The following is a 121896-nucleotide window of genomic DNA, read 5'->3' as shown; positions in this document are numbered from 1 at the left end:
GCCACACTGACCAATGGCGCCAACTCTCACTGACACAAATATTTGCTTTTTTTTTAGAATGGTTTTTGGAATAATTCAGAAGTGGGGGCGGCACTAACCTCTGGCTCTAGCCCAAAAGAAGACCTGTTTACATGTTTATCAATTTTAGTAAGGTGATGTTTTGTTTTGTTTTCAAATAAGCACTAAAAGATCACGTTGTAGTGAATCCATGATAGAATAAATTTTAACGGGCCACAATCTTGTTGGACATGTGACATTCTTTCATAAATGTGCAGTTAGTACTGAAGACAAAATGGTAGTGGGAAGTGGGCCTGTAAGTCATTGAAAATTTGAATTAATCGAAACATCTCATTTGCACACTGTTTATAAACCCTTTTTCATTTTTATGTATGCATATCACCTCTCTATAAACATTTTTGTTTAGCTTAGGATACTGTATCACATATTGCCACTAATGATTATATCGCAGTCACTATTTCCCCAACCTGATATTCTCTTGATGTCTTGAATTGCAATTCCCCCCTTTTTTTGCCCATTCCCCATAGCCAAATGCCGCACTGTGTCAGCCAGATCTCCATGGGGTTCTATTTTGATACATGCTTGCTTTGAACGGAGACAGGCCTGGCACACTCGCTGGAAAACTGTAGGAATTGGAATCTAGCTTGCAGACACCTGGATGGTATAACAGAACGGGGAAGCCATAGTATCCTTTTACAATCAACCCTAATATAAGATAATGTAGCTACTGCAAAGGATTTTTAACTAAGCCCAATTACATATCTTTTAGGACACAATTCTAAATACTAGAAAGAACCTGCAATTATGTAAGGCAATGTAATCTTGTTTTGTGCATTCACAATTATCGGTACCTGTTTTGTGTGCAGATTAAAGTCTATTGTCTACATGTTTTAGCGATCAACGCATGTTTGATGGCATGTTTCATAACACTCTTGCCAATTTCCCCCCCCCTCCATATGTCTTATTGTCTCTTTGATCCATAGTGTTCAGTTTCTTTCAGCTTTAGGCCAAAGAAAGATTGCTTGTTCACACCCTGAGGGCCATCTACAGGACACACATTATGAATACTTAACGTTGGACTATAAGAACTGATATCTCCATTCTTCCAGCGCTCTTCCAGTACTATGTCAGCTTTTTAGCTAGTGACCAAAATAGCACATTCCACTTTTGAGGAGAAAAAAAAAACCCTTCATATCATCAAATAATCCCACAATTATGCCTCTTTAATGCAAATTTTAAATGACTGTTCTTCAAACACAGGAAGCTGACAGCAAGCCTTCTTCAAAACATGCCATGAGGGGTTTTTTTGGGGTCCTGGGGAGTTACAGGGAGAGGGCCATGGAGTTACTTACAATACTATCATATTTACTTCTTCTTGTGCCATATCCATCTTCGGACGTTGGCGATCATGTTGGCAATCCTATTTTTGTCAACAGCTGCATGAAAAAGTGCTGCTGAGTTTTGTCCAAGCCAGTCCCTTCGGTTTTGAAGCCATGATGTTCTTCTTCTGCCTGGACCTCATTTGCCTTTAATCTTTCCCTGGAGGAATAAGTGAAGGATGCCGTATTTTTCTGGGTGTTGCATCACATGTCCAAGATATTCTAACTTTCTCTTTTTAATTGCTTTGATGATTTCCCTTGGCTTTCCCAAGTGGCTTATCCCCTCCTCATTTGTGATTTTGTCAGCCCAGCTTATATGTAACATCCGTCTGTAAATCCACGTTTCAAATGCTTCTAGTCTCTTTGAGTGGCGTTCTGTCAGAGTCTCTACTCCATTGAGCAGGATAGAAAAGATGCAACATGATAATAAACTATATGCATGGAAGATGGAATTTTTGGTATTAAATATTATGGATGTTCAGCTAAAACAGGATATGAGGATTTGATGTTAATAGAGGATTTTATAAACAAGTAAATGAAATACTAGCATGTGGTTATGGATTAAATCTTTGGCATAGTTAAGGATGAAGGATGTTTGAATAACTGTAGTCAACTAAAAGTGGAGGTATAATGATGTCAATATGGTAAACATTTGAGTTAAGATATTTGAATTAATATGAATTAATGGAAGAGATGCACCAAAACATGTCGTAACCAGCTGATATACTTTTTTATAATATATACCTGTGGTTTTTTTTCTTTTTTTTTCTTTCCCCCCCCCCCTGCCTTGTTTTTTGTTCTTTTTGTCTTCTCTGTGTTTTGATTTTTTCCTTTCCCACTGGTGTGGGCATGTGTTGTTTAAGTAACAAAAATTATTATTATTATTGTTATTTTTAAATAACAATTGTAGTCAAATGAAAATGGATATATGATGATGGTGACATGTATGAATATTTGAGTTAAAATGCTCGAGTTAACATGAATTATGTTTGTTGACTGTGGAAGAGATGCACAAAAGTCTTTTTGTAACCAACTGATACACTTTCTATAGCATGTAAAGAAGGATGTTGTATTTGTTTTAAATTAAAAATTAAAAAAACATTAAAAAAAAAGAAAAGGAGAGATGCAACATCGGACAAGCCTGGTTTTCAGTCTTAGGCTTATGTCGTAACTGCAGAAGACCTTTTTTTTCATTTTGAGCTTTCTCTATCCTTGTCTTTACTTCACTGATCATGTCCCAGCTTTCGTGTAAATTAAAGGTGATCCTTTCAACTTTTTCTAGTATGGCATTTACCTGCTTACTTAAATACTTACCATTCAATACCGTATTATACTATCACATTGGTTCTTCCATATCTTTCATGGTCTGGAGTGGGGGGAAAAAACCCAGACAACTATGACCTGGTGACTGAGAATCTCCATGGGCATTTATATTTCAATTTTTTTTTTCCTAAAAGAAAAAAATTCTAAATTACCTTAAAACGCAGCAAGATCTTCCCAACTAAATGCGATCCCTGTCAATTGAGCCCCAGGCGCCTCTTAATTCCATCCATGGTCCGCGCTCCCCTCCTTTTCGCCAACCAATCCTCGGATGGGGGCGTGGCCTCCATGTCCTTTTCCCCCTGTCCAATCAAAAGCCAGACCTCCCCCTTTTTTTTTCTCCCGTGTTACGGTTCCACTCCTCCCCCCCCCCGCACGCGCTTGCTCCGCTGATTGGCGGGGGAGGCGGTTGCCCGCCCGCCCCTAACAACGGGTGAGGCGGGACCGTGAGAGACCAAAGGCACGCGGAGCGTCCGACCAATCGGGAGGCGCGAAGACCCCGCGGTGGGCGGGGCCGCGTGGCGAAGAGGAGGGGCAGTCGAGAGAAATCCCGTCGGGGACGGCTGGGGGGGGGAAAGAGGCGGAGCGAAGGGGAGCATGCATCCAATGGCAGCTGGCAAGGGGCGGGGCGCACGGGCCTGGCCTCTCTGCCTTGGGGCGGGGGGGGGCTGCGGGAGGGGGGGCGAGTGATTGAGAGAGAGAGAAGAGCCGAGCTGAGGCGAGAGGCGGTTGGAGCGCCCGCGCGGGGCAGGCTGTGTGGGTGCGCACACGCGCTACGGCCGCTGCCCAAAAATGCACTCGGATGCCGCGGCTGTCAGTAAGTGGGTCGCGGCCTGGTCAAGCGGCGGAAGGAGAAAGGCGGCGGCGGCGACGAAGGGAGGAAGCGCCCGGTGCCGCCGGAGAGTTCGGAGAGATGTGCATTGAACCGGGGGGGGGGGAAGGAGAGGTGGGGGGGAGGCTCCCTTGTGACGCACTTTGACCGAGGAGTCTTTCGGCGGCGGCCGGCCCCTTTAGTGCTCCGTTCCCTTTCTCAACGGCGGCCGGGTTGAGGCGAACGAGGGGTGGGTGAGGGTGGAATCCAGGGCCGCCGGTGAGGGGGGAAGAAAGGAACAACCCCCCCCCAACTCGCCTTCTCCTCACTCTCGTTGCATGGTGGGAGTTGGAGTTCTCGCCCGCCGTGGCTGCGAGGCCCGGCTTGGCCCCGCGGACTACAGCTCCCAGAATGCATCCCGCGGACAGCTGTCTGCCTCTCTCTCACCCCCCCCTTCTCCACCATTCGCCCCTCTTTGGGTCAGGGGGGTGTGCAACCGGAGCGCCCTGCCCCTCTGCAGGTAGGAGTGGGGTGAGGTGGGGGTCTCTGCATTGACTCCCCTTGAAGGCATGTGGGGCAATTGCATGGGCTTAGGGAGGGGAGGTTTCCCCCTTTTGTGAGAGGGGAAAGGAAGCTGGGGAGGAGATTCCCCCCCCCTTAAATGTGTTTTTTCCTCTGTGCTTTTGCCTCTTCGTCTCATTTATTAAGCCTGGACGTTTCCTAGGGTTTGGTTTTGCCCTGGACAAACTTCCCCATGGTTTTTTTTATTTAACATTTTTTAAAAAAATGAGTTGTTATAAGATAAAATAAGTCTAGTGAAGAGAAGGACCAGAGAAGACATGATAGCAGTCTTCCAATATTTGAGGGGCTGCCACAGAGAGGAGAGGGTCAAGCTATTTTCCAAAGCACCCGAATGGCCAGACAAGGAATAAGTGGATGGAAACGGAACAAGGAGAGATTCAACCTGGAAATAAGGAGGAATTTCCTGACAGTGAGAACAATCAACCAATGGAACAGAAGTTGTGGGAGCATCATCGCTGGAAGCTTTCAAGAAGTGATTGGACTGCCATTTGTCAGAAGTGGTGTAGGGTTTCCTGCTTGAGGTGGGGGGGGGGGTTGGACTAGATGCCCTATAAGATCCCTTCCAATTCTGTTAATCTGTATGGTACAAAAACAAAAATAAATAGGAAAGCAGTGGGGGAGGAAGAGGGGAAAGGAAGGGTTAGGAAAAAGAAAAAAGTGTTGATTTCGGATACTCTCTGCTGCAGTAAAAATAAGGCATTAACATCAAACCACAACTTTTTTTTTCATAATAATATAAAGTACCCATTTCTATGAGGATCTATCCATCGAATCTGTAAAACCCAAAATCAAAGAGTCATTCCTTTCCACTTCAAGTGCAAAGTTCAGAAGTGGTCTCCAATGTCGAAACAAAAGTACTTATATTCTTTTCTTTAATCAAAATAGCCCATTTTGCCATTTCAGCCAACTCCCATCAGCTTCTGCAACCATTTGTCCATGGTAGGAATCGAAGTGTCCTTCCAATTTTTGTGTATATAATAATCTTGCTGCTGTCAACATATATAGTGTCCAAACGTTGACATTGATTAAAGAAAAAAAAGGGGGGGGGAGGGTGGAAACTGGAGAATGCATTCTTTCCCCTGTCCCTTAATACCTTTCTTTGAGGTCAACAGAAGCCAGTGATTTATTTCAGGATAAAACTTGAAAGTTGCTGTTGCAATTTAATTTGTTGCTGGACATCCCTTCCAAAAGAGAAATCCTATTGGATTGTTCATTGATCAGGGCCGTTCTAATAGTTGGATAGATTTTTCTAGGTCAGTGGAGAGGTTTTTTTTTGAAAAAAAAATCCTGATTTTGCTTGGCTTTGTAAATGGAAAACTTAGATTCTTGATTTTATAAAGAGGCTTAACTGAATATGCATGGTAACCGTAGAGCAAAGGGGTTTCTCTGTAGCTGGAACAGAATAACAACTGGTTGTTGAGGTTAGTATAAAGAAGAGCCTTCCATTTAACAGTGATGGAGAAGAGGCTAGAGTGGCAGAGAAGAGCCAAATCACTCTATTCCTCTCTGGCCTCTTGCCACCTGCATCTATTTCTTGTCTATGGTGACCAGTGAGTTTTTAAACACAAGGCTATTACTTGCATCAAGCTTGTCCATGCACAGTACAGGACATCAATATTCTTCTTTAGCATTATGGCAAGTAATGGATAGTCCACGCTGTAGCCCATAATGTATTTTTCATTGTATGTAAAATTAACAATTCTCTTTCGTTTGTTCTGGGCTGAAAACTCTGTATTTAACTTACTTTAAAGCTAAGAATATAATTAGGCTAGCCAATTTGGTGTTGATAAAAATAGGATCGCCAACATCCAATGACAGGTATGGCTCAAGAAGAAGAAGTAGTCAATTGATGGCTCCTATAGATAAATGTTAAATTCTACAAAATTTCCCTAATGCTTATTCAAAAATAGTATATTTCTCCATGATATTGGTCAGTTTATTTTTATAAATATTCTGTAGTCATTTTAAAAAAAGTATCAAATGACACCCCCCCAAAAAACCTTGGAAGAATGTCCTGTAAGAACTAGCTGCTTCTGAAATATGTGTGATTTAGTTACACTTTAGAAAATAGATAACTTTGACCTACTCAAAAAAGTAACTTCTTAAATTTTGTCTGTGTAATGTAATTATGTACTACTAGTAAGCAAAATTATCCACCCCTTATTGCACGTTATTAATACATTGTAGATTTATATCAAATTTCTTTAGTTTTTTTAACCTAGGCCCAATACTTTCAACAATAAGTTGCAGTAAACTAATTTAGCTGGCATCGGTTGGAACGGTTGAAGAATAAACGTTGAGTGCAGGAGGAACATCTGAGGTTCTTCTGACCTGGTCTCTTGAGCAGGTTATTGCTGAATGCCTTGAATGCTTGGAAATTGAAAGGAAAATGGCTCTGTTGTAAGATTAGAACACAGAATGCTTATCCGGAATTAAGACTCACTAAAAAAACAGATTACTTCCAAATAAATTATCCTAAGAATTCAAGGTGCAGCCTTACAGTTTTTATGAAGGGATAACCCCTTCTGAACTTCAAGGGCAGACTGGAAGTAATTCTATTGCTTGATGGTATTTTCTTCTGAGTGGGCCTATGCTGTATAGAAATGCATTCTCATAGTAACATGTAAAATCACACTTCAGTGTGCTTATTAAGAAATATTGGACTTAAGTATGGCTAGAAATAAAGTACTCTTATTTCGCCTTGCTGATCTTTAATTTGAGGTGCCATTTTAACACATCACATTTAAACATTTTAAGCTAATGTGTTCATTTTGTTTTCTATAAAAAGAAATAAGTTGAAAACCACTTCTGCAAAAGATCTCAAGGGGAAACTTGTATCAGAGGGCAGGCACTGCTCTAGAGAAGGCTCACTTCCAATTCAATTAAGGAATGGCATCCCAACTGATGCCATTGCTTAATGAAAGGAAAAAAAATATGTGGCTTAAACTTATTGTAGGCCTATCATGTAAGTGTGAAAATATCCTGCAAAGAACCAATTTCTCCCCAAAAAGTTCCCTGGTTATCTGGAGACTTAGCATATCTAGTACGTGAATAGTTCAGTTTCTATAACAAGCTTCACTTAAAATAACGCAATGGCAACAACTTCATGATAATTTACATTAATCATTTTAGCCTCAAGGTTGACTCAACCTTCCATCCTTCCAAAGTCAGTAAAATGAAGAGCCAGATTATTGGAGGAAATACTGTATATTGATCTTTATATCTATCTCTATATCTATATCTCTATCTCTATCTCTATCTCTATATCTATCTATCTATCTATCTATCTATCCATCCATCCATCCATCCATCCATCCATCCATCCATCCATCCATCCATCCATCCATCCCCATGAGGGGGAGTGTATGTGTGTACACATTTGTTTGTGTGTTCACAGTAAAAAGTGATAATAAAGGTTATCTTATATGTGACTTGTAAAAGTTGAGAACTGGTTATTTTAAAGTCTACCCCTCGTAGTGGCTATTCTCAATTTCATTTCAAGAATTTTCAGAAGCCACATTTCTTAAACATATAAGTTTAAGTTTGAAGCTTGTGGGAGCTTTGGCTACTCCTAGGTTCTCAAATTGCTTGGCACAGGATGCCAGATTATTTCCTCATTTGGCATCTTTTAGCCCTTCAATTTTGCTGCAAATGGGTTTGAAATGAACACTTTTTCTTACGCGCTTTTTGAGCCTATTTGCTATTTCATCATGTTCTTGTATTTTAACGCTATTTTACTGTAATATGGTGTTTTAATGGTAACATCATGAGCACTGATTGTATTGGACCCAGCCATAAATACATTAAAAGTAAAATTAATAAGTGGAGATAAAGCTTTTTGAGCAGATAGCAGGGGTTGGTTGGTCTTGTTGGCTCTGAAACTAATTATGGTTTAACCTTGTTGCTATTTGGATAGGAGTCCTCCAGATAATACCAATGCTGATGTTTGAATTTGACAAAAACACCCTAGAAGAAGGTAGTGGAACACCATTTTCATAATATCATTATACAGATCTTTTGAGATAGTCACCAGCTCAAACTGAAAGTTTTATTTTTGTGCCTCCCTGATGCACAGGCTTGACTTTGAGCTTGGGAGCTAAGCAGCACCTTTTCTGATTCATATTTAGACGCCAGGGCTTGTGAGGTGGAGGAACGCCAATAGCAAACCAATTTGGCTGACACAAAAATATCATGAACAAATCCATGAATCATCAGGGCCACGCTCCATTTGAAGGAGCTACGTGGAAGGCTGATTGAAATAAAAACACATTCCAAGCAGACAGGGTTAGGCAAGTACAGATGGATATAGGCAGCATTTTCAGAGCATGTTTCAGAACTTCGATGCAAGTTAAAAAAAAAAAATCTTTTCATGAACCTTTGTTGCATGTCAGTGAATGAAAGTACCGGTAGCTCAATATAAGAAAGCACCCTTAAGCTTAAGTTAAGCAGGCTTGAACCAGATGGTAATGTCAAGCAATGGCCTTTGCAGAAACATTATCCCCACCCCCAAATAGGAAATACCAACTTGCTTTTGGCTTATTTAGGGAACTCCTGAGTCACAAGTGGGGTGCTGGGAGGCCATGTATAGTTAATGCAGGGGTCTCCAAACTTGGCAACTGTAAGACTTGTGGACTTCCACAATTCCACAAGTCTTAAGGTTGCCAAGGCTGGAGACCCCTGGTATAATGCATCTGTTGCCTAAGGAAAATTAGGAAAATTTGTGTTTTAGGCTGCAGCCCTCTGACCACAGAAGGAAAGCAGAGAAAATAGCCCGGTTTTGGAGGGGCTAATGTAACACTGAATTATTTTTCCTATGCCCCTTGGAAATAACTGCAGATCTCCCTCATTGTAAAGCTTTGGTTTTCAGGAGAGAAAGAAAGGGAAGTCATTGAATGCAAAGTATTCAAAGGCTTCTCTCTCTCGTGAGCCCATCCTTTGACAAAATGTAAATCTGTTCCTGAGGTGCTGAAGTATTTCCCATTGCTTGCAATTGTCTTTCCATCCTTATTTCTGCCCAGGTGACCTGTGGCTGATGAAACCGTTAAAATGCTGAAGCACTTCGATGGGATGGAATATAGAATATTCTTTATTGGCCTAGTGCAGTGGTTCTCAACCTGTGGGTCGGGACCCCTTTGGGGCTCGAACGACCCTTTCACAGGGGACGCCTAAGACCATCGGAAAACACATATTTTCGAAAAAATGCAAAAAACATATTATAATTTTATGGTTGGGGGTCACTACAACATGAGGAACTGTATTAAAGGGTCGTGGCATTAAGAAGATTGATACACACTGGCCTAGTGTGATTGGACATACAAGGAATTTGTCTCTGGTGCATAAGTTCCTGTACAAATACATACAAATGCAGTGCTCTATAGTGGCGTTCTGAGGGGGGAAGTTGAAATATATTATGTCCAGGATGGGAGGGTCCGTAGATATTTCCTCAACCCCCTTTCTAGCTCATATAGTATACAGATCCTCAACGGAAGGAAGGCTGTTTGCAGATGCTTCTTCTGCAGTCCTAACTATTGGTTGACGTTTGTACCTGTCCTATTTAGTGGCTGTACAGACACAAACCAGACAATCTGAGTTACCCAAATCTAATTCCTGTTATAGTTGACAATTTAACCACACAAGGAATCCTGTGTATAAACATTGACATCTTCTGCTCCTGTTTTGGGAAAACGTTTGTTTTCAGATGCCCACAGCAACCATTTAAAAACATACAGCACATTCAGGATATTTCCGGTACCTAGAACAGTGGTGGGGGGAAAATGTCCTTGGCTCTGGCACTACCTGCATTTAAAATGGAGCCATGTGTTAGCCTAATTGAAATAGATTGTGCTAAGCCAACAGTTTGTTTATTTGATTCACACATCTTGCTAATCAAAATAGTCTGTTTCAAATTAGAATTACAATGAACTAAGACATTTTGCTTTAGTCAGCAAATTGTGGTAAAAATCCTGAATTAAACTGTATGAACATAGACGTATTAAAGAAATGTTTAGTTGTGGCAGCAAATCTCTAGTCTGTTGTACCCTTATAGTGTAATCTGTTTTGGCATGATCAAAATGTCCTTACTGGCAGAATAAATTAACACAAGTCTTGTTTTGATTTAGTCTTCCATTATTGCATTGAACTTGATGAAAAGCTCTAAAGTGCAAAGCCCTTGATGCATATGTATATACAGATAATCCTCGAGTTACAACTACAATTAAGCCCAACATTTATATTGCTAAGTGAATATTGTTAAGTGAGTTTGTCCCATTCTACGGCTTTTCTTGCCTGATTTGTTAAGTGAATCACAGCAGTTGTTAAATTAGTAACATGGCTGTTAAGTGAATCTGGCTTCCCCATTGACTTTGCTTGTCAGAAGGTTGCAAAAGGGGATCCCATGACTCCAGGACACTGCAACCATCATAAATGGGAGTCAGTTGTCAAGCATCTGAATGCTTGGGGAATGCTACAAGGGTCATCAATGTGCAAAAATAGTCATGTCATTTTTTTCCAGTGCCATTGTAAGTTCGAACGGTCACTAAATGAATCATTGTAAGTTGAGGACTACTTGTATAGCTTAGGTTGAATTGTGAGCCCTTGGTGATCTCTGACCTTGATTGTTTGCTTGCAGACATTACTCCAATAGACAACATCATTTATATACAGTAATTTGTCCTGCCAACGTTGGTGGGTTGACCTGAAGTTCTGCATAGCGAAAAATATCAAGGAATATAAAAACGTTCAATCATTCAAAAAGCTCCTTAGATTTACTTTTTGGAAACATTGTTCTTGTTTGAATAAAGATTGCATTTGCATAGTGCTAGAATTCATTTTTTTTAATGTTTCATTTTTTACAAATGTTTTTATTGCACTCTATGCCAGTGTTTCTCAACCTTGTCAACTTGAAGATGTCTGGACTTCAACTCCCAGAATTCCCCAGCCAGCGAATGCTGGCTGGGGAATTCTGGGAGTTGAAGTCCAGACATCTTCAAGTTGACAAGGTTGAGAAACACTGCTCTATGCATTTATTATAGTTTTTACTTACAAATAGTTTTCTAGGGTAGTAAAATCGTAGGCTGCATATGCAACCTCTAAGAACATATGTTTGGGGATATGGGCCCACTATACAAACACTTCATGTGTATTTCGTAATAATGGTGCCAAGGTATCTTGACCACTTTTTCCAATCTGAATTGACCCATCCAATCAATACCTTCTTCACGGGAGATGGTCATGGCGACCACACATTTCTAGGAGGTAACAGGTAGCCCTCAACTTACAACAGTTTGTTTAGTGACCATTCAAAGTTGCAACAGCGTTGACAGAAGTGATTTGTGACCGTTTTCAGACTTATCACCATGGCAACATCCCCGTGGTCGTGTGATCAAAATCCAGAAGCTTGGCAACTGTCTCGCATTTATGACGGTCGCAGCGTCCCGGGGTCACCTCATCCCCTTTTGCGACCTTCCGACAAGCAAAGTCAATGGAGAAGTCAGATTCACTTAACATCCGTGTTACTAATTTACAAATGCAGTGATTAACTTAACTGTGGCAACAAAGGTCATAAAATGGGGCAAAACTCAACAAATGTCTCACTTAACAACAGAAATGTTGGGTTCAATTGTGACTGTAAATCAAGGACTATCTGTGTAGGGGGCTGAAACCAAGAAACATTGGTCCTTCACCTAACTGCTTCCCTTTGGACATTAGATGGACCTCCATCGTAATGAACTTCTGAAAAGAGAGAATTACTTTGGAGGGATTCTAATGGTGTAATGTTTTCTTATAATTTTGGATGGTAAACACCAGAGGTGTCAATGTGTTGTTTTTAAAAGAACATTTACAGGTAACGATTATATAACCTGTTGAAACATTGTTTTGCTTTGTCTCTTACTTTTCCTGCCACTTACTTTATTTTATGTTCTTACGCTGGACATTTAATTATTTATTTTGTGCCACGAGCACTGTGGTTTTTATTGTAAATTGCCATGAGCCTGAATTGACAATGTCATCATCATCATCTCTTTATAGATAGACACACACATATTTTTGTTTTTATTCATTTTTTAAAATCTAATTGTGTGTTGCCCAAATTGCTTTGAATGAGAAGGGTGTTTATATAAATGCGATTAATAAATAAACGACTCTAAACTCTGGCTAGTGTAAACTGTGAATGAGAGTTGAACCCAAAGTTGCCATAACGTATAACATAGGCATTATGGCAGTATGCAAATAGAACAAAAAATGTGCTTTTTTGATTTAACCAGTTTCAGATAAAAAGCCACATCCTGGTTAAGGTAAACTAATCATGCTTCTGCCTTCACCATGATTTAATATTACATATTTGAGTGTGAACTCAATGCACAGCATATTTTGTTTACCGGATCTGTATTTGACATAAAAATTGTGTCTACATAGCACAATAGAGCTCTTTCTCAACATTGCTGATAATTAGGAAGTTTAATCTCTTTTGGAAATGCTTGTCATATTTTTACCTACCTGTGGCTTAGGGTTGATTGCTGGGAGATATTCTAATGTTTTATACTGTTTTGTACTATAAGACTATTTATTGTGCTTAGTTTTAATTTATCTTAAAAGAATGTGAAACAGACTGTTGCTGAGTTAAATTAAGAGTCTTCTCTCTGTGGTTTTTAAGAGCGCTTATTTTTATAATACTGTATTACTTTGAAAATGCTTGTTTGTACGACCTGAAGTTCCTCCATATCTACAATTAGTAAATTAAGTGGTGTAGCCTTAATTTATTTCGACACAGTATGTTAAATTTTGCCTGCCTTTAATAAACAGTTCAACTTTGGATAAACTTAATGTGTTATGTGAAATGTTAATTTGTTGGTCTTGTTTTGAGAACAGACTATGAGAATTTTTTCTCTTCAAGCTGATATTTCCTTGTCCAGGAAACCTCTTTGGGACTGAAAAGTATTCAGGCTAGCAAAACACTTATAAAAAGTCAAGCATGGCTGTTGTTCAGACTAGACAGAATGCAAGCTTCAGAATGCTGGAGGAAAAGAACGTATGTTGCAAAAAAAAACCACACACCTTATTTTGGCTATTTTTCCCTACTGTTTACTTGCAGTTAAATTATTTATTCAGATTAACATTTTTTTTTTGTACCCGACAACTTCGATTTTCTTATTTTGTATAATGAGGCCATGTTTTGCTTTGCTAGCGGAATCTATTTAAGGCATAACTAGCCATTTAGAGGAGACCATGTTGGGATTAGGAGTCTCTTTGGAAATGATTCAACTGAATTTAGGAATATTTTTGGGGGAGCGGTTTGGGGGAGGGAGATGATTCGGGGAATTACTCCAAATGTATTAATGGTTGCTTTTAATGTTGTGGATGTATCAACAATCGGTTTTGCTCCCAAGTTCATACTTGGCTCTAGAGCTTCTTGGCTAAAGACTACTGCTTCTGCAGGTCAAATCAGGTGACACTTTTTGTTTATGACATCAACAATAATTTGACCATTCTCTTCAATCCTAGCTAGCTTATACATTTAAAATAGCTGTGCAGAGATAAAAAAAATATTCCCCATTTTTTTTTGCAGAACTAACATAATATACATTTTATGTTGTTGTTTTTTCATTCCTAGATTTCCAGCTGAACTCTCATCTATCAACACTGGCAAATATTCACAAGATTTACCATACTCTTAATAGGCTGGTAATTGCTTACATTTTTGAAAAATCGTGGTTATTTAACATTAAATGGATGTTTAAATATTCTTCCGTTATTATTTTGCAATTGGCAACAAAGACCTGTGTAAATTTAACTGTCCGTACGTTCCTTTGAACTAATCCTTTCTTCAGTATTCATCTTTAGATTAATATTCAAACTTTAGATGCGCAACTGGTATGTTCATTCATTCTTCCATTAAACAAATACCCCTCCGAATCCAGATACCTTAGGATTCTTATCCTGCTATTCCTATTACCCTACATAGTCTTGCCCGCTTATAGGTTGCATATTAGAATAATAAGCATGCTGTAGGATTATCAGAAAAGAATGAAGCCAGAGCCAAAGTTTTTCTTAGTAAGTTTTAATACTTTGAAGTTTTAGTTATATTTAGTTATATTATTTAGATATATACTTGTCTGTGTATTTTAATATAACACAATTGAATTTCTGATCATAAGGATTCTTAGGTTATTCAGAGCTGCTTATTTCTTTCAAAATATATGTATAATGTACCGAATATAAATAAGACATTAAAACACGTATCAAGCTATTACTCTGCCCCTTTCTTTCTGGAAGCATTAGGCAGCCTATCACAATGATATGGTCACTTGTTGAAGCATTTACAACAGGAACTGAGAATTAGCAAAGTGTTGATTTTTGTGGTGGTTTCACAGATGGAGAAATGAAGCTAATTCACTAATTACTAATGGGAGAAGATGGCAAGGAAGTGAGGATCACAGGCAAAAAGCAGAGCTATTTAATTCATTATTTGCATCTGTCTTCAAGCCAGAGGGAAAAAATAGCACAAACTGCCAAAAGCAGAACCGTAAAAGAACTAGGAATACAATTTAAAATAGGCAAGAAAATGGTAAGAGAATACCTGTCACTTTAGATGAATTCAATCACCAGGACCGGATGTATTACATCCCAGAGGTCTGAAGGAGTGGTCAGGGGTGATCTTGGAACTTTTGAACCAGTTCTTTCAATGATCCTGGAGCATTGAAGAACTACCAGAGACTTGGAAAAGAGCTGATGTAGTTCCCAATTTCAAAAAAAAGGAGGGGGGGAATTGATCTAGGAAACTACAGTCCAATCAACCTGAAATCAATACTTGGGAAGATCCTGGAAAAGATAATAAACAATTGATTTGCGAACACTTAGAAGCAAGTCATATTTATAATCAGAAGCCAGTATGGGTTTGTCAAAAACAGATCATGCCAAGCAAATTTTATTTTGTTCTTTGACAAAGTGACTAAATTAGTGGACCATTGAAATGCTGTGGACGTAGTATACTTAGATTTCAGTTAGGCATTTGGCAAAGTAGACTACCACCTACTTCTTAGTAAGTTAGAAAAATGTGGGATAGACAGCATCGCCATCAGATGGATTTGTAACTGGCTTACAAACCTCACTCAACGTGTACTCCTTAATGGAACTACACCTATATGGAAAGAAATAAGGAGTGGGGTACCCCAAGTTCTTTCTTAGGCCCAGTATTCTTCAATATCTTCATAATGATTTAGATGAGTGAATAAAAGGGAATTCATTGTGCTGTACCCAAAAAGGTCAATGCAATCCTAGGCTGCATTAATGGGGATAGAATCAACATCATATGAGATGTTAGTATCGCTTTATAAAACCTTAGTAAGATCATACCTGGAATATTGGGTCCAGTTTTGGACTCCACAATATTAAAAAAAAAAATGTAGAGACTTTGGAAAAAGTGCAGAGAAGAGGAACAAAGATGATTGAGGGTGGGTGGGGGTGCTAAACATATGAAGAACAATTGCAGGAATTGGCTATGTCTAGTCTAGTGAAAAGTAGGCCTATGGGTGATAGCAGTGTTCTAATATGTGAGAGGCTGCCACAAAGAAGAGAGGACCAACCTATTCTCTAAAGCACGTGAAGGGCAAGACAAGAAAAAATGGATGGAAATTAATCAAGGAGAGAACCAACCTAGACCTAAGCAGAAGCTTCCACACAGTGAGAACAATTAACCAGTGGAATGGGTTGCATTCAGAAGTTGTGCTCGCTCTGCCACTGAAGGTTTTTAAGAAAAGATTCGGCAGCCAGAATGATATAGTCTCCTCCTTGTACGAGGGCTTGTATTAGAAAATTTCCAAAGCCCTTCCAACTCTATTATTCTGTTAAGATGCTTTTCTCACTCTCCCTTCTTTGGCTAAACCAGCACCAGCAATCTTTTTTCCACATGCTTCCTGCTAATGGCAATAACCTCCTTGGACATACTCCATCTGGCTTCCAATGGGTGACCCAAGAAAAGGAGATAGGTTTAAAATCATGCACGCAGGTCTTTGAGGGAAGTAAAACTCCAACATTGCCTTTGTTCATTTGGTGGATCTCATATTTTACAATCCAGAGATTTTCACTCCATCTTTTCAAACAGTTAGTCTAAAATAGACTTGTAGCACATGCTTGAGCTTGTTCTGGACCTTCCTTTACTTGATATAATTCAAAACATCTGGAGGGGACTTGGTTGCTCCAAGTCTAGACCTTTTATATCCAATTCCTCTATTATTTTAATCCAAAGGAACATTTAATCCCACGGTTAATATCAGTTACAATCAGACTGCATTTATCTTGCTGACTTTGGGGGGGAAATCAGGCTACAATGTATTATTCATTACCCGATTGTTTGGAGAATAAGACACACCTCCCCTCCCCCCCAAAAGAGGGAGAAAATATGGGTGCGTCTTATACACTGAATACAGCATTTTTGGCCTCCCAAAACTCCGCCCCTTCACAAAAATGGACGTGCATAGGCTTTGGGAGGCCTGCAAAGTGCTCCTGGGGGCTGGGGAGGGCAAAAATGAGCGAAAAATGGGCCATTTTTTGCTCGTTTTTGCCCCCCAATCCACAGGAGCACTCTGCAAGCCTTCCAAAACCTATGCATGCCCTGTTTTTTTTTGCAAAAAGCAGGCTTTTTTTGCTCGTTTTTGCCCCTGCCCCCAGCTCCCAGGAGCACTTTACAGGCCTCTCAAACTCTCTGCATGTCTCATTTTTCACAAAAAATGAGGCATGCAGAGGGTTTGGGAGGCCTGCAAAAACATTTTTTTAAAAAATTACTTCTTCAAAATCTTGGTGTGTTATACTCCAGTGCATCTTATACTCTGAAAAATACAGTATTTGTTTATATGGATAAGTTGTTTGAAATTCTTAGAAGTGAGATGAAATCTAGAACTTTGTTGAACCCATGCATTTTGCAGCAATTAAAGGGAAATAACAAAACAAGAATATCAATGACCATTTTTATGATAAAACACTTGAGAAATTTGATCCAGAATAATTTATAGCAGAAAGTTCAGATGTTTTCCCTCAGATAAGAGAGTCAGTCGTAACTGATTGTAATCTTTGACCTTTAAATCTGATGAGGGAAAGTAGTAGGCCAGAATGAGATTGCTGTCAATATTTGAACCTACAAAGCAATATCCAAACTCCCAGTTAATTAATTTTTTTTTTTCAGAATTTGACAGAAGATACTAGTCAAGACGATCACCAAACAGGTAAAGTTCTTGTGTTTATATGCATCACAGAATTTTTAAGAATGTTGAGTGAAAAGGAAACCTTATTAAGTTTTCATTTGTTAGGCAAATTTATATCTAATTTCTATCAAAATGGAGGAGAGATTCTTCCCAGGATTTATAAAACGATGTGATCATTTTTTTTAAAGCTGTGACAATGTCTATTCAGTTATTTAAGATTGTTATATCAATTACTTTCTATATCTAGTAAATGTTCTATCAACACAGTAGATTGCTGTAGGCTATGTTAAAAACATTTGATTAATCATGGTTTGTTTACTTATCTTCAGTGAATAGATCAGAGTGGCTGAGTTCGCACAACATGTAAATCATAACCACCAGTACACCAACTGTTGTAACAGAGTTCACAAAACATGCTACAAAACCCCCGAACAATACAGATGCTAATGTATTATACATTTGTATATTATATTAGGCCTTTAGGAGCCTTGCACATCTGAATTTTCTCTGCTGATGTTTCAGTGTGGTCTAAAAAGTCTTACGTTTGATTGATAAGCTGCCTCAAAATTTTGTGAGAAAGCATAACTTGATGAAATAAGATAATTAAATAACATCTACCTATGTCATGCTTGTCTCTTTTTCCTACATTCCCTTGCAGGAAACCTGAGATCTTGCAGTTCATCAGACAGCTTCAGCAAAGTGATGCCGCCAAGAAAAAAAAGGCGACCTACAACGGGAGATGATCTGACAGCTAAAAAAAGTAGACACGATGGGTACATAATCTTTCCTATTCGGTCATTATTCAATTAAGAAACATGACATTTGGAAGGGCAGCAAAGCAGGAGAAGATGGTTGATCAACTCCATCAGCAGCTTATTTAAATGAGATTTCTAGGCTTTCTTACGCTCTGCGTACCTGGCACAATATACTCTCATTCTTTTAAGAGTTATTGTCAGTGCTACCTGTTCTTCCATAAGAAATTATTTTGGAGGACAGATTTCTCCATAGGTTTTATAATTTGACCTATGTTGTCTACACACACTGATTATGGTGAGCGAGTGGCAAAATGTTTAAAGAACCTTACAAAACAGAAATCTCACAACGGTGAGCTTAATTTGTAGTAAGTAAGTGAAGTAAGATTTGGTAAGGAAGATTTGTTTCCTGCTTCTGGTTGTACAGGAAAATAGTTGGGAAGAAATGTTTTGGATCTCAATTCAGCACACAGCATTTCTATTCATTGAAGCAGCCTAATTTTTTTTTCTGGGCTTCAGAGCAAATCAGAAAAAAAATCCTTGTGCTGTAAGAGTTGCAGCTGATTTCATAAAGCAGCTGCTTCTTTTTCCAAGATCAGGCCATCCGTTGCATCTGTGTTAAGGCCTGTTTTGAAAGTGCTTTAAATTTGAGTGTAGAATTTGGAAGTTCTGCAAATGACCTTATAAAATTTATTCACAGTGTCAGAACTCTGAAAGTGAGTGGGTTGACCAGGGATAAGAAGTTACTTCAAAGGCTTGCAATCTAAAATGATATGACACTGGCATATCATTTTATAGAACTGGGAAATACCATGTTCTTAAGCTTTTTCTCTTTTATTTCAGCGTGTACAGAAAATATGATTCTACCAGAATAAGGTCAGAAGATGATATGTTTTCAAGTAAAAGGTGTTTAGAATGGTTCTATGAATATGCAGGCAAGTGTTCACATCCGCACATTTCTTAAATATTTCTAAGCAAGAATTTAAGAGGAAAAATCAATTTGAAGTATTAAAATATCAACGTACTAATTAAATGAAATGAGAATGACTTCACATAATTCTACCTTTCTCCAAAAGTGCAGTTTTAGTTTTGACTTGAAATTATAGTCAGTTTTGCAGATACTTAATAGATCCATTTTTGAAAATTCAAAAGTGGCTTTGAGGTGCTGTATTTTAAACATTTGAAGAGTATCTCTTTTTTGGTTAATTGGAGCAATGGATGTGAATCTGCAATAAAGTAAATAATAACATTTGATTCTGTTTTGAGGAACCTTTGGGCTCTTTGAATATTTGCATGTTGTGACAGCTGTATCTTGTGGGATTGAGATAGAGAAAGGAGTTTTTGATCTTTGGACCTGCACTTCCTGCTGTGTGGCTAAGCAGTGTTCAAGAAATCCCATCCTTGTAAGAGCTGCTCTTTTTGTATGGTCCAGTCATTTGGACTTTAATAATCAAGTGATTGTAACTTTTGAGTAGAAAATAATAATCTTTGTCCTTTACTTGTAGGGACAGATGACGTTGTGGGTCCTGAAGGAATGGAGAAGTTCTGTGAGGACATAGGGGTTGAGCCAGAAAACGTACGTTCAAATTCATTCATTGGTAGGAGGGGATCAGTTTGTGCTTCACCCATTTCCATCTTTTAACAAAAGAACCTTGTGATTTGTTCGTTCTGTCGCTCTATCCTAAACCTGATGAGGAACCTAGCTCATTGATAGTGCTGGCGCAGTGTGTTTATCCATTGTGTAATTAAATGGCAAACATGGTTCTGTTACCCTCTAGCATGTGGGCAGCTCTAGCGCACAACTTCCATTGGTGACTAGATAATTGTAGCAAATGGTTCCATGTGTCCATGCATGCAAGATGTATGTTATAGTGTATGAATGTATATTTTCCAGTTTGCTTAGGAATACATACACCCAGAAACATTGTTGACTTGCATTTGGATGGCATACTTAAAAAATTGCTCTGTTAACAAGCTACAACAAGAAAGTCACTTCTTTACCTACCAATGAGACGGAACATTGGGCATATATGGGGCAGAAATTAGATGCATTTACCATTTGACTGCTTTACGCTAATCATGATATGAAAGTGGCCCATTGAAATGATTCGATATTATATTTATTACGTTTTGCTGAACAGAAGAAATAAACTTTTGCAGTCATCTTTCTTTTTTATGGTTCAGATATTTTTGTCTTTCCACTCATCCCTTGAATGCCAGCACTGGAATATTCCCTGCACTTTTTGAAGTCTAAATAGTTGGAAAAAAATGGAGCTGTGTATCCCTTCTGCCCTATCACTGGTCGCCAATACAAGGCTCTGAAAATGAGATGCATTAAGAAAAGCATTGAAGAAATCAAAATTCTTATATGAACTTTGGAATCTTTTGTTTATTTTTAAACCAGGTAGCCATGCTTGTGTTGGCTTGGAAATTGGATGCTCAGAACATGGGCTATTTTACACTGCAAGAATGGCTAAAAGGAATGACTTCCTTGCAGTAAGTATTGTTTCTATTAACAAATGTGAAATAGCGATCATTGTCCTCTTGTAAAGTTGATCTTGCATGTCTGTATAAAGTTTTAAAAAAAACCTGTACTGCCTTATCCAATAATTTTGTGAAGATGTATGTAACATCTAGGAGCTGTGGTGCAGTGGTTAGAATGCAGTTGGAACTGCAGGCCAACTCTGCCCACTGCCAGGAGTTTGATCCTGACCCGCTCAAGGTTGACTCAACCATCCTTCCCAGTTCGGGTAAAATGAGGACCCAGATTGTTGGGGGAAAGATGCAGACATTTGTAAACATCTCAGAGAATGCTATAAAGCAGTGTGAAGCAGTATATAAGTCTTAAGTGCTATTGCTATCTTTTTCTGAATATTTATGTGATTTTATTTACTGTTCATTCCACAAGACTTGAGGCGGATGGCAAAGAAGAAAAGAAATATAGTCAATAAAATTGGGAGCATTTCAGTATTTAAAAGCTTATCTTAACAGGAATACTTTGGGGCCTAAAACATTGTGGAACAACTGGTTTTTAAGGACTTCCTGTTGTAGTCAGAGTCTCAAGAATAGCCATCACCATGCCCCCCTCCCTGGCCCACTTGCCATTTGTCTCTCTTGCACTCACTTATACACTGTCTGCTTCCAGAACCTATACCAGCTAATGATCCTTCTGTCCCCTGAAATCCTTGTCCCACTAGGTCCCAAGTCATGGGGGTTGAAGCCCATCCCCTCTTTCTGGGTGGAGCACATGCCCCACATGCCTTAGGAGACTACCCTCGACCTTCCCCTCGGATGCAGTAGATGGATTTCTCTCACATGCTAAGTGAAGAAAGGCTGCTGTGCATTGTAATTTTGTGGGAGTTGTTTTGGAAAGAGACGTTTCACATTTTAAAAACAAGGGATTTACAACTGGTGGGGGTGATTGCAGCAATCTCTCTCTCATTACATTTTAATCGCTATTCATGACCATTATTAATTTTACAGGTGTGACACAACAGAGAAGCTAAGAAATTCTTTGGATTACCTGAGATCTTTATTAAACGAGCCTATGAATTTTAAGCTTATTTATAGATATGCATTTGACTTCGCACGTGTGAGTAGCCTGAAAATAAAGTACAAGGGTGCTTTATTTTCTCTCCTCGATTGTCTGTTTTAAAAGAAATACTTTTGATTGGCAACCGAGGGAGGAAGTTAACCTTGCTTACCTGAAGGGCAAAATACATTACGTTCTAGTTGGAAGCATAGAGTGAGGAGGAACTCAAGTATTGGCTCCACCTCTGTTTCTCACCCTTTGCAAACTACCAGGACTTGGAAAATACAACCCATCCAAACCATGCATGTTGTCCCAGAATCTTCCCTTACCCCAATTGTGCTTTTTACTCTGTTTCCCTGAAAATAAGACCTCCCCGGATAGTAAGCGCAATCGGGCTTTTGAGAGCATGCGCTAAAATACCGCATTTTTCAGAGTATAAGACGCACCCTTTTCCCTCAAAAAAGAGGCTGAAAATCTGGGTGGATATTATACACTGAATACAGCATTTTTTGCCTCCCGAAATCCCACCCCTTCACCAAAATGGCTGTGCATAGCTTTTAGGAGGCTTTCGGAGAGCTGCTGGGGAGGGCAGAAATTAGTGAAAAACGGGCCATTTTTTGCTCAGTTTTGTCTCGCCAGCCCCCAGGAGTACTCTGTAAACCTCCTAAAGGCTATGCATTCCATTTTGTTTGACAAAAATGGGCCCGTTTTTGCAAAATATTGGGCCATTTTTGCTTGTTTTTTGCGGGGGCCACCTCCCAAGAGCACTCTGCAAGTCTCCTAAAGGCTTTTTTTGGAGAGAAAAAAAGGCCCGTTTTCGTGAAAAAGGGCCATTTTTGGGACATTTGCAGAGTGCAAAAACTTTTTTTTTTAATTTACCTCTTCAAAAACTTGGTGCATTTTATGCTCCGGTACATCTTATACTCTAAAAAATAATCCCTCCTTCAAAAATAAGCCCCCTTCAAAAATATTGCAACACAGCAGCCGCCATGAGGTGACCACGCTCTCTGCCTCCTGCACCTCAAAAATAATAAGACTCCCCTAAAATAAGACCAAGAGTTTATTTTTTTTGGGGGGGTCAAAATAAAATAAGACCCTGCCTTATTTTTGGGGAAACATAGTAAAAATCAGGTTCTATGTATGTCATAGAATGTTCTACCCGTGGTTTTTGCCCTCAAATCAATTTTGTATGTCATGAAGTGATGCTATTTTGAAATATTTTCATATATCCAGTATTTAATGGGACAGGAAGGAAAGTATCAAATAGATGGGAAGTTGCCATATGATGTGTTAAATGAAAATTAAAATACATGTTAATTTTTTAAATGCTTTCTCTTGACTCTTCCTGCTTTTGAGATTGTGGAGTCCAGAAGAGGCCTTCAGTCTTAAGACGTTATATATCCCTCTCTTTGAAGTTGATTATTGTAACAATAAAAAAGTCACTATTCCTTTGTATTATCTTAATCATAGAATGGAATGGTATAATTCATGCACATAGAAATGTGTCTCTTAGTATGTGAACAGGTCACTTCCTGGGGTTGGAAGTATGTCTTCATACTGAAGGGAACATTAAATAGTTTAACAAGACCAGTATCATTAATGTTTAAGGGGACTAGGTATGCTTAATCAAATAAAGAGAAGGATTAGGTAGCTATTTTCTGGTACTTGAGGGCCTATCACAGGAAGGAGAGGGTCAACTTATTCTCCAAAGCACCAGATTGCAGGACAAGAAGCAATGGATGGAAGAGATCTGGGACAAAGGAGGAATTTCCTGAAGTAAGAACAATTAATTAAAATCTTTAGGAAGTCTAGCTTGACTGCACATCCATTGATAAAAACAAAAAAGCAAAGGAATGCTAGATAAAGATAAGGGCTGGATTATACTTTTTTGAGGAATAAATTGATATGGGTCTTAGCACAACTAAGCAATATTACAAGTATTTTTTTTTTGTTCCTTCTGACAGGAAAAAGATCAGCGAAGCCTAGATATGAATACTGCCAAGTGTATGCTAGGACTCCTCTTAGGAAAAACATGGCCCCTCTTCCCAGTATTTCATCAGTTCTTAGAGGTACATGTAGAAAATAATTTTTTATTGTGTTTTTTAAATGCAGCACTAAAATTGAGAATTCACAGTGAATTAATTGAAAATATTGCTATCTAATAATTATATTTACAATTACAGTTAGCACAAATACTATTGTGTACTATTTATTTTGCTTGGAATTTTTGCTCCGAGTAATGTCCATTAACTCGGTTTCCTTCTTAAATTGTGTTTTTATTGTAATGATGTCTTTTACATCAGTTAAGTAATTATGCAAATGCAGTAGGTGTAGATGGACATTTGGATCTAATAGACACTCCATTCTCTAAAGCAGAGAGGGGTCAAACTCATGGCGTCAGGGCGGTGTCGTGACGTATCGTGGCTTTTTTCCCCTTAAAAAAAAACGGCATGGGCGTGACCAGTGCGTGATGCATCAGTGTGTGATGCCTTAAACATTATGGCTACAATATTCATATTATAGACTATCACACCTTCTCTTACATTTGCAGAATTAGCTTTTGCATTTTTTAGTCCCCCAGTTACTTTGTTCCAAAGGCGTTTTGAATAACTGCTATTTTTGTTTTAAGTAGCAATCTAAGTACAAAGTTATCAACAAGGACCAATGGTGCAATGTTCTGGAATTCAGCCGATCCATTAATCTTGACCTCAGCAATTATGACGAAGACGGAGCATGTACGTATATATCTGGTCAGGAAAGACAAAGAATCATTTCACATCGTATCTGTGATCTCCCTCTGCCTTTTTGTGTTCTTGTAATACATATATATTTTTTTTACAAAAATGTTTCCTTCTTTCTTTAAAGGGCCAGTGTTGCTGGATGAATTTGTGGAGTGGTATAAAGAGAAACAAATGACATAGGAATTTTAACTATGCACAGCTGCTCAAGAGCCTTTGTACTACAGTTAATGTCAACCATTAGCCATAAACTTCTCTTTGTATATAAAGCGCATGAGGCTTTTCCTGCACTGTATCCCATTTTCAGGGATTTTTTGGGGGGGTGTTTGCTGTTTAACAGGCCAGCTCTGCTTGCTGTGTACCATTGTTCTCTCCGGAAGGCTGCTTTGCATTTTGTCTCTACACTACAGATGGTGAATTTGCCAGCATCCTCACTGTGACTAATGTGAATATTGATGTCTAAACTTTGTATATGTGTATTAAAAAAAAAAAGCTTCATCTAGGAATGACTTCAGCAGGAAAGGTATTATAAAAAATAATTTTGTCACGTTCAGGTAACCATGTAACTTAATTTTTAATTGGTCTCGGGCATAGCACTTCAGGGAAAGGGATGTGGGAGGAGGAGTTTGCGTAGGTGGAACTATTGCTGGTTTAGTAATAGTTGTTTTAGGATGCCAGTTTTTGAAGAAAAATCTTGCAGAATGGTTTCCTTGCCAGTTGCCCAACTTCATTTTTATTTAATAAGCAATTATTGGCTACCGTTTTAATTGACGCTCTTAAAGAAACTGTTACAGCTTGAACAGAGTTGTACATGCCATTTTCCCTTTGGCGATGATGCTGATGTCCTTATAGTCAGATGCTGTAGTTTGCCAAGAGGTTCAGGTAATCGAATTAAACATCTGATTAAAAAGGGTTTTAGACTTGTAAATGTGGCATATTCTTTTATTTTACTATTATTGTTCCCAGAGTGTTTTGATGATCTGGATAAAGACAGAATGAAGTCTTGTTTCAAAACACAGCCTAAATGTATGAATATATTTGAGAGACTGGAATCAAAGCTTAGCCTGAAAATTCGGCATGGCTGCATTTATGTTCCAGGGATTGAATTTCCTGGCAAAATGCCAATTACAAGCAACATCTATTCTAATCAAGCAGCATCACTATTTATTTGGGATCATTTTATCTGTTTGGACTGGAAAGTTCAAAGAAGTAGATGAATGAAGTAACTTCCTGTGTCACCTTTTCATCAGTCTTCATAATACAGTTCAATGTACATTTCTTTTTTTTTTAAACTAAGGTAGCTTATAGACTTATTGAAAATGCATTCAAAAATCCATTAGTCTTTGTTCAATCAGCCAAGAGTTCATTGTGAAATTTGCAATAAAACATGAGCTTGCCTTTTCTTTTACAGAAAGTTAAAGCTAAATGAACATTCAGAATTTAGGAATATAAATTAGCAATAGCACTTAGACTTATATACCGCTTTACAGCCCTCTCTAAGCGTTTTTCAGAGTCAGCATATTGCCCCCAACAATCTGGGTCCTCATTTTACACACTTTGGAAGGATAGAAGGCTGAGGAATCAACCTTGAGCCTGTTGAGATTTGAACTGCCAAATTGCAGGCAGCCGGCAGATAGCAGAAGTAGCCTGCAGTACTTCACTCTAACCACTTTGCCGCCACGGCTCATCCAAATTAAGCTTCAATAACAAATTAGTACCAACCACTTATTTTTATTTTCAAAATACTGAAGATATTTGTAAAGAGGGGAAAAAAAACCCATGTATGTCATAAACACACGTAGCTTCTTTAGGATTGGATACTTGTAAAGAAGTAAAATCAGCAAAACAAAGGGCTGGGATCCAAAGAGATCCACATGAAAATGTGAATTCTGCCTAGGAATGGAGCTTTTCTTTTTTTTGATGTCTTCCTGAGCTTGGCAGCAGGGATTGAATGGGGCAGAGCTACACAAGCTGCTGACCAGGTAGGAAGACTGGAAATGGACGCAGTTACAGTACTTAGTTGGAGTTTTCATAGGCTATCACTTCTGTTGTCCATTCCCCCTTCGCCCCCCAAAATAAGAGCTGGAAGTTGGCTGTGCAGGCCCCTTTAGTCAATCTCCGTTGAGAGCAGGCAGGCCGTGAGCCAGTTCGTGCTCCCTCCAATACCTCCTATTATTTAGTATAGCCATAGTCAAAAATAACTGTCCAACTGGGAAGATACAAATACTAGATTATAGGCGAATTTGGTTGAGACATAAAGGGACTTTCAGTGACAAAAGGTAACAGCCAAAGAACTTTATGCGATCTAATTTTGCTAAAGAAAAGTAGAAGGTTAACACATCTGTGTCTAGTTCATTCTTGGGACTGAGTCTCACTTTTTCTACTTACCGTACTTGTGGAATATTAATGCACAAAGCAAAAACACCTGATCAAGTGGTGGTAGAGAGCAAGAGAGGACACGTTTCAAAATTGTACTGTCTTCCATTTAAAAATGAAGTGTCAATTGAATTCAGTTAAATAATGGCCAAAGGGTAGAAACTGCAATCTGTTTTCCTTTGTCCATGACAGGCCTCTTCTGTTTATTTGTTTATGGCTTCTATTACAAAGTTGATCAAGAGACTGTGTGTGTCTTACGTTTTGCTCTCAACAATTTCACACACACACAGAGAATTGGCCTTGCCTGTAAAAGCAGGTTAATCTAAAATGTAATTATTAAGGACACTGTGCTCACAGCTTTTGTGATATACAAAGGAGAACGAGAGAAAGGTCCACTTGGTATATGGGTCAGAAATGTTATTTTTTGTGTGTTTTTGAAATTCTGACCTCCTTATTTAACCAATCATGCTCAGAATGACCCTGATTCCAGGGGGGAGAGCCATGGCATTATCTGGAAAACTCTTTATGTAATGCTGTCCAAGTAAAGTTAATCAAAGTTGTTCCTTTTTCATACGTTTTGAATTTTGAGCATTTTTAAAATAGTATGATTGATTTTGTTGTTGTAAAAGGAAAAAAAAAAGGCTGTACACTGAATTGGTTAAAGCTGAAAATATCTTTTCTACAGAAATGCTAGCAAGATGTGTGTGCATTATTCCAGTGTTTCTCAACCTTGGCAACTTGAAGATGTCTGGACTTCAACTCCCAGAATTCCCCAGCCAAATCTCACCGGCTCAAGGTTGAATGCTGGCTGGGGAATTCTGGGAGTTGAAGTCCAGACATCTTCAAGTTGCCAAGGTTGAGAAACACTGCATTATTCTAATGTGAAATCCTTAAAACGATAAGCTTTTTAAATGCTTAAAAGCTTTTTAAATGCTTAAAAGCTTTAAGTGAATAAACATACATGAATGGTCAAATGGCCCATAAGACTGTCTGTATTGTCCAGTACCAAAGACTGATGAATCTTTTATGCTTTTTAAACCTTTCAGGGTCAGAAACGGTATTATCAATTCTAATACCCACTATTATTTGTACCATTTTCGTTTTGGGGTTGGGTCAGATAAATTCAAATTGAATACTGAAAATGTAACCATCTGAAATTTTTTGGGTTTGTACAAAACCAAACGATCTGTGCTTTTTGTAAACGTGAGGAACCAAATTGTGAAAGCGTTCCATAAATTTACTATAGTATAAATTTACATAAAGCATTTAATTAAACGTGAAGAGTTTCCTGCTTTCCTTTTTTGAACAATTCATATCAGTCTCGTGCAGAGGCTTCGCAGATACATTTTACTACATAAAACACATTATCCTTTTAATTCTGTGCTTGTAGTTAATATTTTCTCCTACTGTCTAAATATTGGCAACTCCCACCTCCCTTATTGCTTTTAGAGAAACCAGCATATAATAATGTTGAATTCAAAATGGCAGAACCGCTAACAATACTTAAAATTTGGTAATATTTAATTGCTGATTCTTAAGTGCTTCGTAATAATAAAGATTTGGTTTGTCTCTGAGTAATTGGCAAGTGTTAAAATACCTACTGAGAGCCTTAAACTTTGTCCTTCTCATATGGTTGTGTAAATGTGTTGTTACTTCACCGATTTACACTGACTTTCTGGGATACTTAAAAAAAAGTGTTCTGTAACACACTGTTGTGACAGAAGCAGTTAACCTGCTTTTTTTTTGTCTTTAAAATTTCCATATGGCACTTTGGCTTACTGCAGTTGTGTCACCTCCTTGGAATTTTGATAGTGTAGTTGCGTATTAAATTATACTATCTCACTAATAAAAACCTGATTCAGTCTTGATAACATGCATTAAAAAAATAAAAAAATTCTAGAGCAGTGTTTTTGAAACCTTTTGGCAACTGTAAAGTCCTGCCGTGGACTTCAGTTTTCCCAGACTTCCCCAGCCATTTCCAGGAGTTGAAGCCCACACATCTTAAACCTTCCAAGTTTGAAAAACACATATTGTTCTAGTCTAGAGGTATCTGTGTTGTGCCTACAGTTGTCTATGCCAGGCCATTTTCCCCAAGGATAGAGCAGGAATTGGTCAATCCTAAAGTACCTCTATAGGATGTTATTTGTTCTAATTTGAAGATCACAAACTAAGGCTACTTCATGTTCCCAATACTTCCGATTCATGCTGAGTAATGTTTCGGCAGCTATTTAAACAGAACAGTTATTACACAGGACATGGGCAGTGGGAAAGAGAATCATTTTAGATACGCACATCCCCATGCACCACAACTTTGGGGACAATTCAGAGTTAAAGAAACAATTTATATTGTTTATATTGTTTATTTAAATGGACATTTTACAAATATACATGATGACTTCCTTTGGCACTTGGAAATCCAAACTTCATAGTGGCGTAATGAAATCTAAGGCATTAAATGCAGTCTTTAAAAACCCTGCTTTGAAACATAAACATAGCACAGTTTTAACAATTAAATACTCCGTTTTATATAAATTATTAGTAGCAAACCTCAAATAAGAGCAGCACCACAGTAGAAAAATAAATTGGTAAGTGATCTTTCAGTTTAATTTTTAACTAGATATTATTAAATACCATTAATCAGATCTAAAAAGATTCTGAATGTTGTTCTGTTATGTATTGTGTGCCTATAGATGATTTGAATAAGTCCAGAAGTTTTAAGTTAATTGGAATATTAACTGTCATTCTAAGCTGTCAGTATAACGCTGCAAAACAGCAAAATATTACTCTACAATATGCTCCAATATTTAAAATGAATAGGTTGTAGCAATAAGTACAATAATATTTTAATCCCAATATTTCATTATTGGGATAGGAGCCGAGGTGGCACAGTGGTTAAATGCAGCACTGCAGGCTACTTCAGCTGACTGCAGTTCAACAGTTCGGCTGTTCAAATCTCACCGGCTCAAGGTTGACTCAGCCTTCCATCCTTCTGAGGTGGGTAAAATGAGGACCTGGATTGTTGTTGGGGGCAATATGCTGACTCTGTAAACCGCTTAGAGAGGGCTGAAAGCCCTATGAAGCGGTATATAAGTCTAACTATTGCTATTTAAAAAGCTGATCCCATTAATGCCTGGCCAATGTCCTCCCGCAAAAGCATGAGGAAGAATTTGTCCTATAAGGCCAGTGCTTCAGATTAAATTTAGAAGTGTTACCTCACAATTTAACAGAATTCATAGGAGTGTGAAAGCAGCTATATCTGATTCCCAGTTTACTCCCCTGCAGTGAGGAAACTTGGGGGAGGCTTCTGCAATTGCCTAAAATCTGGGAACAGACACAGTTGCTTTAATGAGTCTCAGACTGATACGGTTGTTACACTCTTCATTCTGAAACACTGCACATTCCTATTCATCCAGTCTTCACAACAGTACCAATACTCTTCAACTTAACAACTATTCCTTTAGTAACTTATTCAAAGTCACAACAGCATTGAAAAACGGGACTTATGACTATTTTTCACATTTAGCAACCACTGCAATGGTCGTGTGATCAAAATTTGGATGCTTGACAACTCATTTATGACAGTTGCTGAGTCCCGGGGTCACACGATCCCCTTTTGTGACCTTCTGACAAGCAACATCAATGGGGAGAACCATATTTACTTAACAGCTGTTACTAATTTACCAACCAGTGATTCATTTAACAACCGTGGCAGGAAAGATCGTAAAATGGAGCAAAGCTCATTTAACAACTGTCTCTAAGCCATAGAAATTTTGGGCTCAAGTGTGGGCATAATTCAAGGACTATCTACTCATATTTGAAAGCACCCTTTGAAGGAAAATCGTTATCTACAAGTATAATATGTTAAATCGTAATTATGAACAATTAAATATAAAACAATTAAGATAATCAACATCAAATATTAGAATTTGTCAAAGTAGTCGTCAAAGCCTAGTGGCAGATACCATTTTTGTTGTTATCAATTTTGTTGTTAAACTTAAAATTTTCATTGTGACATTAAAGCAATGTTTCTTAACTTTGGCAACTTTAAGATGTCTGGACTTCCAACTCCCAGAATCCCCCAGCCAGCTGAGAAACCCTGCATTAAAGCATGTACATAACAAAATACTCCTCCAAATACATTTTTTTCATATGTTGAGAAATGGAACAATAAACTTGCATTTAAAATGTTTTGCAACTACTATCTAAATGCTGTATTTTGAATAGTTCTTAAACATCATGAGGCTTTCAACTTTTCTTCTTTTAATATTGTTTATTTTTAGCCTCCGAGATGCCTTTCAATTCTTCCACAGATAAAAATGATTGCAAACCATAGAACAGAAGCACCTCTAGTGTTACGTCGGTTTGAGGATTTGTTTATTTATTTATTTTTTTTAGCAGTTCTCATACCAATTTCTGTAACTTTATGAAACATTTAAACAAGCTTTAAGGCATAGATGAGGACTGTGGATTGAGCAGAAATGAACATTAATTCAAGAGCTTGTGTAACATTGGAATACTAATTTTTGTCTCTTCCCTACATGGCATGCATGTATGCATGCATGCATGCATGCATACATACATACATACATACATATATACGCACACACACACATACACCCTATATGCTGGTCTTGTTGTATTCGGGTCTTTTCCCAAATACAACAAGACCAGCATACCTACACCCGTGAAAATCTATGAAAACAAATATATATATATATATATATATATATATATATATATATATATATATATATATATATATATATATATATATATATATATATATATATATATATATATATATATGTGTGTGTATGTGTGTCTGCGTGTGCATGTATATGTATGTATGTATGTACACACACACACACACACACACACATATATACACATATTCCAATTAAAATTAACTCTGATTTCAAAATAATGGACAACAACACTATTACAATTTCTATTCTGTACTGCCTTTCTGGAGGAGCCCAGCAGGGTGGCTTACAATTAAATTAGGGTTAAATCAAACTGTCACAATAGAACATAGCAGATGTGGTGCTCAATAAATGTATTTGCCCGGGTTAATGCCTATTCGCTCTCAGTGACTCTGTGTGTATTAATACTGCTGCATAACAATAGGACCACAGAGCTAAGAATCGGACAGAGAATTGCTCACAAGGTTTAACTCCATGCCACAAAATATGTGAGGCTATAAATTAAACATTCTCTGTGAATTCCCATTAAAACTGCAAATTGTCTAGCATTTTATTGCACCACATTTCCATTTACCGCTTCTCCCCTGCTTCAAGCAAACCACAATTCCCTGCATACTATTACCCTTACTAACTTCTCACTTCAAGTACCATTCAGGCATTGGACAGTTCAACAGTATCCGATTTCCATGATAATTGGTTCCAAACGACCATTTCTTCGAATACGTCAACCAACGGTCCAAAGTCTGGATATCTAGTATCCATTACTTTTACCAACAACTTTCAACATATTCTCTGCGTAGAAATTGATTGGGGAAAAAAGGAATCTTTTAAGATTTAACAAAATGTACTAAACGAGACCAAGGTTTTTCTCTACCATTGGTGAAACATGATAAACAAATACAGTAGTAGAACCTCTGGTCACAAACGCTTCTGACCATGACCAAATCGGGTTCCAACCAAATTGGTTTGCGACCAAAGTTATGGAACTAATTATGGTTGTGACCAGAGTTTCTACTGTAGAGGTCTGACCCCCTTCAGAAATGCATATATAGATAACAGTACGAATACTTGAATTCTACTGCTTGCTAAGATATCCTGCTATATTTGAGGTAACAGTAGCTTTGGTCTAGCAGTTTAAAATATCCCACATTCCTTAGAAGGATCAGTGCCTTGATGTACCCCTTTTGCTTGTGCCCTCAGCTACATCTCCTTCTCTCTGTTCCTGCAGCAGCGGCATTCAGTGCTTCTAAAGCAAAATTGCGGCCACCGTTCCATCAGCCCATAACTGATAGTGTCAAGTAGGTTGCCTATTAAGCATATAGTCAAAGATGATGCTTTGCAGCTAGCTTCTCATTCACGACCTTCCGTTGACAATATCCCATTTCAAAACTGAAGGTGGGGATGGAAAGTCCGAGTGACGAAGGACTCAACATAAGCAGAGAAGATACCTTCAAACTGCTTGATCTGAATTAGCCAAAAAGCAGAATTTTATTTGCAGTAAACCAGTGTGTTTTCGTGCACTCTCACAAGTCAGGCTTAAATGTTTTTAATTTTGTTCGGTTTTCATGGGACCTCTGCCAGAAGCATTTTATCAATTAGACTTATATACCGCTTCATAGGGCTTTCAGCCCTCTCTAAGCGGTTTACAGAGTCAGCATATTGCCCCCAACAACATAGCAGTAGACTTATATACCGCTTCATAGGCCTTTCAGGCCTCTCTAAGCGGTTTACAGAGAGTCAGCATATTGCCCCCAACAATCTGGGTCCTCATTTTACCCACCTCGGAAGGATGGAAGGCTGAGTCAACCCTGAGCCGGTGAGATTTGAACAGCCGAACTGCAGGACTGCAGTCAGCTGAAGTAGCCTGCAGTGCTGCATTTAACCACTGCGCCACCTTGGCTCTTTGAAAATGCCGTGTCTAAGAAACTGACAAACCAAAAGACGTAAAACATTCTAAACCGTGGGATATTTTCCAAAATGAACAAACGGCTGTTTGGGCAGAAGCAGAAGTTAGTAATCTTATTATAAGTTTTGCCAAACTCAAAATTATTCAAAATACTACTTGGAAAAAAAAACCATGATTTTTTAACTTGGTAGAAGAAGAGCAATAGCAATAGAATTTAAACCTATATACCGCTTCACTTTTATAGCCCTCTCTAAGCAGTTTGTAGAGTCAGCACATTGCCCCAAGCAATCTGGGTCCTCATTTTAGCAACCTCAGAAGGATGGAAGGCTGAGTCAAACCTTGAGCCAGTGGGAATCGAACCGCCGAACTGCTGGCAGTCATCAGAATTAGCCTGCAGTAATGCATTCTAACCACTGTACCACCAGAGTTCTGGTAGTCCAACAACCTGCAGCTGCTCAAGCAAAGTCTATTTCCATAATCAGTTTCCATAATGACTTGAATTCCCCAGACAATATTAGAACATGGAATTCAGTGCATCTAAATTTCAAGTGCTTCAACACAGTGGCAGCAAATAAAAGGTCTTAAGTATAATGTCTGAAAAATAACACATTTGCAAAGGCAAAAATACCAGAAACAAAAATGAATTAATGTATTAATGTCACAGGGGATCTTTGCCAACAGCTCCAGCGGTCATATTAATGAATCAGCGGAAGGATGCTTCCCTCGGCAAACTCCAAAAACAATTCTTCCAAATTATTTTTGAAACATACCTCGGCCTATTTGTTAATTTTTATTCAACAATACCCTGAAGTACATTCTGTGTTTCTGCTTTAACTGCCTTACTAAAATGCCCTTCTATGCCTCAAGGAACATACCTTAAAACAGTGTTTCTCAACCTTGGCCACTTGAAGATGTCCGGACTTCAACTCCCAGAATTCCCCAGCCAGCATTCGCTGGCTGGGGAATTCTTGGAATTGAAGTCCAGACATCTTCAAGTAGCCAAGGTTGAGAAACACTGCCTTAAAACATGATTGGCCTAATCAAACAGTGCTACATGTGGAGATCTGGGTGCGAGAAGTGCTTCATTTAATATTTCTACAAATAACTAAAAACATCCTTCCAAACATGCAGTGGCTTGAACTTAAATATAGTGATTTTTTCTTCGCACAGTACCCACATTTGCCTTTAATACGTATTGCACGGGTTGACAGAGGTTTGACAACCCATATTACGGCTCTTCACTGGGACACGGAATAATGTCCCATCCGAACACATGCAAAGCTTGTAACGCTCCCAGTCACCGTTGTTAAATTGTTCCTTGTGAGAAGAATTTGGCAGTCGGGATACATTGATCATCACACTTCCATTTAGGATAATGGAGTTGTCCTAGGAAAAAGAATATGTTTAATTTAGTTAGTTTAGTTTAGTTTTGGTTTATTTGTATGCCGCCCTTCTCCAGGAGGGACTCAGGGCGGCGAACAACTCAAAGGGGAAAGGGAACATAAACAACAGTACACATAATTGAAATACACGAAAATCACACAGCCATACCAGTCGAGAGGGGAGGGGAACTCATCAACCCCAGGCCTGCCGGCACAGCCAGGTTTTGACAGCTTTCCGGAAGGCCTGGAGAGAGGTGAGGGTCCGGATCTCCGCGGGGAGTTCATTCCAAAGGGCCGGAGCTGCTACAGAGAAGGCCCTCCCCCGGGTAGTAGCCAGATGGCATTGGCTGGTGGACGGAACCCGGAGGAGGCCGACCCTGTGAGATCTGACGGGTCTTTGGGAGGTAATTGGCAACAGGCGGTCTCTCAAGTACCCAGGTCCAATACCATGAAGGGCTTTATAAGTTACGACTAGCACTTTGAAGCGTATCCGGAGACCGATCGGTAGCCAGTGCAGCTCGCGGAGGATAGGTGTAACGTGGGTGTACCGAGGTGCACCCACAATCGCTCGCGCGGCTGCATTCTGCTGCTGCTGCTGCTGTTTAAATCAATGAACATATAACAGTCTTCATAGTCTTCTTTTAATATTATCTACTTTTAGCCCCCGAGTTGCCTTTAAATTCTTGCACAGATGAAAATGTATGCAAACTATAGAACCGAAGCAACTACAGTGTTATGTGGATTTGTTTTTTATTTTATTTTAGCAGCTTTCATACCAATTTCTGTCACTTTTATGAAACATTTAAAGAGAATGCAGCTTTTAATGCAGGGGTGAGGACTGTGGATCGAGAAGAACGGAACATTAATTCAAGTGCTTGCACAACATTGTCGAAACTTTTAGATCATATGATCCTTTTTCAATTTGCATCAATGGAAGATTTCATCGAGTTCTAGTCTTAAAGAGTAGAAACACTTTCCTAACTTACTACATAATATCCCTTAATATGGCAATAGCAATAGCTGTTAGACTTATATACCGCTTCATAGGGCTTTCAGCCCTCTCTAAGCGGTTTACAGAGTCAGCGTATCGCCCCCAACAATCCGGGTCCTCATTTTACCCACCTCGGAAGGATGGAAGGCTGAATCAACCCTGAGCTGGTGAGATTTGAACCGCTGAACTGTAGATAACAGTCAGCTGAAGCGGCCTGCAGTACTGCACTCTACCCACTGCGCCACCTATCAGTGGTGGGATCCTACAGGTTTAACAACCAGTTCGATGATCACGCACTTCCTTTTGAGAAAAAGCACCTTCCGCGTTACTGCTGGGGAGGAAAACAGCTGAGGTGCAGCAATCCACTCCGCTGCGCAACTCAGCTGAGAAGATACAGGTGAGTTAAGCGCAGGGGTGGGCAGGCGGGTGGACTTCATCTTTGGAGTGAACAGGTTCACTCCCAGCTGATGGTCAGAGCTACTGGTTCACCTGAACCGGTCCGAACTGGTAGAATCCCACCTGTTTAATATTAAACAGCAATGAAGGGAGAGAGCATAAGATCTAATCATTGGATTGTAATCTTTCTGCTTGTTTATACAGTTGGGATGCTTAAGAATACGTTCATAGTATAATCTGGCGCTAATTTGGCCTGCTCTGGATTTCCTGGATTAATGTGTGCAAGAGAATCATCAGTCTTCATGCTTTCTGAGTACTATAAGGGTGTTCACAGTTTAAAATACAGGTAGTCCTCGCTTAAAGACTACACTTGAAGCCAGAATTGCTTTCATAATTCATTTCAGTCATTAAGTAGGTTACCATGTGACCTTAGTGTGTAACCGGTTTTATTATGAATGTATAACTGGTCACCAGGTAATTAAGTAACACAGTTGTTAAATTGTGGGAAGCTGATAAAATCCCACCAGAAACCAACTAAAAAGTGATGGAAATTGCAGTCATAAATTACACCCATTGCCAGGCACCAAAAATATCTGAAAAGGAGACACCAATCATAACTTTGAGGGTGGATCCTACGTTTCTTTTTGGGGTGTGTTGCATTTTTGAACAATTGTCAAGCAACCAGTCATTAAGCAAGGACTACCTGTAGTATCAAAATTATACATTGCAAGAGACAATATTTTAAATATTTTACAGAAATAATAGGAAGCACTTTTAATTTTTTTTAAAGTAAGAAGCAATACTATAAAACGTAATTTTCCATTATTGGTATGCAGTTGTTGGGCAATTATTAAGCACATGTAAAAATGTAAAAATAAGAATGGTTTACCAGTAAACACAAGCAAAATAAAGACATTTATCCTTATTCAAAATGGATTTTTAAAGCAGCTTACTGTCTAGTACAGTGTTTCTCAACCTTGGCTACTTGAAGATGTCTGGACCTCAACTCCCAGAATTCCCCAGCCAGCGTTCGCTGGCTGGGGAATTCTGGGAGTTGAAGTCCAGACATCTTCAAGTTGCCAAGGTTGAGAAACACTGGTCTAGTAGTTGTCTATTTTCTACTCATCAGGAGAGAAATATGAGTTACAACTAAATATAGAAACAAGCATGTCTCCAACCTTTCCTTTCTTTTTTTGAAAATGTTCAAGTGGAAGCAACCATCTGGGGCGACTAATTTGGACTCCTGAAAATTAAAGAGGCTTGGACTTCATGGTCTAAATGAGCCAATTGGATGTTATGTTTTGATTGTGGCCTGCCAGTGGCCAGCAGAGCTGGCAGCAGATTCAGATTCTGGAGAAGGCTCTGATAAGGGCTCTGTGTCGGAGGCGGAGAGGAGGCCAGAGCCGTATGCCAGTTATCAGCTGCCTTCAGAGTCAGACTTCAGTTAGGCAGACGAATAGCTGGAGCCTGTTCCCAGTGTGCGCATGCGCAGAGTTGCCAGACGAAGGGAACAGCTAAAGAACAGGGATCAACTTGGGAGTAAGGCCACAGGTGGATGATGAATGTATCCAGAGGACATAAAAGAGGAGCGAAAGGGGAGTGGAAACAAATAGTTCACTTAATTGGCTCGTGACTCTCTGAGACTCCAAGTTTTGGAGTTTTGCAGACATCTGCCTGGCAGCTCTCCAAGCCTGTTAAGGTCTGTGACTGTAAATTCTCCCTTGAAAGACTTTGCTGGATGTAAAGGAGCAGAATTCATAGTAAATTAATAAAGGCGTTTTTGTCTGGACCAGGAGTTTGCTTCATGCTCTTGGAAAGCCTCAATCAGAACAGTTTGCCTGAAATCGCAATACTTTATTTTATACGGTATTCCTTCCCTCGCTGCAATCTTCTAGTTACCTGCATTGTACTCCAAATATTAAGCTTACTTACAATACAGATAGTATTTGACTTACAAGCATTGGTTTGGAACACTGCCTTCTTAGTCTCCTGCAAAGATGCTATTTAGTTTTAGTTTTAATATTCAAATATCCTGCATTTGCTTCAAAACATAGCTGCAAGTGTTTGGGTGCATACAATTTATTCAGGAATTCAACAGAGCATTGTGTGTATGAAGTAGAAAGCATTTATGCACAGAACAGATTTAAAGGCCAACTGAAACATAAAAAATATTGTGTGTACGTGTGCGCGCGCAAGTTTAAGGTCACAGATGACAAAACTGAGCCACGTGACCACATTATAAAATAGCTGCAAATCCTGGAATTACTTACGGCTTTCAGTTCCAAGTTGCGTCCCATGGAAAACTTTATAGTTTTGCCCATAATAAACACGCCTTCATTTCCACGGACAATAGCACGCCCATCAACCTTTATATTGAGATCACTGGTGGCATTGCTTGTAATCTGAAGGGGGTGGGTGGGGGGAGAACACGGCTATATGTTTAGTCAAACTAGTATCAAATTTGTATTTTAAAAAAATCAAAACATCTTGTGTAAAAGTTGCCTTGTTCTTAAACACTATTCACTATTTGTAACATAAATTATTGTTTAGGATTACCTAGAAATGCTCTGAGATCTGAATTTTAAAGTTCTAGATTTCTACTTATTCGTCTGCTGTTTTTATTGGTTGTTTGCATTCTTGTTACAGAAACTTAGTAGCTTTATCTAGAATGAAAATTTGTTGAATAGACTAAAATTAGAAATAGAATGGAATAGAAAGGGACCTTGGAGGTCCTCTAGTTCAGTCCCCTGCTCAAGCAGGAGAACCAATACAATCTCAGACAAGTGACTGTCCAGTCTCTTCTTAAAAAAAACCCAGGGATGGAGCGCCCAAGGTTTCTGAAGGCAACTTCTGTTCCGCTGGTGAACTTTCTGGTGGCAAGCTGTTCCACTGGTTAATTGCTCTCACTGTTAGGAAGTTTCTCCTGAATTCCAGGATGCTCCTCTCTTTGATCAGTTTCCAACCATTATTTCTTGTCCTGCCCTCTGGTGCTTTGGAGAATAATTTGACCCCCTTTTGAATATTAGTTTATTCAAAATTTGTTTATTAGTTTGCAGAAACTTAGCCTTGTCTAAACATTACAGAGTAGCACTAACTGAATTCTGTGTGGCTTCGATTTAAGTGATATGCTTAGAATTGGGTTCCTCCGTGTTAGTACCATCACGATACCTGCCACCCCCAAGATCTGAATTTTCCTTACCCTTAAAAGGTCTATGAAAACTTGGCTTTTTCTGAGTCTTGCATGAGGGTGCATGGCAAGTTTGTTGCAATGGTGTTTTGGGGGTGGTGGTGGCTTAGTTTAAATCCGTGATGGCGAACCTATGGCATGGGTGGGCACGGAGAGCCATCTCTGTGGGCCCGTTAGCCGTTGGCCCAGCACAGTTCTACCACGCGTGCGCACCTCCTGCTGGCCAGCTGGTCTTTGGGTCTCTGCCGCACATGTGTGGGGGACTGGGTGGATGCGGGAGACGCGTGCCTGGATGCACGGGGAGGGACGCATCCATGGGGGGGCTGGAATTGCATTTTTGAGCCTTACGTGGCTACTTTGTGTCCTGTTTTGGCTTCCAGGTTGGTGCAGAAAGCTTCTAGGCCCAAAATGGGGCACGCGGGCGCTGCGTGTACCCCCCCCCCCCCCCGTGGCCTATTTTGGCCCCGGAAAGCTGCCTCCACCAACCTGGAAGCAAAAAATGAGGCAGGAGCGCATGCGCAGGGGGACACATGTGGGGGGTGGGGTGTCACACACATTGAATGATGTGTCCGGGCACATGTGCGTACTGTCGCACATGCGTGCTTTCGGCACGCAACGACAAACAAGGTTAGCCATCACTGGTTTAAATGTTTCCTCTTTTGGAAGTAAATCATTGTTTTTATTGCTCTATAGTTTTCCCCTTACAGATAGTCCTCATCTTACGATTATAATTGAGACCAGAACGTTTGTCACTAAGCAATGCAATTGTTAAATGGATTGCACCTGATTTTATGACCTTTTTTTGCTGCAGTTGTTAAGTGAATCACATTGTCATCAAGCAATTCTGGCTTCCCCATTGACTCTACTGGTGGGAAGGAAGGTGGGAAGTGCATAAATGATGATCTACCATTGTAGAAACGTGCCAATTGCCAAGTGCCCAAATTGGGGTCATGATGCTGAGATGGTCGTAACTGTGAGGACCATTCTTAAGACATTTTCCCCAGCACTGTTTGCAACTTTGAAAGTTGCTAAATAAATAATCGTAAGTGGAGGATTATCTGCAGTTTTTATTGGTCATGGACTGCCCAGTCTTTACAAAAAAATAAATTGCAATTAATAAAGTAAATAGCATGTAAAAGTACTTGTAGAATATAGTTGTAGTAACCTGTTTGAATATAGAGGTCTAATCGGTGGTTTAAATGTACAATTATTCCAAGTCTTTCTGTTAACTCGTTAACTATATACTGTATATACTCGAGTATAAGCCTAGTTTTTCAGCCCACTTTTTGGGCTGAAAAAAGCCGCCTTGGCTTATACTCGAGTCAGTGAAAAATTTGCCCGAAATGGAGGAGAAAAAGGGGCGGGGCCATGCCGCTGGGTGACACTCGTGAATGGCCCAGTGCCCCTGAGTTTCCCCTCCCTCTGTGTCAGTTTGCCGCGCAGCGCGCACCGCACCATCCCCCCTCCTCACGTTCTAATGTAATGCAGGGCTGTCTTACGATTCCCCTTCCTCCCCCTCCTGCCGCTCTGCAACGATGTCCCACCTCCTCCTTGTTATGGCAAGCAGCCAGATAGCGATGTCCCACCTCCTCTGGTACAGTGATCCAATGATAGGAATCACTGTGCCGTGTGTCATAGGAGGCGGGACATCGCTCCCGCGGCTGCACGGGACATCATCATCACAGCGGGACATCAGCATCATGAGGTGAGTGAAGTATTTCATTGAATACACCGCTAGTTTACTGTTTTTCTTTGAAATAAATATTCAAAAACATTATTGGTATCTATTTTTATTTTTGAAATTTACCGGTAGCTGCTGCATTTCCCACCCTAGGCTTATACTCGAGTCAATAACTTTTCCAGTTTTTTGTGGTAAAATTAGGTGCCTCGGCTTATATTCGGGTCGGCCTATACTCGAGTATATACGGTACATCTTAGTTATTGTTTGCTTGCTTGTTCTATGTGCAGAACATTGCAAACGTATATAAATCTCAATAAAAATATAAATAACGTTATGAATTTTAGATGTCATTTATTTAAAAAACCAAACATATTGCACGTTGAAAGTAAGCAAAATATAATCCATACCCTTTCTGTAGATGCTTTTTGGACATTTAAAATTTTAACTCCACTTGGCAAATTAAACTCATGGGTATTGTAGTCAGTGCTAAATAGAGTGTTTTGAGTTCGTGGGTCAACAAATTCCATTCCGATATCGCTGGTAATTGAAGTTTTATTTTTCTCCACACTAAGTTTTGTTTCCCCCTGCTGAAATACAATCTTTAAAAAGAAAGAGGGTGCTGAATTTAATAACAGAGAATTTATTACGCTTCAATTATTAATTGGTAGTGCTTTTTCATCTTAATTTATCAATTAATTTTAAAAGGTGTGAATGCAAGACAGCATCCAACAAATTGCAGTGAAAAAAACCATTAAAACTGAAGCAAAGAAAACTGAAATATCTAGCATCATAGAAATAAAAGTCCACAAGCAAAAGAATTTTCACTAACCAGCAAAGCAAACAAGTGACCAACAACTAAAACACAGATTTTTGACTATCAGAGATATATCGTATCAGCAAGGGTGGGCTTCAGCCACTTTGCACCGGTTCAGGCGAACCAAATGTTAATTTTGTATCCGGTTCGCCGAACCAGTTGTTGCCAGGACTGGCTGGCCCCGCCCTGCCCCTCCCAGGCGTCTCCACATGGCACGTTCATCATGCCAGGTAAGTGCAGGGCCATGCAGCGGCTCTGGGAGGATGAAAAATTGGCCTCCCGGAAGCCTAGAAAATGGCCCATTTCTGGCCGCCGGAGCCCAGAGGAGGCTGTTTTCGCCCTCCTGGCAGCTTGTGGAAAGTCTCCAGAGCCTGGGGAGGTCGAAAAACAGGCCAACCGCATGTCCGAAAACGGGCCTGTTTCTGGCTTCCGGATGTTTTTCGCCCTCCCGGAGGCTCGAAAAAAGCCTCCGGAGCCTGGGGAGGGTGAAAACGCCCCTTCACCTGCTATACAGGAGGCCGAGTAGGCCACACCCACCATGGCCAGGCCATCCAGCAACCGGGCAGAGAACCAGTTGCTAACATTTTTCAATCCCACCCCTGCCAGTACAAGGGTATGCCACAAGTACCATTATGAAGAAGATTCTCCTCTTGGTTAGATTCCAGCCAAACCTAATTCAGCAAGACAATATGGCACCAAACCTGAGATACTGAATGTAATATGCCAGGAGGCTCACACTTACCGGTTGATTTTCTCCGACAATCACCAAATCTTCATTCCGCCGGCCTCCCACTGTGCTCTTATACAACGGATGTATAATTCCCATGTCAGAATCTTGTTTAAATCTTAGTAATCCACTATCATGAAATTCCATGCTATCGCAGCCGTTGGGTCCAATACGAATTACAGCCCAAATTATGAAGGTGATCTAAGAAAAAAAACATCGTTTGTACAGTTCTGAAAGATTTATATCCCTCGGAAAACAAATCAACATTTGAGCCATCTGTGAATGTTTTGACCTTCTCCAAAACTTTTGAGAAATGACTGTGGTACGGCAAGCTTGAATGATGTCCATGGAAGGCAGCGTCCGATAAGCAGTATAGGAAACAATCTATTGGTAGTTCTCAACTTACAACCATTCATTTAGTGGCCAATGTTACAAGGGCACTGAAATGACACGATTATTTTCACTTAACAACTGTCTCACTTAGCAGCAGAAATCTGGAGCTCAATTGTGGTCATAAGTTGAGGACTATCTGTATGAAGAATGGCTAAGATTCTTTCCTTTATAAAATGAAAAATGAAAATTAAAACATCTCCTTGCATTCAATACTTTAGCTATCAATCTTAAGAAGATGTAAATGTTCTAGAATCTAGATGAAATTCTGGAAGACCTGATAACAGTGAGTGACTTGTACATTTGTTAACTCCTGTATTACTGTATTTTTCAGAGTATAAGACCATTTCTCCCCCCCCCAAAAAAGAGGGTGAAAATCTGGGTGGGTCTTATACACTGAATACAGCATTTTTGGCCTACCAAAATGCTGCCCCCTTTGCAAAAATGGACATGCAGAAGGTTTTGGAGGCTTGCAAAGTGCTCCTGGGGGCTGGTGAGGGCAAAAACGAGCAAAAAACAGGCAGTTTTTGCTCATTTTTGCCCCCCCCCGCCCACAGAAGCACTCTACAAACCTCCCAAAGCTCTGCATGCTCCCCCCCTTTCTTTTGAAAAAAAACCAAGGCATGCAGAGGGTTTGGGAGGCTTGCAGAGTGCAAAAACTTTTTCTCTTAAATTTACCTCTTCAAAATCATGGTGCGTCTTATACTCCGGTGTGTCTTATAGTTTGAAAAATACGGCAATTACTTCAATTACCGTATTGCTACAAGGCATCCTACAGGGGGGCTGCCTTTGAAGACCACTCAAATTTTGCAGCTGGTTCAAAATGCAGCAGTCCATCTCTTTTTAAGTAGGGACCAGCCAACCAGATCTGTGGGCATTGCACTTACTACTACGGTGCTGCTCGTGAGTTCTAACTTAATATCGTCAACTAGAATGCATTTTATAGAATGTTGTACTTACGATTAAATTAACAACGGCCAAAATGAAAAGGAGGACCAGAACACAGATTGCCAAATTGCCTTTTCTGCCTCGCAATCCAGTTTTGTGTAGACGATCTTCATCAATCGGGATGTATCCAGCCTTGAAGTTACTGTTATGCTCTTTGTTAATATTTCTGCGTTCCACGGCCTTTTCTCGCATCGATTTCTTCATGGGGCCATTTGAGCTTTGCTAAAATTTCAGCCAAAGACACAAATATGGGAATCGGAATAGATAATATTTCATTTCTGCCATGATATGATGATCGCACAAAGAATTGCCGATTAATATTTAAACGTTTTAAAATGACCAGAAAGCATCTACATGGAGCATACCATTGATTTTATTTACAAAACAATTACATCCTGGCGAAAGGGAGCAGAAGTTGAAATAAATATCCTTACAGAGCAGGTAGTCCTTGAATTATGATCATGATTGAGCCCAGTAATTTCAGTTGCTAAGTCATGACGGACATAATGTAGGTCACCACATCATCGGACCTCATTTTATAGTCAGAATCCACTGTTTTCAGTGATTCACTTAGTGCCCGGCATCGCCCACATGGACGCAGCACGCTCACACATTGTAGCTGCAAACGACGCTTCCGCAAGCTTCTGCGACGCACCAGCTTCCCGGCGGAGCATCGTGCAGGTGCTGTATGCGTTATGCGTGTGCGCAGAAGCGCCAAAAGCTTTAAAACACCGTGAGGAACTTTGGCGGGCGGGCGGGCCCTCCAGAGCTCCGTACTGGAGCGGTACCCAGTGCTCTGGGCAGGCTCCGGTACGCCTGTCCCGGAGTGTACTGCCTGCAACCCACCACTGCAACTGTTGCAAGAAAGTTGTAACATGGGACAGAACTCACTTAACAAATGTCTCACTTAACAACAGAAGTTTTGGGCTGAATTGTGATCGTAAGTTGAGGACTATCCATACTCTTGATATATATTTTTTTTAATGTTGTGAAAAGGAAATCTTTTCAGCCTCCCAACAATGTTTTCGACGTTATTCTCGGTCTGTGATGGCAAACCTGTGGCACACGTGCCAGAGGTGGCAGGCAATGCCCTCTCTGTTGGCACACGCATCGTCACCCCAGGTCAGATCTCCATGACGTTTCTTTCGTGAGCTTCTCTTTCCCTGCAAATGACGAAACAGAAGCTCACAAAGAAAAATATCTTACCTCTTGCCGCACCGCTGATGTTGGGATGTCCCGCCTCCCGCTGGCCACCTGGTCTCTGCTGCCCATGCACACATGTCCGGACATGTCCACCCACGCATGCAAATGTCCTCGCATGCACACATTTGCGCACACACCCCTTTCTGTTTGGGCATGCCCATGGGTGTAGTTTGGGCACTCGGTAGATAAAAGGTTTGCCATCACTGTTCTTAGGTTGACCTTTCTCAGTTGGGTCACCCGGCTTTCCACATCTCCTCCACCATCCTTGTTAGACTTTAGACTTAGAATAACTTTATTGTCACTTTGAATGGACACTAATCAGCGTACATTAAAATAAAACTGCATGCAGCTCCTAGAGAGGGTCACCGCCTCCTTTATGCGCTACATAAACAGGACTAAATAAATAAATACACACATACATACAAAATTACGCATATACCCACATATATTATATGACACGGAGAAGCAACACAGTCTAGATCAGTGGTGCCCAACGTGGGGCCCAGGCCCCCCAGGGGGCAATTTGATTTTTAATGGGGGGCAATTTGAACCTTGTTGAAACCAAGTTAATAGCCTTTGAGGCTTCCTCCGTGTGAGTAGAGTTTACTTTTTGAGTAAAATAATTCATTTCATTTTTCATTTTTCATTTTATTATATTTATATGCTGCCCTTTCCCCCCGAAGGGGACTCAGGGCGGCTAACAAATCAAATCAGGGAAGGGGGGGTACAGACAAAAAATAAAAAAACGAAATATAACAATACATAATTTAAAAACACACAACAGTCATACCATTCGAGACGGGGGCAACAGCTCTTTAGCCCCAGGCCTGTCGGAACAGCAGGTTTTAAGGGCTTTGCGGAAGGCCTGGAGGGTGGTGAGGGTTCGAATCTCCACGGGGAGTTCGTTCCAAAGGGTCGGAGCAGCCACAGAGAAGGCTCTCCTCCGGGTAGTCACCAGTCGACACTGGCCGGCGGATGGAATTCGGAGGCCTAATCTGTGGGATCTAATCGGTCTAGTGGAGGTGATTGGCAGCAGGCGGTCTCTCAAGTACCCAAGTCCAATACCATGAAGGTCTTTATAAGTGACGACTAGCGCCTTGAAGTATATGTCACAGGAGGGGCATCAAGATTTTAGAGATGCTTAGGTGGGGCATGGCCAAAAAAAGGTTGGGAACCCCTTATCTAGATAGACCAATCAAAACTATAATATAAAGTTCAATATAAATTGAAATGTAAATAAAGGCCATTCATGCAAATTAAAACTCTAATAAACTCAAGATAGCAAAATGCTATACCCTAAAGCGTTATTTAGTGGTTCGTGTCAGGCAGTAACACAAAAATAATAAAATAAAATAAAATATAAACGAAAGTATGCATATACCCACATGTATTACATGACAAGGAGAAACAATACAGTATAGCTCAGTAATGGCGAACCTTTTGGGCACTGAAGTCCAAAAGGTTGCGCAGAAATGTCACAAGCGTGTTCGTCAGAACAGAATAGAATATAGAAGAATGGAATGGAATAGAATGGAATGGAATAGAATATAGAAGAATGGGATGGAGTAGAGTAGAGTAGAGTAGAGTAGAGTAGAGTACAATACAATACAATACAGAAGAATGGAACGGAATGGAACGGAGTGGAATGGAATAAAATGGAATAGAATACAGTAGAATAGAATACAAAAGAATGGAACGGAACAGAATGGAATAGAATAGAATACAGAAGAATGGAATGGAATACAGAAGAAGGAATAGAATGGAATAGAATAGAATAGAATACAGAAGAATAGAATAGAATAGAATACAGAAGAACAGAATAGAATACAGAAGAATGGAATGGAATGGAATAGAATACAGAAGAATGGAATGGAATAGAATAGAATGGAATGGAATAGAATAGAATACAGAAGAATGGAATGGAATGGAATAGAATACAGAAGAATGGAATGGAATGGAGTAGAATAGAATAAAGTACAAAAGAATGGAACGGAACGGAATAGAATAGAATACAGAAGAATGGAATGGAATACAGAAGAAGGAATGGAATGGAATAGAATAGCATACAGAAGAATAGAATAGAATAGAATAGAATAGAATGGAATACAGAAGAATGGAATGTAATACAGAAGAAGGAATGGAATAGAATATAATTGAATACAGAAGAATGGAATGGAATGGAATAGAGTAGAATGGAATGGAATGGAATAGAATACAGAAGAATGGAATGGAGTAGAATAGAATACATGAATGGAATGGAATAGAATAGAATACAGAAGAATGGAATGGAGTAGAATAGAATAGAATACAAAAGAATGGAATAGAATAGAATACAGAAGAATAGAATGGAATACAGAAGAAGGAATGGAGTAGAATAGAATACAGAAGAATGGAATGGAATACAGAAGAAGGAATGGAATGGAATAGAATAGCATACAGAAGAATAGAATAGAATAGAATAGAATACAGAAGAATAGAATAGAATACAGAAGAATGGAATGGAATGGAATAGAATACAGAAGAATGGAATGGAATGGAGTAGAATAGAATAAAGTACAAAAGAATGGAACGGAACGGAATAGAATAGAATACAGAAGAATGGAATGGAATGGAATAGAGTAGAATGGAATGGAATGGAATAGCATACAGAAGAATGGAATGGAGTAGAATAGAATGGAATACAGAAGAATGGAATGTAATACAGAAGAAGGAATGGAATAGAATATAATTGAATACAGAAGAATGGAATGGAATGGAATAGAGTAGAATGGAATGGAATGGAATAGAATACAGAAGAATGGAATGGAGTAGAATAGAATAGAATACAAAAGAATGGAATAGAATAGAATACAGAAGAATAGAATGGAATACAGAAGAAGGAATGGAGTAGAATAGAATACAGAAGAATGGAATGGAATACAGAAGAAGGAATGGAATGGAATAGAATAGCATACAGAAGAATAGAATAGAATAGAATAGAATACAGAAGAATAGAATAGAATACAGAAGAATGGAATGGAATGGAATAGAATACAGAAGAATGGAATGGAATGGAGTAGAATAGAATAAAGTACAAAAGAATGGAACGGAACGGAATAGAATAGAATACAGAAGAATGGAATGGAATGGAATAGAGTAGAATGGAATGGAATGGAATAGCATACAGAAGAATGGAATGGAGTAGAATAGAATGGAATACAGAAGAATGGAATGTAATACAGAAGAAGGAATGGAATAGAATATAATTGAATACAGAAGAATGGAATGGAATGGAATAGAGTAGAATGGAATGGAATGGAATAGAATACAGAAGAATGGAATGGAGTAGAATAGAATACATGAATGGAATGGAATAGAATAGAATACAGAAGAATGGAATGGAGTAGAATAGAATAGAATACAAAAGAATGGAATAGAATAGAATACAGAAGAATAGAATGGAATACAGAAGAAGGAATGGAATAGAATAGAATACAGAAGAATGGAATGGAATACAGAAGAAGGAATGGAATGGAATAGAATAGCATACAGAAGAATAGAATAGAATAGAATAGAATACAGAAGAATAGAATAGAATACAGAAGAAGGAATGGAATAGAATAGAATACAGAAGAATGGAATGGAATACAGAAGAAGGAATGGAATGGAATAGAATAGCATACAGAAGAATAGAATAGAATAGAATAGAATAGAATACAGAAGAATAGAATAGAATACAGAAGAATAGAATAGAATACAGAAGAATGGAATGGAATAGAATAGAATACAGAAGAATGGAATGGAATACAGAAGAAGGAATGGAATGGAATAGAATAGAATACAGAAGAATAGAATAGAATAGAATACAAAAGAATGGAATAGAATAGAAAATTATGTATACACCCACTTATATTATAAGAAACAGAGAAACAACAGAGTCCAGGTCCGGATATTATACATGAACAGGGCGAGAGAAAAAAACCAATCTTGCCGAGTTCGTTCCACCAGGGAGCCCGGGAGCAACAGGAGCCGCCGGCGCCGGGGCTGCTTCTGGCGAGAGGCCGCCACTCCTCGTAGCGGGTCTATTTTTTGCTTGCACGGAGGAGGGCCGGGCGCGCTTACTTGGGCAGGAATCTCCCTCTGGGACGCCGCTCCGGGCGTCGCCCTCCGCTCAGGGGCACCAACCCAAGCCCGCCATTTATTTATTTATTATTACTGTTAAATCCCCAAACACTAATAATTATAATAATAATTATTTTGGGGGGGGGGGGGAAGGAAGGTATTTTAAATATTCCTCCAGAAAGCGCAAATCTAACGGGCGGGGAGGCGCGCCTCAGAAGGAGCGCTCGGTGAGGGAGCCGCTGAGGCGAGCTTTCTCGCCCCCCGCGTGCCTCCTCCCTCAGGCCGCCGACTGGCGCTCCTTAAGGCGGACTCCCGCCGCCCTTGGGGCTGGCTGCGAGCCCCCCGAGGCCACCTCGGACCCGCCGCTTGAACCCCAAAATACGGTTGTTGGGGCGGCAGAGAGAGCCGCCCCGCCAACGTCCCCCTGCCCTCCGCCGCGGCTCTGCTTGGCGCCAGACGCGCCCCGCGCGTAAATCTCCGCCCGACGTTCAGCCTCGGCGGCTTCCCGAATTCCCCTGCCTCCCTCCGCCTGGCTACCGACCTGCTCGGAAGTCGCCGCGGCCGCTGCAGCTGCTGGAAGAACCGCCATCTTCGGCTCTTGTCCTTCCTTGGCCGGCAGGGGGAGCGAGGCTGCTCATCGAAAAGCTGACGCGGATTCCTCCTCCGCTCCTCCGCCTCCTTCTCCGGCCGGCTCAGCCGGGTGGTGGGGAGGGAGAGAGTCCCCAAAGGCCGGGGGTGGGTCTCCCAGAGAGCCCCGTGGAGGGAAGCAGCGCAGGCCGAAAAGGACGTAAAATGCAGGTAGTCCTCGACGTACGGTCACAAACGCAGCCCAGCAATTCTGTTGTTAAGCGAGAGATCTGTTCGGTGAGTTTTGCCCCGTTCAGCGACCTTCCTTGCCCCCGTTGTTAAGTGAAACGCTCCAGTGGATAAATTAGCACTCCGGTTGTGAAGTGAATCTGGCCTCCGATAGAATGGAATAGGAATAGAATAGTAGAATAGAACAGAAGGGAACAGAATATAGAATAGAATATAGAATAGAATAGAATATAATAGAATATAGAATGGGAATAGAATAGAATATAGAATAGAAAATAGAACAGAACAGAGAATAGAATAGTAGAATAGAATAGAACAGAAGGGAACAGAATATAGAATAGAATAGAATATAGAACGGGAATAGAATATAGAATAGAAAATAGAGTAGAACAGAACAGAGAATAGACTAGAATAGAATAGTAGAGAAGAAAAGGGAAGGGAATAGGAATGGAATAGAACAGAATAGAGAATAGAATAGTATAGTGTTTAGAATAGAAAATAGAATAGAACAGAGAATAGACTAGACTAGAAGAGAATAGGAATAGAATAGGAATGGGAATGGAAGGGAAGGGAAGAGAATAGGAATAGGAATAAAATGGAATAGAACAGAGACTAGAATAGAGAATAAAATAAGAATTAGAATACTATAGAAGAGAATAGGAATAGAATAGGAATGGGAAGGGAAGAGAATATGAATAGGATGGAATAGAACAAAGAATAGAATAGAGAATAGAAAATAGAATAGAATATAACAGAATAGACTAGAATAGTATAGAAGAGAAGAGAATAGGAATAGAATGGGAATGGAAGGGAAAGGAATAGGAATGGAATGGAATAGAACAGAGAATAGAATAGACAATAGAATAGAATAAGAATTAGAAGAGTAGACAAGAGAATAGGAATAGAATAGATGGAATAGAATAGAATAGAGAATAGAATAGAGAATAGAATAGAGAATAGAATAGAGAATTAGAATAGTAGAGAAGAGAATAGTAATAGAATAGTAATAGAATAGAATAGAAATAGGAATGGAATGCACTAGAATAGAATAGGAATAGGAATAGATTACTTTATTGTCACTTTGAATGTACACTAATCGGCATACATTAAAATGAAATTACATGACATACAACTTTCAAAGAGTTTCCACCTCTAATATAGACCTAAACATGACAAGATAAATAAATAAATACAAAATTGTGCACGTATCCACATATATGACACAGAGAAACAACATCTAGTTCAGATGCATACATTCCACACTGACTTTGCTTGTTAGAAGGTAGCAAAAGAGGATGACATGACCCTGGGATACAGTAAAATTGTCCACTCTTTTTCATAGTCCCTATAGGTAGTCCTCGACCTATGACCACAGTGGAGCCCAGCATTTCTGTTGTTCAGTGAGACATTTGTTCAGTGAGTTACGTCTCATTCTACGACCTTTCTTGGCCCAGTTGTTAAGTGAAACACCGCAGTGGATAAGTTAGTAATCCGGTGGTTAAGTAAATCTGGCTTCCACATCGACTTTGCTTGTCAGAAGGTCGCAAAAGAGGATCACATGACCTTGGAACCCAGCAATGGTCATAAGTATGAACCAGTTGCCAAGCAACTGAATTTTGATCACATGATGATGATGGGGATGCTCTGCACTCTTTTCAGAGTGAATGGATTGATGGATGGGGGCGGGAGGAGTTGGATGAATGAATGGAGGTGAATGGATGGATGAATGGGGGTGGGTAGTGAATGCATAGATGGATGAAGGTGGGTGGGTAGATGGATGGATGGGTGAATGGGGTAGGTGGCTGAATGGAGGGGTTGGATGAATGGATGGGGGTAGGTGGGTGGGTGGGTGAGTGAGCCGAGATGGCACAGTGGTTAGGGTGCAGTACTGCAGGCCACTTCAGCTGACTGTTATCTGCTCAAGGTTGACTCAGCCTTCCATCCTTCTGAGGTGGGTGAAATGAGGACCCAGACTGTGGGGGCGATATGCTGACTCTGTAAACCGCTTAGAGAGGGCTGAAAGCCCTATGAAGCGGTATATAAGTCTAACTGCTATTGCTATTGAATGGATGGATGGATGAGGGGGGTGAGTGAATGAATGAATGGATGGATACTTTCAAGATATAGAGAATGATCAGAACAAGAAGTGAGTTCCTTTTCCGCTCCCTTGTAATATATAGATTCCATCGTGATCTGAAAATTAATGCATTATTTTGAAAAAGGAACCCGAGTCCTTAGAATGACGCGAGAGGAGAGTCGCCTAGGCGCCACACGCGCGTCCCTATCATTCGCGGGCGGGCTAGCCGTGGCGAAAGCCTGCCTGGAAAGCGGGAAGAAACGCCTGAGCCGCCAGAGACCCGAGCGAGAGCGGCTCTTCTTTGCAATATTTCGCTCATGACCTGAACTTCTAATGGGGTCCCCTCTCTTCTCCCGCCGCCCCCTCCCCACGTCAGTTTTCTGTCCGTAGCATCACGTAATAAAAGTCGTTTTGTCGTTCTGCGCGCTTCCCAGACTCCCTCCTTGGAAACCAAGGCGAGGCACCAGTTGGCTGGCTGCGATGGGAAAAGATCCCGCGGTGGGATCGAGCGATTCGGGGAGCGATCTCCCATCATGTTTTCTTCCCAAAGCTTTCCTCCCGGGCTGCTCTTGCCTGCTCAAGCCAGCCGCGCTTCTCCCGCATCCCCCCGGGGTTGGAGCAAAAGGAGCCCGTCAAGCAGAAAGCGAAGAAGGGAAGGTGGGGTTTTCGGCGTTGCTACAACCGAAAGAAGTGGGCTCTTTCCGCGCAGCCGTGGCGTCCCTGACAGCCGAGCAAAGCAAACGTCAGTTTGTTTAACAATCACCGAGTATAAAAATGCTCCAATCATAGAGGAGGCTTGCAAGGACAAATCCCAGGCTGAGCCCGTTTGGGAGGCCGCCCTCCGTTTAAGGACAACTCCTCGTTGGGACCTCCGGGGTGGAGATCAGCAGAAGCCCCAAGAGGAAGGAATAGCCCTCGCTTCGTTGGGGAAAGAAGCCTTTTCTTTAGCCCCAAGAGCAGCCTTGGCTCGCCCTTTCTTGTCGCCATCTCTGGCAAGCATGGCTGACACCTTGAGAAGACTAATCCACAATGAGACCTGCAGGATTTTGCAGGAGAAGCTGGAAAGTTGGTATAAAGACTATTACGTGAGTGTGTAAAAACTCCTGATTTACATAAGCAGGGTTGCCTTTCCAGAAGGCATCTAGGGGCGAGGAGGTGGCTGGTGCGTGTGCGTGTGCGTGTGCGTGTGTGTGTGTGTGTGTGTGTGTGTGTGTGTGTATTTTTGTGTTGAGTGTCTAGCATCCTCTCTATTTTTTGAACGTAATGCAATATTATTTTCCCTTCCGGCGAAATCAAGGGCAAGAAAGTGGAAATCTGTCTGTCTGTCTGTCTGTCTGTCTGTCTCTCTCTCTCTCTCTCCATCTATCTATCTATCTATCTATCTATCTATCTATCTATCTATCTATCTATCTATCTATCTATCTATCTCCCTACCTCCCTACCTCCCTCTCTATCTATCTATCTATCTATCTATCTATCTATCTATCTATCTATCTATCTATCTATCTATCATCTATCTATCTATCTATCTATCTATCTATCTATCTATCTACCTACCTACCTACCTACCTACCTACCTACCTCCCTCCCTACCTCCCTACCTCCCTCCCTCCCTATCTATCTATCTATCTATCTATCTATCTATCTATCTATCTATCTATCTATCTATCTATCTATCTATCTATCTACCTCCATACCTCCCTACCTCCCTACCTCCCTACCTCCCTATCTATCTATCTATCTATCTATCTATCTATCTATCTATCTATCTATCTATCTATCTATCTATCTATCTATCTATCTATCTATCTATATCCATCTCTCTCTCTCTCTCTCTCTCTCTCTCTCTCTCTCTCTCTCTCTCTCTCTCTCTCTCTCTCTCTCTCTCTCTCTCTCTCTCTCTCTCTCTCTCTCTCTCTCTCTCTCTCATTCACTCACTCACTCACTCACTCACTCACTCACTCACTCACTCACTCACTCACTCACTGGGGGTAATAAGCTTCCAAGGCGGCTGCCCAAGAACGAGATGTTTTAGGAGAAGGACGTTGCTAACCAACTCCTCTTTCTTAAGGGAAATAAAAGTGCATAAGCGCACCATCGTGCCTACCGTCCCTGTCCTCCTGTCTCCATTTATTCGCGCCCCCCCCATTTTATTCATACTCATGTTTATTCTTACGCCTATTACCTCGTAAACGACTGAGAGATCAAAATAAATATAAATAAATAAATATAAAAGCCCCGCCACCATCTGATTCGCGAATGGAGCTTTGAGGAGCAAGTTTATGGCGGGAGATGGATCCGGACTTGAATGGATCCTTGGAGACCTCTAGTGATTTCCCGGGAAAACAGTAACCAAGGACGCTGGATTTCAGCGCCAAGATGAGGGAGGGAGTTAACGTGGTTGGTTGCCACGGTAACGGAATGTAATGGGATACTGTATACCGACAACATCTCGGACCAGCGATTATTTGCAACTATTGATTACTCAAGTTTCTTTTCTTCCTCCCACGCCCCAGTTTGGCACGGATCGCCCTCGGTCGACCTTGGCTGATCTAAAAAGTCGACCTGGGTGGGTGAGGAAAAACAATAGGATGAAATTCCAGGGCTGATCTGGGCTGGACTGGAAAATGGGGTGTGTGTGTGTGTGATCTCCCAGTGCTACCAGTGGAAAAATCACTTTGGTACCCGTAGTATATGGAGATGTCCCTGAAATGCACAGGTACGGTATAAGTAGTACCTTGCTCAATAGTAGTAACTGTGAGAGGGATCTTGGAGTCCTAGTGGACAACCATTTAAATACGAGCCAGCCATGTGCAGCAGCTGCCAAAAAAGCCAGCACAGTTCTAGGCTGCATAAACAGAGGGATAGAATCAAGATCATGTGAAGTGTTAATACCACTTTATAATGCCTTGATAAGGCCACACTTGGAGTACTGCATTCAGTTTTGGTTGCCACGATGTAAAAAAGGTTTTGAGACTCTAGAAAGAATGCAGAGAAGAGCAACAAAGATGATTAGGGGACTGGAGGCTAAAACATATGAAGAATGGTTGCAGGAACTGGTATGTCTAGTTTAATGAAAAGAAGGACTAGAGGAGACATGATAGCAGCGTTCCAATATCTCAGGGGCTGCCACAAAGAAGAGGGAGTCAAACTATTCTCCTAGGCATCTCAGGGTAGAACATTAGTGGAAACTAATCAAGGAGAGAAGCAACTTAAAACTAAGGAGAAATTTCCTGACAATTAGAACAATGAATAAGTGGAACAGCTTGCCTCCAGAAGTTGTGAATGCCCCAACACTGGAAGTCTTTAAGAAGAAGTTGGATAGCCATTTGTCTGGAACGGTATAGGGTTTCCTGCCTAGGCAGGGGGTTGGACTAGAACAGTGTTTTTCAACCTTTTTTGTGCAAAGGCACACTTTTTTCATGAAAAAAATCACGAGGCACACCACCATTAGAAAATGTTAAAAAAATTTAACTCTGTGCCTATATTGACTATATATAAAGTAATTCTCCCACGGCACACCTTACACTATGTCACGGCACACTAGTGTGCCACGGCACAGTGGTTGAAAAACACTGGACTAGAAGACCTCCAAGGTCCCTTCCAACTCTGCTATTGTATTGTATTATTGTATTGTATTTCCTTAGGGTCTTATGTAAAAACAAGGTGGAACAACAACTGATGACCTCCTTTTACACAATAGAAAGTGTCTTCACTCATTGCATTACGGTGTGGCATGCTGGTTTGACAGCCAGGGATAGAAAGACATTACAGAGGGTAGTGAGCACAGCACAAAACATTGTGGGCTGCCCCCTGACACTACTGGATGAGATCACTAGGACTCGCTGCCTTAGGAGAGTGAGGAAAATCCTCAGGGACAACTCACACCCTGGCCCGTCCTTCTTTACCCTCCTACCATCTGGAAGGAAATATAGAAGCAGAGGCAGCCGCACAAACAAGCTGAACAATGGTTTTTATCCGTGGGCTGTCAAATTCCGGAATGCAAAGCAATATCATAATTAAGCAGCACAATGGACTTGCAGGTGTAACATGTTCACACTGGTGTAATGAGACTGAGTGTTTGTTAATATGATTTTTTGGGTTAGGGATATATATTTTTTGTCTTCACTGTGATTTGTAGTGTGTTGGGGGGGTTACTGAGGGAGCTCAACCAATCTCATTGTACATATGTTGTGCACTGACAATAAAGAATTATTATTATTATTATTATCATTATTATTATTATTATACAATTGTATCACAGCGGCCAGTTGTTTCGCCGGATTTGGCATTGGTTACTAGTCGGGCCCCACCCAGGGGCCTAGGACATCGTAACGTATTTTCGTAATATGCGTGCAGATCCAAGCAGTGCGGCTTTTTGCATTTGACTGATGGTGATTTTGTCAATTTTTAACTGTTTTAAATGTAATTCCAGTGCTTTTGGAATAGCACCCAGTGTGCCAATTACCATTGGAATTACCACTGCTGGTTTGTGCCATAGTCGTTGAATTTTGATTTTTAAGTCCTGGTATCTTGCGATTTTTTCATGTTCCTTCTCGGCGACCCTGCTATCACCTGGTATTGCGATGTCTATGATTGTGACCTTATTTTTCTCAACCAGTGTGATGTCTGGTGTATTATGCGCCAGTATTTTGTCCGTTTGTATACGGAAATCCCACAAGATCTTGACCATCTGATTTTCGGTGACTTTTTTAGGCTGATGTTCCCACCAGTTTGTTGCTGTTTTAATATTATAATTTTTGCACAAATTCCAATGGATCATTTGTGCTACTGAATTGTGCCACAATTTATAATAATAATAATTATTATACAATTATTATTATTATTATTATTATTAATAATAATAATAATAATAATAATAATAATAATGTCACCAGGTGGCAAATACTGAGTCCAGTTTGGATCAGATTTACACCCTTAGTTTATATTTCCACAGGTGTGTCATTCCCCTCCTCCTCCCTTCAACCTTTTGCATTTCACATGGTTAGAATGATACCCTGTAAAAGCTTTTTAGGTGTTAAGATTTTTATTCTGCTGATCCTCCAAGATGCTCAGACCAAGGTAACTTGGAAACTAGCTCTTTTCAACCCCAACCACTTTCCCTTTTGTTCCTGCAACAGTCTTCTGAGGCAGACTGAGATACAGCAGCTATTCATGGTAAAGAATGGAATCTATTTATCATTTTTTTTTTTTTATTAATGTCTCATCTTTATTATTTACACCAGAGGTAGTCAACCTTTTTATACCTACCGCCCACTTTTGTATCTCTGTTAGTAGTATAATTTTCTAACCGCCCACCGGTTCCACAGTAATTGGTGATTTATAAAATAGGGAAGTAACTTTACTTTATAAAATTTATAAAGCAGAGTTACAGCAAACCCCTACCGCTCACCATGAAAGCTGGAACGCCCACTAGTGGGCGGTAGGGACCAGGTTGACTACCACTGATTTACACAAACAATTCAAGATGGCAGATATATCTAATATTCCATCCTTTTCTTATTTTTTCCCCACGACGACAACCCCGGGTTGGGCTGAGCAAGATTGACTGGCCCAAAGTTACCCAGCCTGCTTTCATGCCCGAGGGGTCTAGAACTCACAGTCTCCTGGTTTCTAAACCACAGGTCCATACTACCCCTGGAAGGAAATTGCAAATGGCTTAGCAACATCTGCAATTTCTATTAACAATTTATTATGATCCATGTCTTAATGATTGCAATGTAATGTATATATTTGCCTTCAGAGAATGACTGTCAGAGTAAGGATTCATTCACCCCCTATCCAATTGCATCTGTAGTCTGAAAGTTCAAGTATAAGTATAATCTTTATTGTCATTGTACTTTAATACAACGAAATTGGTTTTAACCTCACTGGTGCAAAATTATAACAGAAACGAGAAAAGAAAGAAAAAGAGGAAAAAGTAGCGTGTGCATGGAGTGATTGTGGTTGTATTTTAAAGGATAGTCCAAGGATAGAAACTATCTTTAAACCTGTCTGTTCGTTTGGCTATACTTTGATGTCTTCTGCCCGATGGTAGAAGTGCAAAGAGACACTGACCAGGGTGTGAATCAACTCTTAAGTGTCTTCCTTACTCTGCTAAAGCAGCGAGATCTGGTGATGTCATCCAGTGGTGTCAGAGGGCAACCAATGGTTTCTTGTGCTGAATTGATCACTCTCTGTAGTGCCTTCCTGTCCGCAGCTGTTAAACCAGCATGCCATACTGTAATACAATATGTGAGGAGACTTTCTGTGGTGGACCGATAGAAAGAGGTCATCAGCCGTTGTTCCACCTGATTTTTCCACAGGACTCTAAGGAAATGAAGTCTCTGTTGGGCCTTTCCAATCACCAGAGACGTGTTGTTTTTCCAGGTGAGATCTAGACTAATAAGCACTCCCAAGAATTTAAAAGAGGAAACCCCATCCACACAGCCCCCCTTGATATACAGTGGGGCAGGTTCCTCTCTGTGCTTCCAGAAATCTAGCACCATCTCCTTTGTCTTACTAGTATTTAGATGTAAGTTGTTTCTTGAGCACCATGCGGAGACCTTCTGGACTTCTTCCCTGTATGCTGATTCGTCCCCTCCATTTATGAGACCCAGCACTGTTGTGTCGTCTGCAAACTTTACTATGATGTTGGATGGATCAGAGGATATGCAGTCATATGTATACAGCGAGTAGAAGTATGGGCTGAGAACACAGCCCTGAGGGGAGCCTGTGCTGAGCTTCAGCGTGGAAGATGTAAAGGACCCAACCCTTACTGTTTGTGGACGATCCATCAGGAAGTCTTTGATGTATGGGCCGGTTGGATTGAAAACAATTACACTGTGAAGATAGGATAGGATAGGATAGGATAGGATAGGATAGGATAGGATAGGATAGGATAGGATAGGATAGGATAGGATAGGATAGGATTCTTTATTGGCCAAGTAGGATTGGACACACAAGGAATTTGTCTTCAGTACATAAGCTCTCATTGCATATAAAAGCTATACGTGATAAATCCTGATCATAGTCATCATAAAATACATTCACCATAAATCATGAGATACAACACTTAGTGATAGTCATAGGAGACTAAGTAAACAATCAACCTAAATCGTACTAGGAAACTAAATAAAATAATATAAATCTTAAAGATACAAGCAACAGGGTTATTGTCCTAAATGGAAAAGGAGATAGGTAATAGCAAAGATGAGAAGAAGAATATCAATACAGTCTTACTAAATAGTTTGACAGTGTAGTGGAAATTAGTTGTTTAGCCAGAGTGATGGCATAGGAGCGGAAACTGTCCTTGTGTCTAGTTAATACCACAGAGTTCAGAGGTGTAAAGCTTGATCTACCATGGCTCATTCACACATGTCATCATTTGATGCTACAGTTGGGTCTAAATGAAGCCTAACATTCCACCTCATGAATCCATGTTCCATAGAATGTATATATTTTCCCAGTTTCTGTGGATGCAAGACATTCCTGATTTAATGTTTTATCTAAGAATCTGCACATGTCACGCTTCATTTGATTCCCACCAGATTTCCTGTCCCAATTTGAGTGTTTAAAAATTACAGGAAAACGGGAAGAAAAGCACAAACTTTGCATCAATATGTTTCAAAAGCCTTTCAAATCGACAAAGTTAGTCATGTTATGAATGAAGGAGTCTCATAACGCGCCCATTTGAGAGCCAAGGTGGCGCAGTGGTTAAATGCAGCACTGCAAGCTACTGCTAGATCAGCAGTTCAGCGGTTCAAATCCCACCGGCTCAGGGTTGACTCAGCCTTCCATCCTTCCGAGGTGGGTAAAATGAGGACCCAGATTGTTGGGGGCGATATGCTGACTCTCTGTAAACCGCTTAGAGAGGGCTGAAAGCCCCATGAAGCGGTATATAAGTCTACTGCTATTGCTATTGCTATTTGTGATCATGTCTATCACAGTTCCAAATGTGCTGTGGGCAAAAAAAAAATATTCTTCCTTTTTATGTATTACGTAGCACCACATGGAATAACAGAGAAATAACAGATATAGCGTAAGATAAATGGAAAATAGTTTTATTTGTTAATGACGTGATTTAGTGCGAATGTAGACTGATTTTTTCCTCTTTATTGTACTGTGTTACGATGGTGAGATTCACATCCCAGTCCTTTATTATAATAAACACTGCAGATGCGAGATGCAAGGTGGTATTTTAGTAAACAAGGAAAACTTTCTTATGATCGTTATGGCCAAAAGCAAGAAAAAAATTAGCTCACCTTTACACACATTTATTACAATATACCCTCTGTCATTCCTACTCAGCAGAAGTGATGGTGTATGGCAGGGTTCTAGCTGGAGTTACTGCCGTTTTTCTCGTGGGCATGCTGGATGCGTGTTGTGCGCGCAGTGGTGAAATTCAATTTTTTTTACTACCGGTTCTGTGGGCGTGGCTTGGTGGGCGTGGTGTGGCTTGGTGGGTGTGGCAGTGGAAGGATATTGCAAAATCTCCATTCCCACCCCACTCTGGTGCCAGCCAGAGGTGGCATTTGCCAGTTCTCCGAACTACTCAAAATTTCTGCTACCGGTTCTCCAGAACCTGCCGGATTTGTGTGTGCGCATGCGCAGTTCAATAGAAATTGTTCCGCGCTTGCGCAGAACTAAAAAACAAGATGGCAGTGATCACTGGGGCAACCAGGGAACCAGTTTAGAGGCATGGACTCTTTGCGGCCCAGGCCGGCATGCCACTACTGTTTCGGCTGAACCGGGCCAAACTAGTAGGAACCCACCATTGGTGTATGTTGTAAAATTGTATTTCTGACTCAGATTTGTTCTATTGCTAAGAATGACTGGTGAAGGAATAATATGGATAAAACTGGATTAATCAAGAACATTTACCTGATTTTCAGATTAACTCATGTAATAAAAATTTGACTCAGTGCTGCGAAATCATGGAGCTGAATTCTGTGATCCAGGGACAGCTGTTTTCGATTCTCAATCAAGCGTGTCGAGAAGGTGAGCTTACCTAAAGGAGTCCCAGAATATCTGGAAATATTGAATTTGTCAGACCTGGAATCCCTACCTTTACACACAGATGCACACACACAATATCCCTCCCATCTTGGAACTGCCTATGTCCTTAGACATTACCTTAATAATTCTTACCTCCTCGATTAGGACTTGAATTTTCCACCAGTCTTAGAGTATGAATCTTACTGTAGATTGCCCACCCATAATAATTAGGGCTTTATAAAAATAGGCAATATTTAAAATGTGAAGAAGGTAAGATTCGACATAATCCTTTTTACTGAAACTGTTGTGGTCATTACAGGTAGTCCTCGACTTATGACACAACAGAGCCCAACATGTATATTGCTAAGTGAGACATTTGTTCAGCGAATTTTTGCCCCCTTACACAATCTTTCTTGCCACAGTTGTTAAGCGAATCACGGCAGTCATTAAGTGAATCTGGCTACCCCTTTGACTTTGCTTGTCAGAAGGTTGCAAAAGGGGGGGGGGTCACCTGACCCTGTTAGGACACCGAACTGTCATAAATATGAGTCAGTTGTCAAGCAGCTGAATTTTTATCACATGACCATTGGGGTATGCTGCAATGGTTATTAAACGAGGACTACCTGTAATGGGAAGAATACATCTGATGCATTTGTAATGTCAACCAAGGATTTGATTGATTGATTAAGTTTGTATGCCGCCCTACTCCCGAGAGACTCAGGGCGGCTCACAATAAAAAGGGAGGGGATACAAAAAATAAAATAAAGACAACAATTTAAAATTCTACAACAGCCGTAACCTCGAATGGGGCTGGATAATTCAACAGCCCCAGGCCTGCCGGAACAGCCAGGTCTTAACTGCTTTGCGGAAGGCCGGGAGGGTAGTAAGGGTCCGGATCTCCACGGGGAGATCGTTCCAGAGGGCCGGAGCAGCCACAGAGAAGGCCCTCCCCCGAGGAGTTGCCAGCCGACATTGACCGGCAGATGGAATTCGGAGGAGGCCTAGTCTGTGGGATCTAATAGGTCTTTGGGAGGTGACTGGCAGGAGGCTGTCTCTCAAGTACCCAGGTCCGATACCATGTAGGGCTTTAAAAGTAACGACTAGCACCTTGAAGCGTGTCCGGAGACCAATAGGCAGCCAGTGCAGCTCGCGGAGGATAGGTGTAACGTGGCTGTACCTAGGTGCACCCACAATCGCTCGCACTGATATTATTGGGATATTGGTGAATTTTAGTAGTAAGTCAAGCTGCTGTTCCAGATTTAGTCTCTTCCTGTAGCAGAAAAATGAGACAAGACCAGCTGTTTGTCAGAGGGAAAAGTTTATTGCGCAGAGGTTCAGTAGCGATTGGTCAAGCAAAATCTGAACCCCCGAAGGGCAGTTGTTTACAGTCTTTTATACTCTTAGCCAACGTATCGATCATCCCAAAGTACCTGGCCATCCTGTGTCACGTAGACCTCGTACACAATACCCCACAGGGGGTATTGATAACAATATCCTGTTTCATTTGTTTTAGTTAGGTGAAGCAAACAGAACAACTAATCTTAATGGTAATTATTCCTTTTTCCCATTCCACATGGTAAAGAAACTTTAATACCCAAATAATCTGTCTAGTTATCAAATTCTCTCTTATTCCTATTGGCCCCATAATCATTTCCTCGGCTCCCCCTTTTGACTCCCAACTCTTTGGATAATGCCATCAATCCTTGAGGTCAGGGGTGGATTCTGGCTTCTGCTACCGCTGGTTCGCTCAGGAATGTGCTTCGGGCGTGTGCGCACTTGATGCGCATTAAGCACGCATGCACAGTAGTAAAAAAATTTGTTTCTGCGCATGTGCAGAAGCGAAAAACAAGATGGCGGTGCCCATGGCAGCACCGATAGAACCAGTTCGGGGGCGCAGCAGGCCAAGTTACTTCCTACTTGGCCGAACCGGTCCGAATCGGTAGGAACCCACCTCTGGGTTTGAGGTCAATATTAAGCCTACTCTGTATTGTACATATATGGCACGTGTTTCTGAAATGGATTCATACCCAATCATTGAAAGCATTTTGTCATATATATATTTTTAATTTATCAACTCAGGTGGCAATTATGAAAGTATGGAAATAATAAAATCTCGTCTCCTCCCATGGTTGGGTACTTGCTTTTCTAGCCCCTCATCTGGAAGCACCCTGGACACATGTTCTTCTGTATTACAGGTAATTTTTTAAAAAAATATATATATATATATTTCCTAATATAAAAATTAAACCAAAACGCTTGCCTGGTTTTGATTCTGAAATGGTATGTTTCATCGTCAGTTTTTGAAAATGTGCTTGGGCGTTCAGACTCCAAATGTAGAATTTGAAATTAATTGCAAAAATTAACCACACCCGAAGGAAGGGATCCTTGTTGAAAACACAATTTTACAATGGATCTTTTTTTTTCTATCAAAGGTTTTGTATTGCAAAAGGCAATTTTTAAAGTCATTTTACTTCTCCAATGAACACATTACACCAGTAGCAATAGCAATAGCAATAGCAGTTAGACTTATATACCGCTTCATAGGGCTTTCAGCCCTCTCTAAGCGGTTTACAGAGTTAGCATATTGCCCCCAACAACAATCCGGGTCCTCATTTTACCCACCTCGGAAGGATGGAAGGCTGAGTCAACCTTGAGCCGGTGAGATTTGAACAGCCAAACTGCAGAACTGCAGTCAGCTGAAGTAGCCTGCAGTGCTGCATTTAATCACTGCGCCACCTCGGCTGGAAGGCTGAGTCAACCTGGTCCCTACCGCCCACTAGTGGGCGTTCCAGCTTTCATGGTGGGCGGTAGGCGTTTTGTCCGATGCTGAAGCACTTTCCTTTTTTAAAATTTAATTGACAAAAAAAAAAATCATAGCATTACTTAAAAATTTTCATTAGGTTTTCATAAAATCACCATTACTGTGGGACCGGTGGGCGGTTAGAAAATTTTACTACTAACAGAAATACAAAAGTGGGCGGTAGGTATAAAAAGGTTGACTACCCCTACGTTACACAAAGTTGTAGAAGTATATGTTATTCTAATCTTGTTGTGGGCCGCCAACAGCCAGCCAGGAGTTGGCAGCAGACTCAGACAGTGAGGAGATTGGAGAGGAACATGGGCCAGTCCTGGAGTCTGGGGAAGGCTCTGATGAGGGCTCTGTGTCGGAGGTAGAGAGGGGGCCAGAGCCCTATGCCACTTATCAGATGCCTTCGGAGTCGGAGATAAGTGGGGCAGAAGAACAGCTGGAGCCTGTTCCCGATGTGTGCATGCACACAGACAGAGGTGGGTTCCTACCAGTTCGCACCTATTCGGTAGAACCGGTTCGTCAAATCTACTGAACCTGTTAGAAGAGGTCCCACCAGTGGACCCAGAAAGCAGGCCACACCTACAGAAGAGGTTCCAAAATTTTTTGAAGCCCACCACTGCACAGAGAGAACAATTAAGGAATAGGGGTCGACTTGGGCGTAAAGCCACAAGTGGATGCTGAATGGACCCTCCCGTAGGGAATAAATAGGAGCGAAAGGGGAGTGGTGTTTGCAGGAGACAAATTAGTTTGTTTATTAGCGTGGAGATTTGCTTATCTGAGTCCGTGCCTCACAGACACTCCTTGCCAAGTATTTCATTGTGCAGCGTTGCGCCTGGGAGCTATCGGCCTGGCAACTATCCAAGGACTGATAAGGTTGCAATTCACCCTTGAAAGGCTGTTTGCCGGGACTTTGCTGGATGTGAATGCTAAGAATTCACATTAGCCAAATAAAAAGGTTTTTTTCCGGGACAAGGAGTCTCTTTCATGATTTGGTGAAGCCTAGACTCAGTACAAACCTATACATGGCTGTTTTGTGGAACAGTGCCCGAAGTTTTGCATTTGTGGTTTCATATTTATATATTCTTGTTGAATATCTTAATGGGAAATGCAATTTTATAGTTGGGAAAATGAATTTGAAAAAGCTAGGTAAAGTGTATGAAGCAGGAGAATAATTTCAAATGACAGAGGATCTTACTTAGATCAGGGCTGAGGGAACGATGGCCCCTTTTATGACTTGTGGACTTCAACTCCCAGAATTCCTGAGCCAGCCAACTCTAAGAGTTGACGTTTACAAAGGCGCCATGGTTCCTTACCCCTAACGTAGATTAATGTGGCATGGCGGACAGAGGTGGAGTTCACTTACCTCCCCTACTGGTTTGCAAATGTGAGCACGCTCGTGCACTTGCTTTGCTTACATGCGCCTCATCTGTGCATGCACACCGCCTTCTGCATATGTTCAGTGCTCGTGCTTTACATTGAGGCAGGTGGGTGGAGTCTCCAGCAGGAGGGCGGAGCCTCCCACCACTACCAGTTCACCTGAAACGGAGAGAACAGGCTGAATAGATGGCGGAGCATCTAAAAAAGGTTAAACTATGGCAACTGGAGTAAAGTTTATTGAAACTGAGATGCTTTGTTACTCATCCATATAAATTTACTCAAACGGCTCAGTTTTAATAATCTGTGCTCCAGTTGCCCTGATTTAATCCTTATAGATACTTTTGCCCTGGATGATTGAGTCTTCCTTTACACGTGGCTGAGTATGTGGTGTGAAAGGTCTCACACCTTCTCTTCCAGAAGAAGAGAGAACCTCCTAGTTCTACCTTCTTCAACTCTCTGAGTTCTCGTCAGTGGCCATATTGGTTGTGGAATTCTGGGATTTGAAGTCCACCTCCCTGGAAGTTGCCAGACTTGGGAAATCCTGATGGAAAGACTTGGAAGTTACTGGTGACACTAGCATTATTCCAAGGGTTCTTCTCCACTTAAGAGGTGGTATTCAGCAGGTTCTGACCAGTTCTAGAGAACCGGCAGTGGAAATTTTGAATAGTTCGGAGAACCGGTAAATACCACCTCTGAATGGCCCCATCCCCATCTATTTTCTGCTTCCTGAGTCCCAGCTGATTGGGAGGAAATGAGGATTTTGCAGTAACCTTCCCCTGGAGTGGGTGGGAATGGAGACTTTACAGCATCCTTCCCCTGGAGTGGGTGGGAATGGAGACTTTACAGCATCCTTCCCCTGCCACGCCCACCAAGCCATGCCACGCCCACCAAGCCACGCCCACAGAACTGGTAGTAAATTTGAATCCCACCACTGCTCCTCTCCAAGTGTGTAAGACAGATATACCTCCCATAACTCTGTTGTTTTTTTGGCACATTAAAAAAAAAATATGTTTGCAACCAAGCTTCGAGTGGGTGAAGATGATGAAATGCACGCTACAATGTTGGTGTGTCAGGGGCTGCAACGCCTGGATGAAAAACCAATGCTGGTGATTGTGTTGCAACCTCACAACATATGAATTTTTGCTTGGCCATCCTTGCACACCCCACATTAAAATTAATTCAAGACATCTGTATAATTTCTCACAACACTTGTAGGATATGTTCAAATGCCCTTTCATTTATAATTTTTAGACTATGTATATCTGCTTGTAGGAATCCCTCGAGAAAGACAGACTGCTGAGGGAGTTAAGCAGCGTTCGGAGTTTTGAAGTTGAACAGCTGGAAAAAGAACTGAGTGCCACGCGGTTACGGCTGAATTTGGTGCAACAAGAGTAGGAGGGAAAAAAACCCCTTTATTTTTATCCTTCTATATGTTGAAAATATTGAATCCTGTTGTATACAAATAACTTTGCAGTTATTTACAAGCAGGTATGATGGGACACAACAGGCAGGATTTTCAGCCAGCATGGCTAGGACCTGGGAATTCTGGTGCTTTTTAGTTTTGCTTTTATCCTGACTGTATATTATGTTACATATTTTATTCGGAGCATATTATATTATATTCAGAAACATCTTGAATTATACATTTATAATGCGAGCAAAATTGACCTAAACATAAATCAAATTATATAGACTTAAATTCCATATAGCGCAGATGTAGGCAACCTGCAGCCCGAGAGTCACATGTGGCTCTTTGACCCCTCTGCTGTGGCTCCCTGCTGACCCGGTTGCAAGCTATGCTGTCCGCCCCAAGAAGCCATGAGCCTCTCGGCTGCTTTTTGCGATTCCGCGTCCTTCGCAGTCAACTCAGTGCTGGGAAGAGCTCCAGCCCTTTTCTCGTTCTCATCTCTTTCTTGTGCGCGCATGCGCACAAGCAAAATACCCTCCTGGGCCAGGATCATGGCGGCAGGAACAGCGACTCCTCCTCCCGCTGCCGTCACTGCGCAGTGAGGTGAGTAGCTGGCCGCGTAGCGCAGGAGAGCCACGCTGTGCAGGAGACTCCTCAGCACCAGACTCACCTCAGTAGAGGCACCTCGCCGAGGACTACGAGCATAGGCGTTCCAAGCAGAGGGAAGACCTGCAGGAGTTCAAGGCCAGGTGCTGGCGCCTGGAGGCTCAGTGGGCTGAGATGGTCAGCCAGTTCCAGGCCATGATGCAGTCCCACTGGAACAACGCCCTCCAGCTCTTCGTCACCAGCGGCTCTTCCCTCCAGCCTTCGCCCAAAGCCCCTCACCAGGAGGCTGAAGCAGACCCCAAATTGGAATTTCTCCCCCCCCTCCAACCCTCACAAAAAGACCCCAAAGGAGGAGACTCTCTGCAGCAACACAAGCGTTCGTCGCACATATCCAGCCCAGGGGCCGGATATGTTTGAGGACCCCCGATTTAGTGCAATATAAAAAAATGCAAATAATTTTTCTGCAGACCACCAAAATTTTCTCGTGGACCCTCAGTGGTCCCCAGAATTCCAGTTGGTGACCACTGATTTAAGTTACACATGCCTGGGCCATTCATATATTTTGCTCGCATGTACTTAACAATCACTAAAGGTAAATTCGATTGTTATATTATGATGTTTCCCCAGAAAGTAGATTTGGTTTGGTTGATGGCTACTTCTGTGTACTAGTTGTTTTGATTTTGATAAAGCACTTTGCCTGTTAATATTATTAAGACAGCCTGCTCAAATCTCTCACAAGGGGTTTATTGGAGTGGCAGCCTTCAAGGCACTGCTCCCTATTTCATTGGTGGTGGTGGGGAATCATATTTTTTCAAACTAGAAAAAAACAGTGTCTTTACATTTAAAATATATATCTTTGGGTATTAAATTCCCTTGCAGTCTGGCAGAAGCCAAGTTGTCTCTTGAAGACACAAAGACCAAATCAGCTACTACACTTTTGGCAGCAGAAGATGAAATTGTTCAGCTAAAAACAGAGTAAGGAAGAGAAGAAGAAAAAACCCTTATCGTGCAGGGCTATTTATAACTATTACCTATTTGTCAAAAATTTTCTATAGCTTTTAGATTTTTCATTTTATAATGATTTACTTTACAACCATGCTACTAATTGAACAAGTGCAGCGATTCATTTAACAAATGTGGCAAGAAAAGATATAAACTGAGGCAATATTCACTTAACAAATTTCTCACTTAGCGAAATACATTTCGGGCTCAATTGTGGACGTAAGTTGAGGAGTGCCTGTAATAATTTTCATGAATTTAAGCAAAAAAAGAACCAAGTGAGACTTATTCTTCTAATATTAGGCTGGCCTTACTTATAATGACACTCCATTCCAAAGATGGTAGTGGTGTATTTTTTACATTAAAAAAAAACACCTGTATATAGCTGGAATGGAATTGGAAATTGTTATTGTCAGAGAGCTCTGAAAGTTTTTCTATTATTTATCTTTAGATATTTATGACTTTCACATTTTTAAAGATTAGGGTTAGAGTGAGTTTATGGGTGTATGATGTTGAGTTGTCAAGGGGCTGATTGCATGCTGAAAGTTTTCACACCGTTCTGTTCATGATATTCCACACTGTGATTTTAGCAGCCGTTGTACTGAATCTTCTGAACAATTTTGCCTGTGTGATGTGTGCAGTGTTGCATATACTTGCATTATACTTATTTTTTAATTTCTATTGTCGGTGGTTACTTTGAATTCAAGTGGGTAGGGGAAAATCAGCAGAAATGTGTGGGGAAAGTCAACAGGTTTGCAGGATAATGCATTTAAACAATGGCATGGCATTTTTAAAATGCTTCATGTTGATTTTTAACAGTGTAATCAAACTTATCCAGAATCTTGTGCTTATTCCCACTGTGCTCATTCAGGTTTATTCTTTAGTTAAGCTTATTTAATATTGTAACCTAAATGTGTTTTTTGTGTGTATGTGTGTGCGTTGATAGTACAGAATGATAGTGAGCACGAGCATAGCTTAATAGCCAATTTTAAAATAATAATCTTATAGCTAATAATGCAGCAAGTTCCACATGACTTTTGAGTGGCTAAGAGATTTTTTAAAAAAAGGCTAAGTCTTACTTTGAAGATAATTGTCGTCTGTGCAGCAAAAACTCTTGAATTCCTCCTGATTACCATTTTTTTAATCTCTCATGCAGATGTTTCACATAAGGCAGAACGTAATTTCAATATTTCATTTTTATCTGATTTTTTTTGTGTGTGTGGTTAAGCCTAAATGCTTCTCGAGCAAAATCAGATAGCACTTTGGCGACTCTAGAACAGCTGGAGGAGTACGAGAATCACCTTCAGAGGATGAAGGATGAAATTGCTATCCTTCGGGCTGAGAAGTCTCTTCTTCACAGCAGGTAAGGACCAGTGAAGTTTTTTGGGGGTTTTTTTGCAGCTTAGGACAGCCAAAAACAAGCTTTTTTACTCAAGGGGGTCTTCTTCAAGTAGATTGATTTCTACGTTCATTAGAAATTCTGGGTCTTCTTCTATTCTATTTGTGATGGACTGGAGAAATGGTTAGATGTTTTCTGGATGAAGAAAGAATGTGCAGATAACAGAATAACGGAGTTGGAAGGGACCTTGTAGGTCATCTAGTCCAACCCCCTGCCCAAGCAGGAGACCCCCCACACTGTTGTTGACAGATGGCAGTCCAGTCTCTTCTTGAAAGCTTCCATGATGAAAGCTCCCACAACTTCCGAAGGCAACTGTTCCATTGGCTGGTTGTTCTCACTGTCAGGAAATTTCTCCTTATTTCTGGATTGAATCTCTTATTCCTTCTCTGGCCTTCAGATGCTTTGGAAAAATAGGTTGATCCCCTCCTCTTTGTGACAGCCCCTCAAGTATTGAAATACTGCTATCATTTCTCCCCTAGTCCTTCTCTTCACTAGACTACCATGCCCAGTTCCTGCAACCGTTCATCGTATGTTTTATCCTTCGGTCCCCTATTCATCCTGGTTTCTCTGCACCCTTTCTAGAGTCTCAACATCTTTTTCTAGTGTGGTGACCAAAATTGGATGCAGTATTCTAGATGAGGTCTTACTAAAGCTTCATAGAGTGGTATTAATACCTCACTTGATGGTTCATGTTTAATTGGTTGTCCATTAAGGTCCCTCTCACAGTTACTGCTATTAAGTCTGGTTTCTCCCAATCTATATATGTACTTCTGATTTTTCTTGCCTAAGTGTATGCCTTCACTTTTCTCTACATTGAGTTTCATTTTGTTAGCTTAGGGCCCAGTGTTCAGCCTGTCAAGAGAAAGAATTGTATCTACATTAAAAAAAAAATCATTAAACATTTCATGAATTTGGGAATATTCAAGCAACTAATTTGATGTATCAAAGTGTACTAGAATCAAAAGCAGTAAAGTATCTCACTATCATTAACACAGATCCATCTATCTATCTATCTATCTATCTATCTATCTATCTATCTATCTATCTATCTATCTATCTATCTATCTATCTATCTATCTATCCATCCATCCATCCATCCATCCATCCATCCATCCATCCATCCATCCATCCATCCATCCATCCATCCATCCATCCATCCATCCATCCACCCACCCACCCACCCACCCACCCACCCACACACCTACCTACCTACCTACCTACCTACCTGTGTGTGTATGTTCCAGCATAACTCTGAAACACAATTTCAACCAAACTTGGTACACAGATGACTTATACTCTGGAAACAAATACTGTCGGGGGTAAGACACCCCTAACATACCTTGGGGGTGTGTGTGTTCTATTAAGATACAGCCTGTTGTGCCTTACAATGGCTTCTACTGTACTGCCGTAAAATAGCTTCTACTGTATAGCGCAGTGGAGTTGCCATGGTAACGGCTTCACAGTACTCCACAAGGAGGCTCCCTCTGGTAAATGGGAAAATCCAACATTAGAAATTATATTTGGTCCGGATATTTCCCCCCTATAAATAAATACCCGGGCAATGCCAGGTTATCAACTGGTAAGCAATAATTGTTTTGGTCGCCATGATGTAGAAAAGATGTGGAGACTCTAGAAAGAGGGCAGAGAAGAGCAACAAAGATGATTAGGGGTCTGGAGACTAAAACATATGAAGAACGGTTGCAGGAACTGGGTAGGTCTAGTTTAATGAAAAGAAGGACTAGGGGAGACATGATAGCAGTCTTCCAATATCTCAGGGGTTGCCACAAAGAAGAGGGAGTCAAACTATTCTCCAAGGAACCTGAGGGTAGAACAAGAAGCAATGGGTGGAAACTAATCAAGGAGAGAAGCAACCTAGAACTGAGGAGAAATTTCCTTACAGTTAGAACAATGAATCAGTGGAACAGCTTTCCTCCAGAAGTTGTGAATGCCCCAACACTGTAAGTCTTTAAGAAGAAGTTGGATAGCCATTTGTCTGGAACAGTATAGGGTTTCCTGCCTAAGAAGGGGGGTTGGACTAGAAGACCTTTAAGGTCCCTCTGCTATTGTATTGTAATAATAAAAATGGCTGGTGTTATAGTAAGACCAATAGAAACAATAACATTATATTCTCAAATTTATATTTCTGACTACAGGTAGTATGACCACAATTGTGCCCAACACTTATGTTGTTAAGTGAGAAATTTGTTAAGTGAATTTTGCTCCATTTTGCAATTTTTCTTGCCACGCTAGTGAAGTGAATCACCGCAGTTGATAAGTTAGTAATTTGGTTGTGAAGGGAATCTGATTTCCCCATTGACTTTGCTCGTCAGAAGGTCCTAAAAGGGGGTCCCACGACCCCGGGACACAGCAACGGTCATAAACACGAACCAGTTGCCAAGCAGCTGAATCCTGATCACGTGATCACCGGGATGATGGAAAGGTTGTAACTGTGAAAAACGTTCGTAAGTCACATTTTTCAGTGCCGGCGTAACTTTGAACGGTCGCTAAATGAACGGTTGTAAGTCGAGGACTGTCTGTGTTTGGGGCAAAGTGTTTGTAGCGGTAAAAACCTACCCTTCCTGCCATTCGGCAAATCTGTTTCAGACTTGCACGAGGTCGATCTCCTTCTCCTAGACTTGCCCGAAGTAGATCTCCAAGTCCGCCTCAAAATTTTTCGCCCAGCTGGGGAAGACTTACTCATGCTTTGCGCCACACTCGCCTCGTGGAACGATTCAATAACATTTATTCTCAGGAACGCCTAAACGCTCAAAGTCTCTTGAGGAGCTACACCGATGATCTGGAAACGGCGCAGAGAATTATCTACACCGCTGTTGTGGTACGAGACGCACAGCTATTTATTTTTTTAATGCCATTCATACTCATTAATTTGATAAGTGTAAATGGATCATAAACTGCTTAGAAGCTTCAGTGTTGGTCTCGTTGCGGAAATTTAGCAGTAGCAATAGCAGTTCGACTTATATACCACTTCATAGGGCTTTCAGCCCTCTCTAAGCGGTTTACAGAGTCAGCATATCGCCCCCAACAACAATCCGGGTCCTCATTTTACCCACCTCGGAAGGATGGAAGGCTGAGTCAACCTTGAGCCGGTGGGATTTGAACAGCCGAACTGCAGAACTGCAGTCAGCTGAAGTAGCCTGCAGTGCTGCATTTCACCACTGCGCCACCTCGGAAATGTTGATGTTGTTGGCTCAGCAATACGCTTATCACAGATTGGAGATGTTTTATGAAGAATTAGTAGTTCAATTTGCACATGAAGTCTCCCACCAGATGACTTATAAGTGGCCACTGCTGGCTTGCTTAGAGTTTATTTTATGAACTCGTATTTTTTTGTGCCCTTAAAAGAAGATCCATGGTTTGTTCCTCTGATTAATTAACCCAGAAGTCATTAGCAGCTGCGTGAAATCTCTCTGAAACAAGCCGTTAAAAACTCAAAACACATTGTCTACTCCCGGTAAAAAGAATAGCACCTAGCACTTAGACTTATATACTACTTCCACAGTGCTTTTACAGCCCTCTCTGAGAGGTTTACAGAGTCAGCCTATTGCCCTCAACAATCTGGATCCTCATTTTACCCACCTCGGAAGGATGGAAGGCTGAGTCAACCTTGAGCCAGTCAGGATTGAACTCCTGGCTATAGGGCAAAGTCAGCCTGCAATACTGCATTCTGACCAGAGGTGGTAATCAGCAGTTCTGCAGAACCGGTAGCGGAAATTTTGAGTAGTTCTGGTAAATACCACCTGTGACTGGCCCCGCCCCGCATCTTTTCTCTGCCTCCGAAGTCCCAGATGATTGGGAGGGAATGGAGATTTTACAGTATCCTTTCCCTGCCACGCCCACAAAGCCACGCCCACAAAGCCAAGCCACGCTCACCAACCCATGCCCCACAGAACTGGTAGTAAAGAAATTTGAATCCCACCACTGATTCTAACCACTGCGCCACCAATAGCTAGTCTCTATCCTTGGATATGTTCATTACAAATTATATACCACCTCAGTTGGAGGTGGTGTATAAAATATATAGCATTTGAGTTGCAAAAATCAAGATGGCCATTAGCTGGCAGGAAAGAACATTTTCTGTATCTTTACTGCCATTGAATGGTGGTCCAATGTTTACAGCATAGATACTTTATCTTTACAAGATTTTGAAAAAAAACAAGAATATAAATTGTGTTTACCTTTTATTAATTAGATTATTTTAATTTAGTTAACTTTAATTCATTAATCATTAATTGCAAAAAAATGAAGACAATGCTTATTCTTTCTCCGTAAACATGCCATCTACAGTATATATGTGGTGTTTTGCAACCACTAATCCTATGTGCATCATTCTGTAGATATGAATACATCTCTTGTGACGAGCCGATTGACAGATGATGGAAGCAGTTAGCTTCCTCCCATAATTGGGGCTTACCAGGGGTTGTAAAAATCTAATAGATACCTTTCACCCTGGCTTCACTGATAACGGATAAGAGGCTGTGGCCTAATGGCTAAGACGTCTGCCTAGTATGCAATATAGCCCAGGTTCAAATCCCAGTAAGGGTATGGCTAGCTGATGAGAGCTAAATAGCTTGAAATAGATCCCTTTATTTATTTATCAGCACAAATAAAAAAACACAGAATACATCTTTGTATATATTTTATACTATTAATCAGAATTTTTAAAGCATTGCATCAGTTTAACAGAATTTAAAATAGCATAGGTTAACAACTGGATCAGCTATTTTATTACAAGATACAGTTTATCTCTATTGCTTGGGCATCTAAATTTAATTGCTCTCTTCTCATTTGCAGGAGTCCTTCTATGTAGCAAAGAAGGCCTTCAGACAGTTCAAAATGCGTGTTAGGAAGACCCTGGCCCTCAGTTACTCAGGGTCTGAACCACTTGAAGATATGGTGATGGAGTATATAATTCGTCAGGAAGATCTCTATGATGTTCAGTCCAGCGTCAGTGTAAGTCTGGGCCAAAGTTATATTGCTCAATAAAACACTGCTGCTTTTATAATGGGCATCTTCATAGTAAGCTACAAAGACAATTCCATACAGACCGTTTTACAGTATTCCAACCTTACTTTTGAGAGCACCAGTCATTGTTGTCAAGATATCTTCCCTGAGAAGAACCACAATTGGCGTATCAGACAAGACTGACAAAATCTCTCCCAGCTATGGCCTCCACTGCCACTGGATGATAACTTCCCACAGATGGATGCCAGTATGTTGATGTGAATTGGGGGGGGGGGGGGAGAGTTTAGGAAGCCACTTGTTCTTAACATAGTCATTCCATCATTTTGGGTTCCAGTTTTAAATGGCCTATCTGCAATTGTTACTTTTTGGGGTGGGGGTGGGGGGGGTAATTCCCAATTATTTTTCTCTAGGAAGTAACCGCCCATATTTTTATATGTTTTCAGGAAGTCATCTGCGCTCTGAACATCAGTCCTAAGATTTCTCTCCCGGGCGTTGATTTCATCATGATCAGTAGCTTGATACGAGAGTTATGCCGGATAGCTTTTTCCATGCAAACTTTAGATCCGCCCCTTGACGTTTCTTTTGGTACAGATGGAGAGCTGTTCAGCGAGTACAAGTAAGGGAAACAAAGCAGGCATGTTTTGCATACCTAATCTTAAAAAAGCAAAAAGATGGGGGAACACATTCACCTCCCTGAACGGAGATGCAACAAATTAAAAACCACACTCAACCAGAGGTGGGCTGCTGGGGGTTTGCAGGGGGGGTGGGAGAACCTCTAGCTAAGTTTCTGTGCAGCTCAGAAACCCCGCCCAAATCCCACTCCTGGCTGGCCCCGCCCACCCTTCCTTTTCCAGGAGTCCCCACATGGCCCGTTTTGAATGCAGGTAAGCGCACACGGAGCTTGGGGGGAGCAAAAAGCAGGCCCAGCAAAAGTTTGGGAAGATCTCTGGAGCCCGGGGAGGCTTTTTTCGGTTCCACCACAAAACTGCGTTAGACTAAAGCGCGCTCGATGAAAGCGCGCACGTGATGTCATCACAGCGTGACGAAAACGGCACGCTGTGAGCGGTAAACTTAAACTTAACGCGCAAATCTAAACCTAACCCCCCCCAAACCTAACCCTAAACCTAACCCTTAACCTAACACTAAACCTAACGCTAATCCTTAACCTAACCCTAAACCTAACCCTAACGCTTAACGTAACCCTAAACCTAACCCTAACCCTTAACCTAACCCTAACCCTAACCCTAAACCTAAACCTAACCCTTAACCTAACCCTAACCCTAAACCTAACCCTTACCTTTATGTGAATCGGCTTGCTTTAAAAGCGCTTTTTAAAGCGCCCTTTTTTCTCCGCGGTCGTATTTGTCGCGCTGCCGATGACGTCACGTACGTGCTTTAATCGGGCGTGCTTTAGTGGACCGCGGTTTTGTCGTGCCACGCTTTTTTCGCTGGGGAGCCCAGGAAGAGTAAAAACATGCGGTGGTGCAGGAGGCTGACTAGGTCATATCCACCATCCACCACATGTGGGAGACGACACATGCATGCATGGGGGCGGGGAGGTGAGGGGGGTGCTGCGCCCCCCCCATTTTTGGTTTCAGGAGGCTTCAGGGAGGCCCAAAATGGGGGGAGAGAAATTGCATGCATGCGGGGGAGCATGGGGGGGGGGCTCACGCACATGCACAGGGCAGGGGGAGCTGGGGGGGTCGTGTATGTATGTACAGGGGAAAGGGTACATTGTATAATGGATGTGGGCATGCTCGCGCACGCTGCCACACATTTCGGCACGCAAGAATGGATGTTGGATGTTTATTATACTTGTATGCCGCCCTCTTCCCGAGGGACTCAGGGCGGCTAACAAACAAGTGGGGAAGGGGGAAATACAAAAAACAAACAAGACAGGAACAAGATACACAAAACAGATTAAAAACAACACAACAGTCACAGCAATTCAAGTGGGGCTGGGAACTCATCAGCCCCAGGCCTGCCGGAATCGCCAGGTCTTGACGGCTTTGGGGAAAGCCAGAAGGGTGGTGAGGGTCCGAATCTCCACGGGGAGATCGTTCCAGAGGGCCGGAGCAGCCACAGAGAAGGCCCTCCCCCGAGGAGAAGAAAAAGGTTAGGGTTCACAATCTTGTTAGCAGTTCTCCCCCTTCGTCTGACAAGCCATTATTTATGCCCTCCATGCTTGCATACAATGGCAGGCTTGACATTTTATTGTAAGCATCATCTGATACTTTCCCCTTCGTCCTCAAGCCAGAATAAACATGATAATTGTTCCGAGTGCCCTGGGGAAACACGAGATGGACAGGTGAGAACATAAGGGAAACTCCCACCCGCAACCTCAGTTGTAACTGAATTTCTTTTGTATCTGATTAGGTACCGTCGCAGCTATGATTCTGATTTCACAGCTCCACTGGTGGCTTATCACATCTGGCCAGCGCTCCTGGAAGAGGACTCAGTGATTGTGAAGGGAGAGGCTGTAACTAAAAGAGGTGCTCTGGTAGGCTTTTGAAATGTTTAAACTTAGAGGCCGGGGCTCCCAAAGTTGCTTATTTCTTTTCTCAGGAGGCAACTGGAGTTTTTTTCCCCTTTGGAAGACGTTTCACTTCTCATCCGAGAAGCTTCTTCGACTCTGGTAGGATAGTGGAGGATGGAAAGATTGATTCACTATCTTGTCAGACCTGAAGAAGCTTCTTGGATGAGAAGCGAAACCAGAGGTGGTATTCAGCCAGTTCTGACTGGTTCTGGAGAACCGGTAGCGGAAATTTTGAGTAGTTCGGAGAACCGGGAAATAGGCTGGCCGCGCCCACCCACCCATTGCCTCCCAGCCTCCCAACTGATCTTTTGTTGCCCTGAACAGGAGAACGGACTGGGAAGCAGGTTAGTAGGGTGGGAAGGGAATGGGAATTTTGCAGTATCCTTCCCCTGCCACACCCACAAAGCCACACCCACAAAGCCACACCCACAAAGCCACACTCACAAAGCCACGCCCATAGGTAATAAAAAAATTTTTGAATCGCATCACAGAGCGAAACTATGGGAGCCTCCCACCGCCGCTGCTACCGGTTCGCCCGATCCAGGCTGAACCGGGAGCAACCCATCTCTGCATAGGAGGTTCTGAATGAGGTGATCCAAAAAGCTCACGATGGCTTACATTTATCACACCGAACTTAATTAATCGTTTAGCTATATTTGCTCCAAAGGAAAACAGTCTGGGATTTAAAACAATCCCATACCCACAAAAGGAAACATTAGACCGAAAAAGATTACAACTCACACAGAAGTCCCAGCGATGCTCAACGTTCTTCCTTTCCAGTCTACTTCCACCTCCCCACTTAACGTGTCTGTGTACACCAGTGGTGGGATTCAGCCGGTTCGCACCTATTCGAGAGAACCGGTTGTTAGCTTTCTTAGCAGTTCGGAGAATCGGTTGTTGGAAGAAATCTCATTTTGTTTTTTCCCACTTTACAGGGCTAATCCTGTAAGGAAGGCAGGAAGGAAACACTCTGGTGTTGCTTCTAGCTTCATCTTTATTGCTCTACTTACAGAAACTGCCTCTCCAGTTAACCCTTATTACATTGTAACAGCTAAGGCGAAGCGGCCATTGACTTGAGTGATGTTAAGTTGGCCACGCCCATCCAGTCACATGACCACCGAGCCACGCCTACCCAGCTAGTCATTAGGGCAGAGAACCGGTTGTTAAATAATTTGAATCCCACCACTGGTGTATAGGTAGACCTCAAGTTACCTTAACAAATGTCTCATTTAACAACAGAAATTTTGGGATCGATTGTGGTCATACGTTGAGGACTACCTGTACTTGCACATTTATATAACACTGATAGGTACCTTCAAAAAAAGCATACACCAAGAAAAACTAGCCCAGAACCAAAAGACAAATGAATACTAACTGAATTAACAATGGCTGATTAAAATCAAATGGCCTATTCATGAAATTAAGCGATCCTTCAGCTGAAGTTATCAACCAATCTCTAATCCCACAAAACACAAAACACAAGACATACAGAGACTTCAAACTCCAGAATTCCACATAAGCTGGGAATCCTGGCTACGGGGGAAATTCAGCATATCTGGAGGGTGTCATCTTGAAAAAAATATAATATATGTTAGGTTCAAGCGCTATGCTAAGCTGTTAACACAGTTCCTTCGGTTTTGGCTCAATCTGTTGAGCCAAAATATCTAAAACTCAAATACTTGGGTTTATAAATTTGCTTGGGTATGATGTACAAATCCAGTAAATTGTGAGTTATTCAGCAAGCCTTGGTTAAGCACAATCTGTCAATTGGATTACAGAGGCGATAGTATTTAGAATTTCAGCTGTGTGTCAAAGGGAAGGCTGAAATTTTAAAGCATCTTGCTAGAGAGAAATTCCAGATCATTTGCATGCTACCATTGGAATTGGACTCTAGAATGTGGTAGAGCAGTGTTTCCCAACTTTTACTGGTTCCAGATGTGGGTTCAATTCCCAGAGGTGTTAGCAATGGCCAACCTGAGTGGGAACATCTGCACGTTGGGGTGTCCAAAGAATGGGCTCAAAAGGAGTCAAGACAGCACATAAAAATAGGCGGAGCTTTGATTTCACAGTGAAAGCCGCCATCTTGATTGTTTCGATCCCCATCTTGTGGACCCTTCTGAAATGGACAAGATTTGCCTGCAGTATAGCGAAAAAAGGAATAAGTCCTTTCTTCCCCGATAGTCTCCTACTTTCTGCAAAGCCTACACATTAAAAGGATCCCCTCTTAACTAAGATCTGTTTCATGGTTTGTATTTTATTTCAGTGGTCTTCCAGAAGCAGAATACGGAGTCAAAGTCGCAGTCGTAGTGCTAGCCCTGTGTCTCGTAGTACAGGATACTCTCGGAATTTGGTAAAGTAACATAAACCAATTAACATAGTAGTTCAAAATTAGATGCATTCCCAGGAGTTTGCACTGAAGGCAACATTATGATGATGATGATGATGATGATGATGATGATGATGATGATGATGATTGTATTGTATTGTATTTGGTTTATTTGTATGCTGCCCTTCTCCAGGAGGGACTCAGGGCGGCGAACAACTCAAAGGGGAAAGGGGACATAAACAACAGTACACATAATTAAAATACACGAAAATCACACAGCCATACCAGTCGAGAGGTGAGGGGAACTCATCAACCCCAGGCCTGCTGGCACAGCCAGGTTTTGACAGCTTTCCGGAAGGCCTGGAGAGAGGTGAGGGTCCGGATCTCCGCGGGGAGTTCGTTCCAAAGGACCGGAGCTGCTACAGAGAAGGACCTCCTCTCTACTACTCTATAGGTCAGGGGTGGACCATCGGAGTGAACCGGTTTGGTCTCAGCTGATCGTCGGAGCTACCGATTCGTCCGAATCAGTCCAAACCGGCTGAATTCCACCATGATGTATTCCAATTGTGGCACTGAGACTATCATTATAAAACATTACAATTTTTCATTCCACCTCATCTGATGCTATGTGTTCAATTCAGATTTGGTTTCTTTTCTGGAGTAAAAGGAGTGGAGATGAATCAAAATATCTTTTTTTTTCTTTTTTTGGTCTTTTAGACAACTCGAAGCCGGAGTCCTTCCCCATTAAGGAACGGAAGCCCAAGTAAGTGGGCCTTTTCAGAATGTAGGCCGCCGTGGATTTAAAATTCAAATTTAATTTAATATAAAATGATAATCAAGTAAAGATTCAATATATAATTTTCCAGGCTGGTTTTTTTTTTCTTCCTTTAAAACCAATGTTCTTCGTTTGCACTATTTTAACATAAATAGTTTCCTGTAATGATGTTAAGGTTTTTGGCTAGGGCAGGGGTCGGCAACCATAAACACTCAAAGAGCCACAAAGGTCCTAACTGGAAGCCCCTCGTTCCATTCTGGAGCTAACCAGAAGTCCATTTTCCCCCACCATAGAGTCTCCTCCTAGAACAGCGTCCTTTTTCCTCTACCTGTCCTAACCAAAAGCCCTATCAATTGTGGAGCCCACTGGCGACAGGGAGCCACAGCAGAGGAATGAAAGAGCCACATGCGGCTCCAGGGTTTCCGACCTCTGGGTTAGGGTGAATAGAATTCCTTACGTCATTTTATACCCAAGCATTCCCATATCTCTTAATATTTGCTGCAGTTATTAGCGTTCATGAGTCCTTTTTCAAGAGTAACGGTATCTTTAGGGAAATAAAACTGCAAATGAGGGATCTATTCAGAACTAAGAAAAATTATTAATAAATGCAGATAATTCTATGCTGCATATAGGTACTCACTATAAATTACATCAACATGCTGGAGAAAGCCAATTCCAGGTAGTTAACTTTGGCTAACCCATTTTTCTTACTCAAAAGAAATAATCAATACACAAGGGAAAACAAGATTGTAAATCAGTGACGTGCGGTCAGCTTTAGCCCCGGTGAGGCTGTTTTTAGACTTGTGGACTTCAACTCCCAGAATTCCACAGCCAGGCATGCTAAGTTCCGATTTAAAGCAACAGCATTTTTCCCCCTTGCAAAATAAGTTTTCCCATTCTTTTTCTTCTCCCTCCCCCTCCTTCCTCCCTCTCTCCTTCCCTCCCCCTCTCTCAAACAGACACACGCACACAGAGAACTTCGATCCTTCTCTCATTCACTCACTCTCAAACACAAACACAGAAGTTGGATTGGATATATTTTCCAAAGGCTTGAAAGCAGCTCCTCTGCCATACCCCCCCTTTCCCTGCTGCCTTCCGATCAAACTTTTTGAATTCCTCCCCCCTCCCCACACACACACCTTTTCCAGCTGTTTCAGAGACGATTTCAACTCTGCTTCTCCCTGCCCTACCCTGCCCTCTTGAAAAGCCAGAGCTTTGAAGTCAGACTGAGCTAGTCGCTCCTAGAATACTCTAAAAAGCCTCTAAAAATGCCCTCTACAGGAGGCGAGAGAATATGTGCCTCATTTGCATAAGAAATTCTTCGCTTGTTAACCCTTGCTTAACTCTTAAAAGGCGAAAAATTCCTTATGCAAAAGAGGCCCCTAGTTCTCTGGCCTCCTCCTAGTTAATACTGAGAGCAGACACCAAGCCACTGTGACTTGAAATCTGGTAGCAACTACCCTGGCTTTAATTATTTTAAGAAAATTATTTAAAATCCTTTCCTTTCCCTGAGGAGACTGGTGAGGCCCCGCCTCCCTTGCCTCTAGTGACTGCACGTCCCTGTTGTAAATATATACCTTACTACCTCCTATTAATTTACTGCAGAGTTACTTGGGGTGGGGTGGGGGGCATTTATGCATAATGCTATATCTATATACATTTTTTTTCTCCAATAGGAAAGTAGATTCTCCAATAGGATATGGGTTTTTTTGATTCTGTTCATCTCAACCCATCTGCTTCTACGGTGCCTTCTCCAGTTCCAGTAGTACCTCAAACTACAGTTAAAATAATGTGAACATCTGCTTTGAATACCTCCGACAAAGCTTAATATGTTTTTTATAACTCTGCAATTTTTTTTCAGCAAAATGAATGCAGCCACGATTTTAAAATTGCATATGCATTTGAAGGTTTCTTGATCTTTAAAGATTGTTTACAATAGCTTGTGACATCACTTCCTTTGCAGAATTCGGAGGGCGAAATGGGATAGGATGTCGGCATTCAATACATTGTGATAGCAGACTTTTAGGATTTATTTTGAGAACCGCAATATGTTGAGGCTGCATTCCTATATTGTGTGTATTTGCTTGCAACTGAGTTTTGATTAAACTCTGTGGGACTTAATACAGAGTAGATGTGTTTTAAGATTGCATGGTATGGATGTCTTTTGAAGTATAATCACAAAGTGGTGCTTATTTAGGGCATTTGAATAAAATTTAGGGCATTTAGTCCAATTGTAAGAAATGGAATGAAAGATGCCTATCGCTGTTAAGATCAAGCCCAGTGAAAATATAGAGCTATATTTTCATGGAAATATGATCGTAACATTGTGGTTTTTACATAATTATGTAACTGTTGATATAAGAATTAGAACTTTTTATTTCAGCAGTAGACATGTACTCAATTTCACAATAACAGGGAGTAATCTTTTCTATTGCTCATGACTGTATAAATAAAACACCACCTTTATTTTTAAACCTATAAGAAATATACACCACTTAGACTTTTGAAACACATTTTCATTAAGAGAATGTTTCACAGGGTTACCTACTGGAACATGTATTTTCTTCTCTTTAAGGAATTGACCCCTCTGGCTTTGCTTAATGCCAGAACTAATGTGCCCTTAAATCTGTATAATCTGAAGGAACCCAAATGTTCCACACGTTTCAATTTTTCAAGACTCTAGAAAGAGCGCAGAGAAAAACAACAAAGATGATTAGGGGACTGCAGGCTAAAACATGAAGAACGGTTGCAGGAACTGGGTATGTCAAAAGGAGGGCTAGGGGAGACATGATAGCAGTCTTCCAATACCTCAGGGGCTGCCACAAAGAAGAGGGAGTCAAGCTATTCTCCAAAGCACCCGAGGGCAGGCCAAGAAGCAATGGGTGGAAACTAATCAAGGAGAGAAGCAACTTAGAACTAAGGAGAAATTTCCTGACAGTTGGAACAATTAATCCTTAGAACAACTTGCCTCCAGAAGTTGTGAATGCTCCAACACTGGAAGTTTTAAAGAAAACATTTGTCTGAAGTGGTGTAGGGTTTCCTGCCTAAGCAGGGGGTTGGACCAGAAGTTCCCTTCCAACTCTGTTATTTTATTCTAACGTTCACGGAAGGCAAAACCATCTTTTTAAACTTTGAAAGAGCCTGCAATTTCAAAGATTGATTATTAGAACAAGGTTATCAAGACTGCAAATAATCTGAGTAATAAGATGAGAGTTATTAGAAAGAAGCAAAAAGAAAAAGTCTTGGAGGAATGGACAAAGGATTGACGAGAAACAAAATTATCTTAAGTAGCAGACAAACAAAATGTGACAGATCTGAGTTTGCATTGAATTCGCTGGTTAAGTGATTTGGTGCAGCGATCTTTACCAAGCAAACATATTTTAGCTAAAAGCAGTGATAGCTGATATTGTTACTTCTAATGTTTTGATCATTTAAAAAAAAATCAATACTCTATTTTGTATGGGTATGTGTGTGCATGCTGTTGATTAACCATTTTGGTTGCTTTTAAAAAAAAATAATCAAATTTATAGTCTCATTATTGCTTTGGACCAAAGATAATTGATTTAAAGTGTGTGTATTAAATATTTTTTAGAAAAATATGATTACATTTTTTTTTTTAAAAATCAAGACTGAGTCTTTAAGCTTAAAAGCAAAACATATAAACTGAACATTCTATATCTGAACTGCAAAAAATAGCCAAAACTGTAGATGGCAGTAAAGATTTAATTTTTGGGTATATCATTGCTGCCATCTGCTGACGGTATGTTGTATACCCAAAATGGGAGCAGTAATGAAAGGGCAATGCTATGCATACAGACTCAAGAGAAGAAGTCGATTTAGTGTCCCTGTTTTTCATTATGCCTCATTTTCCTACTTAAGAGACATGGAGTAAAGCTAGTGTAGAAAAATACGATGGGGGACATACTTTCAGGTCTATTGTGAAGTCTTTTACACATTTAAGTAAGTGAATCTATCAAGTATCTTTTTAGAGCAGTATTTCTCAACCTTGGCAACTTGAAGATGTCCGGACTTCAACTCCCAGAATTCCCCAGCCAGCGAATGCTGGCTGGGGAATTCTGGGAGTTGAAATCCAGACATCTTCCAAGTTGCCAAGGTTGAGAAACACTGTTTTAGAGATCATGCTTGCATTTTTGCCTCCCCCCCAAATAATTGGGCAATTTCTCCAGTTCTGAAACTGCTTTACCTCAAAAGGCTGGCTCCTCGTTTGGAACGATTGATCTTTCTAAAGTAATATTATTTTAATTACTTTTTTTAAAAAAAAAATGTATTGCTCTGAATGTGTAATCAGAAACCTGTGCATATTAAGCCACCCGTTTTTTAAAATATATTTTTCGATTCCTGTTGCAAGAACTCAGTTGTTTTTATTTTCGTGTCTGTGTGTGTTTTAAATCTGTTGCTTCTTAGGGAATAATGAAATCTGGTTGCTTGTCTGAAAATGTATTTACAACATACATACCACTTGAACAGACTGTTAATGTCAGATGTCCTCAATTGCTTTTCACATAGTGCATAAAAATCCTGACTATTTTTACATAGCAAAAAAAAAATATGCAATGAGGAACATTTCTGTTTAGCCTCTGAGACACTATTAAATAAGTCTATGGATAAATAGACATGTTTGTAATCCCAAAACTGCATCATTTCCTTTTATGGCAACATAAAGATGACACCGCTATCTGCAGAGAGATGGGAAAATGAAAGATAAGATGGCGGTCATAGCAACGTTGTTTGAAGAGGTGGTGCTTAAGTTGCTGGCCATGGCCACCTCTTCAGTGACATTCAATTTTTTTCCCCTACTGGTTCTGTGGGCATGGCTTGGTGGTGGGGGTCCTGTGGCTGAGTGGGCATGGCCAACTCGATGTCACTCATGGCCACAATCCGGCCGAATTTCACCCCTGCACTTCTTCCTTCTTGAGTCCTAGATTGGTTTCCTGTCATAGATGCAACTGCACTGCTGCTGTCGGTTTGTGACTGAAATACTTTGCCCCAGTGGTGAAATTCAATTTTTTTCAAAATACCGGTTCTGTGGGTGTGGCTTGGTGGGCATGGTGTGGATTGGTGGGAGTGGCTTGGTGGCCGTGGCAGGGGAAGGATACCGCAAAATCTCCATTCTAACCCCACTCTGGGGCCAGCCAGAGATAGCATTTGCTGGTTCTCTGAACTACTTAAAATTTCCGCTACCAGTTCTTCAAACTACGCAAAATGTCTGCTACCCGTTCTCCGAACTACTCAAAATTTCCGCTACCGGTTCTCTGAACTACTCAAAATGTCTGCTACCAGTTCTTCAGAACCTGTCAGAACCTGCTGGATTTCGCCCTGCTTTGCACGCATCAATAAAGCACCCCGATACCAGTTCTTCAAACTACTCAAAATGTCTGCTACCGGTTCTCCGAACTACTCAAAATGTCTGCTACCGGTTCTCCAAACTACTCAAAATGTCTGCTACTGGTTCTCCGAATTACTCAAAATGTCTGCTACCCGTTCTCTGAACTACTCAAAATGTCTGCTACCAGTTCTTCAGAACCTGTCAGAACCTGCTGGATTTCGCCCTGCTTTGCACGCATCAATAAAGCACCCCGATACCAGTTCTTCAAACTACTCAAAATGTCTGCTACCGGTTCTCCGAACTACTCAAAATGTCTGCTACCGGTTCTCCAAACTACTCAAAATGTCTGCTACTGGTTCTCCGAATTACTCAAAATGTCTGCTACCCGTTCTCTGAACTACTCAAAATTTCCGCTACCGGTTCTCTGAACTACTCAAAATGTCTGCTACCGGTTCTCCAAACTACTCAAAATGTCTGCTACTGGTTCTCCGAATTACTCAAAATGTCTGCTACCCGTTCTCCGAACTACTCAAAATTTCCGCTACCGGTTCTCTGAACTACTCAAAATGTCTGCTACCAGTTCTCCGAACTACTCAAAATGTCTGCTACCGGTTTTTCAGAACCTGCTGGATTTCACCCCTGCTTTGCACGCATCAATAAAGCACCCCGATTGAATGCTTACTGTAATATCCATAGGCTGTGTGGCTGTGGCCTTAGCAGCAATCCCCACCAGATGGCGCTCCTGTTCAACACATCCGCCACCGTGTGACCGTGTAGATTGCGTGCTTTTAAAATGCTTGGAAGAATGGTTTCCCCCTGAGCACAGATCCTCCCTACCTGGCATTAAGGCAGCTCCTCTCCCCCCCCCAGCCTTCCCTACAACCTGAAAAGTGGCGGCTGCTTTGATGAGACACCTCATGAGGAGGTGCCAGCTTCGATGGAGAGGACGGATGGACTGTATTTGCAAGGGACAAAGCACCTCCATTGCATATTATATAAACATAATAAACCAAACCAAATAATGGTTTTTAGACAAAAGTACATATGTCAAAAATGCAAACGACTGCCATCCTTGGTCAGTCTCTGAAGTTGATTTAGTTGCATTCAATTCATTCAAACGTGGCAATCCAAAATTTAACTGCATTATGATTAGCGATCCCCAACCTTTCTAGGTGGGCGGCCCTGGATTGTTGTAGTTGTTAAGCATTTTCGATTTCCCCATTGACTTTGCTTATTGGAAGCTGACTGGATTCTGATCATGTGATTTTTTTTAATAGGAGGACCAGTTATAGGTCTTTTTCTTTTCAATGGTGGTGTCATTCTGAGCAATAAATGGTTGTAAATTGCGGATTCCCCCTACTGAGAAGATGTCTCGTAAAAGAGAGATTCCCAGGGACATATACCAGTGGTGGGATTCACATTTTTTTTACTACCAGTTCTGTGGGTGTGGCATGGCTTGGTGGGTGTGGCTTGGTGGGCGTGGCAGGGGAAGGTTACTGCAAAATCCCCATTCCCTCCCGATCAGCTGGGACTCAGGAGGCAGAGAACAGATGGGGCGGGGCCAGCCAGAGGTGGTATTTACTGGTTCTACAAACTACTCAAAATTTCCGCTACCGGTTCTCCAGAACTGTTCAGAACCTACTGAATACCACATCTGACCTATACCCATTAGTTAGCTGCTGTAGTTTGGAGGGGGTCTGTAAACACGGCCAAGATTACAGGATAGCCCTATATTTTAGTCCTGAGATGGCCAATTATCACAGGTAGCTGTGAGAGAAATCTCTGGATGCCTCCGTGTTGGTCATGGTTTCTGTATTCAGAAACAAAACAATGGCCCAACTCTCCCCAAAACTCTTTCTTTTGCCTTTTCTCAATGGCCTCAACCCTATCAAGCATATAAACATTGGCAGCTTTGAGAATCATATTTCTTACTGAGCTTAATTGAAGCAAGCAGCCAACAGTTATGAGCAATTCCAAGTTTAATCCACAAGAGCTCATTTGGCACGTTCTGTTTTTCTGACAGCTTGATGCAAATACTAATAAAAACCAGACATATTCCAAATGGACAGATTTATAAGCATCCAGTAAAATGTCTTGGCTCCTTCCTTCCTTCCTTCCTTCCTTCCTTCCTTCCTTCCTTCCTTCCTTCCTTCTTCCTTCCTTCCCTCTTTCCCTCCCTCCCTCTTTGCCTCCCTCCCTCTTCCTTCCTTCCTTCCCTCCCACCCTCTTCCTTCATTCTTTCCCTCCCTCCCTCTTTCCCTCCCCCTCTCTTTCCTTCCCTCCCTCTTCCTTCCTTCCTTCCCTCCCCTTCCTTCCTCCCTTCCTTCCCTCTTTTACCCCTCTTTCTCTCCCTCCCTCTTTCTTCCTTCCTTCCCTCTTTCCCTCCCACCCTCTTTCCCTCCCTCCCTCCCTCTTCCTTCCTCCCTCCCTCTTCCTTCCTCCCTCCCTCTTCCTTCCTTCCTCCCCTCCTACCCTCTTCCTTCCTTCTTTCCCTCCCTCCCTCTTTCCCTCCCCCTCTCTTTCCTTCCCTCCCTCTTCCTTCCTTCCCTCCCCTTCCTTCCTTCCTTCCTTCCTTCCCTCTTTCACCCCTCTTTCTCTCCCTCCCTCTTTCTTCCCTCTTTCCCTCCCACCCTCTTTCCCTCCCTCCCTCTTTTTTCCTCCCTCCCTCTTCCTTCCTTTTCTCCCTCTCTCTTTCTTTCCCTCCCCCTTCCCTCCCCCTTCCTTCCTTCCTTCCTTCCTTCCTTCCTTCCTTCCTTCCTTCCTTCCTTCCTTCCTTCCTTCCTCCCTCCCTCCCTCCCTCCCTCCCTTCCCAAATACAGATTTGCTTCTCTTATCCTTTTTGGAAAACAAGTCAAACTAGTATTGGCTCTGGCTTCAGAGCTGGGACTGATTGCTCAGTTTTTAGCCAAAGATCCGAAGTTTATAGTTGAACAGTTATCTGGGGAAGTCTAATTTTTGGAACCGCAAAACCCGAGAGAGAAATGTCCACAAATGTGATAGGATCTGATATGGTTAGTGATCTGGGCCAGCTTTCCTTAATCTGAGATCTAGATTTTTGGGACTTCAAGCTCCCACAATTTCCAGTTTATCTAGATGGATTATTTTTCTAAAGAAAAATGTGCAATAGTCGTGATACTCTATGGCAATTTTATGGAGTTTCCAGATGTCATTTTGTAGTCATCAGCCATTGATTTAACTGTTTCTGCCCTGTTTCTTCTCTGAATGTAGATGATTAATTTAAAATAGAACACACCGAATCAGAAATGGAAAGCTCTAAAAATATGGCGGACCCATTCTTCTGTGCCCCGTGGGTAGGTTTTGAGGAGTGAAACTTTGATGTCTATAGCAGGGATCTCCAACCTTGGCCATTTGAAGACTTGTGGACTTCAATTCCCAGAATTCCTCAGCCAGCTTTGCTGGCTGAGGAATTCTGGGAATTGAAGTCCACAAGTCTTCAAGTGTCCAAGGTTGGAGATCCCTGGTCTATAGCAACACACATTATATCTCCCCAATTCTCCTGCCCAAACACCTTGTTATTTAGTGAGCAAAGCTCTAGAAATCCGACTTCTGCCTTTGAATTAAAGTAGAATAAAATATGGATTAAAAAAAATATAAGAATGAAGACGTAGCATAACAGGGACAGTTAGACGTTTGCTTAGAGGAAGTGTCACCATTCACTAACCACAAGATGTTCTAGCCAACGTCCCTACGTCAAAACCTATGTCAAAAGACCAAACCACAAGGTTCAATTAAAGTTCGTTAATGACACGTAATCCATACCTGTAACAGAAGGAGAAGTAAGACCCTCATCTACTTATAAGGCTTTCCCCCAAATTAACCAATAAGAAATGAGTTAAGTATTTCCGTGTTGCAATGCTTTTGAGAATGTATAAGAATGCGTGCTTCGATAATGAAGGTTGTTCAGAATTTGCAATGTTAGCCATTTTGCTTTCTGAACCTGGCTGCCAAATAAACTTTTCCTGTATCCTGAGAAGTCTAAAGTCTGTCATTTTCTGCGGTTCCACCACAAAACCGCGGTAGACAAAAGCGCGGTCGACGAAAGCGCATATGTGATGTCATCACAGCGCGACGAAAAAGATCGAAAAATGTAAAAATAAAGCGAAAACCTTACCCTAACCCCCCAAACCTAACCCTAAACCTAACCCTTAACCTAACCCTAAATCTAACCCTTAACCTAACCCTAAACCTAACGAAAAACCTAACGCTAACCCTTAACCTAACCTAAACGTAACGCTAACGCTCTAAACCTAACCCTAACCCTTAACCTAACCCTAACCCTAACCCTAAACCTAACCCTTACCTTTATGTGAATCGGCTTGCTGTAATTTAATTTTTATTTCAATTTTTCAATCTTTTTTGTCGCGCTGTGATGATGTCACATACGCGCTTTCGTCGACCGCGCTTTTGTGGAACGCGGTTTTGACGGGTCACGATTTTCTGCAACAGAATCACCCATCTTCACTATGACTGCTGTATGGCATAGGTTGCCCTGCAAATATTGTAGCAACATCTCCGTGGAGATTCTCAATTCTCCAGGTCATGGTTGTCCCAAAGCTGCTTTTTCAGGAGGCAACTGGACTTCCTTCTTTTCCTTTTTGAAGACGTTTTGTTTCTCATCAAAGAAGCTTTTTCAGCTCTCACAGGATAGTGGGGAACGGAAGGATTTATATTCTTCAGGGGAAAAAACAACAAGAAGAAAGTCCAGTTGCCTTCCGAAAAAGCACCTTTGGGACAACCATGATTTGGATGCCTGAGAATCTCTACAGACCTTCAGCTATACGATTTGGGATGAACACCCTTTGAATGGTGTGGGAGTAGGAATGGATTTTTTTTTCCCAGAGGAAAAAACCGCAGACTCCAGGAACCATTAGTACCACTCAGGCAGAGGTGGGTTCCTACCAGTTCGCACCAGTTCGGTAGAACCGGTTCGTCAAATTTTTGAAACCCACCACTCTCTCTCTCTCTCTCTCTCTCTCTCTCTCTCTCTCTCTCTCTCTCTCTCTCTCTCTCTCTCTCTCTCACACACACACACACACACACACACACACACACACACACAGACTCACAGAGAGAGAGAAAGAGAAAGAGAAAGAAAGGAAGGAAGAAAGAAAGAAAAAAATAAAAAAATAAAGAAAAAGTGAGAGAGATATGAAAGAAAAAAAAGAAAAAGGGACAGAGAGACAAAAGGAAGGAGAGAGAGAGAACACATGGCCAGCAAGCCACTCCCACCAGGTCACATGCCCAGCAAGCCACTCCCACAAAGGAGGCCACACCCACAGAGTAGGTTCGAAAATTTTTTGAAACCCACCACTGCACTCAGGTGACCCTGAGGACACAGATAAACCTCCAAGTGCTTCAACAACTCTTAAAAAGGATGCAAATGGCCAGCTGTCTGCAAGGAGTATGAATCCTTCCATTCCCCATTATCCTGTCAGACCTGAAGAAGCTTCTTGGATGAGTTGAAAAACATCTTTGAAAGAAAAAGCAAGAAACTCCACTTGCCTCATGGAAAAAAACAACAACGCCTTGTAGCCACATATTTGTTATTCGTTTGGGGGGACCAGAATGTAAATAGATATAAAAGGCCATTCTGTTTGGGGGGGGGGGTAACACAAAAAAAGCATTTCCCCTTTTATTTGTCAGCTGTCACAAACAGCAAGCGGGCTCTCTCTTCAGTATATTGCAAAATTGGTTACTGAGAATGACTTTTCTTTTGAATGGAAAGACAGTTTCTCTCTCCTCTCACCCAGTGGTGGGATTCAAATAATTTAACAACCGGTTCTCTGCCCTAATGATTTCTCCCAACAACCAGTTCACCAAACTGCTTAGAAAGTTACCAACCGGTTCTCCAGAAGTGGTGCGAACCGGCTGAATCCCACCACTGTTCTCACCCCACCTATTGGAAGTTGATCTGCACTGTTTTGTTCTAGGACTGTGCGTCTCCAAGTCTTATTACCCCAAAGGCAATAAGACATTTGTGGTTCTGCCCAGTTTTACTAATTAAAAGTAAAATAAAGAGTTGGTTTTATTTTATATTAACCTGTGCGGTCCGAATTCCATCCGCTGGCCAGTGTCGACTGGCGACTACCCGGAGGAGGGCCTTCTCTGTGGCTGCTCCGACCCTCTGGAACGAACTCCCTGTGGAGATTCGCACCCTCACCACCCTCCAGGCCTTCCGCAAAGCCCTTAAAACCTGGCTGTTCTGACAGGCCTGGGGCTAAAGAACCGTGCCCCTATCTCGAATGGTATGATTGTTGCGCTTTTAAATTATGTATTGTTTTGTGTTGCTGTCAAATTGTTTGTATCCCCCCTTCCCTTGTTTTGAGTTGTGAGCCGCCCTGAGTCCCCCTCGGGGGAAAAGGGCGGCATACAAATGAAATAAACATAACATAACAATTACCATTACCAAAGGGGCGGGGATGCTAACACATCTGAATCCATGAATAAATAACTTTTATTTTGCCTGTGGAGAATTATGTGAGATTGTCCTTTTTTTAAAAAAATCTTTCCCGTCAAGCCTCCCCTCCTGCAGAAGGAAAGAAGACGAAAGGAAGAAAAAAACATCGCTGAGCTGAGAAATAGACGTCTTTTCTTTCAGGCTACGGACTTTTTCAACCCGACTGGCATGCAAACGGAATCCTTTTATTTTATTTTTAATAAACATGATGCATCATTAACATCCAAATGACCCGCTTTGCATCTGAAAAGGCTTGTCCAATGAATCTGAACCGACCAGTTCTCTCTGTTTCACAACCCAGAGGCCTCCTTGCATTCTGAGTTCCGTGAATACCTAGGGAGATGCTTTATGTATTGTAAATTGATTGCAGAAACAATTCTCCAGCTGGGGCCCCGAAGACGGCACCATATTGGCCCATTAACTGCAGAAGGCTTGCTTTTCAGGGCTTGGGTCGTAGGCCTGACGGAAGCAAAACACCCATTGGATTAAGCATCTGGTAGTCAAAAGGCCAGGTGTCAGAGCTGTTTACAGCTGCCTACATTCAGAGGCCTGGTTGTGTTCTAACAGTGGTCCCAATAAAAATACCCAGGGCTGAAATATGGGTGTTTGCACTTCATTGTTGTGGTCTGCCAGTGGCCTGCGGAGCTGGCAGCAGAGTCAGATAGTGAGGAGGTTGGGGAGGAACATGGGCCAGTCCTGGAGTCTGGGGAAGGCTCAGACGAGGGCTCTGCATCAGAGGCAGAAAGGGAAACAGGCCCATCTGGGAGTTATTCACTGCCTCTGGAGCCTCCGGAGCCTGACGTCAACAAAGCAGAAGAACTGTGTGAGCCTGTTCCTACTGTGCACATGCCCAGAGCTTCCAGAAGGCAAGAACAGTTAAGACAAAAGGGATGAGTAAGGCTTGGAGATGATTGGCTCCTCCCATAAGACACAAAGGCATGTGAGCCTTTGCAGCAAGCAACTTTGTTCGTGCTGGTTGGTTTAAATTCTGAAGCTCCGTTTTGACTCTGTGCTCCATGTGGCCTTGCAAAACTAATTGCCAGTTAGGTCTTTAGCAGTATTTCAAGGAAGAAAAAATTGGGTGATTATCAGCCTTATCCTGAAAGACTTTGGCAGATTTCTGTCAGACTCCATACAAACTATTTGTGACTCATTACAGGGTGTGAACATACATAATTCACAGCTGTTGAAATAAAAAGAGGGTTTTCAGGACTACGCATGTTTACGGTTTATTAGGATTTGTATGCCGCCCACTCTCGAGAGACTCAGGGCGGCTTACAGATAGAGGCAGGAAGGGGGAACATATAAAAGTTAAAAAGAACAAACATTAAAATTTCACAACATCCATATAGCTTAGAATGGGGCTGGATAAATCAACAGCCCCAGGGCTGCCGGAACAGCTAGGTCTTATTCGCTTTGCAGAAGGCCGGAAGAGTAGTAAGGGTCCGGATCTCCACGGGGAGATCGTTCCATAGGGCTGGAGCAGCCCCCGGGGAATCGCCAGCCGACATTGACCGGCAGATGGAATCCGGAGGAGGCCTAGTCTGTGTGATCTTATAGGTCTCTGGGAGGTAAATAGCAGGAGGCGGTCTCTCAGGTAGCCAGGTCCTAAACCATGTAGGGCTTTAAAAGTAACGACTAGCACCTTGAAACGTGTCCGGAGACCAAGCCAGTGTAGCTCGCGGAGGATAGATGAAACGTGGGTGTACCTAGGTACCCCCACTATCGCTCGCGCAGCTGCATTCTGGACTAACTGAAGTCTTCGAACACTCTTCAAGGGCAGCCCCATGTAGAGCGTGTTACAGTAATCCAGTCTTGAGGTGACGAGGGTGTGAGTGACCATCCGAAGGGCCTCCCGGTCCAGATAGGGTTGCAACTATTTTGCTTTTTACTGTATCAGGAAGCCTAGGTCATTGCTGAATTCTACGCGTAGACTTATGCACAAGAGCTTGCTGCTTGAAATTTGGCTAAAACAAAACCTGGAAATCGTAGGTGCTCCTCCTCGTGAGAACATTAGAAGACATTTGAGAAAGGCAAGAGCATTTTACAAGAGCTTACAAAGCAGGGCCTTTGGGTTGTCATGTGTGACATTGTTCTGCTTGAGATTGCCAGGAGATATTGCATACCATAAGCATGATCTGATGTGGTTTTCTTAGAGAAACATTGTTGTGGAAGTTTTAAAAAGGCATAAGAATACTCTGTTCCCCTGAAAATAAGCCCTCCCAAGTAATAAGCCCTCCCTGAAAATATTGCAATATAGAAACAGCCATGAGGTGACCACGCTCACCACCTCCTGAACCTCAAAAATAATAAGACCTCCCCGAAAATAAGGCCAAGTGCTTATTTCGGGGGTCAAAAGAAAATAAGACCCTGTCTTATTTTTGGGGAAACATGGGTAGAACTTGTCAATTATCTTTTCACTGGTGGTTCACTTGGCATATATTAGCCAGAAAAAAAAGTAGGGATTGAGAACAAATTAAAAGACCAAGAAAGGAAAAATTGGAATCACACATCAGAAACAAAATTTAATTTTCTCAGAACAAGCCCTAACAAAACAGCTGGTGGGTAAACATATTTGTGCCATATCTAGGACTTGCCATCAAGACATGAAATCTTTTATATCCCTGAATGACTTAATGGTCCAGAATTCTCCATATTTTCCAGTAGATCTACCATACGTCATCAACTGATTTTCAAAGAACAGTAACAATTCCCTTATTTATTCAGCTGTCGAATTTAACACCGGAGACAGCAGGAAACACCACAATGTTAGAATCCATTAGAACACAAAAACGGTAACTATACTTTTAATAGAAACATTCATGTTCGGTAGATTTGACAAACCGGTTTTACCGAACTGGTGCGAACTGGTAGGAACCCACCTCTGCTTATAAGTCTATGTCTATTGTATGAATCTGGAAAAAGAGTGAACTTAATAACCAGGTTACATATGGGTTAATTTTGCAAGTCGCTGTCTCTCTTCACTGCAAGTAGGTCATCTTTCTTCCCTGGAATCCTCCAGTTACCGTTACTCAATTGTTGACTTTTCCAACTGTTACTAAGTAATGTAACTCTATGGTACCCAACCTACCTCAAGTATTAACAGTTCCTCCACTCACTCATCTCTACAGTCTCAAGATAGTTGAGAAGGAACTTGTGACAATATCCATCCAGCTTTCACAATCTTGGAGAAGAACCCTAGACACAAGAAACAAGCTAGGTGTATGTATTTTCACAATATGTTCATCAGGATGTTAAAGGGGTAGTCTCTGTTTCTCAAGGTGGCATATGAAGTTATTCTTCTTGGTCTTCTCCTTCTCCTTCTTCTTGTTGATCTTGTTCTTCCCATTCTTGTTCTTGTTGTTGTTCTTTCTCTTCTTTTTCCTCCTCCTCCTCCCCTTCTTCCCCTTCCTCCCCTTCCCCTCCTCCTCGTCTCTTACTTCCCTACAGACAATTTTTGTTCTCAATTTAAATAAACTTTCATTGTAATGGAATTTTGATTTACATGGTCCATCAGTTAGAGGTAATCAATAAAAAGATGGAGAGTACATCTTTACGCATCTTTTCGGGCAAAATATCACCTCTCTCACCCCTTTTGTGAAATAAGAATAAGGCATGATAGTTTGATAGGAGCAGATATCATTCCTGTTAGGTGCCAGAGCATTAATAGTAGACTTCATTTATGCCTCTTGTTTAAAAAAAAAAAGACTGGAGGGAGAGAAATAGACTTATTTGCCAAAAGAATTCAAGGCAAACTCAGAGGGGGAAATTGAAATGCTCTGTTTCCATTTATTATTATTTTTTTGCCGAGCCCTTTCAGCTGTAAGATCCAGTTAAGGCCAAATAGTTTGAAACTTATTAGAATTGTCACGGCAGTCAAGGATTGCTGTGTTTCAAACGCAGATATGGATCTACAGTGGTCTTTTGCGCAATGATCATATACATTTGAGAGCCCTTCATCTGCCTTCCAGTGGAGTCTTTGAAGGCAACATCTGTTTGCAATGATGGGTAGGTACCGCTGAGAGTAATTTCAACGTTCGGTTGTACAGTAAATTGACATTTCAACACCTTTATGAGCTTCACAGAATATGACTCTCTCGGACGAGAATATTTAAGAAATTGCTTACGACAGCATTTCGTCCACACAGGAGAGCGAGGTCAGCCAAAGTTAACGCGGACTGAGGTTGTCTTACTAAATGGCCTTGAACCACAGCCAGGCTTAACTTTCCTCAAGCAGTTTTTTTCTTCATGCAGTGTGTTACCAAGACGTGAGGTAACACATAGAATCTTTTGTTTCTTCAAGTTCGCCTCTGTCTCTTGCTGCTGCTCCTGTTCATGTGTTTCTGGTTACAGACAATGAATGTCCCTCTGGATCAAACTGTGTGGAGTCTATCTCCAGTACGCACTGTATTTTTTTTGGGGGGGAAGGGTTGTTTTGAAATAAAAACATGGAAAGGGGAACCCCAAAGGTGCTTTTTTTCATGAGGCAACTGGGCTTGTTTTTTATTCCGAAGACGTTTCGCTTCTCATCCAAGAAGCTTCTTCAGCTCTGACTGGATGGTGGGGAATGGAAGGCTTCATATGCCTTGCAGACAGCTGGTCATTTGTCTCCTTTTACAGAGACCCCAAGGCCACTTGGAGGTTTGTCTGTGCTCTCAGGGTCACCAGAGTCTGACGCTGGGTTCACCGACAAAAGGACGAACGACAAAAGCGCGCCCAACTAAACCGCGGTGACAAAACCGCGAGTTCTAAACCGTGCAGACGAATGAGCACTGAAGCGCGCCGACAACAGCGCGTCAACAGAAGCGCGCTGTAAACCTAACCCTAACCCTAACCCTAACCCTAACCCTAACCCTAACCCTAACCCTAACCCTAACCCTAACCCTAACCTTAACTTAAATCGCGCTTCTGTCGGAGCACTGTTGTCGGCGCGTTGATGACGTTGCGTTGATGATGTCGCGGTTTTAGCCCCGCGGTTTTGTCGGCATGCTTTTGTCGTGCGAGCATTTGTTGGGTCATGAAGACGCTGGGCTTGTTGGTTGGAAATCTGACAGTCCAGGTTCGGGACCTGAGCTCCATGCAATAAGGCGAGCATCTGTCTTTCCCTAACCTCATGCCAACCTAGGTATTTGAAAGCAAGAAGAGACCCAAAGAAACCTAAGGAGATCTGAAGAGACCTGAAGACCAGCTGGCCAGCAGGAAGCGAACATGCGTGGTTATAGTGTAAGGTAAGGTGTGTGTTTGTGTGTTTGTGTGTGTGTGAGAGAGAGGGGGGGGAGAGAGATTATGCTGTGGATGTTTCTTTGACTTTTTGTCAGACTTTGACCGAAGGCAGAACTGCCTATCAGAGGAGAACTCCAATGATTTTCAGAACAAGGCACAACATTGCAAGTTGTTTATTCCACTGGGCTGTCGTTCTTGTTACAAAAACTTCTTTATTTCTTGAGCAATGACGTTGGCTAGAATCTTTGCCAAGTAGAGACATTTGGTTTTCATTAGCTGCCCTTATTCTCTCCTTCTGAGCTTATGAGGACTTGGATTACAGGGCTCAGCATGGCCTTGGGTATTTCTAAGGTGTCTTTTGACAAGTTTGGGGTGGCTCATGTTTAGAGGAAAAGAGCGATGCTTTCTGGGTCTCTTCTATCAGTGGGGTATTGCTCTGTTTTTTTGCATTGAAAACTCTCGTGACCCCCCCCCTGGGCAGCTGTGGCGAGGCCGAGAGGGTGCGCAGGAGAGGAGAAGGAGGGGGAGGAAGAGGAGGGGAGGGAAGCCTTCACCATGGTTGTGCTCATTCCTCAGCCAGCTGGATTTCCAAAAGGAAGGAAGAAAAACGGGTAGAGCACGCAGGGATTTCTGAGAGAGTGAGAAGAGACACAGAGACAGGGAGCAAGACACACACACAGACACATGCACACAGACAGACAGACAGACAGACAGACACAGACAGACAGACAGACAAACAGACAGACACACACACACACAGAGGAGGGAGGAAAAAGAAAGAGAGAAAGAAAGAGAGAGAGAAAGAGAGAGAGAGAGAGAAAAGAGAAATATGAAGGAGATGGAGAGAAAAGGAGATGAGAGGGAAGGAAGAAGAGGGAGACAGAGAAAAAGATATATATATATATGTCAAATACCACTCAGTCATCACAAAATCTCCAGAATTGTAAAGTCTACAAACTTGAAATTTGGCATATATGTTCCTCTTGGCTTCTAGGCGCTTGCTAAGAAATGATTTTTTTTGAAATGACCATCAGATCATTAGGATTTCTAAAACAGTATTAACACGCTCTGATGCTAAGGAGTTAGACATTCTACTCCCCCTCCCCACCTGAAAAGAACTCTGTTCCAACTGCCAGTTGCCTTACATTAACACGCTCTGATGCTAAGGAATTAGATTTTCTACTCCCCCTCCTCACCTGAAAAGAATTTATCAAGCCCGATCTCGTAACTGCCCATTAATTTTCAAGCTTTAAGTGTCAATTTATCAAGCCTGGTCACCTAGTTTCATAGCGAAGCACGAGTATCCAGCTAGTGATTTATGTAAGGCAAATCCTCAAGACCTCCTCGACGTGGCTTGATTACAATACGTGATGTTTATCCAAGGAAGTTACGGCTCCTGGGAAGCCGCAGTTCAGATTTCATTATTTTGGCTGCTAGAGAATGGGGAGAAATTCCTAAGAAAGGTTTTTCAAGCACTGAAAGACGTGAGGATTTCGGTCATATTGAACGAGGGAGGCATGTTTCCAATTAGGCGCTGCGGTAGTCCATGCTAGTCTGCCGGACAGACGGGCCTTTCTCAATCTCAGCAACTTTAAGATGCCTGGACTTCAACTCCCAGGAGTTGAAGGCAGAGCTGATCAGCTAGCTTTCCATATCAGATAAATGTTGGCCTGAAAACAAAGTATGAGATTCTACTTCTTTCTGTTTGCCAACATATACGAAGAAGGCACAGTTATAAGCTTTGATGAACAATAACTCATTGTGAAAGATCTACATGGCTTCTGATACCACAGTTGATCTCAGCCCAAAGGAGAAAATATCTCTTCTAAGTTACCAATAATGATGGAAACATGGGAAAAGATCTGGGTGCGATATGTAAAATTTACGCAAGCCCAAAACTTGAGAGAGAATTTTTATAAGATGTTTTATAGATGGCATTTAGATCCTAAAAAATTAGCTTGTATGTATCCGAACTTACAATCTAAATGCTGGAGATGTGATTGTGCTGATGCTACGTATTATCATATATGGTGGACTTGTAAAAAAGTCAAAGCATTTTGGATAAAAATATGGTGGATTACTCAAAATGTTCTTAAAAAGAGGATAAAGTTTACCCCTCAGTTATTCTTGTTAGGTATAACAGCAGATTGTACAGTTATAGAGACTAATTCGATTCTGAATTTAACAACGGCAGCAAGGTTGTTGTTGGTGCAGTACTGGAAGAAGGAAGAATTGTCTACTATTCAAGAATGGACATTAAAAGTAACAAATTTAGCAGAGATGGCTAAAATATCAGCATACCTTCAGATGAGAAATACAAGTTGGAATGGAGAAGATGGACTGATTATATTCAAAATAAATATGGGACGAAGAAATTTCAGTTAGTTTATGAATGAATGAACAAGGAATGTTAAATCTTATCTAAAGTTAGCTTTACAAAAGGGGAGTTAAAGTATAAGTGAGGGTATGATGCTAAAGTTAGTTAGTTTATTTTAGTGTATGATTGTTAAATGTTTATACCCTGTATTTGCTCTGGGAGGTTGGGGGGGAGGGGATGTGGGATTGGGGGGAAGGGAGGGGAAAACCAGTTGCAATGAAGGAGAGTTCCTAGCTTTTAAACCAAGAAAATACAGTTATTTACCTTGTTAATGCAAAATAAGGACTCCATCAAAGAAAATAAACTCTACTTACTTCCCTCCTTCACTTATTTCCTTTGAACTAATACATCGCAAGCTAAAATTGGAAAGCCTTTTTATTATCTCATATAACTAGACAATAGAGGCTCTCTTAATTATCCATATTTCATTGTTATTCCTTGAGATATATCTCATATTTACACTTACTACTTGGACATTTGACATATATGTATGTTTATGTTCACTTTTTTTAAAAAAAAATATTGTTATTTTCCAACTTTAGGGATGTAATAAAGTTATTTGATTTGATTTGGTTATCCAGGCTCTCCAGATTACAATGTCATTATTCGGCTCGCAAAAGACCACATAACTGATTTCCCCTTCAAGGCATCTTTCTGTTTTCTACGAGGATAGAAAATTGCCCCAAATATCTTTGAAATGAAATTGCCTTTTAACCTGCCTTTAAAACTTCAGGGATGACTCCAGAAGCCAAGACAAACTTGAAGGCACGATGTTTAATTTTTGAACAAAGGAAACTGCGGTACCATCTCTTCTCTGCCACATGATGGCAGTGCTTTACCGGATCACAAAATTTATCAGCTGACGACATGGCTCATGCAAGCTTGAAGGGGAGTTTTCCGAAACAATTACTGTGTTTCCCTGAAAATAAGTCAGGGTCTTATTTTCTTTTGACCCCCGAAATAAGTGCTTGGCCTTATTTTCGGGGAGGTCTTATTATTTTTGAGGTGCAGGAGGCGGTGAGCACGGTCACTTCGTGGCTGCTGCTGTGTAGCAATATTTTCAGGGCAGGGCTTATTTTCAGGGGAGGGCTTATTTTAGCGCATGCGCTCAAAAGCCCCATTGGGCTTATTATTATTGAGGGTTTCCTAACAATTGTACACAACTGAACGGAAGGAAGAAGGGATCACCTGTCCATGGGATTTGAATACCCATCATGGGCCGTTTGTTTACCAATGCCATGTTGTTCCCAATTCTCATGGGCATCTTCTCATAGAACAATTTTGCATCTTCCATGAATCAACAGCCATGTTATGAAGTATTTCTACCTTCTATTTTCTTTATCACTCTCATATTTTGAACCAGAAGCCCACAATTTCACATTTTGGGCCAGCATGACTATTATCGGTGGTCCAAGATGCCACAACAGGCATCTTGGAATCTCATGAAAGAGAGACATCTTCCTTAAATGATATTTGGGCTGATAATTAGATTGAAGGAAAAATGCATTGGGTTGCAATGTGGATTCCAGCAACTAATATTTACAAAAGATCTTTGGGGTTGCACAGAGCAAATAGTTGTAGTTCTTCATATATATATATATATATATATATATATATATATATATATATATATATATATATATGTGTGTGTGTGTGTGTGTGTGTGTGTGTGTGTGTGTGTGTGTGTGTGTGTGTGTGTGTGTGTGTTTATATATATATATATATATATATATATATGTGTGTGTGTGTGTGTGTGTGTGTGTGTGTGTGTGTGTTTTATTTGTGCTGATAAATAAATAAAGGGAGACTAGTATAGATCTATTTCAAGCTATTTAGCTCTCATCAGCTAGCCATACCCTTACTGGGATTCGAACCTAAATAGCTTGAAATAGATCTATACAAGTCTCCCTTTATTTATTTATCAGCACAAATACAACAAATGTAACAAAAAGGCAACAGTAAAAATATTGGGTTTCTGTCGTGATGGACTCTTGTGACGAGCTGATTGACAGATGATGGAAGCAGTTAGCTTCCTCCCATAATTGGGGCTTACCAGGGGTTGTGGGCCACAAGAAATGCCCCCCAACATGAGTGACATCAAGCTGGCCACCCCCACCCCACCCCCAAGGTCAAACACAACCCTGATGCGGCCCTCAATGAAATCGGGTTTGACACCCCTGATCTATTGCATCAACCATATAAGAGATTTTTTTTATTAAAAATTCTCTATATACCATTCATTTGGTTACACTGTTCCATTAGTGTCCTTCCCATATGGTCCAATTTACTCAGCCCAGTATGGAAAAGGTCCTGGAATATTTATCAGGAAAAAACATGCAAGACATAAGTGAATTCTCAATATTAAAACTTTATAGAAGAAGAATACTTAAAATATATATGCAGAAAGTAGGTATGCCTAGTCTAACAGTTGGGACAATAGAACAGGAATTAGATATTCCATTTCTCTCCTCTAAATCCCTTTCATCTTGGAAATGTCGGCAACTTCATTTTCTATTTTTAAAATTGCCCTTCTAAAAAAAATAATCTTCTTAAGGACACTGCAATTAGCATGTTTGGGTAATTACCAAATTTGGCAAAGGACAGCCTCATTATAACAATGTCTTAAATCACTGCAGTGATTTTCCCCACATACAGCTAGGAACAGATGAAGCCACCTTCTTCAAGGTGATGGAAATGAGGCATTGGCGCAATCCAGGTGTCCTCAAATCCACCTCGGTTCATTTTACTGAATAATTAAAAAAAAAGACAATTAAAAAGGACCAACTACTTGGGTTGGGAATGATGTCTTGTTATCAATCAACAGAAGGAGCTGCTGAGATTTTTTTTCCTGAAGTCTGACCTTGAAGAAACCAACTTTCAACAGGGTCTCTTAAAGACCCATAAAGAACTTTCAGTATCTTGCAGGAAGATATATCCCAAATATAACAACCAAAGAGATCTAAAATGCTCACTTTTATCAATGTGCTTTAAAAAATTGGCTTTTCCATGTTTATTTTTCAAAGAGAAATTCAAATTGTATAGACACAATAGCAGTGTTCCAATATCTCAGGGGTTGCCACAAAGAAGAGGGAGTCAAACTATTCTCCAAAGCACCTGTAGGCAAGACAAGAAGCAATGGGTGGAAACTAATCAAGGAGAGAAGCAACTTAGAACCAAGGAGAATTTTCCTGGTGGTTAGAACAATTAATCAGTGGAAGAACCTGCCTCCAGAAGTTGTGAATGCTCCAACACTGGAAATTTTAAGAAGATATTGGATAACCATTTGTCTGAAGTGGTGTAGGGTTTCCTGCCGAAGCAGGGGTTGGACTAGAAGACCTCCAAGGTCCAGGGGTAGGTTCTAGCCAGCATTACTGCCGATTTGTTCATGTGCCTACTTTGCACATGCCCACTGGATGCATGCTGCGCGCATGCAGAATTCAATTGAAATTGTTCTGCGCATGTGCAGAACTCCAAAACAAGATGGTGGTGGCGACTGCGGTGACCAGGGAACCGGTTCGGAGGCATGGCCAGCCTGGGTTGCTGCCAGTTCTGCGACACAGGCCAGCATACCACTACTGATTCGGCCGAACCAGTCCAAACCAGTAGGAACCCACTCCTGCCAAGGTCCTTTCCAACTCTGTTATTCTGTTCTATTCTATTCTATTCTATTCTATTCTATTCTATTCTATTCTATTCTATTCTATTCTATTCTATTCTATTCTATTCTATTCTATTCCTATTCCTATTCCTATTCCTATTCCTATTCCTATTCCTATTCCTATTCCTATTCCTATTCCTATTCATTATTATTCCATTCCATTCTATTCTATTTTAGGATTGCAATATTTCAAAGTACATTTTTATTATTTGCTTTAAGTCTTTCAATTCGGGGTTTGTATATTTTTCTGCACTAAGACAGAAAACATTACATCATGTTATTTTAGCTTGTAAACCTTCCTCTTTTTCAGCTATAAGAAAAAATATGCCACACAGGCTTCCTACTCAATTTACTTTTTCCTCGATTCCTTTTGTCCTTGTTGTTTTCCAGCAGCTTCCGGATCCAAACTGATTTGCAATAATCCTATCTAAAGATATCAAAGTGCTAATCTGTCCTAAGCAGACCTTCTCAACCTGATGCCTCAAGTAGAATTCCCAGTCAGTCAGTGGCGGGATACGAACTGGTATGCCCCAGTACGGGTCTACCGTGCCTGCTGGGAGCACCAGGTGCTCTGGAGGGCCCACCTGCCTGCCCGCCCTCTTTACCTGTATTTGAGCCGACTGGGGCTTCCGCGTACACGCACAGAGTGTACGGCACCTGTGTGACTGCAGCAGCTGGAGCATCGCGGGTGGTAAGTACGCATGCGCGCGCTGCTCGCATACTGCGTGCATGCATGTGGTGGATGCCCGGCCCCGCTGCACATTACCAGTTGTATCGGGATCCGGAACCCACCACTGACGGCAGTGGAATTATGTGGGTTGACAACTCCATAAATAGCCGCCCCAATACATATTGTGGCACCAGGTTGATGAAGATTTGGTTGAATCAAAATCACATGAAGTATTAGTACTGCTTTATAAAAGCCTTAGTAAGATCACACCTGGAATACCCAATGCAGTTTTAGTCACCATATTGCAAAAAAAAGGTGTTGAGATTTTGGAAAATTGCAAAGACGAGCAACTAAGATGATCACAGGCCTGGAGGAAAAAACAAGAACTGTTGCAGGAACTGGGTATGGCAATTCTAGAGAAAAGAAGGACTAGGGGGGACATGATAGCAGGATTGCAACATTTCAGGGGCTGCCACAAAGAAGAGGGGATCCACTTATTTTCCAAAGCACCAAAAGGCAAGACAAGTTACGACGGATAGAAAATTAATCAAGAGAGAGAAGCAAAATGGAATTAAGGAGAAACTTCCCAACTGTGAGAACAATTAACCAGCAGAACAGTTTGCCTTCAGACGTTGTAGGTGCTTCACAGTGGTGGGTTTCAAAAATTGTTCGAACCTACTCTGTGGGTGTGGCCTCCTTTGTGGGAGTGGCTTGCCACCCATGTGACCGGATGGGAGTGGCTTGCCGCCCATGTGACCGGATATGAAGATGCCGACGACACTTGTCAGAACCACCTTAAATTACCTCACACACAGCACTGGCATGCATAAGAATATGATGTAAACTTGTTTTTCAAAAGGCATCTTTGGTTTGCGTTAAAACAACTTCAACACACGCAATGTTCTGATTGCACCACAAACGCAGTAGTCATCCTTACCTTTCACAGAGGCACTGAGCTTATAAATATGAGCATGATAGTGTAGAATAATCATATCCAAGGACCAGTGGTGGGTTTCAAAAAATTTTGGAACCTCTTCTGTAGGTGTGGCCTGCTTTCTGGGTCTACTGGTGGAACCTCTTCTAACCGGTTCGGTAGATTTGACAAACCGGTTCTACCGAATAGGTGCGAACTGGTAGGAACCCACCTCTGGTGCTTCATCACTAGAGATTTTAAAGAAAAGACTTAAAAACCTGTCTCAAATGGTATAGGGTCTTCTGCTTGAGTAGGGGGTTGGACTAGAAGACTTCCAAGGTCCCTTCCAGCTCCATTCTGATTGATTGATTGATTGAAACTTTATGTAAATTAGTTGCCTAAAGAGAAAACCATATCATGTTTGATGGTAAGAGATATTCCTGCCTTTAATAGCATAGGTTGTGTCTACAACTTCATTGGATGTGAGCTGTAATGAATGTTGGAATACCAAGCAGTGGCAACAATATTCAACAATTACAATTAAAAAAATACAATTGAATAAGGTGTGAAAAAGTATAAAATCAAACCTGTGACAAAAAGTTTACCCCTCTCAAAAAAGTTTAGCGAGTAGCTAATGGAATGCCACATTAAATAAATTATGGAAGACCATGGAAACGGGAACGTCCTATAAAAATGAATTATTGTTTTGGAGAGATAACCTAAATCTATTCCAGAAGTTTCCTAAAATCATTAAATTCATTCTGAAGGTAGCAATGTATAACAGAGTCCTTAATTTTCAAAATTAAGCTGGAAAACACGTTGCGTTCTGGATTTGCAAAATAACTTATTCATATTTGATAGTAAGAATGCCATTTCAACAGGTTTCCAAATTGGGAATGTAACTGCTTAATATTATTTTCTCTGTTTACTCTTTTGAGCTAAACGTTTACAAAAAATGAAAATATTTTTTCTTAGCGAAATAAAGCAGATAAACCACTGGTTTACGGGAGAGTAGGTAACTTTTTTTTTTGGACCCAAAATAATGATTTTGAAATTAACATATTTTTAGGCTTTGCAAATTCTACAAATTCAGAATGTATTTGTAACAGAATGGGGACAGTTAATGTACCCGCAAGGATGAAAAAGAAGTAATACCCCAAAGGGGAGAAGATAGCAATACGAAACATAGATTTGCATGATATTTCCTAAAACCGAAATTCAATATTTTTCATTATTTAACATTTAACCACTTGGCCATTCTTCTTTACATCTTTCACTGATGTGTTTGTATCTATGGTGTAAGGCAGTGGTGGGATTCAGCCTGTTCGCACCTATTCGGGAGAACCGGTTGGTAACTTTCTAAGTAGTTCAGAGAACCGATTATTAATTAATTAATTAATTAATTAATTAATTAATTAATTAATTAGACTTATATACCGCTTCATAGGGCTTTCAGCCCTCTCTAAGTGGTTTACAAATTTTTTAGCAAATTGAGTCAGCAACTTGCCCCCACAGTCCGGGTCCTCATTTCACCCACCTCGGAAGGATGGAAGGCTGAGTCCACCTTGAGCCGGTGAGATTTGAACCGCTGAACTGCAGATGACAGTCAGCTAAAGTGGCCTGCAGTACTGCACCCTAACCACTGCGCCACCTCAGCTCCTCCACTGCGCCACCTCGGCTCCTCGGATTGTTGGAAGAAATCTCCTTTTCTTTTTTTCCCCACTTTACAGGGCTAATCCTGTAAGGAAGGCAGGAAGGAAACATTTTAGTGTTGTTTCTAGCCTCATCTTTATTGACCTGCTTGCAGAAACTGCCTCTCCGGTTAACCCTTATTACATTGTAAACAGCTAAGGCGAAGCGCCCATCGACCTGAGTGACCTTGAGTTGGCCACGCCCACCCAGTCACATGACCACCGAGCCGTACCTACCCAGATGGTCATTAGGGCAGAGAGCCGGTTGTTAAATTATTTTGAATCCCACCACTGGTGTAAGGGATTGCTGTCTTGGTTTAATGTGACTAGGAGGAAGTAAAATCAGGAAAACTATTCGTTTTTAGTTCACAATGAGGGGGCTCGAATGAAATCAAGATCCAAGCAACAAAACAAATAGAAAACACTTACATCTGTTTAGCAGTATTGAAAATTGTTTAATATACTCATGTTTGGGTTAGAAAAATTCCTTGTAGGCTCCATCTCAGGAGGTTGCTATGTCGGCCTCAGTTTTCCAAACTATCATCCCAGGCTGTTTATATCTACAGGATAACAAGCTCATCTGGATAAGGAGCACTTTTCGGGTGTTCTTTTTTTCATTTTTTATTTTTTGGAATCCATGGTGTGTTCTGGTCTTCGTTTACAACCTTGAATGTGAGCCTTTCTTCTGCTTTTTTTTCCAAAACAAACATGACGTTCAGGGCGACTTTTTTGATCCTCTAAGAAAAGGAAGGAAATAAAAGGAGCAAATGAAAAAGTAAATCCGTTTGCCTTAAAAAAAAAAAAAAAGAAATGTAAACATAAAGCAAGCAAACAATTCATGCAAGATCTCAGGATAAGATGAAACTTGATCCCTGAAGGAGTTTATTTTTTTATTTTTATTTTTTAAAAAACACCTTTTAATGAAGATTTGGATTACAGCAGTGGGAGTTTAACACACGCTAAGTTTTTTTTTAAAATAAAAAACACTCACACAGGTTTTTTTTTTAAAAAAAACACATTATTTTGATTACCCCAGATACATTGGTATCAGTGGTGGGTTTCAAAATTTTTTGGAACCTACTCTGTGGGTGTGGCCTCCTTTATGGGAGTGGCTTGTCGGCCATGTGTTTTCTCTCTCTCTCTCTCTCTCTTTCCTTCCTTTGTCTCTCTGTCCCTTTTTCCTTTTTCCTTTCATCTCTCTTTCTCTCTTTCCTTCCTTTTGTCTCTCTGTCCCTTTTTTTCTTTTTTTCTTTCATCTCTTTCTCACTCTTTTTCTTTCTTTTTTCTTTTTTTATTTATTTATTTCTTCCTTTCTCTTTCTCTCTCTCTCTCTGTCAGTCTGTCTGTCTGTCTGTCTGTCTGTCTGTCTCTCTCTCTCTCTCTCTCTCTCTCTCTCTCTGTGGCAGTGGTGGGTTTCAAAAATTTTTGGAACCTCTTCTGTAGGTGTGGCCTGCTTTCCGGGTCCACTGGTGGAACATCTTCTAACCGGTTCGGTAGATTTGACAAACCGGTTCTACCGAATAGGTGCGAACTGGTAGGAACCCACCTCTGATTGATATGGAGGAAAGGATTCAATCAAAACCTTTTGATTCAACAGCCATTCGTTTTAGTGAACAATTGCACAGCCTTCAATTCAATTCAGCAGGTTCTGACCAGTTCTGGAGAACCGGTAACAGAACTTTTGAGTAGTTCGGAGAACTGGTAAATACCACCTCCGACTGGCCCCGCCCCCATCTATTCTCTGCCTCCCAAGTCCTAGCTGATCGGGAGGAAATGGGGATTTTGCAGTATCCTTTCCCTGGAGTGGGGAGGGAATGGAGATTTTGCAGAATCCTTCTCTTGCCACACCGGCCAAGCCATGTCCACCAAGCCATCCCGCGCCCACCAAGCCACACCCACAGAAGGTTCCACCACAAAACCGCGTTCGACTAAACTGCGCTCGATGAAACCGCATAGCTGACGTCATCAACAGGGTGACAACAGCGCGGAGACAGAAGCACGCTGTAAACGCTAAACCTAAAATTAACCCCTAAACCTAAACCTAACCCCCCTAAACCTAATCCTAAACCTAACCCTAAACCTAACCCTTAACCTAACCCTAAACCTAACCCTAATCCTAACCCTTAACCTAACCCTAAACCTAAACCTAACCCTAACACTTAACCTAACCCTAAACCTAACTCTAACACTTAACCTAACCCTAAAGCTAACCCTAAAGCTAACCCTAAACCTAACCCTTACCTTAAGTTGAATCGGCTTGCTTTCAAAGCGCTATTTAAAGCGCCCTTCTTTCTCCGCGCTCGCTGTTGTCGCCCTGTTGATGATGTCAGCGACGCGCTTTAATCGGGAGCGGCTTAGTCGAGTGCGGTTTTGACGGGTCACGCCACAGAAAGGGTGTAGATACAGTGGTGCAATTCAGCCAGTTCTATCCGGTTTGGGAGAACCAGTAGCTGTGACCCCTTTTTGACACCGCGCATGCACGGAAGGTCCTGCGCATGTGCGGAGGTGGCATATGTAGTCACATTTGTGAACCGTTAGCAAAGACAAGTTGATTTCACCCCTGGATAGATACCAAAAGAAACAAAGTTTATCTAGGATTACAGAGGAAGAGACAGAATATGAATGGACCAATAAAAATAAAGGAAATTTCTGAACCTATAAAAAGATGTAATTAGCAAAAAAGCCTGGACTAGATGGATGATCAGGTTATTATTAAAAAAATGTTTTGAGGATGAACTTTCACAACCCTTACAAAATATAATGAACTCTATGCTGCAGAGAGGAAATTTTTTGACACAGTTGGAAAAAGACCAATACAGTCTATTACATAGTTTTAATATCTGAAGAGAGGCAGGATTTGACTTTTTAAAAACCCGATAATGAGTACAAATTTGTCCACAACAAATCTAGTGAAAAGACTGGAAATAATTTTTCCAAGAATGTATTTATGTGGATCAATGTGGACATTGGACAAAATATGTTTGACATTTTGGAATATTTGAAGCAACACAATGAAAAACAAACCGCATTGATTTTCTTAAACGCAGAGAGTGCTTGACTGCACTATTTTGTTCAAGGTTTTCAAAGACAACTGTCCGAGAGAACTTTATGAAACAGGTAAGATCAATTTCTACTTTACAGAAAGCACAAAAGTTATTAATCGAGATCTAATAAAAAACCCCAGAGATACAAAAAGGAACAAGACAGGATGTCTGCTTCTGCCTCTCTTGTTTATTTTAAGAGCCGAGGTGGCGCAGTGGTTAAATGCAGCACTGCAGGCTACTGCTAGATCAGCAGGTCAGCGGTTCAAATCTCACCGGCTCAGGGTTGACTCAGCCTTCCATCCTTCCGAGGCGGGTAAAATGAGGACCCAGATTGTTGGGGGCAATATGCTGACTCTCTGTAAACCGCTTAGAGAGGCCTGAAAGCCCTATGAAGCGGTATATAAGTCTACTGCTATTGCTATTGCTATTTTGGTTCTTGAAATACTGGAAGACAAAATGAGAGGATTGTGAGAACAAAAACTAAAAAAGAGACTTTTTTTTTAGTTAAGGCTTTTTCAGTTGACGAGGTTGTTCCTGGCAGTTTCTTTAAGGGAAATTGAAATACGAATGGTAAATTACAAAAATGTAATGCCTTAGCATCACAATTAATAAACAGAAGATGAAAAGACAAGATCAAACAGAATGGATGCATAAAACAGATTTAAAAATTAACATATTGATGGAATCGATGAACATATAGTTGGAAGAGAATCAGGGAATTTTATTTTGGTGTATAACTACAGTGTGTTTTATGTACAAAGATGGAAAGATTTGGCATTATCCACAATGGAAGAATGATTGATGGAAATGATGAAACTTGCGAAGATGGCTAGGTTGACTTATTTTGAACAGAAAAAAAAACCCCTATGTTTATTTTATTGTTGACTGGAAACCCTTTCATCCTTTTTGTGAGAAACAGAAAAAAAAATGAACTTAACGATTTATGATTTTGATTGAGAGGCTACATTATAGAAAGAGAAGAATTATGTTGTAACCATACAGTAAGAAGCAAATTTATCATTGTACTTAGTGTATAACTGCTATAAAAAGAATTGGAACCTACTTCTTTGTGGCTTGTTTATTTTCCTCTTTTTTCTTTCTTGTGCTTTTATTTCTATTAGTTTTTATCTTTCTATATTTTTTTTAAAGAAAAACCTGGACAATTTAAATAGCAGCTAATGTATCTATTGCAAACAATTGTATTTTTTTTGTTTCATATAATCTGTACATACGATGTAAAAAAAAGGACTTTTTGACCCTTTGCATTAACTTTTGCATGCAATAACTAAGAGATGAGGCCAAAGTAACATCAAGAAGATATGACATAGACAAATGTTTATCAAGACAAATGTTTAGAATGTGGCCAAGGGGAGATAAAGGCATACCCTTCCTAAAACAATTACCGCATTTTTGGAGTATAAGACGCACCTTTTTCCCTAAAAAAAGAAGGTAAAAATCTGGGTGCGTCTTATACACTGAATACAGCATTTATGGCCTCCTGAACCCCCAGCCCCCAGGAACATGCAATAAGCCTCCTAAAGGCTATGCATGCCCTCTTTTTTGACAAAAAACGAACCTTTTTTTGCTCGTTTTTGCCCCACCCAGCCCCCAGGAGCACTCTACAAGTCTGGTAAAGGCTATGCATGCCCTTTTTTTGGGGACAAAAAACTGGCCCATTTTCATGAAAAACCAGCCATTTTTGGGAGGTCTGCAGAGTGCAAAAACGTTTTTTTTAAATTTGCCTCTTCAAAATCTCGGTGCGTCTTATACTCCAGTGCATCTTATACTCCGAAAAATACGGTATCTAATTGTTTTTTTGTTTAATGAGAGCACATGTAATCCTTTGTTTTCAGAAAAGATGGCCCTTTAGCTAACCATGTTTAGCTGAAGCAACAGGAAAGAGATGGACAATAATTTGGAAATCTTTTGTGGCCCCCTCCGTAAAAAATGTAAGAAAATCAAACCAAGAGAATGCAAATGAGAAAACAGCAATTAAAACTAAAATAGATTTTTTTTCCCCAGTATGAAAGTGGCTTGAACACATTCTGCCGTTCAAATGAACATTTTGGAAAACATTTGATGTACGTCAAAGTCCCATTAATCATACTTCGAAATACCCATCTCTTAGCTAGCACAAAATGCACCGTATTAATAGTAAGAGTATCTGTGATGTCACACATGGCATAAATAGCTCTGAAAGAGCTACCAGGATTATTTAGATATAATGAGAGCAGATATGATTAATGGAGAAAGATGAAAGGAGAATTGGAGCTATGGATATGCTGCCACTTTCAATACCTGAAAAATGCTCAAGTTTTCAGTCTAAAAGGCAGGATATGGAAGAGGGAGCTAAATTACAAGTAGGCAGATTCCAGTTAAATATCAGGAAAACAGCCTTGATGATGCGACCCTTTTCCAGAGATATAATAAGATCCCTTTCAGTGGATTAATGGAGGCTAATCAGCTATTTGTTGAGAATGCTTAAATTTAGATTTCTGCAGTGAGCAAGGATTGGACACAATGCCTTAAATGTCCCCTCTCAATTCTATGTTGGTAATAATGTTTAATTATTTAATGACCAATGTTTATTAGGCACTCTCTCTTTCCGTGGGGGGAGAGGAAGCATTCGTTCGTTCGTTCATTCATTCATTCATTCATTCATTCATTCATTCATTCATTCATTCATTCTTATTTGCAACCCCAATCCTAACAGACTGTTGGCAGCAAACAGAAAGTATGTGTCAAAAAATATAGAAGGAAAAAACAAGAGCAGCATAAATGTTCATCTAAATTGCTATGAGCACCCACTATCAATTTGGCCTAAAAGCTTGTTGGAACAGAGTAAACTTTATTTGTTTCCAAATGCCAGAAAGGTAGGAGGTGGTATTCAGCAGGTTCCGACCAGTTCTGGAAAATGGGTAGCGGAAATTTTGAGTAGTTCGGGGAACCGGTAAATACCACCTCTGACTAGCCCCACCCCCATCTATTCTCTGCCTCCCGAGTCCTAGTTTCTCCTTGCCTGTCTGATTCCACCCTATAGAGGTTGCTGTCCGTACATTATAAAGGTTAGCTCAGAAGATTCGCCTTGGGTAGAAGACCATAAGATAGCTACTGAAAGATCTCCAACTTTGATTCTCTTCTGATCTGACTTTACAACATTGCTTGGAGAAACAAGGTTCTTCATGGCTACAATATACGCCAGAGGTGGGTTGCTCCCGGTTCGGCCCGTATTGGGTGAACCGGTAGTAAAAAAAAATATGGAAACCCACCAGTGATGTATGCATCTAGGAGCTCAGTTCTCTTGGGATTGAGAGATATTGGTAGAATGTCGTTCCAGATTCCCAGGAGGGAGGAAACGCATTCAAAGGAGCAAGAGATACAGTAACTCAGTTCAGATAGTCTGCTTGGAAGAATCACAAAGAATCTTCCTTGGTTTTTGGAGACTGAAAGATTATAACCATCATCTCTTGTGGTTCAGATTGTTAAGCCAATTTTGTTGAGCATGGTGGATATCTTTGCCCATCGAAGTGTTTGCTGTTGATTAATTCCAGCAGCTGGACATTTTTTTTTATAGTTTTATTTTTAGTTCCTTGTATTTTATTTTATTTTTTAAAAATCTGATAAACTAGCATATTCTTGTTTTCAGTGAAAACATGCCTAGAGAGATCGCCAAAGTAGTAACAACAACAACTACTACAACAAAAATAATGTTCTGGTTTCGCTTTCAGCTTGATCATTGGTTTTTTTTAATGGAATTATAGGGAAAAAAAGATTTGATGTTTTTACTCAGCAAGTGAAGGGGATGGAATGTGCCGGACAAATTTCTGTGTTCCTATTAACTGCTACAAAAATCAATTTCAAACATTTGCGAGAACATTATGTGAGTTTCACTGCTGACATCAATAGCTGCAGACTTAAGGCACGGGAGTGGGGGGTGGAGGGGAAAGCCTTTTGATCTCCTACCTTGACTGTAACACAAGGTGTAGTGTGAACAGTGATTTGACAAGTACTAACATTTTCAAGAGGAAGTAGAGAATAACCTATCACCCTAAAATGCCTGACTTTATTAAATCTTTCTTTTAACAAACTCCAGCTCCTTTAACAATTTGGAAGATGAATGATTCTTTGCTGAATATGGCTTAACTCTAAAAAAACAACAACCTCCAAATGGAGAATCAACACAAAGAAGATTCAACATATGACAAAGCCTTGAAAAACCCCACAATTTCCAATGCTAACAGTTCTTTCCCCTTCCCTCCCTTTTTTGGTAGATATTTTGACTTTTGGAATTTCACTTAGATTTCTTGGAGGCTGGCAGGGTTTTAAGATTATAATTATTCTTTTAGTATTTGGCTTTGCTTTTTTATTTTTTAAAGATTTTTTTAATTGTCATTTTTATATTCTCTATTGTCAGGAGCCGAGGTGGCGCAGTGGTTAGGGTGCAGTACTGCAGGCCACTTCAGCTAACTGTTATCTGCAGTTCAGCGGTTCTAATCTCACCGGCTCAAGGTCGACTCAGCCTTCCATCCTTCCGAGGTGGGTGAAATGAGGACCCAGACTGTGGGGGCGATATGCTGACTCTGAAAACCGCTTAGAGAGGGCTGAAAGCCCTATGAAGCGGTATATAAGTCTAATTGCTATGGCTATTGCTATAACGAAGTCAGAAATCTTAAAATATCTGAACTGCATAGAGTGGATAAAACGTAGCTTGCAGTTAAGAATGGATAATTGTGGTGGTCAGAATGCTTCCTGTTACAAAGATTAATTTTTAATCAAACTCTTCAGAAGCCTGATAAGGCTCAGTATTGCAGAAACATATTCAGAAATCCTGCTCATCAATTATAATATTTGGCAAATCCTTCATCAAGGGGAACGAGAAGAAATAGGTAATGGTTGAACAGCTGAAGTATTTCACACATATAATGGAGTTTCCCAAGGCAAGGAATGACCACATTTGGCTTCTGTATAACATTCAGTTCTTTTGCCTGTTTCCCGTCACAGTTCTGTAATTAGAAGGCTCAAAACTTTTATTTACTCTGAAACAGTCTAAAGCAAGGGTGTCGTGACCTATCATAAGATACAGAAGGATCTTGACAGTCTTGAACATTGGGCGCTATCTAACAAAATGAGAGACCGCCTTCTGCCGATTACCTCCCTTCGCCCCATCAGATCGCACAGAGTGGGCCTCCTCCGAGTTCCATCCTCCAGTCAGTGCCGACTGGCGACTACGCGGAGGAGAGCCTTCTCAGTAGCAGCTCCGACCCTTTGGAACAATCTCCCCGTAGTGATTCGCACCCTCACCACCGTCCAGACCTTCCGCACAGCCCTTAAGATCTGGCTATCCCGGCAGGCCTGGGGATAAGATTTTCATCCGCCCCACCCGAATGCTGAATGAATGTTGTGTTTTATTGTTTTATTTTTATTCACATAATTATTTCATGTTCTGTCTTGCACTCCCTTCCCACGAATTGTAAGCCGCCCTGAGTCCCCTCAGGGAAAAGGGCAGCCTATAAATTAAACTAAAAAAAAAAAAAATGAAATTCAATGGGGAAAAAAGTAAGATTCTACATTTAGGCAAGAAAAACAAAATGTACAGGTACAGTATAGGTGGTACCTTGCTCCATAGTAGTAACCGTGAGAGGGATCTTGGAATCCTAGTGGACAACCCTTTAAATATGAGCCAGCTGTATGTAGCAGCTGCCAAAAAAGTCAACACAGTTCTAGGCTGCATCAACAGAGAGATGGAATCAAGATCACGTGAAGTGTTAATACCACTTTGTAAGGCCACACTTGGAATATTGCGTTCAGTTTTGGTCACCACGATGTAGAAAAGATGCGGAGACTCTAGAAAGAGTGCAGAGAAGAGCATCAAAGATGATGAGGGGACTGGAGGCTAAAACATATGAAGAATGGATGCAGGAACTGGGTATGTCTAGTTTAATGAAAAGAAGGACTAGGGGAGACATGATAGCAGTCTTCCAATATCTCAGGGGTTGCCACAAAGAAGAGGGAGTCAAACTATTCTCCAAGGCATCTGAGGGTAGGATAAGGAAGCGACGCAGCCCTCCCGAGCTCCGTTTTTACTTGTAGAGGGTTGCAGGAGGCTGTGGCGGCTGAAAATGGAGCTCGGGAGCCTGTTTTCACTGGCAGAGTGCTTGAGCCACCATAGGAGCCCCTGACAGGAATGATCTCAAGTTGGCTACGGCCACCCTGACCACGTCCACTCTGGTCCCCGAGGTCAAACACAACCCTGATACGGTCCTCGATGAAATCGAGTTTGACACTCCCGGTCTATAGAAATCAGAGATAAAACCTGGACTACAGAGAAAGTCTACACTCTTAACCACTGAGCCGAGGTGGTGCAGTGGTTAAATGCAGCACTGCAGGCTACTTCAGCTGACTGCAGTTCAGCAGTTCGGCTGTTCAAATCCCACTAGGCTCAAGGTTGACTCAGCCTTCCATCCTTCCGAGGTGGGTAAAATGAGGACCCGGATTGTTGTTGGGGGCGATATGCTGACTCTGTAAACCGCTTAGAGAGGGCTGAAAGCCCTATGAAGCGGTATATAAGTCTAACTATTGCTATTGCTATTGCTATTAACGTGGCCACTTAAAACTTGTGCAGATTCTACAATGAACTCAGCGTTTGAAAGTTGTGGTCCCCATAAGTTTTTTTTTTCCCTGGATGCAGAGGATTAATTTAATCAGGAAAGTGCTAAAGAGAGACCAATTACTGAATATTACTCAACCTGGAGGTACGTGCATCTGTGAGGAAAGCGATGGAGAGAATATCTAAGCGTGAGTGCATCTAATAATCTCTAAAAACCAGTCACAATTTTCAACCACTAGATAAAAGGGAGGAAAAAGTCTTCTATATGTGTCTTTTTGTATTTATACCATTCTGGTCAAGCTGCCCTGACATATTAGCAAAGGCTTACTATTGATTCAGGAGATTCAATCTTCATGAACTTAAATGACTACTCTGTTGCTAGGCTACCACATCCCTTATGGAAGCAAGCGTCATAGCTATATTGTAAACATTCAATTACAAAACCAGAGGACTCAATCATAGTTCTCCCAAGCCATTCTATCCTATCCCAGCACTTTGCAGTTATGTTATATTGGACAAGGATTTCCTGTGTCCCCAGATCAAAGAAGGCCAACAGCGACTTTAGAGCCGAGGTGGCGCAGTGGTTAAATGCAGCACTGCAGGCTACTTCAGCTGACTGCAGTTCTGCAGTTCGGCTGTTCAAATCTCACCGGCTCAGGGTTGACTCATCCTTCCATCCTTCCGAGGTGGGTAAAAAAGTAGCTTAAATACCTGGACTCACTTTTCTCATGTAGGGCTCTAATCTTTATTTTGCTAGCATATGAAATCTTGTGTGTTAGGATGTACACTACAGGTAGCCCTCAACTTACAACAATCAGTAAATGAAGTGTTGTAAGTTGAGGACTACCAACTTAAAGTTACAACGGGCTGGAAACAGTTGAATCTGAGCTACTAACTGTCAAGGGAAATTAGCAGGAGTTAAGCACAGAAAGGAATTCAAGGTGGGCTGGCCTTAGATTCATGACTTACGATGCGTCTGACCCCTCCCTTGGGCACTGCCTGGTGGCAGCGGTGGTTAGGGTGCAGTACTGCAGGCCACTTCAGCTGACTGTTATCTGCAGTTCAGCGGTTCAAATCTCACCAGCTCAGGGTTGACTCAGCCTTCCATCCTTCCGATGTGGGTAAAATGAGGACCCGGATTGTTGTTGGGGGCAATATGCTGACTCTGTAAACCGCTTAGAGAGGGCTGAAAGCCCTATGAAGCGGTATATAAGTCTAACTGCTATTGCTATTGTTACTTCCAATGATGACAGCTATATAACTACATGGTGTCAAATTGGGTTAAGGCTGGGGTAACAGTTAAGGGGCAGAGACGCAGTGGCTAAGTGGCTAAGACACTGAGCTTGTCAACCAGAAAGGACAGCAGTTCGGCGGTTCAAATCCCTAGAGCCACGTAATGGAGTGAGCTCCCGTTACTTGTCCCGGCTTCTGTCTTCCTAGCAGTTCGAAAGCACGTAAAAAATGCAAGTAGAAAAATAGGGACCACCTTTGGTGGGAAAGTAACAACGTTCCATGTCCCTTCGACAATTAGTCATGCCAGCCACATGACCATGAACAGCGCTTGCTCTTTGGCTTTGAAACTGAGATGAGCACTGCCCCCTAGAGTCAGGAACGACTAGCACATGTCTGCGAGGGGAACCTTTACTTTTGCCATTAACAGTTAAGGAGTTGGATGAGACCTCAATGCATTATGACTTGCCTCTAACTTCTCAGCCCAATTTAGCCTGCAGAGTTACATTTGGAAGAAAAATAATTAGGGGAAGACTTCACTGTGTATTTTCTTGGGCTTCTAGAAGGAAAGAATTAATAAATATAACAATAAAGAAATAATTATTCTTCCCAGCTTTCTAAACAGAACTTCATTCCAATCCTTTCTATAAGCCAGGGACATCTAATAGTCGGGAATTAAAAAAAATAATAATCAAGGTTTGTGCTGCCTTGGCCCACAGTGGTGGGATTCAAATAATTTAGCAACCGGTTCTCAGCCCTAATGACCAGCTGGGTGGGTGTGGCTCGGTGGTCATATGACTGGGTGGGCGTGGCCAACTCAACGTCACTCACTTTGTGGGCGCTTCGCCTTAGCTGTTACAATGCAATGAGGGCTTCTGTAAACAGGGCAATAAAGATTAGGCTAGAAACAACACCAGAGTGTTTCCTTCCTGCCTTCCTTACAGGATTAGCCCTGGAAAGTGGGGAAAAAACAAAAGGAGATTTCTTCCAACAACCGGTTCTCCGAACTGCTTAGAAAGTTAACAACCGGTTCTACCCGAATAGGTGCGAACTGGCTGAATCCCACCACTGTTGGCCCATCACCTCTAGGGTTACTTTTCATTTGAACGCCTCGTAATATTTAGTAAGCCTCTTGGAAGATTATACATTGCAACAGTTCTTGTTGTGTGCCTATTAATTTCACGGCCACTTAATGCCTGCTTGAAGTATTTGCGTCATTTTAATGGGCATTTCTAGAGCACACATCTTGTATAATTAGACTTAAAATAAATCTATTATACTTTGTTTATAATTCCGGGCCCTAGATTCTCTGCAAAGTTTAGCATTTTCTACTGAGTGAGGGGAATTTGTCATCCAACAGGGAGTCGAGGTGGCGCAGTGGTTAGGGTGCAATACTGCAGGCCACTTCAGTTGACTGTGATTTGCAGTTCAGCGGTTCTAATCTCACCGGCTCAAGGTTGACTGAGCCTTCCATCCTTCCGAGGTGGGTGAAATGAGGACCCGGATTGTTGGGGGCAATATGCTGACTCTGTAAACCGCTTAGAGAGGGCTGAAAGCCCTATGAAGCGGTATATAAGTCTAACTGCTATTGCTATGCCAGAAGGAAGAGAAGAAGGTACATCCCTGGAAAAGGTTCTTTTTTGTGTGTACACTAAGCTGAACAAATGGTTAAAGTAGTTGTTTTCTCTGTTGTGGTAACCTACATGTCCTAGGAACTCATGAAATGTGCTCTCAGTCAGTCCGAGAGGAGATCAATCCTGACTGCTCTTTAGAAGGCCAGATCCTGAAGAGGAAACTCAAATACTTTGAGAAGGAAGGACTCACTGGAGAAGAGCCTAATGCTGGGAAAGATGGAGGGCAAAAGAAGAAGGGGATGACGGAGAATGAGGTGGCTGGATGTAGTCATGGAAGCAGTAGGCGTGAGCTTTAATGGACTCCAGAGGATGGTAGAGGACAGGAAGGCCTGGAGGAACCTTGTCTATGGGGATCGCGATGGGTCAGACATGATTTCACAACTAACAACAACAACAACAACAACAACAACAACAACAACAACAGAGGAAGAAATGTAACTGACATACAAAAGGCATAGTCTTGAAAGGAGGGACTATTTACCATTGCTTTTCTGGAAACTCCAGGTGGGTGGGTAGTATTAACAATGTATAACCTTGCAATAGAAAAACAGAGAAACCAGTCAAATGTGACATTAATAGAACATCATGCCTCCCACATTGAGGTACAACACTAGCTTTTGAAGAATAAATGGCAACGGCATTCTGAAAAATGCTATAGCAACTGTCACCTGGGAGATTATCAGATCTGTTCCTGTTTGGGAGACTCACAGGCTGGGCTCCATCAACAAATTTACAAGGAAACGCTTAATATCCTAAATTTACACTACTTCTAAATCTGAAGTACGTCTCAACATAAGAATTATGATCCCTTTAGTAAAAACAATGCTGGGGAAAAGATGAGAAAAAGTATTTTAATGAAACACTTCACATGTTTTCTGGGCATGCGGAAGAATGGAATGGAGCTAGTTTTTTGTGGCCCGCCAGCGGCAAGCAGAGCTGGCAGCAAATTCAGACAGTGAGGAGGTTAGGGTGGAAGATGGGCCAGTCCTGGAGTCTGGGGAAGGCTCTGATGAGGGCTCTGTGTCAGAGGCAGAGATGGGGCCAGAGCCGCATGGCAGTTATTGGCTGCCGTTCAGAGTCAGACATCAGTGAGGCAGACGAACAGCTGGAGCCTGTTCCCAGTGTGCGCATGCGCAGAGTTGGCCAGACGAAGGGAACAACTAAAGAACAGGGGTCGACTTGGGAGAAAGGCCACAGGTGGACGATGAATGGTCCTTCCCATAGGGAATAAAAGAGGAGCGAAAGGGGAGTGGAGTTTGCAGGAGACCACTAGTTCACTTAATTGGTTCGTGACTCTCCCAGACTCCTTGCCAAGTTCTGCAGATATCAACCTGGCAGCTCTCCAAGCCAGATAAGGTCTGTGGCTGTAAATCCTCCCTTGAAAGACTTTGCTGGATGTGAATAAACAGAATTCACAATCAATTGAGAAAAGGGGACAAGGAGTTTGCTTCGTGCTCTTCGGAAGCCTACGTCAGAACACTGGGATATACAGTATTTAAATCAAGGGTCCCCAACCGTGTGAGCCGCAGCCCATTACCAGGCCAGGGCCTATTTACAGCTGGGCCACACCAGTTGCGCATGCATGAATGTGCATGCCAGCCTGCCGCTCGTGCAAATTGAGCTGTGCATGAATGCGTATGTGCGCCAACATGCTGCTTACACAAACTGAGCTTTGTGCGTTTGTGCGCGTGCTCCTGCTCGTGCGGCCCGGTTCCCCTCTTCTCCCCCAGCCGGAAAGGTTGGGGACCACTGATTTATAAATCCTTTGGTGAAATCCCAACAACCTCAAGACCTGCACTGAACATCTGCACTGAACATCTGCACTGAAATTTGAGGTAGAAGTTAAGCAGAAGCAAAGGTACAGGTAGTGGTAAACGTACAATCACAATTGAGCCCAAGGTTTCTGTTGCTGAGTGAGACGTTTGCGAAGTGAGTTGTGTCCAGAGACGGGCTTCAAAAATTTCAGCAACAGGTTCTCTGCACAGTTGCTGGGTGGGCGTGGCCATAGTGGGCATGGCCTAGTTGGCCTCCTGTACCACGGCGGGGGGGGGGGAGGTGGGAGTTTTCGCCTTCCCAAGGCTCCAAAGGCTTTCCTCGAGCCTCTTGGAAGGAGAAAACTGCTTCCTCCAGGCTCCGGAGGCCAGAAACCTCCGGGGGGGGGGGCTGTTTTTCCCCTCCCCGAGCAGTTTGGCAGTTCAATTCTCATCGACTCACAGCTGACTCAGCCTTCCATCCTTCCGGGGTGGATAAATGAGGACCCAGGTTGTTGGGGGCGATAGGCTGATTCTGTAAACTGCTTAGAGAGCGCTATAAAGCACCGTGAAGCGGTATTTAAGTCTAAGCGCTATTGCTATTCCTGAAATTCTCTTGGATTTACATTTCCGTCAGAAAACATTGCTTTGCGTCTGTCGTATTAATTACTCTGGGGCAACCTAAAGAAATAAAGAAGTGTAATTATTAGTTTCTTAAACTGATTAAACTGTCAGTATATAAAAAAAGGGAAAAAAATATTACTTCGCAAGAAAAAAAAATACGAATAACCCTACAGTGAGATGGGTTCCACCACGAAACCGCGGTCAACTGAAGCGCGCTCGACGAAACCGCATACCTGACGTCATCACAGCGCGACGAAAAAAGCACGCTGTGAGCTGTAAAGCTAAAATTAACGCGTAAACCTAAACCTAACCCCCCAAACCTAACCCTAAACCTAACCCTAAACCTAACCCTAAACCTAACCCTAAACCTAACCCTTAACCTAACGCTAAACCTAACGCTAACCCTTA

At 41.4% G+C, this 121896-nt stretch overlaps 3 protein-coding genes across 9 annotated transcripts; 2 read left to right on the top strand and 1 right to left on the bottom strand.

The window, feature by feature from the left end:
- The first annotated feature begins 3397 nt into the window (after positions 1-3397).
- Positions 3398-26093, top strand: DCUN1D4 (defective in cullin neddylation 1 domain containing 4). Of its 2 annotated transcripts, XM_087724756.1 has the most exons (11): positions 3398-3534; positions 13721-13791; positions 17288-17327; positions 17965-18079; positions 18902-18993; positions 19564-19634; positions 20463-20554; positions 21542-21650; positions 23555-23659; positions 24223-24325; positions 24456-26093. In XM_087724756.1, exons 1-11 carry the CDS (start codon positions 3510-3512, stop codon positions 24509-24511), a joined length of 879 nt encoding a protein of 292 aa, XP_087580882.1. In that variant the 5' UTR covers positions 3398-3509; the 3' UTR covers positions 24512-26093. The 2 variants fall into 2 exon arrangements, with proteins under 2 accessions (XP_087580882.1, XP_087580883.1); XM_087724757.1 differs by lacking the exons at positions 3398-3534; positions 13721-13791; positions 17288-17327; positions 17965-18079; positions 18902-18993 and adding an exon at positions 19332-19461.
- Positions 26094-32855: 6762 nt separating this feature from the next.
- Positions 32856-52712, bottom strand: SGCB (sarcoglycan beta). Of its 2 annotated transcripts, none has more exons than XM_087724755.1 (6): positions 52600-52712; positions 43842-44051; positions 42507-42692; positions 41358-41549; positions 38353-38484; positions 32856-34699 (listed from the first exon to the last, which is right to left on the bottom strand). In XM_087724755.1, exons 1-6 carry the CDS (start codon positions 52627-52629, stop codon positions 34499-34501), a joined length of 951 nt encoding a protein of 316 aa, XP_087580881.1. In that variant the 5' UTR covers positions 52630-52712; the 3' UTR covers positions 32856-34498. The 2 variants fall into 2 exon arrangements, with proteins under 2 accessions (XP_087580881.1, XP_087580880.1); XM_087724754.1 differs by lacking the exon at positions 52600-52712 and adding an exon at positions 49675-49760.
- A 46-nt stretch (positions 52713-52758) lies between these two features.
- Positions 52759-82687, top strand: SPATA18 (spermatogenesis associated 18). Of its 5 annotated transcripts, none has more exons than XR_015697917.1 (13): positions 52759-53111; positions 60921-61026; positions 63103-63218; positions 66482-66600; positions 68103-68198; positions 69451-69585; positions 72226-72457; positions 74434-74592; positions 75048-75220; positions 76981-77096; positions 79404-79490; positions 80184-80229; positions 81918-82687. XR_015697917.1 is itself a non-coding variant. In XM_087724750.1 (13 exons), the coding sequence occupies exons 1-13, from the start codon at positions 53025-53027 to the stop codon at positions 81923-81925; spliced, it is 1488 nt and encodes a 495-aa protein (XP_087580876.1). In that variant the 5' UTR covers positions 52759-53024; the 3' UTR covers positions 81926-82687. The 5 variants fall into 5 exon arrangements, 4 of the variants coding, with proteins under 4 accessions (XP_087580876.1, XP_087580879.1, XP_087580875.1 ...); XM_087724750.1 differs by having other exon boundaries at positions 76981-77104; XM_087724753.1 differs by lacking the exon at positions 79404-79490 and having other exon boundaries at positions 76981-77104.
- Positions 82688-121896: the final 39209 nt, after the last annotated feature.

This window comes from Thamnophis sirtalis, unplaced genomic scaffold, assembly GCF_051295495.1.
Source record: "Thamnophis sirtalis isolate CommonGarterSnake01/CBP01778 unplaced genomic scaffold, rThaSir2_p1.2 scaffold_10, whole genome shotgun sequence".
Taxonomy (NCBI): Eukaryota; Metazoa; Chordata; class Lepidosauria; order Squamata; family Natricidae; genus Thamnophis; species Thamnophis sirtalis.
Note: the sequence above shows the minus strand (reverse complement) of the source record. Positions and strands in the feature narration are given on the sequence as shown.

Bases quoted from the DNA above. Each gene is read 5' to 3' on its own strand.
- SGCB (XM_087724754.1), bottom strand. From the start codon at position 49,722: ATGGCGGTTCTTCCAGCAGCTGCAGCGGCCGCGGCGACTTCCGAGCAG. The intron at 44,052-49,674 runs GTCGGTAGCCAG...CTGAAATTTTAG, and splicing joins CCGCGGCGACTTCCGAGCAG to CAAAGCTCAAATGGCCCCAT. The intron at 34,700-38,352 runs GTAAGTAATTCC...TCTTTTTCCTAG, and splicing joins GCAACTTGGAACTGAAAGCC to GACAACTCCATTATCCTAAA.
- SPATA18 (XM_087724749.1), top strand. From the start codon at position 53,025: ATGGCTGACACCTTGAGAAGACTAATCCACAATGAGACCTGCAGGATT. The intron at 69,586-72,225 runs GTAAGGACCAGT...AATCTGTTTCAG, and splicing joins AAGTCTCTTCTTCACAGCAG to ACTTGCACGAGGTCGATCTC. The intron at 72,458-74,433 runs GTACGAGACGCA...TCTCATTTGCAG, and splicing joins TTATCTACACCGCTGTTGTG to GAGTCCTTCTATGTAGCAAA.
- DCUN1D4 (XM_087724756.1), top strand. From the start codon at position 3,510: ATGCACTCGGATGCCGCGGCTGTCA. The intron at 18,080-18,901 runs GTACATAATCTT...CTTTTATTTCAG, and splicing joins AAAAAAAGTAGACACGATGG to CGTGTACAGAAAATATGATT. The intron at 20,555-21,541 runs GTAAGTATTGTT...TTAATTTTACAG, and splicing joins AAAGGAATGACTTCCTTGCA to GTGTGACACAACAGAGAAGC.